The sequence below is a fragment of the Simochromis diagramma genome, unplaced genomic scaffold, assembly GCF_900408965.1.
Source record: "Simochromis diagramma unplaced genomic scaffold, fSimDia1.1 OVJJ01000205.1, whole genome shotgun sequence".
In the NCBI taxonomy this organism is placed as follows: Eukaryota; Metazoa; Chordata; class Actinopteri; order Cichliformes; family Cichlidae; genus Simochromis; species Simochromis diagramma.
Genome location: NW_024386782.1, coordinates 2,984,699 through 3,110,005, shown reverse-complemented (window position 1 = coordinate 3,110,005; position 125,307 = coordinate 2,984,699). Strand labels below are relative to the sequence as shown.

Below are 125,307 nucleotides of genomic sequence, written 5' to 3'. Positions count from 1 at the left end.
TGAAAAAGGTGATAAACTTTAACCTTTCTACAGTAATTTATTAAAACATATTTTTGTTTTATTGTAGCCAGCTGTGTGGTCAGTTTTAAAATACAGGCAGTGATCGGTTCAAATATTTCACAGTGAGCGCTCTGTTATTTATATCTCCTTATTTTAGCATAACTAATACCACACTCTATCCAAAGTTCATTTTTAATTTTTCTCTAGGGCTCTTTTTCTACAGCAATTAAATGATTTAGATGTATTGAGGAATTGTGCTGTTGTGCCCTTTGCTTATTAGTCGGTTATAAAAATATATTTTACCTTTGGGATCTGTAATGAAAAAATGATGACGTGTAAAATGAGCTTAACTTAATCGTAACGTACTTATTTTGTTAAATCTAATTTACAATTGGGAAAATTAGTTGAAAAATGAAAGTAAAAAGTTAATTAAGTTACCTTGCATGTCTTTTTTGTGTCATGTATGGCTGGGGCAGGCAGGAAGTGGACCCAAATGCAGACACTCGTGCATGAAAAATAAACTTTATATTATTTTCAGCTTTATTTTTTGCTGGAGGAACATCCTTCATAGCATAAACTCATAATATATATTCATCACTTCACAAGTATATTTCTTGTGTAATTTGGAGCACCTCAGCCTTTTTTCTCCCTGTCTCTGTTCTTAAGATTGGGTTCTTGACAGCCACCTTTCCACTGAAATCAGGTTTCAGAAAACAGTCGATGGATCTGCTGAAGGGCTGGATGGATCTCTCAGGTATTTAGTATGTAGGTATTTCCACAATGGTAAACTGACTGGTACTTAAATAGCCTCTTTCTACTTTCTACTTTTTGAGCACTCAAAGTGTGTTCTCGTAGAAGTCTCATTCACCCGGTCCCACAATCATCAGTTTTATATGTGTCTAAGCACGTTCTAATATTCAGTATATTCTAATACTCCAATGAATGCATCGGGAGGTACTGGAACAGTAACTTACCCAAGGTTACTTGGACTGGAGAAGTCAGAGACTGATTGACTTGGTAGTTGGCCTGCTACAGCTGCAATTTAGGACTAAAAGGATCAATGCAACTTCAATTTTAAGTTTCAATCATTTGAATCTCTCATTTGGAAAAATATTTTTCCCATACCCAGAAAACAACTCAGATTTTCTTAATATACATGTAGCCTGTAACTGCAGCTCAGTTTATATATCACAGTCTGAGTGTAGACTGTACTTAATAACAGGTGGCAATCTTTCACACATTCTCCAGGTGCGTTATTTTTATTTTTCCAGTCAGACGTGTTTGTAATGCAACCTAGGGGTTCAACACAAAAAAACACTTTCTTACCAGCATGCGAAAAAACGAGGATAAACCATTTCTTCCAAGCTCCAGGAACCCTGGAACAGACTGTGAAAGGTATCTTTTATTTATGGACAGTGTTGGTGTGATACATAAATAATTTCTTCGACAGGGTGTTGGGGTGCTCGTGGTGCCAATCCCAGACGGGGCTGATTTGCAATTTAGGTGTGGCACTGAAGGCCAGAAGTGCTGGATCTGGCTCTGAAGAAAACAGTAGAAGACAAGCGCTGTGATCATGTTTGACACTGAAAAAGATTGCAATCTGTAGCAAAGATTGTATCGAAGTGAGGGGGACTTCAGATTGATTTAAGAAAAATTTTCTGTAAGGTTTCTTTTAATCTCTACAACATGACACTGCTCTGCTTAAATCTATCTATGCTTTTCAAGCAAATAAGAAATATTTTGTAATTATTTCCTCTCAGTGAGAAAACTATTATAGCACAAGTGTCCAACAACACAAGGACTGATATCAAAACATTTTGAACAATAATATTAATCCCATCTTCCACAAAATAGTTAAAGAGTAAAAGGACTTCCATATTTAAGAACAGAGTAAATGGGTATTTCAAGGTTTCTTCAGCAGGGGCAGCTTAACTTCCTCTTTGTTTTGTCTATTGATTCCAGCGTACTCTGGCTCTCTGTGCCAAGCCAGCAAACCACCCACCAGCTGTCCTTGCAATGTCAGGAATGTGAATAGCAGTTTGATAAAGCCACATATGGCATGCTGCTCCAACCTCTCCATAAGTGCCATTCCTGATGTGGTGTCACATAAATGAAGTCGATAAACATTGATCAGGATGGAGGGGGTGGAAAGTCCTATAGATGCTGGTGAGTCAGTGTACACATAAGCGCACAGGTGATGCAGGTTTGCAAGTATGCTTCTTTCAGGCTGTCACATAAGGTGTTAAACCTCTTTATGCTGGCTCAAAAAGTAAATATCTAAAAGTGCTAAATTACGCTGCTCAATTCTGGCACCAAAACAACATTACTGCCATTTATCTGTTTAATAAATGCTCTTATTTTTTATTCAAAACACCTGACTTGTGCTCTGCTAATATGTGAATACAGTAGCTGTGTTAAAACAGCAGATATCTCCTTGCAGAGGTTTTCTGCACCTACATGGTTTTTTTATTATTATTATTATTTTTATTACATGGTCTTATTCCTCATGGTGGCATTTAGACGAACCCAATTTTGAAGTAAAATCATTTTAAACAGGACTGTTGTAATGAAAAGATTTACTTGAAAGGATCAAGACTGTCCGCTCACTGGTTCCTCTAAAGAGTCCAAAATGAAAATTTTATGCTACTGAACTACAGAAGGAATTATTTTAAGACAGTTATGAGAGATGTGGTGTCCCTTATTTACTAGGCTCACTAATCGATGGTTAAACCTGACACTACTTGATACTTAATATTACTGTACTTAAGTTCAAATCAAAAGTTTATCCTAAAGATTATTAAAGTTTAAGCAATAAGTTTATTAAGATAATGTACAAAAAATGCCTTTAATTTGATGTGTCTAAAGAAGAGTAGCGTTTAACTTTTTTTCTTTTCAAATGGGAGCTAGCATTTGCAAAACAAACAAATAAAACTATGAACAACGCAATTGTAAGTAAGTCAATAAGCGTAACTCAATAAATGAAACGATAAGTTAGTAAGTGAATAAATGAAACAACTTTCACCGCAATGGATAAAGTTGCTTTAGTGCCGCATGAACAAGACAGTCTTTATGGAAAGTGCAACTCTCCATATGGTGTCATCCTCTCATCCTTTCTTTTGTTACAGCGACAGCTGAACCAGCAGTTGAAGCTTGCTAAGCGACAGGGCCAAGGACGAGTTCATGTTGCAAACAGAATGGAGTTTATCAATATTCAAATATTTAGACAAATTTGATAGGTTTATGGATAACAAAGTGCAGATCATTAATACGATCTGTAATGCCGATTGACAGAAAAGTGGAGATTTCTGGTGGAACAGCACCAGTTCTATTGCTGGGTATTTTAGAGCTGAATATGGATATTGGTTTGCTCAGTGCTCCAGTCATGTTGCTGAGCCTCTTCTTTCCTCGATATTGAATACCCCTTGTCTTACGTTATGTAACCTTCTGTTGGTGCCACCAGTGCTGACAGTGGCAGAACACAAGGACTGCACATGTCTAAAAATGTCCTCCTAATACCCCCTCCTGAGTCTTAGATGTGAAAGTAAAAAGGACAAGGCGTTGCTGTGACATAAAACAGTAGGGAGCAGAGCTAGTGAAGGAAAAAAAAAACCTTTCTTTCTCTCTGTGGTCTAAATTCTGGTGACCGAAAAATCATCATACTTTACAAAATCATCCCAGTTATTCAACTTCCACTGTTGCCACCAATAAGTTAGTAGAAATTCTTGAATAAAAATATCTACCTTCCACCTTTATTTTTGTTCTCTCCAAAGACAGATAAGGTAGTGAGAAAAACATGTTGATATTACCATTAAAATATGTCAGTGCTAAGCAGACTGTTTCCTTGTGAATCTCATTGCAAGAGTGTTGGAGCAGCTTTTGAGTTGGAGCAATGCTCCCTATCCAGTCATTCATCAGTATTTAAGGGCAAGAGACTTGGATTTAACCTTAAAACATTTTAGTGGCAATAGCTAAATACAGCCCAAAGCTAAGAGAAAGGGTCATAAAGCACTAGTTTTATTGCACTAACATGTCATAAAGGTAATTTTCTTTTCTACACACACACTGCTCTAAAAACTTCTTTTCCTTGAACTATAACCACAGCCTCAAGTGGACCACTTCACATTCTCCAAAGCCAGTTCGGAGACAGGAACCTTGAAGCAAAGTATTAAATCACTGAAGGCGATATAATGCTGGACAGATGAAGTTGCTGCTGTATTTAGGATAACAGTGTAGTTATTTGCCAATTTACTCACACATCCTAAAGAGCTGAGCACAATCCCCTTACTGCAGAGACACATATGAAGCCTTCTGTTCTCACATGGTGAATATAACAATGGAGCCAACTTTACCATTAAATGTATTAGTCATTCCGGATGAAAAATGGATAGTCATTTCTAGCTAATTATAATAGCACCTTTTACCAAATAGATTTTATTAGCTAGTGCTGTTTCTGGCTCACTTCTTTCTGCTTTAGATCAGGTCATTTAAAAAAAAAAAAGGATGAAAGTTTCCATTAATCTGATGCCTGCAATATAATGTGAAATAATTGAAGCTAAAGCTGTATGTCCCAGGGAAAAGTCTGCATCACCAGCTAATGATTTTAGACATTCAAATTAAAAAGCTGTTGTTTTTTAAGATAAAACAAGTATAATAAATCACAGGCCTAATTATAGCTGAGCAGCTTAGCTTACGCACTTGCTTGCTACATAGGATACCTGAATAAACAAGATAGAAAACGTGGCTTTTACGTTTTTTGTCTGTCCACCTGTATGTTTCTTTTTTTATTATTATTACAGCCCTTTTAGTGAAAACTGTAATAAACTCAGAGCTGGATATTTGGTAGTGTGTGAACCTTCATGAATCCATCACAGAACTGCAAGTAGTCTATAAACTACAAGTCGGACAAAATTTGTGGCAGAAATCTGGCACCTACAGACATTAGACAAATACACCACAGTATATGCACTACTCTGAGTAGAGACTTTCAAAATATGAAATTTTCCTTGGCTTTAAAAGCAGCTCAATTATTGCTGTTGCTGGTAAATAGTTAGCTTGCAATCCTTAGCGTAATTTTCAGTTAGAACCTCTCAGTCAGATGACTGTATTTCAAAGTTAGACGTAGCTTTTGGATATCATTACGACTGTGGTCTAATTTGTTAGTTTAAAGTCTGGTTGAACACAACATGATGCTCACATCATGCATTATTGCTCCCATGGAATCCTATATAGGCTATAGCTGTGTGTGCTTTTAAGGTGGAGTGGTAAGGCGTGCAGCATCCCTTGTTTCCTTGACTTGTGTTGTCAAGATAAGAATGATCAGCTCAGTGCTTTATGACTCATTTCCATTAACCAGTGGGTGATGTCACATTGGCTATCGTCATTATTAATATACAGAGGATGGGACAGCTATAGTAAAAAAGTAATTTCCCTTCTGTAATTTCCATCTGCAGTAGTTTGGCAGCATGGCACTGTTGGAGCCCAGTCCTTCCATATGCATATGGGAGGACTGGGCCCTGGGCCTCGTAATTGAAAGAGCAATGCCTAACGTAAAATTCAACCCTTTTAATCAGCTTCAGATATTATGTCTGCTTCATTCATCAACAGGCCTCAGCTGGTCATGAAAATGATTGTCAGTCAGTTGTTAGCCAGCTGTTAGTTATCAATTAATTTTGAAATGGGGAAAGTATGAAAATGGCTGCAATTCCCAAACACTTAATATGTTTTTTGTAAAACCCCTTGCATTAAAGCTATATGTCATGCACAATATAGATCTAACTGTACCTGGAAATAATACGTGGGGAGAGCAAAGGCGCTCAGCTGTTTGCATTAATAACACTGCCAGCAAAAACACTTGCTTATATTGTCTGCTGAGCACATTGTCCACATGTGTTTTTGTACCTCATGTCTTTAAGGTTGAGTGTTAATTCTCAGCATTTCAGGTTTTGGTTGAGGATTTGGTTCAAATTTCTGAGCAAAGGTAAACAAATAATATAATATTGAGATCAAAACAAGGAGTCGTAAGAGTGTGGTGGTGGTGGCCTGTGGGGTGATGATGGACTGAGGCCTATGCAGACAGTTGGTCATCACAGTCTCTAGGATCCTGAAGATTGTTCTTTCTTTGCTGATCCATTGGGGTGACACCTTATGGGTCAGCTGATACCCTTCTGTGCTGCTGCTGATGTAGCTTGGCACTGAGATCAGCTGATCTCAGTGGGCTTGGCACTGAGTCGCAGGCCCACGTAGGGTTTTGAGACAGATTTTCACACAGATCCACGAATGTAAGCTGCATTCAAGTCCTAGTTGAAAACTGGGACATCTGGTCTTCCACTGTATTCTTTTTGTAAGTAAACAGAATAGCTCATCACACCTCAACTAGATAACATAGATTTAGCCTTTTTAATACAGTCGGGTGTAGACCAAACCTGTTGCTGCTGACTCATTTTCTGAATAACTGATAAGTCTGTTAGTGTTTTCTGCATCAGAAATTCTAAGCGAAAGATTTTGTTTTTTCTCTTCCAAAACTTTAAACCTTGCTAAATAAAATACACCCATACCTTTCTAGTGATTACATATCGCGAATTAGCCTTTTTCAAATACCCTGTGTTGGTTCTCAAAGGACGCTTTATAAGCAAGAGTCTGTCAAAAAAGGCATTTGCAACTCTTATCATAGATAGTAATTTAATGAGAGGCACTTATAATAGACTCTAGCACAATTAGATGTTTCATGACAACCTTTGGGAGTACAATTAATCTCTCAAATGAAATTGGTCTCAGTGCTCAATATGTCACCCAGTGGGATGCATCTTAATTTCTATTCATTGACCCTGCATGAATTAAAGCTCATTTCCTCAACGTGTAGCTTTGTGGTGGCTGCCACAGCAGGATGCAGGCTTTCAGTCGCACTAGCTCAGAAAAACGTCCCCTCTTCCCATTTGATTCAAGGATTAGATCTGATTACAGACTTGAGCTGAACAACCTCTGTGACAGCGGAGCAATCTCCTTTTCTTTGAATCTTCTTGTTAAATTTACATAAAATTGATGGGATTTTGTCTTGAGTTTCTTTTCATTCTCCCATGTTTCATGAGCACAACAAGAGCGTGTCACAGCACAGTAAAATAACCAGCCATGGACAAAGAACCAGGGAGTTGCGCGTTAACTGATATTATTATCAGCAACTGCTGTTGAGTTTAAAATCCTTTATAATGACATTCATCTATTGTCATTGGTTTGCACCTATCTAGAAACAATAAACCCGTAACTCTACATATGTTGTTTCAAATGTTACTGACTAATAATGTTACCATTGTCCAACAACAACACAAAGACATGTTTCGCTTTTTCGCTTTGGTGGAAGTGTATTGTGTAAGTGGGAATGTAAACATAGTTTTGACAGCAGTTCTCAAACCATGAAGAGAACCATGTGCCACACAAGCAAAGAAATAATACAACCAAAACTCCTTACGCACTCATAGTCCACATCTACTATATGACAGGTCGCCAGCAATAGAAAACAAGTAATACATCTTTTTTTTTTTTTGCGTAGTCATGAAAATATCTGTTTTATACAAAATTAAATACAGTTACAGTATGTTACACCTTTTCTCCCCCATACAGGTGAGTTCAAGCATGACTACAAAGCCTCTTAAAAAAACAAAAAAACAAAAAAAACATACTAGATTGGTACTTTTAGGGAATTGAAAACGCATGTGCAGCTTTTGGCAAAACAACAGACGCCCTTCCGCAAAGTAAAATCACCAGGGTCACCAAAGCACATGAAGGAGAAGGTGAGGGAAAAAGGCCAGAGGAAAGGAAAAGAGGAAAGAAGACAAGATGGTAGCAAGTAAGGAAGGAGGCAGTGAGGCAACATGATTTTAGTCCCGTCCACACTATTATATATGTATATATATATATATACTTTTTTTTTTAACTTCAGATGATACTTAGAAATCATGTGTCTAGTTTTATACAGTTTGCTCTCAGGATGTGGGTATCTTTATCTGAGTGGAGTATCCAGTCTGCCTTTATTGAAGTATAAGCCAATGACAAGATCACAAAGCAAAGGCTCCAACCGTTTCCTCTGGGAAGTTATAAGACAGCAGTGATTTCACCAGACCTTTCATAAATCCTTCTATCATTCAGTATAACACATCAGTGCACAGCCATTTGCGCTAATAACACTGCCATCCACCACTGTGGCCTTGGATATACAAAAAAGAGTTGCTTATATTGTCTGCTGAGCACATTGTCCACACATTCTTTGTTCTTCATGTCCTTAAGGTTGAGTGTTCGTTCTCAGCATTTCGTGTTTTGGTTGAGGATTTGGTTCAGGTCCCTCAGCAAAGGGAAACGAATAATAGCGGGAACACTACAAGGGTAAGAGTGTGGTGGCGGCCAGTGGGGCGATGATGGAGCGAGGCCTGTCCAGACAATTGGTCATCGCAGTCTCCTGGACCCTGGCAGCGAGCTCTCTCGCACAGGATGCCCGTGAAGCCGGGAGAGCAATGGCAGCGTTGATGGTGGTGGCACGTGCCGCCGTTCTGACAGCGCAGCATCGCGTTGTCACACACCCGAGCTGCACAGACAAAGCAGAAAGGGCAGGGGAGACAGGAAAGCGTGATTAATAGATCACTCAGTGATAGGGCGGCAGAGAACATCAACAGGCAGGTTCACAGGGCACAAGCTGCCTCTTCCTGTCCTGTCTGTGCTGCTCTGTGTCCTTAGAGCACAGCTGACACATTAGAGAGGGTAAAGCCAAGGACTTCAGAAAGTGTGCAAAAAAAGGAAGAGGACACCGACAGCAAGGGTACATATTAAAAGAATATAATGCTGCCAACAGCCTCTGAAAATACTTAACAAAGGAACACAGACATTGTATGGATTCATGGATATTTTTAGTAGCGCCAAAGGGACTTTATAGCAAATAATTCTGGCAAAACAAAAGAGCAAGCAAACCATGGCTCTGATGAGGTGAATTTAATTATTTGAGAATCAAAGGATGCCAGAGTATTGTGAAACAGCCCCTCTGTGCTGAGGTGAAGAGAACAGAAAGAGGAGAAGACACGGGATGGATACCTGGCTCCATCATATCACCACAACCTTTCATATGCAAATGAGCATTTCCAGGTATTTCACCAGTAGCTGTTATTTTCTTCTCTGTAGTTAACCTTACAGCAAGCAATACAACATTGTCAGAAGAAGGATGTAATATCAGTGGCTGGAGTTTTACCGGCTAACAAACATTTCTTTGTTTTGATGTAGACTGATTAGGACTACATAAGTTAATATCCACATTTCCAGACAAAAACTCACAACTCAATTATCCCAGGAAGCCTCTCTGCTTGCAGAGGTGAAATCCTGGAAGAGGTAATATTTGCCAAGAGATTTCAGTGTAATTGGATATCTCTCCTTGCATAAATAGTAATCACATTTTTGGTTTTCAGTAATGTGGCTCATGCATCAGAATAAACTCAACAAATAATCATTGCTCATGCCAAAACCGATTAAGAAGGCATTGGTATTGCATTTAACTTAATAATATTCCCACCCACTGCACATAGACACCACTGCTGTTATGCACTTTAAATGGAAATTCCAGCTGTGGACACAGGGTTTTATCTTTAATATAGGATTTTCAATAACTTTGCGATGAAGTGTTGGAAATGATGCTTCTGGTAGATCTGCTTTTCCTGACATGTCTACATCTTCTTTGAACAGTCTCCAGACTTGTTTTGTGTTAGCCTTGTTATGTTTAATGGCCTTTCTGTGCTTTTATTTAAAGCGTCAATAACAGTGGCACTAAAGGAGCAAATATGGTAGTCAAACCCTTTATTTTAATAGTAAGTTTGTTACTGTATGCAAAAGTTTTTTTCTTTGTGTAGCTGTTTAAAAGAATGAGTCTGGAAAGGAGAGTTCTAAAAAAGACCCAAATGCAGAAGGGCGGGTAAGGCAAACAAAGGTGAAATTTAATGAAATTTACTAGAGATGAATAACAAAAAGATGCTGGAGGGTTAAGACGTGTAATATCAACAAGCCAATAAAATAAAAAGCAAAGAAACAACCCACCCCACCAAATAAAACAGTAAGAGAAAGAAATAAGCAAGTGAAAATGGGCAGGAAACACAAAATAACTCACACATGCACTAACAGCTGACTAAAAAACATAACAAGTAAAACTAACAGGGTTGGGAAAAGCAATCAAACTGACTGAAATAGAGACAAGGGCAGGGCAAAACAAAGCATGACACATAAGCTAAGTAACACATGAGACAGGAATATAATTTACATGTAGATATATGTAAATGCAATAAACAAACTAAACTAATTAATAATAAAATGGGCCTGTGGCAAATCCAGTCTCTGTACACGGCTTGAATGTTGTGGGACTTTCAGATTACAACCATTTCATAACTAAATAGGTTGTCAATCAAATGTCAATGCATTAATCGTGTCTTTCTGTTGTGTGAAACTGACTGACTGGACCACCACGTGGGAACAATGTTGTAGTTGTTGCTCTCAAAGAAGGGACAAATATGACTGGGGAGATATTTTAACCAGGTGTGGTGGGAATGGACTCATGAATTATGGGTCCAGAGTGGGCGCAAACATTAATGGCCCTCTGGCAATTCCCAAATCAGTGATTTCTAGTCAGTTAAAAAAATAAATAAAAATTCTAACAGCTAATGCAAACACCTGCTCAGTGTGTTTTGGAAAACACTTCAAGTCTCAGTAGTTTAGTCAACACATTAACATTGTTGCCTGTGGCCGAAGGATAATCTGTGTATCCTCCAGCAGACCCTCAGGACCATTACCTCTCTAAAAGCATCTGTAAAACCAATTAGTTTGCTTATGCAGAGGCTTAAGACTGTTCTGTCTTTGTTGTGCTGTCGTGACAAAAGATGCTTTACGCTATAAATTAATTATTATTTTTTTGTTATCTAAAGTGAAATGAAAACTTTCTCAGTTGGCTGTATTATAGTAACAAAGGACAGCAAACCAAGCATGGTAGAATACAACATCCACAAAGTAAACTACCTGGATGCAATACATTTCACATAACAGTGTACAGAGTGGACAACAGAAGAAGAACAGATTGGCTTACATCCACCCCAGCCCTCAACCCAGAGTGCTCCCTAGGTTTAAAATTGGGGTGTGGAACGTTTGTTAAATTACTTACTTTTTTTTTTAAAGAATAAATCCTATTTATTTTCTCAGCTCTTCTGCTATCGCTGAAGTGACTAATACTGGGTCAGCTTTTATCATGAAGTCTTCGTATATACCCAATATTTTTAAAACTATTGGGCAAACATTAGAGTAAATCTATTACTCAGTTCTCCCCTGTGGTGATAATAGTTGTCAAGTTATATCAAGAAATATTCTATAAAGACAACAAATGCACCCAGTCTCTCCAGGCCTGCAATCTGAAGCAGCAAGATCATATAATCTAAAATAATTCCTGACATGAATTTATTATTCAAGACCTGCTATTAGATGTGGTTTACTAACACTAGGTATCACACCATCTTCCATGAGAGAAAAGCGTCTTTTGAATTGGAAGACGTGAATGAGAAATTCGTTATTATGGGTAGTTTAAATTTCCTGAGCTAGATTGTTATGTAGTTTACTTTTTTAAGTGACACATTAAATAAGTGCACTGGCGGTGAAAGTTAAACTGTCCTCCTGCTTCAAACCCATCCAGTGGCACAAATGCATCTTTTAGTCAATAGGCAATGGAGCGGATGCTGGCAGCACAGTAATAATGTGGGAAATTTGGCAGAGCTGGTCCTCCTATCTTCAATTTACAAAGATGAGCCTTTCCCATGTAAGAATAATGGAATCTGAAAGGACACCGTGGGACACTGTGGGGAGCGTCCCTGTAGAGATTCCTCACTGTATGCCACACCAGCTCTTAGCTTAAAATTTGTAGTCTTCAGTCTGGCTTGAAGGAATTAATGAAAACATTAAAGGGCTATTTTTCAGCCTTTGTAAAGCTCCCTCCAGAGGACATTAAAAATCCCCCCCCCCCCTTTTTTTTAATGCAGTGGGTCTACAAATTTACCCTGTGTGACATCACTCACTCTTGGGCTTGTGCAAGTGAAGACACAGCAATTCCAGTCCTACCCAAGGACCGGCGTACTCTACGGGAGACATATGTGCACCTCACACCTCTGTCAGATGTGTGACATTTTAGCAGTATAACTGTTATGACAGAGCCACTCTGGGGTTTTGGTGCTGCACGAAGCAACATGGAGAACATTTACCAAAGCAACAGCACAGAAGTGACAGGAAGGACAAACACCTGAATTATGTTTCCCATTGTTGTTTGTGGAATTGCAATTGTGACACAATTTAAAGCAATTAAATGTAAATCTGTCTTGCATTGTACTACAACTGGATTAGACTATTGTGGATACATTGAGTCTATTGTGGTTGTGACACTTTGGACTTAATCATCCTTCTTTTCTGTTTTTTAAAAGGAGATTGTAGTCTGTTTGTCCAAAAGCACACTCAGACAGTTCTTTTATCCTCTCATCTCTGTGAACTCTTGATGTCCTCACAAACTCCGCAGCTGAAGTGTCTGAGATACAGAAAATCACAGCACGATAAGTTAAAAGGCACAAATCGATAAGCTGGATCACACTGTAGCTAGTGTCACTCTTTTAATGAAAGATCTAGATATGTCATGTAGTGGAGGTTTATTCTATTGAACATCCAATCTTGTTACATACATCTGTCCGTATCAACCAATCGGATATTACATGAATGAGGTTTGCTCATGATGACTGAAAGTGAGTCATAAAGTTTAAGATCCAATTTTTTAAAAAGACGACCCTGCAGAAGAAAATGCCCCTGTATTTAATTAAAGTTTAAAATATATTCATTCACAGTTATGCATTTAATATTTTTTAAAATGTCTCTATAACTATGGATTCGTACAGGTAATTGACTTTACCTGGAGACAGTTGTCAGATACAGGATCTTATTATCTGCCTGGAGACAGAATACTGCTGTTTCAATTACACTCAGTCAATATCTTTTGCCATGATGTCAGTGAAAGCTGAAACTTTCATTCAGCCATATCCCCAGTTATCGTATTAGCACGAAGGCTTCATCATTAGTCAGTGATTCAGCGCTCTGAAGTTCAATATAAACTGTCAGTTGTATAGTAGCACTTGAAGGTGGTGAGGATCTGAAGACAGAAAGTGCATGATTTTCCTTTTACTCGAATGTTGCAGTTGTTACTGCTTGTCAACTCAAAACTGCAAGATCTGAAAGTTGCATTTAAGAAAATTTTAGTATATGTGCTTAGTTACTTCTGGGCCGACAGCATGATGAGGACAAGGCTATCACTTTTATGTTGATATGCTATACTTCAATGCAGCTAACATGCTACCAGTTTAGCTTAGCACACGGGAAACACGGGAGAAACCTCTGCTAATGTAGTTTGTTAGTTGATTTTTTTTGTGTGTTTTGCTTTTTATTGGGTCTTGGCAAACAACAGAAGTGCATATTAGGTCAACTATATACCCATTATTATAGTCCAGACTGGTTTGTTGTAAATGCTATTTACACTTAAGAGCAATTAAATCAGCAGGTGTTCAGGTTAAGGTTTTAGTTTTATATATCACAAATCAACAGAAAATTAACAGATCATTTTCTAAATAATTACTCAAAACATTGTCTGCTTCAAACTACTGGTGGAGTAACATAATTCATTTAAAGATGTCACGTTTGATTTAGAAAATTCTTGATGGAGTTGTTGTTTAATGGCCAATTTCATTTAATTATTTTTTGACGGCAGAAAGATTAGATTATTGTTTAATCGCATACACAGTTTTACAAATCCAGAAAAAGAAAAAAAAGAGGGAAACCCCCCCCCCCCCCCCATCTTAATTGTGGAAATCCTCAAAGTCTTCTTTTCATTTTTTTCTCTCCTGGTTGTGAGAGCAGTGGTGCAGATGTGACTTAACACACACTACACAGAAAATCTGGGCCTGAGGATTATCTGGAGATAGCTGGAGATCAATCTACATAAACCCCCCCTGGAGCCTATTCTCTCCTTCCTTCTCCTTCTCCTCTTTTTTCTCCCTGTTTTTTCTTCTTCTTCATTTTTTTTCCTTTCAGAACGTGGCAGAAAGGGTGCACCCCTAGAGAACGTACTGGGTAATTAAAAAAAGGGCATGATCAAAGGGGTTAGAAGGCTGTGGACTCGGTGATCATGAGGCATGTGGTCCATTCCCTGCAGTGTTCTCACAACAAAAGGTCTGCCTTGTAAGGACCAGCGTGTGTTTGTTTGCATGCAGGATGAAAGCATTGGGGCTTTGGGAAGACAACCTACTGCACACAAGAATTTGCATATTCTACATTACACTTTTGTTTTTTTCCAAACGGTCAATCAATAACCAGTCGATAATTTTTTTTATCTATGGGTAATGTCATGCTGAAGTTACAAAGCCAATAAGCCTACCTTGATTACGATTTGCAACACCAAGAGATGAAGCATTTGCCCGATCTGTGTAAAAATGGGAAAGGTTATGTATTACACTGGCTGTCAAATAAGTCATGCTGTTATTTAGTTAAAGCACAGGGACAGCATGCATAGTTGCTGGTTTTTACAATAATGACCTTTATCAGGCCAAAGATATGTCCAATTTTCCAGAAGATTCCTGCCATACATTTGGAGTAGTAAATGGCTTAATGTAGAATAGTGTGCATGCAGCTTAAATGAATTTTCCACAGTACAAAGATAGCAATGTGTATGCATGGTAGCTGCTTTTGTTATCCAGTATGTGGAGACACCTTCAGGCATCAACATGCAGAGGGAAGCATGGCTGGAACCACACCTTCATTAAAAAAAAAAAGGTTTTCCTTTCTTTAGGGCAAATATCTGTCTGTGCGCTTAGAACAAATATTCTAGTTTGGAAAGGAAAAATCATTCTGATACACTGGCCAGACACTCGGGACTTCCACCATATTTTATAAACTCGCCAGTACCAAGATGTATCAATTGTTACCATTATTTTGCAAGTTTTCACATAATAGCTACCAAATATACATAATATTTCTAACCACCAATCCAATTTATGCATAGCTTAAAGTAATGAATATGGCAAATCTTAAGATCTGAATTTGTTTTAAACCTCAAAGATTATTCAGACTGGCTTATGGTATAATTAAAACCCAGAAATTTGATAGCTTAATTCAAAGAAGTGTAACTGATTTAGTGCCATATGGGAATTAATGCACATTGTTTTTCATTTAATATGGCAAAAACACAATGATTTCAAACTATGAAAACCGGCAGCATGAAATATGAAAAACTGCTGGAATGTGGAAAAGGTTTGAAATAAATTAGAGGAATGTTAAAAGGTTAAATTTTTATTAGTAGGATAAACTCTAAAGTTTTCAAACACTCTTACTTTTATGTCAGTGATCATTATTAGAACTACACTGGAGAAACTCAACCTCACGCCATGCATCGTTTCACCCCCTCAATAGACGTAGGGTATTAGGATTCAATTCTACATGAGTGCCCTGGTAGGATGGATTTTTTTTCCCACTGTGGAAAACATGCTGATCAATGGTAATGGCAACGTACAGCACAATTTCTCACACAACATCATCAGTCAAACAAGAGTTAGCCATGACTGAGGGAGGAAAATATTAGTCAGCATGCCAATAAAAAAGCCTGATCAACTTACGCACTGGTCCGTGATTACTGGGAATACCTGCGGAAAGAGCAAGGAAATAATGTATCATTAACGCATCGACTCATTTCTTTTTACTCGTGAGAGAAAATATTGTTGATGGTGCTGTTTACTTTGAAAAACCAAAAAACAAAACACCAGCACTTATCACATTGATCTCCAGTGCATTCGCTGATTAGCAGCAGCTACTGTATTGCTCTAAAGAGAACCTGACCACTCCGCCTTCTTCTGATGATAATAACAGGCCTGCCGGCAACAAAATGTCAACGGAATCAAAACTCTATTGAAAAAATCTTGTCATCAGCAGTTTCATTCATTTTTTCAATAAACAGAGTTTTTCTCTCTCATCTGCTTTTGGCTTATGTTCACCGTTTTTCAATATCATCTTTGAATGAATGAATCAACACATCAAACGTCATCTACAAATGCTAGTTGCTGTAATCGTCTTTCATTGTCAGGTTTGTGGAACTTCCTAATATGTAGAAAAGAGAGATAAAAGCTCATTAAACACACTGGGGAAGAAGAACAACAAAAAATTACCTTCAACTGTCTTAAAACAAAACACACATTTGCAAACAATGACAACCTGACAATCCATGTGTGTTTCGATCTGGCTGTGGATTCACCATCTTTGTGTGATATTTATCACCAAGCAAATGTGACTCCAGGATTAGTGCAATTTTGGATGCCTTTCACAAGCTTTATCACTTTGCGTCACGTGATTATGTTTCACTGGGGGTTTTAATATTGTTTGCAGCCTATTCATCACTAAATTACCTGTTACAACAACTGTTGAAAAAAACGGAAAATCAGAGATTCTGAGCTCCAATTTGCAAAAAGCACATTTAGGCTGCAATTTCTCACTCATAGCTTTGTGTGAGAAATGGAGGGCAAACAATATTGCCCTTTGAAGCCAAAGCACATTCTACAGTCTGATCAAACTCTCAGACCCAACCTGCCTTAACCTCTGAACCTGCTTTGGAACACAAGATGAGTTGACGCTCTTTGCAAAGTGAACTGTCAACATAATTCTTGAAGTGATTCCTCTTCTGCTCTGAAGGCAACTTACAGACAACACCACTTTTCCCCCACCACCACCACCTACACACACACACACACACAGAGCTATTTACTTCAGAAAATCATGGATTTGAATCACTCTCAGTCTTTCTGCTGCTGACAGCTATGGCCCCTAGCAACTCAGTGCACCATTTTGGGCTAAAATTTATTAGATGAAGGGTCACGTATGTCCATATATCTGCATGTACAGTGGTTTTGAATATGTAATAGACCCTGCCCTGTTCCTAGCGGTGAGATAAATGACTTCCGAGATTAAAGAGGAAGACTTGATGACAGATGAAAGCTATTAAATCGTAATTACATTTCGCATGTTCCACATATTTGTGGTAATATAAGGGCTGTATGTTTAATATCCTCATAGGAAAAATGAGCTTCACATAATAGGTAAAGGCATATTATTGGACCCAAGCTTAGAAATAAGAATCATTCAAGACAAAAGTGTGTTCGTTCAACACCTGGGGGACCAATATTGTTACGTCACTACCATGTGCAACATTATTGCATTTTATGCCACTTCCAAACAACTGCTAATATTGCTTTTGATATGGGTAGACCTTGGTTTCATCAGTTCAGTGCAGATGCGGCCAAGTGTTGGATTTTTAATAACACCCTGTCAATCTGACAGTGAGCACCACATTGCCAGGAGATTCATAACACAGAGGAGGTGTAGGGGTAAATCCAGCAATATCTCCTTAGAGTTCACAAATGTTCCCACAAACAGACTCCCACACACAATCGAGTGTGGTGCGTGAGCGTGTATGTCATGCGTGTGCGTGCACACAGCTTAGCGTGCATACATGCAAACAGGAGACTGATAAAAAAATTCTAATGAACGAATAATCATCCAATCCATCAATGAGAAATTTCCCTTAGAAGAGCAAGAAAACTAGTGTTACTGCACAAATTTACCAACACGGCGGATCGATAGCAATACCATATCTCTGTACAAATCTAATCATAACACGATGTCTGAGAATTCAAGTGAGACAATCAAACTGAACATCTGAAGAACTTGCTGTCAATCCCAGCAGACGGCTGCTATGAGAGTGTTTCTGACTGGAGGCTGAATCAGAGCGAATGGGGGACCAGAGGGCTAGATCTTCCACCATCTGGCCTTGCCTGGCCGTCTACCACCATATCCCTGCGTGGCTGTATTAGATTTATTGAAGCAATGAGCCCCCTGCCTCAGGCATGGGATTTGATAAATGTGACTCAACTCCAGTCCAAGATTATAATGGGGATAATGCAAAAGAGCACCTTCTGCCTCAGAGATACCAAATTCACACTTGTCATGGAGTTGAGGTAGCAATAATAAATTCAATGTTAAAGTGTTACTACTGTAGGAGGACCATTGACACTTATTTAATAGTGAATACTAAATGAATGAAATACAGAAAATAGGTTACCAGTGATGCAAAGACCCTAAGACTAACAGGTTACAGTGAATTTGAGTCAGTGATCCCATTGCGTTCGCATCCCAGGGCACAAAATACTTCTATTCCGTCAGATGCAGAGATATGGACAAGGTGTCCTTTGGTGTCAGTGCCTTGACTTGCTGGCTGGCTGCAGCAATATTAGACACAGAGAGATTAAAGTTTTCTGTTAAAGCTCACTATAGTACGCCTTACGTTTGTCAGACAGGAGAAAGCTGTCTGTGACCTGCTCAGGAGCTTTCCCCTTCCCAACATTAACCCTTCACACTGAAAAATGGAGACTTACTCAGTATGTTTAAACGTGACACCGATGAATCCTTTACATACACATACATCCATATGTCACATGTTTGGACTGAGTGGCCCATCTGGTTATTGTCTGATAAAACATGAATGTGAACAGGGTTTTTTCCCCCCTGTATTTTTCTATATTTTTTCTATACTGGCTTTGCTAACTACTTGGAAATACTTTAAAATTATTTATAAGTAGCAATTTAATACAATATCAAAATAAGAAAATTATAGGATCTGAAAAAAATCATTAGCGAGAACAAATACTAGTGCATCTAGTATTATCAAGAAATCAAATACCATGAAAATTTCATTCAAAAGGGTAAACTTTTTAGGTGAAAGTAAATTTCACCTAAAATTAAAGAGTCTGGATGAAGAGTGGAGGGACACAAAATCCAAGTTGTTTGAAGTCCAGTGTGAAGTTTCCACACTCTGAAGTGATTTGCTGTGCCATGCCACTGGAAATGTGTTTTAATTCCAAAGCAGCAATCTAATAGAATATTTTAGTGGCTTCATGATTTCATCTGCTGACAAGCTTGATGCTGATTTCCTTTCCCAGCAGTACCAAACTTCTACCCACACCACCAAAGCTACTACCAAATGGTTTGCTGACCTTCAGATTACTGTGCTTGACTAACCAGCCAACTTGCCAGACTTGAACCAGGTATTGTCAAGACAGATGAGAAACAAATGACCCAGAAATACAGATGAGCCAAAGACCGCTTCTAAAGCAACCTGGCCTTCGTTAACACCCCAGCAGTGCCAAAAGCTGATCTGCTCCAAGCCACACCACACTTTACCAAGTAATTCTTGGTAATCTACCGAATGTTTAAATAGACATACTTTTTGAAAGCTGTACATCATTTATTCTAATAAATTGAGAGAATTGAGTTTTGATTGTTTTTTTGTGAAAACACAAAAAAGCTTGAATTATTTGACTTTACATGAAATGAATATTGAATAAATGAAAGCTCACCCTTTTTATTTATGAAAAAAAATCTTTTCATATTTTAATGTTTTTGTGTTTATAACTAATATGTTGTAATTTCTCTTGACAAATGATTTGAGTAAACTATGTTGAAAGGCTGTGCACTCTTGGAATACCCAGCTATTCACCAGTCAGCTTGTCACAATGTAAACATGGGTCTTTTAACGAGTTTCACCTCAAATGTCAAAAATACAAGTTATACTACTGATCATTGTCAAATATGATGTGACATGCAAGTCCTCAGTATGCAGTTTGTTAAATCTACAATGCATTAGAAAACATAGTCAAAAAACTAGGCTACAAACAGCATCTGGCAAAAATGCAGTGCAGTGGCAAAGAGCTGAAATCATAAAGAGGCAGAATAATCTCTCAAAGAGAATGAAAAAAGATGTTTCATTGTGGCTCCCTTTATTGGTAACAAGCAGCAAGAGTGGAAACAATGTGCTGCCAGCCACTTGCAAATTAGCTGCATGGCCAGTGCTTGTCCACATAGCATTACAAGCGCTTCTGTACTTACATATATTTGCAGTTCCTTTGGGTATAGGGAGGTAGGACCCCACACTCCAGGCTCTTCCATGGTAGTGCTTCTTACAGCGGCTGCAGTCTGGCCCTGTGGTGTTGTGTTCACACTCACAGCCCAGCTTCCCCTTGTCAAACACACAGCTGTTGGCATGCAGGTTACACTTGCACCTGAGACACAAGAATAACAACAAAAGACAGAGACATGAATAGGCATCATTCTGCATCCATTGAATCAATACTTTCTGGAGGGAATATGCATACCCAGCCCTCGGTATGTTTTTTTTTGCAGCTTTCAAAGTTTTTGACAGTGGTAAATTAAAATCCTGGTGGGTTATCTGACTTGGATCGTTCCTCCACAAAGCTTCATTATGCTCTCCTTTAAAAAAAAACAAGGCCTCATTTGTTACTGCCCCTGCGGAGAGAACAGCAATGCGAATAAGGTCACTTTTGCCACTCTTGCTCTAAATGAAAGGCACTCTGTAAGATTCGCTAATTGAGCACAAAGCAGGGATCTGATAGAGAGATGATACAATAAAGAGAAGCTGGGCAGCCAGAGAATACTCCTTTTTTCTTTCTCTTCAAAGTTATTTGGCAAGGGAGCTTTCAGGCAGGAAACCCTACCAGTTGGCAAAGCTGGTTTATTAGACCGAACTGTGGCAGAGCTGACAGATTCTCCTGACAGGAGAAGAGAAAAGGGCGGATGGCTTTCAGGCACTCCAAATCCACCTCCCTTCTGACCACATGGAAGAAGCATGCGCCTATGCTTGCTGAAAAAGAACAAGCTGTTTGCAATTTGAGTCTCATCTGAGTGTTTCTAAACAACCTGAATGAGCAGACAGTAAACTACGTGCACTTAGAATATAACCTTTTTTCATTTGTGTTAACTCCAAGGAAAGAGCTCTACCCGAGGCAGAACAAGCTGTTTTTGTCGCCAAATGAGATAATACAGTTTCATATAGTAAGTGTTCCAAATATAATTCCCTTTATTTGATTTCAGTCCCATGAGGGTAAAAGGTTACAGCTAGTGACCTCAGATCTTGTAAGGAGGAGGGCACTGATACAGAAACAGCTGCGATGCAGGCCATTGAGTGAATCTGACACGGGAGACCTCCCCAGAGGTTGGGTCAGCTCATGGTTTCACATCATGCCTATGTTTGTTTTTACAATGTGCTTCCGAGGGAAGATTTCTCTCATTTGAGAGTCAGGATCTGGGTATCTGTTTCCTATAATCACCGCTGAACATGAGACAAAGAAATAGCAGCAGCAATCTGAAATACATCTGTTCTAATTGACTTTCTGGCCTTACTGTGACATCTCACTTTAATGATAGATAACTGCGGGAAACAAAGGAAACTAGACCCCGTCTGGTATTGCTGTTAAACAGCATTAGAGAGTCAGTGAATAAGCTTTAAAGGAGCAGTTCTCAAACTATTTCTGCCATGGCCTACTTCAACAAAAGAAGCTCAAAAGTGTACTTTACATAAAATAATAGTAGAATTTAGATAAAAACAGGACATTAAATAACCATCAGCACAATAATATCAGAACTATTTTAAGACTAGGATTTAGACTTTCCTTTTTTACTTACAGTATGTACAATGACAATTGGATAAACTGACCCTGAATCCAACCCTAGTTATGCTACATTACTTGGGCTACTGGGGCTTTCCATGATGCGTGAGTGTTTCTCCTTCTCTCATACTTTTTCACTCATGATGCGTTTATACACAACTTTAGTAGTTTTTATTCATCTCTGGTTCTCACATGTCTTTGTCCTGTCTCCCTCCCCTCTCCCCCAAACCATCGTGACTTGTGTGACATCGTGACATTGATGTCGTCACATCCTTGTGACTGCTTCTGCTGGAGGATTCTTCCTGTTAAAGGGGAGTTTTGCCTTTCCACTGCCTCCAAAGTGCTTGCTCAAAGGGGATCATCTTTTTATTATTGCAGGGGCTTTACCTTACAATATATAAAGTGCCTCGAGGTGACTGACTGTTGTGATTTGGCTGTGTATAGATAAAACCGAATTGAATAGAAAAAGTCTCTATCTATCTATCTATCTATCTATCTATCTATCTATCTATCTATCTATCTATCTATCTATCTATCTGTGTCTAAATGCACGCACACAAATCATCTTTCCTCATTAGCAACCATTATAAATTGCGATGAATATTGGACGACAATCACAGCAATGAAATACTAGTGCCTCTTACCACGCATTCCCTATAGTCCTTAACTTTTTAATCAATTAAAGTCCCCGCTTCATAAAATTAATGACTGGGTGTAGCTCTTCTGCCATGCAGACAGCATCAGCTCCCTGAAGTCAAGAGCGATGAGATTTGACCTTCCACTTAATTAAAAACCAGCAAAATCTGGATCATCAGGCCCAACCGGTGCAGCTAGCAGGCTGATAGAGTAGAGGATGTGGACTCGGGGGAGCTTGGGGATGTGACGCTTTTGCCACTGGCATTGTCATATTGAAATCAGAGAATTTTATTTTTTTATAAATGGTTTTGGCCACAAGAGGAAAGCGGTCCCCTGTAATTCCAACCTATTGAGCTCAAAACACTATAAAAACACATTTTATAATTGCTGGTTCAGTACTGATATAGGCGTGTTTTGTCTGCAGTGAGGGGATTATTAAACAATTACAACATGAGCATCTCAATAAATACAAATGACAAAAACAGGTAGCTAGCACTAAAATATTAAAATCTTCCTGTCAGTCAATTATGCAACAATATTTCAAATGCCAAAACAGCTGACTGCTGCTGTGCAAAGAAAGAAAACATTTTAAAATGTGGTAATTTAAAAGGAGCAACACTGCAGATTTAACAGGGTGGAATAGATGTTTCATCCTACTACTGCTGTCAACAAAACAAAACAAAATAAAGCAAAAGGAGTCTTTAATCTTGACATTAAAAAAGAAGACATTATAATACTGCTAATTTTTGCTACATGTGGAAAATAAAGAGACATACGGATCTTGATTCCAACTAAATTTGCTGCCTGCTCATGCAATTAGCAAATTATTAAGCAAGATGGATTTTTGGTTTATTTTCTGTTGATACTCTCGAGTAGACAGCAGAAGTGCCTTTTCTTCTCCTCTGGCTGCTGCCTAACCTTGGCTTCTCCTAGCTGCTTGGCACTGTGTTGACAGGCTCACTATGTCTAACACAGCTTTTCTTCCCTGTGACAGCTTCTAGCATCACTGATTCAAGACAAGAGAGAAGTACAGAACTTAAGTTAAATAGAGAGCCTGAACTGGCAGGTTAGAGAAACTTTCTTTTTGTTTTTATTATAGTTTTTCTTTCTTTTTTCATTTCCCTTTATTACATTTTTGTTGCTAACCGTCAAATTGGATTTTCCAAACGGAAAAAACAACAACATTAATTTATCTACTAGAGTGTAGTTTTACTTCAGACAAATGCCTGTAATTACTGCTGTTTTCCACAGTTATATAAACATATACCCTGTTTTATTGTGAAGCAGCACTGACTAATAAACCACTGTAATAAACTATTTTGATAAAAATTATATTTTTATTACAATTTAATTTAAGAAAACATTTCAAACATTTTAATAACAAGAAATCTTAGTTGAGAAAAGAGGCATCACACTAGGTACCTACTAATTTGTGCTTATTAACATGAATAATAAAAATGTAATTCCACCCCCAAAATTGACTTCTTGGACAGTCTGTTAGTAACGTTACCTTAAAGAATCATATTAGATAATTCCCTTTAAAATGCAATACAATCATGGTCAAGTGATTGAATTCCTTGAGTTAGTTCCTTAAATTATTGTCACTTTAGATCTAAGACTAGATATCCACTTAAAGAGGTCAAGGTGACCACAGTTGGCTTGTGGAGCCAGCCTCAAGTGGGCACTCGAGGAACATAATGTTTTGCTTCTGCACTGGTCTGAATCTGAAAAAATATATACTTCTTTTTTTCTTTTGACAAGCTATATAAGCTAAAGGACCGGTATGAATGATATAATTGATGGGTGACAAATTCCATTTAGCTGTCATGGTTTCAAGGTCTCATTGGTTACTGCGGGCTCTCTAAGTGCATCTTGATCTAGCTCTTTTTATATTCACTTTATAAAAAACATCTTTCAGGTTTGTGTGAAAGGCAAAGTTGATGTGTTATTGAAGAAATAAAAGTAAGAAGTGACAAAGTGCAATGGAAACAGACTTAAAAAAATCATTTTGTGAGATTACATTTTCTGCATTAGTTTAACGGCACTTTCAAGATACAGTTAAGATGAAAGAGAAACCTGTCTGCAATTTATGTTTTCTGAAGCACCTTATTAGGACAGAATCAATATTATTAGTAACATATATACTTTTCCTACTAATTTTCCATGTTGAAAAGGTCTGCTGGTGCACTGAGTCTGGCCTTTACCTTTTATAATTCCCAGGATAGCGCTGCTAACTTTAGCCTGAACATAGGTCCAGTCAATCAAGTGTGCTGGTGTGCAGGAACATGTGTGCAGACCACTGACATTAAAGAAGATGTTGGTTATATATAAACTTGTTCCAGTAATATTTTACTGTTAGAAGATTAATAAATCACCAAATCCACGTCTACCAAAAAGCTACATAAAGCTTAAATGCTACAAACTCTCTATTTCTAACTTATTTCACATCTTACTTTTTTATCTTAGGTCCATCCATCCATCGATCCGTCTTAGTTATTTATCTAATGAGTCTATCACGGCTGTCACAGGGCAAGAGACAGGATATACCCTCCACAGATCCCATTCCATCACAGTGCTAACACAGAGGGACAGACCATTTACAGTCCCATTCACACCTATAGCCAATTTTGAATCACTAATTAACTTAATAGCAGGACTGTAGGAGGAAGCTGGAAGCCCTTTTTTTTCTTTTACCACTTCAATTAATTTGTTGCTGCTATAAATATTATTTCATGTTAATGTGTTAATGTGCGATGTGCCTTGTTGTAGCTGGTTCAACTTGGATTCTTGAAATGATATAATTTACTGTGGTTGCATGCAAACTAACACTTCTACATAGTTAGGATATAAACTGCTAGAGCGTTGTCCACTGCTATGAAAACAGGCAAAATAAGAACACCTCCATATAACTTACACTTAAAAAATACAACAGATTAATACTATTAAATTATTATTATTATTATTCATTATTATTCCTATTTTGTCAAAGAGCATCACTGCAAGAAAATTGTCTAAAAAAGCTGAAAATGTTTATGTTGGTACTACTGTCAGATTTTTTTTTTCTAAAATGGACACACAGTATCTTAGAATGGATAGCCTTTCTCCCTTTTTCATTCGAGATTTAACCCATGGCCGACACTTTGACTGATAAGACTGAGCAAACCAGTCTCCCTCAGCTCCATATCTCACCTGTTTCCTCACACAAGTCACCCATGGTCAGAGTCCGTAATGTGCCTCCATGCTGTATAAATACATACTGAGGTTTCCTGACACTTTTTCTCTACAAGACACTGTACAGAGCCTCACATATCCTGACCAGTGATAGCTTTGACAGATATGGAGAGATCAAGGCTGTTGAGGGAAACTTTGGCCTTGGTGAGAGTTTTAGAATGTCAATGTGTTGCTGGGAAAGACAGAAAAAAGGCCACCACCTAACAGAGAGATGGTGGCTGTTTGAATGAACACTGTAGTGCAAGTACGTTACAGGGCTCCAAAATAAGAAAATCAAAAGTCCTTGTTTTATTTTAAAAAGAATTATTTCCCCTGAAACAATATCTAACCTCTTTAGCCCCAAAAGGGTTTCTGAGCTTCGTGCTCGAAAATGAAATGCCCAAAATTATTTGATTATTTCTCTGCAATTACAAACTCTGTGTTTACAACCTTGGTATCAAAATAAAGCTAACACTTGTGAAATTTCATCAGAGGTGTAAAGATTGCAGCAGATATTACTGTGTAAAAGTTACTGAGACTGGAACACAGAAAAAGTAAGTAGATTTTAACCTCGCCTAATTTCTTTTATTTATTTTTCAGCATATAACCATTTAAAAAATATTCTTCAGTTCACATTTCATTCCAGAAATTCAGTAACCAACATATAAACATCATCTGTGCAAAGATTTATTTTGATTTGTTTCTACAGTGAAATAGTGAAAAATTTACAACACTATCAATACATGAATAAATGTCAATTTTTGGTACACATTGGACACTAGGCCAGTTGAATTTTTTAGGTATTAAAGAGCAGAAATTAATTAATTTTATTAACAAGCCTAAAAATGCTTTTTTTTACAAATATATTTTTGAGGAATTAACCACACATTTACATGGCAATGGGCCTTTTCTGCCGTGCGCAAGGAGCATTTTAATTGGCCACTGGCCCTTTAAAATTTGAGGGGCTGTAACTTTGGTTTCTTTTGGTCAATTTGCATGATTGACACCTCTTATTATTCGTTTGAGCCAATAGGATCGCAATAACGATGTCATGGTCACGTTACTTCAACCAATCAGAAGTTGCAAGGCCAAACCCCGTGGGCCCAAATTTACTGCATGTGGTGTCTGTCCAGTCACGTGTCTGTAGGTGGGTCTAAAATGGAGGTTGTTGACGGAAACGGCTCTGATGCAGCTAGTTAGGCATGGTAACTGCTGATAATCACGTGGCTACCGGCTACCGACAAAAATAACAGAAATCAGGACGGTAAGCCAATTTCTGTCTTAGCATTTGCGCCGCTGTGTGTTTTTGTGGTCTTCTTTTGCGACTCATTCAGTGAATTTTGGTCAGAGCGTGGTGAAACTTGGTGTTTGGGGTCAGTAATAGCTCTGGAAGATAACCAGCCTGTCTTTAGCCAGTTACATGAAGTTTGGAGAATTTCTTGTTTGGTGTTGTTTGTTTTGCGGATTTGTGTAACTGCTCGTTTAATCGTGGCTTGTTTTCGTTGTGTTTGGTAGTTGTAGAAATGGTTTATAAGCGATTTTAGCTGAGATTCAGAGGTTTCTGTGGATACCACACATGTTGGGACTTATATTTCTCAACCCGTGTTATAACCAATTAAATGTGATCTCCTCCTTTTTGCCCCGGTACCAGGGGCGTGGGGCTTAAGTGGCTAAGACAATATTTACATTTCTGGAATAACCTTAAAACCAGTTATTGGGGAAATATATATCAGTGAGTGTCAAGGTTTAATGATATTACAAGTGGCCATGAAGTCATAATGGGTATGAATACTATGGTAATCTTTTTGAAGTTTTGTTTTTCCTGGGTGTAATAATTGCATTCAAACAGCAATTGGGTGCACAAGTTTGAATTGATTTATTATTTGATTTATTATGTATGGATTTATTATTGAAAAAATGTGTGTGTGTGTGTGTGTGTATATACTTGGTTAATAAATTGCAACTTGACCAAGTGCGTGTGGTAGCCATTAACAGGTGTGTGGCATAATTCCGATATTTGACCATCATTCTTGGCAAAGTGGAGTTCATTTAAATTGGTTGGTTTCCTGGAACAGACCAGGTTTTCCAAAACACAGGTTTGAGTTTGGGGCCTTTCCAGAAACTTAAAGTTAGCCTGCTTAATCCATTCCAAAACCAGGTTTAATTTGTGTTTGGGATCAACGTCATGTTAAAATACAAAATTTTGGCCCTAGTTACCAGCTAGCTGTTGATTTGAGGAGAAATTGAAGAATTTGGAGGTAGTCCTCTTCATTGTTCTGCAATGTATAAATATCACAGACAGCAAAACAGTCCCAGACATGACGCTGCCACCACCATGCTTGACAGTTGGTACAGTGTTCTTAAGCTTGAAGGCCTCACCTTTACCTTTCATAAATTGGCATAACATCAAAATGCAATGAAAAGAAAACACAAGTCTTTCTACGGCATGAACAGAACAAATCCAGCTAACACAGTGAGCTTGCCAGGGTTTCTTTACATTGAATTCCTTCACATTTCAGATGGCATTGAAGTTTTTCACAAAAAGGCCGGTGAGTCGCAGAGTCACCTCATTACAGCAGGCTGTGTCACCGTGAAATTGAAGAGTCCGATTAGGCTTGTTTTTGTCGCTCTACGCTGTGGCCAATTTTGTCATTCTTCGTGGTGTTATGCAATACATATCAAGCAAATTGTTTGTGTTCCCCATTGAAATATAGAGTAGCACCGCCAAGGCTCCACAAAACGCTGGAGAAATATTAGGAGTGGATCACAAGTTAATTCCCCCTGCTCCAATTTTCTGCTGAAGCGAAATGAAATTTGAATTTGCATGGCTTGGGCCACTGCCCCTGAAAGCCTGTGATTTGTTTACATGACAGGGCCTATTATTGAGGTTGTGCTTTGATGTAGGAATACAGTATGGTAATGTCTATCCCCCTAATCCCACCTCACTCCTCATGGTGGAGAGCTGTATCATTCGTGATGTGATCTAAGCAGCTGAGACAAGGAGGAAGTAGTGAAGGAACCAGAAAGGGAAAGCTATATTAATATGAAAATCAGAGTTTGGCTGCATGCTCTACAGTATATCTGACAGCATAGGCCCTTGCATGGGCACGCAGTCACCTAGTGCAGTATGATGAGTGAAAGCATTAATACAACATTTTCAGGAAAATAGTTTTAGCACTTTAATAGGAAGAGGAGAGAAAACAATTTGCCACTGCATTCGTTAAGAGTGGAAACACCCACATAAACCTTTATATGCCCATATAGCATTAGCACTCAAGAAGCCAAAGCAACCTTGTCTGTTTCACTTCTGGTATAGCCTTATCGTACAATATCATACAATAAATGTAGCAAGAGAAAATTTGTGATGATTTTACTGGAAAAATGACTGATGCCTCTCCGGAGACTGCTTATGTTGATTTACTTTCTCTATCTACCATATATTATTTACAAAGAAAACCTAGGCCTTAATGAGCACTAATTAAACACTGGAGACTAGGAGATGACTGGCAGAAAACATCGCAGCATGTGACAGACATCTGGTGGAAGATAAGTGAGCAGGCGTTGGCAGAGCTGGGAAGAACCTTACATTGGAAGCAGAGTAATGCTGGGGTCGTGTGAACCTGCACTTGAACCTGACTTTCAAACTCTGTCAATCAAGCTGGCTACAGCTGTCATGGTTCACAGGGCATGGGCTTAGAGGATTGGGAGTGTGTGTATGTGTGTGTACTGTATGTAAAAGACTGGATAAGAGCCAGTAAGTCGGTGTGCTTGTTTTGTGTGCAAGCATGTTTGCAGTTTGTGCTGGCTTCTGCGGCTATGTGAAGAGCAAGCTCGCATTTACAGTGTCAGCAATAGAGATTCTGTAACAAAAAAACTAACAAGAAAAAACTGCAAAACACAAAGCTGTGTTTAAGTCACAGTGAGACACAGTGCTTTGAACAATATATCTCCTTCCAGCTGTCCACTTTTTTCCAAAAATCCTTTTATTAATCACCCTTTATTAATAACCTAAAAAGTAACAACTCTATCAGTATTTCTTTCAGATACACTGTGCTGTAACTGTACACAACAACTAATAAGGACTTTTTATGTTTTCTATAGCTTGATAATGATAAATGGTCACTCAAGCTCGTTAACCCGCTATACTTAGATTTTTACGTACTGTGTATACCTGTAGGTTGGGTATCATTTAAATGCAATTAGTGCACAATTAAATCTTGGGCCATGGCAGCAAGGTCTGACACACTCTGAGGGCAACCTCCTACAAGGGAGGGAAAGAGAAATTATGCAAAGAAGGTGATTTTGGTTTCTGGAAAATTTCCATGTAAAAATTCTTCAGGACGAAAAAGTATAAAATTGAACAAGCCATGGTAAGAACCCAGCGACTAAGCTGATTCACAGAGCATGGGTTTTCTATGCAGTAGTTTTAAAATCAGTCACTTCTCAGTCCTGTTAAGGGTGACATCCTAGAACACAACTAGAAGCTCTACAAGATTATCAGCACAAAATACCACACTGCAGAGCAAAACTGCTAAGCATTTCCCAAATCAGATACACTGTGATGTTATGGACTTGCAAAACATTCTCCAATCAAGGTCAAACTACTGCCATTTGTCAGCAGCACAGGCTTCAATTGTAGAATATGGGAGATGGATTAAACTAAGACTTAAGGAGAAAATCTATAGTGCTACAAACACTGATATAAACTGAGAAACTTGAAAGAAAGATCTGCAGAGACAGTAAAAAGGCTATCTTTTGCATAGAATGATATTCAAATGTCAGTTCTAGTTTAAATGAGGGAGGGAAATGTGTAGGCACATTATACAGGAGATAACGTGGCATAATGTCATTACTCTGCTTTTCCCCAATTCCTGTGTGCAGCTCTTTGAGACACAAACTGATAGATATCCTCTGGGTTTAGATCTTCTTTATGCGGTTCAATGGGGTGTGGTACCCATCATGTGATGGCACTGGGGAAGAGCTACAAATTTAGTCTTCTTTTAAGTGCAAGATACAGTTGAAATGTGGGATACAGTACTTTTATGCACTCAGGATTCCCACAAGGGGGGGGGGGGGGGGATGTAAAGTTTTTCTGTGGCTTGAGGGGAACATTTGGGAGTGTAAAATAACAGTAAAATGTTTCATACCTTATCTAAACCTATTATTCTTTTTATTCAAATTGCCTTTGAATAACTCCCATGTTTACCTCAGAGGAACTGTTCAGGATAAAATAATTTTTGGTCTTTGAAAATTTGGTTTGGTTTAAAATTTGTCAGCATAAAAAGTCAGTGGGGGATAAAGGATCTCTTTTTAATTTCTGAAAGCCTGCAGTTATGTCAACACAACTCTTATGTGTTACAAAGCTTGTGTTTTACACTGATCTGCACTAGATCTGTTGATAGAAAAACTAGACATGATCATGTCTAGTTTTTCTAAGTTTAAAACTGGCTTATTACACAAAAGTTACGCAAGTACAGCCCATAATCCTAGCCAAGGCATGCCATCTGCAATCTTGTATTCACCCACAACAACTGTAATCTATTCATGCTTTTGCAGTAGCTGCCAGTTGGTTGCATATCTAACTAAACCAACCGATGCAGCCACAGCATTACTCTACTACAGATGGCAAAGTAAAATATTCATTTTTATCAACATGTCATAATGGTCAGTTGTTACAAATTAAACCTATTCATAATGGAAATACATCCCAGTGAGACCTACCAGTCAAACCACAGCATTGAAAATAAAATGAAAATACAGGTGCATTCTGAAAGCAAACACATTCAACCATTAACAAAACATATGACCAAGCAACTGCGATGTCTTGGAAAATGATTGTGGCATTTCAGCATTATCTCTTGGTTGATCTATATTCAGCCAGTCTATGGTCATTCTAAAGATTCACGACTGACATCAGTCAAAGAAAAAGCACAACGTCTTCTTTTAATGCCTTTTTCTTTGTTGTGTCATGAAATGTCTCTGTCAGTAAGAAGGCTGTAAAATGGACCTCAGACCTTTTACTTTGATTAAATGAACATTTCAGACAAATACTCACACAAGAGAAGAAAATCTGCATCTATGCTAACACTAAACACAGCTACACTAACTACACTAAACACAAGTATAATGATTGTACAATTCCCAACCAACAGTCAACTTAGAAAGTGCTATAGTCTTTCATGGCTAAGATATCAAGTTTTAATACTAGATATGTGAGAGTGCTGCTTTTCCTCACCCCTTCCACCTAGTCTCATGTCTGCCACACCCACATCACCTTGCTCCCAGTTTTCCCATTAGCCTGCCTATTTCCATTCATCACTCTGGCATAGTGTACAATATATTCAAGATTCTCTGTCTCTCCAAATGTACTCTTCCCAGGTTGTCTTTGGATGGTCAATCAAGCATTCCAGCCTTGTTTTGTCCTGTTTACTTTATTGCCTTCTGAGATTTCTTGCCTTACTTACAGTCTTTATTCTGTTCACACCCTCCTGTTTTGTTTGCTTGATCCTTTTTTTCCCAATTAACCCATAATCAACTTTTCCTGACTTGCTTTGGTGTGCATTTGGGATGTCCTCACTGCCTTCCCAACATTGGACTGTGACAGGAACTTTAAAAAGACTAACAAAAATTGACACAAACAAATAAATGAATAGCAGGCGGAAGACAAATCAATATTTTATTTACAAAATTGCACTTGCAAGATAACAGGGGGTGTTTAAATCCTTTCATACACAGGACAGTGTTCATCTAAACGCATCTAAAGGCGCTTTATCTACTAAGGTGATTTTGTTCATACAACAGAGCAAAAACCACAGATTTTCTCTATGTTCTGTCTCACCTAAAAAGAACCTCGTGTTTGGCAATCTGTGATCCTGAAGTGATCTTACACAGTATCCATCATGATGCAACCGTAGCCATGTTGTTGACAGTTGCTAATTTTAATGTTACTTTGAGACCGTTCTGTGTAAAATGGGAAATGAAAGAGAACGAAACAGTGACGCTCAAAGAAAGAAATAAAAGGAGAAAAGGTGAAAAAATCTAGAGCGTGACATGGAGAATACGAGAAATAGCACATTAGCACTTATAGATTAGATGCCTCTCATTCCCAGGCCCCACTGCAGCCCTGCAGATGTGCAGCGGTGACCGCGCAACCTGCCGGTAGCGGTCATGTCTTAATTAACAAGCAGACATCTGATCAATAAGTGAGGAAAGATGGAGAGGGAGACGAGAAAGGTGGGCCCGCTTGCATGGTTCAAGGTTTTTGTTTTCTGTTGATGTGGAATAACATTAGAAATCAATAGCACAGCTAGCAGTGCCGCACTCTCTGACTCTCTATTCAGAAAAGGTGAAAAGGAGAACTCCATTTCAATTCTTTTCCCTTTTACCCATCTCCTTTCTGTCACAATAAATCATTACAGGGGATGATTTGTGACAGTATTGGTACATTTTGAATCAAAGCACTGTTGAGGCATTTTATAAACAACTCATAGATTATTAAAGGAGAAATCTACTCCTTTTCTTGGCTGCCCTAAGAGGTAAACTCAAGGTTCCTCACTTTTGTAATGTGAATCTGCTAAGATATGTCATCTGCATGCCTTTTATAAATGAACCAAATAGGAAAAGCTGCCGTTTTCTTTTTTAAAGCACATTGTCAGTTTATTTGTGATAGCTACTACAGCTGTATGGATGAATGCACATTCAGTGAAAAATCACAAGATTTTAGTGATAGAAATGTGATGTATAGCAGTTTAGGCAAAACATGATATTTGAATGTCTATAAACTTCTTGTTAGTAATCATGATTGACTACAAATGATCTCTTTGACAGCATAAAAAGGATTTGCTTAACAGCAATAATTGAACTGACCGATACTGAAAACAGTGGGAAAGTAACTTATTGATATCTTAGAAGGATAATTATTAATTTACATGGTTTGTTAAATGTGGGGTGGGGGGCATTCTAGTTGCGTGCTGAGTTGTTGAGACACTTGTCTAGTGCACTGGGAGGACAAGTTGGGAAGACATTTCTAAACCGATGCTGATTCCACAACCATCAGCTCTAACAACTAATGCAAGTTAATTGGATGTGTAACAAACTGTGACTGTTAGATTAGAAGAAACTGATTAGGATGTTTAGGAACAACCCAGGAACCACCAAGGTTCAAGACTTCCATGAACTGAAAACTGCTGGATCACTGTACACAGTAAAATGAGTTTTACATTGCCATGGACGGAGAGGCTGCTGATCAAAAAAAGGAGCCCATCTCCTAAATCGACAGCATCGAGCTTGCCTGAAATTTGAAGCTGTCCACATAGAGAAACCAAACGCTTTTCATTGCTCTGAAATCCTTCCTCTTGGGCATGAAGCTGTCAGATTTAAAGACATTCAGTAGGAAGCGGACTGAGCTGCCTTTAGTACGACAAGTTATGACGTGGCAACTTCTCAACATCTTCAACTTCCCCTCAAACCAACAGGCAAATGGCTGAAACTTGGACACAGTTGGGTGTTCCAACAGGACAATGATTCCAAACACATATCAAAACTGGTTTTGGAATGGATACAACAAGCTTACGTTCGCTCTGCTGAGAAGGTGATTGGCTGCAGACTCCCATCTCTGCAGGACCTGTACACCTTTAGGACACTGGGGCGTGCAGCTCGGATCACAGCTCACCCTGATCGGATCACCTGCATTGATGTATATATCAATCTGCTTAGGACTTTTTATTTTTATTTAAATGTTTCTCTTATCATATGTCTCGCACAAAGTACCGCAGCAATTTCCTAATGTTGTAAATCTGCTCAACATTTGGCAATAAAACCTCTTTCTGATTCTGATTCTGATTCTGAACTTCTTTGGATGAATTCAACTGGATTCTCTCCGGATGGAGACGGTGAGCCTGTGTCCAGACTGAACTGAACTGTTGCTGAAGAACTCATTCTTCTCTCTCAAGAGAGGCATCAAAGTGGTAACACTCAAACCACAAAACCACAACAAAAAGGAACTAGACTAACAACTACAATGACAAAGACTAATGACCAAAAAAGACAAACTGAAATACTGAGATCAATACGACTGTTTTGGGGTTTGTTTGTTTGTTTTGTTTTTGTTATGCTGGCTTATTATTACTATTACTGCTGTTATTGTGGAATTTGTGTCTCATTTTATTTTCATTTCTGTAAAAAAACAAAATCTTTTGTCACTCATTTCCTGTCTCCAGCCATTTCATTTCGCATCCACCTCAGTTCCTATTGTAATCATGTCGAACCTAGCCACTGGTCTGTACTTTTGGCTGTTCTAAACCATTTAAAGTGAGTCAGGGGTTACATACGCACTCTATATTTTATCAAAAAAAAAAAAATCGTAAAAAGCCCCAAATTATCATGACATGCAATAAACAAAAAAAGGAAAATTATCATTACTATGTTATGTTTGTGAGTTTTGAAAATGACATTTTTTGGATAAATCTACACCAACAATTTGTGTTTACAATAAAAAGGATATTGAATGACAGTGTGTCACTGCAAAATATGTACATCCAAATCCTAACTTATAGATCACTGTGAAAAAATAATTTAATATTTATGTTCAGAGCAATAACATCACATTTACAAACACTTCAGGATGTAACTTGAGACTAAATATTCTGGTGTGTGTGTGCGTGTGCGTGGTAGAGAGAGACTGTGTGTATACGTCAGTTAAAGTTTATCAGTGTTTGTGGAGTATTCTGGGAATTCTTGGACAGGATGGCCATTCTGTGATAAGGCTTTCACATTTGGTTGTAGCCAGAAGGCTGCTGAGGCTGGTGGGAACTCTAATCAGTCTCTCCCCACCTGCCTCCATCACCCTCTTTCATGTGAGTTACTGATCCACCTCTGGACAAAAATCGTATGTTTATTTTCTTTTCTTTCTCAGTGCAAACTTTTGGTCAAAAATTGAATTTGATGCCCAGGGGCAAGGTGGAAAATTGGGAAAAATAGCTTATTTTCCTCACATTCAACCTTTTGCTACTCTTTCTAATGAATGGCAGAATAAGATATCTGTGGGAGATGCTATTCTGTGCTGTGGAGGAATCTCTGCAATTTAAAACTCATCAATTCATGTTTACACAAAAAAGAATGAATATTGAAAGACTATGTTTACTGCAAAATATGTACATTCATTGGCCACTTTGTTAGGTACGCCTGCTCGTCATCTAGGATGTAGACACATCAAGATGACCTGCTGAAGTTCACACCTGGTATCAGAATAGAAAAAAAAACGTGATAGGAGTGACTTTCAATGTGGCATGGGTATTGTTCCAAATGGGCTGGTGCAAATATTTCAGAAAGTGATGGTCTACTTGGTTTTTCCCACACAACCATATCCAGGGTTAACAGAGAATGGTCCATTATCCAGTGAGAGACAGTTCTCTGGATGAAAATACTTTTTTGATGCCTGAGGTCAGAGGAAAATAACCAAACTGTTCAAGTTCACAAGAAACAGTAACTCAAATATACACACATTACAACCAAAGTATGAGGAAGAGCATCTCTGAACTCATAACACAGTCTTGAAGCAGTTTGGTTACAGCAGTAGAAGACCACAGCGAAGGCCACTCCTGCCAAATAAGAACAGTAATCTGAGACTACAATTTGCACAAAGAATGGAAAAATGTTGCCTGAAGAGCTTCATATTTATTTTCAGTTGGTACGGTCAGAAGTTGGAGTAAAAAACATAAAAGCATGGATCGATCTTGCCTTGTGTCCACAATTCAGGACCAAAGTCTCTGAGGAATACTTCCAGCAGCTTGTTTAATGAAAGTCATGAAAAGTTAAAGATGTTTTGATGCTAAAAAGGTGTCTCACTGGTACTAGTATCATGTACTCCATAAAGATCACGGTGAATGTATTGTATATCTGTCTTATGCCTGCCTCATATTTTTATTTTTCCTTAGTTTTGCATTTGTATTGGCTCAGTGTCACTACAGGTAGCATGAGGTGACACCTGACCTTACAGAGGTTGCACAGGTATTCCAAATTCATGATGGCACATGATCATGATGCTGTTGGCAGAAGTTTTGCTGCGTCTCCCAGCACAGTCTCAAGAGCATGGAGGAGATTCCAGGAGACAGGCAACTATTCTTGGAGAGCTCCGAGTGCAAGAGCATCATAATATGGCCTCCAGCAGGCCACTGGTGTGAATGTATCTGACCAAACAATCAGAAACAGACTTCATGAGGGTGCCTTGAGGCGGTTGGTGGGCTAGTGGGCCTTGTGCTCACCAACTCAACCGGCATGTTCATGAAGGGATGCACAGACCTCTACAGACTCGGCAACAGCGCCCGAACTGCAATTAGGTACTGAGATGAAATCCTTCGACCTACTGTCAGACTCAGTGTTGGTGCAGTGGGTCCTGGGTTCCTTCTGGCTCATAACCATGACCGGGAGTGGTAATTGTAGTCAGAGTATGCAGGCAGTTCCTGGAGAATGAAGGATTTGATACCACTGACACAGGCAGGTTGCACCTCAGACTGTCCAGAAGTTCAATTGATGCCCTGATCCAGATCTGGGAGGAGATCCTGACAGGATGCGTTCATCGTCTCATTAGGAGCATTTCCCAACATTGTCAGGCTTACATATAAGCATGTGGAGGCCTTACAAACTACTGAGTAACATTTTTAAAATGAAATTAAAATGAAATTTCCGAAAAAGAACAAGCCTGCAGAACCATTTTTTTACTGTGAGGTTTTGGTGTTTGTTAATTCAATCATCTGTAGTTTGATAGTTTTCAATTCCATCAAACGATGTAGCATCCTTTCTTTTCTAACACATTACACAGTCCATATTAGTATAGATATCCAGCATGATTTTCTTCCAAGTGAGATCAGATGTGTATTCAAAATGTTCCTTTAATCTTTTGAGCAGTGTAATAATAAGAATATTAGAGACCTGTGAAACTGTTACTTCTGAAACAAAAAGTGTTGCTCGCTCAAATAGGAAACCTCATTGACACAACATAAATCTACTCGTTATTAAAGAAGGCAAGGCTAAATTTGGAACAACAGCCTGGTAATTGTAAATGTATTCACGTTTCACTGATGTGTCCCTGATGATTACCATTTAATCAGCTGCAAATGCTCTTAATTACAAGATTAGTCTCCTACCAATTAGCCAATGTGCTAATGGTTCTAATCTGCCATTGAAGTTGACTGAATTCTAATTAGGGACTAACTGTTTTAATTCACCTAGGGCCCATCTGATGGGTCATTACCAACCTAGTTACCCTCCTATAAACTCACTGCAGAAAGCAGCACAGGTCCCATTTGGAGAGCAGCTGTGGAGGCTTTATGATCATCATGTGGGTGATTTCCATGCATCATGAAATGACAGTGTTTCCATTTCCTTTCCTCACAGAGGCATTCTGATGACTCACTGGAAAAAAAAAACGCTATTATTCTCTGTAATATCACACGGTATGTAAATTAAACGTGCACCATAAGTTCCCTTGATTTTACTAAACAAAGCATGGTTGTTTAAATATAGGAAAAAGAGGGATTGACTCTTGTTGAAGAGTATTGAAATTAAAATATGTCAAATATGGTTATAGGCTTGAAAAAGAGCTCAGCACCAAATGCCTTTTTTTAGGTGCCAGTGGACAGAATGGCAAAATTAATTAAACAGATCTTTTGGACAATTACCCAAAAATAATGGATGTTCATAATCAGAAAACAATTCTACTGATAAAAATATCAGTAGCTCTCATTGCCATCAGAGAACAGCTGATAAAAGGCTATTAGCTGATAGCCTTTTATGGATCTCACCACATTTATGGTTACATTGTGTTCTACAATTGCTCCACATCTGCAAGGTGCTTTGTAACCCAACTCTTCCCCAGCTCCTCCCTCTCATGACATCATCTAAGTTACAGCAAATATTGTTGAGTTTATGCTCTTCTCATCTTGGGATATTTTGTAGGTATACAACCTAACAGATAGCAAGTTGTGCACTAAATATAGCCATAACACCAAACACCAATTCATGCATTTATTTTTCTGACAGTAATGGTCTTGACTGGCTATTGACTGCACGGCCAGAAGATTTTCAAAGCAAACACTTAACTGAAGTAAGTAAGGTAACTCTTGATCTACAGCTTGACTCAATGATTGTTTCTTAATCCTCCAGCCATTCGTCTGTCAAGTTATTTTTCTGATAAATAATTAAGAAATTTAGTATCAGCTCAGTCTGCTCCTTCTCCCAAAATTCTGGTCAAATTAAATAAAAAGGCTGCATTGAACTTAGCCTTTGCAAACTAAACACTTGTGAAAGTTTAAAAGGTTACTATAAGAGTGGTACTCAGCGTCCTATCTTTCTGAATTACACTGTAAAAAAAATTCCTAATATAAAAGTATTTTACTGTGTATTTTACAGTTTTGTACTGTTCTTCTAGAATATCGTTAAATTTACATCAATAGACTTTGATTTCACATTTCAAATGTAAATGTAATAGGGAAGGCTTTAGGACCCAGGGGACCCAAGTAGCAGCAGGTGCTCGTCGTTTCATTTGTACTGATGAGCGGCTGTGAACAATTGTTGTGTGAATAGGTGAAGAGCCTGAGAAGTTTTAATTGTCTTCTACACAAACGGTTGTTTTAAACCTCTACAGCAGAGTTTCGAGGTACAGGCTGTTTTTCTTTCAGTGCTTTTTTTTTTTTTTAAATTCGTTGAAATGTATTTGATGTTTTTTGTATTTTATGTTTCTAGTAGTGATTTTAGAAGACAAGCCAGGTGTGCAGCAAACACAATTGTCTGCTGGAGGTATGTTAACTTAATACATTTGACATTTAAAAAAAAAAAAAAAAAAAAAAAAAAAAGTATATTTATGCACTACAATCTAATTTATATTGTATTGCCTTCTGCAGGACAGGCTGCACATGTGAATTTGTCACTGTTTTTTCCTCCTTCTCTTTTTTGTTGCGTTTTTCTCCCAAGTTGGTTTTAGAGTAGGGTCACCTTTTAAAACTGATTTTTTTATGCTGGGTTTGTTTTTATTTCTACTGGGCTGGTGCAATATTAGTCGGGCAATGTGCAATCCCGGAGCTGGGCTCTTACCTTAGGGGAATTAGGTCTTTTAGAGGTGCTCCCTGTGGATTTGCAGTGAATAAGTTTTATTAAGAGTGATTTTAGTGGCACCAATTATTGCCTGAACTAAAACACTTAGTGCATGCGATAAGTGTTCTGTTGGGCTCGTATTTATTTGGGGTGGATTTGTTTCTTTTAAAGCAGCAAGCATCTGGGACCACCGGGGTAGAGCAAGCCCTCAGGTGATAGTTGCATTGCTGGCACCCATATGGAAAAGAAATAGTATAAACTGTGATTACAGAAAGAAATAGTAAAAAATGTGATTACTCATGAAAGTGGCCACTTTCATGAGTAATCACATATAAGGCTTACATGATTTACTCATGAAAGTGGCCACTTTCTCATTACTTTCATATATTGTTTTAGTAAGTATCCAAAACATACAAGTTTCATTATATAATTTTTCAAGGGATCTTATATCTGTTTTCACTCTTATATGCTTTTCATACAAGTTTCACACAAGACAAATACAAACTTTATAAGATTTATATATATCTTTTCCATATGGGCAGGTTGCACCAATAAAACTATATTGTGGTCGTTAGTGACCTTTCCCATTTTGATGTTTTAGGCCTTTTGCAAACCCTTTGTGTTTTCTTTTAAAATAATAAATTTTAACGTATCTGACTGATATCGACCCTCTTGTCCCGTTTATTCTGGGCTCGTTCCTGTAAGAGCTTTGGTCCTGAAAGTTTGCATGAGTAGTATAGAGGCCCTTAGCAGTTACTCGGTGGCTTTTACTCGCTACATAAATTAACGTAAAATCACTGTAATGTAATAAAACACAATTTTCTTGTTTTTTTTTTTTTTGTTGTTTTTTTTAATGTATTTGTCTGTACATATGCATCTTTAGATTGTTAAAATACATTCACAAATGTATCATGATTTCACAAATATTTGTCTGTTATTTGAAAATGTAATGCTATGGAAAAATACATAAAATGATTCTTATAAACTTTTTTACATCAAATAATAATAATAATAATTATTATTGCTATTTAGGGCAATCGTGGCTCAAGAGTTGGCAGTTCGCCTTGTAATCAGAAGGTTGCCGGTTCGAGCCCCGGCTCGGACACTCTCGGTCGTTGTGTCCTTGGGCAAGACACTTCACCTACCGCCTACTGGTGATGGCCAGAGGGGAATTATAAAGTGGAATTGTAAAGCGCTTTGAGGGTCTCAAAATGCGCGATATGAATGGAATCCATTAATTTGTTCCTAATTTAATGTTTAAAAGCACTTGGAAAAAGGCAAAATCCCATGTAAAATTAGGGCAACAAATTGTATTTTCATTACTGGAAATAACCGTATTTTTGAGTTATTTTCTGTTATTTTACGGTATTATTTTGGCGCCCCAGCTGCCGGAATATTACTGTTTTTTTTTTTTTGTTTTTTTTTTTATTTTTTTTTATTTTAAAGATGTTTTTTCTAACAGTGTACCTTTGTACCAATATCTTTCATTAGGAAGCCTGCTTATCAACATGAATCCAGGCTTTCAATCATTCATCTCACTTCATATCTGGACAGTGGGGGACAAAATGTAAAGTACTGTCTCCAGGCAATTTTTTTTTTTCAAGTGGTTTCTGCACACAGGATGATTGCAGACACTCAATGATGCCAGTGGTTTCACAGTCAGGTGATTGTAACTGACTGATTGTAACAAACAGTGAACATTAACAACAATACAAGCCAGTAGTATTGTTAGACCTACAAGTCAAAATCATTTGTCATTCATTCAGTAGCACTGAACATAAACAAAAATATGCAACTACAACAACCTATTAAGGTGTGTGTGTGTGTGTGTGTGTGTGTGTGCGTGCATGTATATGATAAGCTCATAGTTTTTGTTCAAACAGAATGATTTAGGGGGAAAACAACTTTTACTTACTTGTAACTGTTTACTTATCCATTTTAAAAAGCCCTAAATTAGCTATCTTTTCTGTGGCTTTCAAAAATATTGAGACCTATCAAACACTCTGTAGTACTTTCTGAAAACCTGACCGTTTTGTAGATGGAAATTTACGTAGTTTAAAAAAAATCAATAGCTCATAATGATGACGTGAAAAGATTATTTTAAATTTTTGCAGATGTAATTGACAATAATGGACACTGCCAGTCAGGACTGATTTTAACTGACACAAGGTCCAAGAAACTCTCTGCAGACCTTTCTGTTAAAACTGTGACACGGTGTGGATCAGCAGTGTAAAATCATTTCTAAAGTTTCAGTTTCCATAAATCTGTCATCTCAGTGACTCTGAAATAAGGGAGGTTTGGAATGACCAGACCTTTTTATGGAGTTGGTTGTCAACCAACTCTGCCGTTGTTCATCAGTCAAACCTTTATACTAGAAATGCTAAATATAATGAACCAAGAAACAAATAAAAGCTCACATCTGAGTTGACAAACAGAATTTAAAGTAAAATATAAAGGAAAAGATTCTATGTCCTGATGAGACAGAGACTGTTCTGAACCCTGCTGTTGAATACTATGTCTGTTGAACAGCCTAAGGGCAAATACCTTTACAGTGAAACATGGTGGTGAACCTCAATAGCAAGGACAGGGAGAATGCTCAGATGTGACAAGGGAATGAAATCAGCCACAAATCAAAGAGTCCAAAGACTACTACTACTTCTTCATCGTGGCTAAGTTGTTTAGACTGGGAGTAAAATATTGACCCCCAAAATGCTCATCTTTGCAAGTCCATCTTAATAAAGCAGGTAAAAATCTGCTCAACGTGGAAAAAAACAGCTGAAGTGCAAAAATGATAAGAATCTGAATACTTTCTGAGGAAACTATTACTACTGAACATTACCATATGTAAAAGAGCTTACCTGCCCTGCACTTTGATGTCAGAGATTGCGTAGAAGTATCTAGATAGGTTGTTCTCATCTACCATGGTGGCTCCAGTGGCTGGCTTCAGCAGCCTAATCCTTAGATCAGTGATTGTGAAGAAGTCTCTCAGGTTCTTGGTGGTATCCAACTGGCCATATAGTGAGGCCATGTTGTGTAGTCGAGGCCCAGCAAACAATGCAAAGCGGTCCTTTATCTCAAAACGTACTGTCTTGTCATTCTTCCACACGTACCCTCTAGAGTAGTCCTCGGTACAAATGATGTCCAGCAAGGTCTGCTGGGTGAGGTCATTCGCTGTCTTGGGCTCCATGGTGAAAGCGTCCAGGCAGTCAGTGGCGTAAAACTGGTAAGGGGTCCAGGTCCGGCCGTAGTCGAGTGATTTTTCCAGGACCATCTGTTCTGGTCGGCCTGACTCGAATGTGAGTACGATGTCATCAGTCAGCTCAATTGTCTTGTTCCATGACAGCGTGATGTTGACCTGCAGAGGCTTTGGGTATTTCTTCCATGACGTTGATTGCCAAAAAGTTGTCGGGTTGCGACCCTCAATGTCAAACATCAACTCTGGAGGATGAGCCAGCTCCTCAGTGGCAGCATCACATTCATTGTTGCACATATAAGGATTCTCCTATAAAAAAACAAAAAAAGATATATAAGTATCGATTAACATGTTTGTTTTTGCCCCATTCTGTATGTGATGCAATCCAGTATTCAAAAGTATATCCTTAAAAATGTATTACTTTAAAAATGCCCATTGAGCGATGACGTGAGCTCTTTAACATGTACAAGAAAACTTCAGTATCTGTAATAATTTTAGTGAAAAGCACAAGACAACTGTAGCATAAAAACACGAAATGAAATGCAACATCAAATTTACCAAAAGAAAGTTAAAACTGCACGACTTATTCATGAGAGTGAATTAAGATTTCACAATTCGCTGACAAGCGTTCAGAGTGTGCAAGGTATGTTGAAACTGCACTTCTTTATACACTGTACAGGTGTTAAAAGGGAAGCAATCTATCAGGGAGCAACTCCCTCAGCTAAACAGGCAGGCAGGCAATACTACAGCACATGGATTTGATCAGAACTGATCAAAGCAGCAGTAAAACATTAGAAATGCAGCCAATACTGAAACATTTTAACGTGCCAGTTTACCTTTGCACAGAAATTGTTTTCTACTATGTACTTGACAGTTTAAAATCTGCCCTTTGTGGTTTTAGAAAAGAAAGCTTGGCAAGTGACTTGTCAAAACGGTAGGTAAATATTTAGTTTTTCATAAAGTATTCAGTAGAAATGCCACAACTTACAAAACAGTTATAAGGCAACATTGAGCAATATTCTCATCCAAAAATATCCCACAGGTTGAGGTACTTTAACTTGAAAAGTTATTTACTTTTACATTGCCTTGTTGGCTCACAATCCCACTGCTGTACTCAGTAACATTCTATCACATTCAGGGCCAATGTGTATTTTATAATCTGCTCCAGGAGACAGTGACCCTCTCACTGAGATGACACTGTGGATGCCATATTCTAGCTGCACGAATTCCCTGCCTAAACTGCCACCCAAATTGCTTTCGTAATTGATATTCCTGTGTTGTATTTCAGGTGAGATGGGAATGGAATCCTGATGAGTGTTTCTTATGAAACACGCAAAGGGACATGCATTTTTCATAGGCCTGTGTCTGCTCTGTACCATAGTGAGTCTGGATGTTTGAGTGAGCATGTTTGTGAGAGGAAAAGAGGAGCTCTTGATGTCTGTGTGTTTGTTTGTGAGTGAGAGCTCTGAATGTGTTTGTTTGTGTGTGTGTGTGTGTGTGTGTGTGTGTGTGTGTGTGTGTGTGTGTGTGTGGATGGCAAAGAGAGGAACAGAGAGAGCTGAAACAGGCCCAGAGAGCAGAAGACACACTCCAATTGACATTCCTCTCACCTCTGCTGCAGGAACAATGAGGTTAAGTGCTGAAGAGATTTAGATCAACTGTAAAGCGGTTCGATAATCAGCAATCATCCAACACTCTACACGCAAAATTATCTAAAGGTGAGAAAAGTGCTATCTGCAACATTAGTCACTTATCTCTCCAATATTGTAGTGCATTCAACCCAGACTGCCACTTTCTCTGAAGATCACAGCCAGGAATACTGATAAGCAGACGCTATTATATTTCATTTGAAAAGACGAGTAGCTGCTTTTTGTTTTTGAGTAAGTATGTCAAATATCTCCTCCCCAAAGAGGGAAAAAAAAGTGATGCTTTATCTTCTTCACAGGAAAATGTATGGATGACTTCCCTGCTTTAGATATAGCTCTCCAGAGACCGCATTATTTCCTGTGAGACTATGATATGTTATCAGTTCCTTACTCCTCAGCTAAAAGTGATAACTATTTGATGACAAGACTGAAAGATTGTGGGTCACTAGGCCTGCTCAGCTGACTCAAAGGAGCATTGCATGATCCAATTAGGAGGGTAATAAGGGTTATGCTGCCACCACAGATTGTAAGAATAAGAGAGAGTGGGAGGGAAAGTGAATGTAACCTTTTTTAAAGCAAGACTTCAGCTGCTAAAAGTATTCTCCTCTCACGCCCATGCACACCCACACACATACAAAGCTAACACAAAAGCTTGAAAGGCCGGGCTGTAGAAACACAGAGAAAGAGAGATTTGAAGGAGAGAGTTGCGCAGTAATAGGCAGGTTGGTGGCTGCCTGAGTTCTGCCACAGGGACAATAAATTGTACTTGAGTCAACTGTTTACCAGTGATGTGTGCTAAGGCTCCTTATATTCCCTACTTGTGCTTGAACAGCCTTGGAGGTCTGCTCAGAGCTCAAACCTTAATGTTACCTAGAGAGAGAGGGAGGGAGAGAAATATATTGTAAGAGAGTGATTTCCCTGTTGTCATTCAAGACCATGAATTTTCACCTATATTTGATTTATTTGTTGTCATGGTTTGGTTCGGGGAGCAGTGGGGTGGCTGTTTTTGCATCTTCCGAAATGGCAGCCTTATTCACAGTCGATATGAAGAACTCCGACCACGGCGTCCGTAACTAATGAGAAAAACAATTTCCCAGCAGAACAGTGAGAAACAGAGTAAACAGAGGCTTTAAAAAGAGAGAAATTTGCTTCATCACACTAGTAGAAGTGTTGGGAGACCAGTGGAAAGCAGTCATAAATTTGATCCATAATCATTTTCTTAGTGCTTGCCTCAACTTTCAGGCCTTCGGGGAAGTGATCACTCTAACCAAACAGCCCATTCATATTTGGGAGCTGGCTGGGGACAAATCTTTCATAAAAGCCCTGTCCATCATTAATAACAAACAATAATCTAAAGTCTCTTTTCCAGTTGAACGTGAAGTGACATGTACAGTATTTAGTTTCTACCAGTAAACCCCACCATACTTCACTGCTTTCATATAGCACAGTTTAGGTGAAATGAAAGACTTAGACAAAGGTCAGGACCTTCCATCGGATTTCCTGTGGTGGTTATTTAACAACAAAAACAGTGCCTTATGAAGATCAATACCTTCTGTGGTCATTCAAGACCAAGGCTACAGCGCTATGCCGGGGGGGAAGCTATTAAAAAACAATAAACCCTCTCAACTTGATCCTTTACCTGTGATCATAGGGGCAAGTAGTCAGCAGAGGATTTGGGGAAAAAAAAACCCTGAGTTTTGGACTAAAATGAGATATTGATCAAATGAAAAATGTGGCCAAACAAATTAACTGGTGCCACAAAAATATAATTGAAGTAATAATGGCACCACTTCTAACCAAAATGTTTCATGGTGATGATATGATTCAACTACAAAATCGATTCCACTGCATGTTTGAAATACTAAAAACACATCTTTGCTAAAGCAGCATGTTTTTTTGTAAAATATCACCTTATTTTAGTAGACAAGAAGATTTATTTCACATTTAACCGACAGAAAGCATTTAGACAAAACTAATTGTCAAATTAGAAGAATTATAGTAGCCAACATGTTTGCACGGTCCTTATGGTCACGTGAAAAGCAAAGTTTTCCAAGGACTCTATGCAGACTTGTGAAAAACATTCTTACTTTCAGGAATTAAGTTGCCAGGTCTCTCTTGAAAATGAGATTTGTATCTGAATGAGATTTTTTACCTGGATAAATAAGTATTTAAAAAATAGCAGTCAGGTTCTCCTAAACAGTGCAGCTAATAAATTAATTATCAATAAGTGGGAGCACTTCTATAAAAGAGGTCTCTGCACACAGGATGATTGCAGACACACAGTGATGCCAGTGGTTTCACAGTCAGATGATTGTAACTGACTGATTGTTACAAAAAGACAGTGAACATTAACAGTGCAAGCAATAGTACTGTTAGACCTGCAGGTCAAAATAATTTGCCATTTATTCAGTAGCACTGAACATAAACAAAAATATGCGACTACAGCAACCTAATAAGGAAAAAGTGCTTCCAGTTTAGCATCAAAAAGCTGAGTTCATATTTTTCCTTCAAACAGAATAATTTAGGGGGAAACCAACTTTTATTTGCTTGTAACTGTTTAGTTATCCATTTTAAAAAGCCCTAAATTAGCTAGCTTAATTTTCTGTGGCTTTTGAAAATACTCAGACCTATCAAACACTCTGCAATACTTTCTGAAAACCTGACAGTTTTGTAGATGGAAAAAACAGTAAAAAAAATAATGCAGACTGCGAGTCAGGACTGATTTTAACTGCATGAAGTCCAAGAAACTCTCTGCAGACAGAGGTCTTGATAGTTTGCTCGTCTAGAGCATTCAGCTGATGGTTGAAGAAAGAAAAAGAAAAGAATCAAAATGTTGCAATGACAAAGTCAAAGTCCAGACCTCAACTTGATTGAAATGTGGTGGTAGAGAATAAAAAAAGCTGTCCTTAAACAAAGTCCACAAATCACAATGAACTAAAGACATGTTGTAAAATAACTCCACAATGATGTAAGAGACCGAAAAACTCATACAGAAAATAATTACTTCAACTTATCACTGCTAAGAGTGTTTCCATAAACCATTGTCTCATGGGGTAGTGTACTTTGTGTTTTTTTACAGAACTGCATAGAGTCATGTGAAAATTTTCTTCTTCATGCAGATGTACAAATCCATATTATCACTATAATTTCTCATTAAATCTTTATCTTGCATAGTACATATAGGTTCATGTTATAGATTGATGACCTTCCTATGTATCTCACACCCACTGACATTACAGAATATACAACACTGCAAGAGCGTCTAATGGGTCATCATTCATTGGCATTGCTGACATCTCTGTTACCCTCATGGCTGCTGTGTAACGGAGCACAGTTTCTATTGATGCTAGATGATCCGTCCGGGGGCACTGCCTTAGTGAAAGAGTGAAAGGAGGCCTGAACAGCAAATGATGTCCTAATCTCTGGAGCCTATACTGTACAGCCATTTATGAGGGAGATCCACATTTTACACACACACATACACACACACACACATAATGTGTGAGGCAGATGCTTAAATGAGTGACATATGGCCTGTGAGATAGACAAAGTGCAACCTCCTGTTGAGGTGCCGTTTGACAGAGGATGTGGCTCGGAAGATAAATTCTGTGGCCAGTGACAGCCACTGCTGAAGAACGGATAGAGGCAATCCAACCAATCAGTTTAGCTGACAGATTTCTGGACCTGAAGCACAGATTACATATTGAACTCAGCATAGTTTTGCACTCCAGTCATCTTCTTTAAGGCGTGCTTATTATTTCAGACTTGTGATTTGAACATTAACATGTTTTGGCTGGTTTACTTTGTCTGTCTATTGCTTGGAGACATATCACTTTGCATAGTAAATGTGTATTAAATGAATTAGGCTTCACTTTTTTCATGGTGAGGTCTCATTTAAATTTACACACTACCCTGTGATAAATGTGTTCAATTTTAGGTGCAAAAAGAGGCTCAGAAGATATGAAAAGAGATGCAATTTGTGCACTTAAGTTTACCTTGACTAAGAAAAACAAAAGGAAGACATAATGATGACATTTATAAAGTCATATTTTTCAAGTTATTACTAAGAGTCAGACTAAATCAAACAACTTCTTTGGGTTTTCATATGGAGTGTTAACCCACATTAGCACCTACGTATACAAAATAATACATATCTACATTGATACTCTGTATGCATGCTTATACAAATGGAGTAGAGAACAAATTTATACAAAAAAGGAGATAAACCACATTTTCAGTTCTAGCTAAAACTGACAACTTGATAACAATGATTCAGTAAACATTTATGTTAAAAAACAAAAATGCAATTTCATCAGATTCAATGCAACAAAAATAAGCATATACATGCAGCAAGCATTTTTTTCTTGGCGTGTGGGCGGCAGTAAATGTGACAACCAGAAACACTATTTGCATGATAAAATCTGAGGGGGTAAGGGAAAAAACAAGAGTTTATCTAGATTATCTAAACCGCATTATTTGGAGGTTTATAGAAAATAGCAGTGGACTTAAAATGGAAAAGTTTAAATTAGCAAGATTTTGAATAATTTTAATAGAGGTTGATAATTATTTTGATAATATATATGATAATATTATGATAATTTCCCACTCACCCACACTTTTTCTTCCCCGGTAAATCTGACTAACCTGTGGGCTTCCTGAAATACACAACAACACGACTTCTTGGTACTTTGGAGATTGTTGTAGTATAATTCTGTGGTTTCCATTCTTATTCATGAAATCTGCAACTACAATTTTTAAGATGCTTCAGTATTTGTTTATATGTACAAATTGAAGTAAAAGTGCAATATGAACCCTATGGTAATATTAATCTGTGACCTGCGTGTGCCTTGCTAGTTTGTGCTGAGACTTCAGTAACTTATTTGACTCAGCACCTCTGTGGCAGCAAAATCTCTCCCATTGGACCTGAGGTGTTGCTGGATTAATCAGCCCATCATCCTGCTCGGCCTTGCACCTCCTGATTTGCCGCATGACACCTGCAGACCTGTCGCTGGCCCAAACCCCCTTTATCACACAATCGGATGCCCATCCTCATTCATGGGGTGCACCAGAGGAGGAGAAACCCTGACAAATGACAGTTTGAAGATGTAACTCGGCTGCGATTCAGTGTTCAGGTAGTTGATCCAAGAAAACCAAAATGGCGATAATTTGAGCTGAAGCGCCACTTGACAAAATCAGAAGATGCCCATCAGACGTGACAATAAATTCTCAACTCTCAGGAAAACTCTCTTTTGAACTGAACTCATACTGTTCCTGGCTTTAAGTGAGGATGATACATTTGTAATGATGCACAGGCGACAGGCCAAAACGATGATATCCAGGAATGCACATGTGTATAGTGAGCACAGAGGCTGGGTGTTGATCTTTTCAGGGCTTGGTATAAATTGGACAGAAAAGACAGCTGAGATGAGCCATGGTGAGATATTGGTAGAGTCAGAGCTTTGGCAGAAACTCAATAGAGCTTTAATGACCTGCAGTCAGGGCCAGCAGTGGTTCACAACAGAGCCAGACTTTTCTTTCTTCTGACCTTCAGAGGAATGAAGGACATCTGACCTGTGTGTGTGTGTGTGTGTGGGTGTGGGCGGGCTATCATATCATTTCTGAGGTCGGTGGGATATGGGTGTTACTGACCTGACGACACATAAGTTAAATTATATATAAAACATGTACATTTAATACACAAGACAATAGGATAGTTTAAACTAAATATTTTTAACAGTAAAATTATACTTATTATAAATTGCAGGAGCTTTACAGAGGAGATAAAAAAAAGTTAATATAACCATTACTTAACCTCAGAGATGTGAAGTAATGAAGTACAAATACTTTGTTACTGTACTTACATAGAATTTTCAGGTATCTGTACTTTACTTGAGTATTTATTTTTCTAGCAACTTTTTACTTTCTACTCCTTACATTGCATCTGGCTAGCGCTACAGAAGATACGGAAATGTGAAGGGAGGAGGATTTTTGTCAGGTAATTTAAGGAAGCTGTAGGAAGACAGACAGGACAGGAGAGGAAGAAAAAAGGTTAGATTTAAAGGTAAGGCCTGCTCAGTAACACTCGATAAACTGCAAATTTAAAGCTTATATCTGATGTCATAATTTTAATCACATATTGGTTTTGTATAGGATGTGTTTTGATAAATTATGTATTTTCATATTGTGAAACCTCCTGCAAAACAAACTAAGTATACTATGTCTGTGTTATTCAAATGTTGCATGAACATACTGGATAGTTTTGTGCAGGATAAGCAGGTTAGCTTGCAGTAGAATTCACAGTGGCTGTGGTGCTCGTGGTCAGATTTAGGTTTACATCCAGTGTAGCAGAGATCATTTTGCATTAAGCTGATTAATTCAAATTAATTGACTGAATTCCAACTTTATACTGTGAGTATAAACAGTATAGTGTCAGTGAAAGGGATGGACATCAGGCATGATAACTGCTCAAACTGTGTACATCTTGCTTGATTCTGATGTGTAAATCCACAATCAGCAGCACATCAGCTGATTATATCCTGCAGACTAAGAAAATCTACTGAAGCTCACAACAGAAATTACTGTGATTTTTTTTTCCCCCTGTGCTGAGCACTATATAAGAACCAGTCCATTTACCATTTACCAGTTACAAAAAGGTAGAAACTCAAGATGCTACATAAAGATGGCAGAAAAATATTAAATGTAACGAAGGAAAAAAAAATAACGCAGGGGAAAAAAACCCTCAAGGACACAAGGTTGGAAAAACAGACTGATATACAAAACCGAACATGGAAAACAAAAAATCTGAGAAAGAGGCTATATAAAGGTCTTATATATAGATCTTAGGCTATATATGCATTCTCAGGGGAGACTGACAATGTCACACAAGTGAAAACAATTAGGGCAGACATTAAAAAAGACAGGAAAACAAAGATAAGAACAAAAGACACCAAAGACACAAGATATAAAATATTTTCAAAATAAAACAGGAAATTAAGATTAGCCAGTCCTTAAACTCATGACAAAAAAATTTAGCCCCATGACAAATGTAATAGCAAGAGTTTTTATACCCGTCAAAGATAATAAATAAGACATATACTCAATGGTTATTTGAGAAAACTGTGCAAATACACCAGTATGTTCCTCTGAGTGTCACGCATGACACCGCATACTGCAGATAAAATCTTATGCATGAGATAGTTATGCAAACAACATATCGGAGGGTGTTGTAATTTGTTATTGGTGCAGACGTTTGATCAAAACGAAAACACAAACTTCTCCCGGCGCTCGTGTTTCAATTTGCCACATGCCAAACACTCCGCCCTTTGGAACACAGCTCTTGCCAAAGGAGTCCCTTTGAGGGTTGCAGCACAGCCAGTCTGGCCTTTTAAAGTACACTGCTTGGCAAATCAAGCGCACCACGATCCAGTGCCCCAGTCTTGATTGGGATTCACAGGGTGTCAACAGACTAGGAGAAACGCACTCCACATTAATTAACACCTGGCCTCATTATCTATCCCATGTGGCAGAGTTCCAGTGGGGTATATTTAACACTGCCTTATTATCATGGGGGATGGTGGAGGTGAGCACTTGATTCTGTGTATGAAATTTGTGCATTTATGTATGGAGAAGTGAATTAAAGTGTTTTGTACTTGTGTATTTGTGTGGCTGATTTTGCTTGTATATGTGGATATGTGGATGTGTATGTTTATACACCCATGTGTATCTGCGTATTGCTGTGTGTGCTTGGTAGGTATCTGCTTTGTGTGGGATATATCCTGTCTTGTGTCAGAATTCAATAAAAAGCTTTAGCAATGCTATAAAGAGTGGATGTTTCAGTGATTAATAGAAGATGTTTAATTCTCTTTGGTAGATTTCTATCTCTTTGCCTACTTATATGGTACAATTTATATTTCTCTTGTCAAGACCTGTCAGACAGAACACTTAATGCAATCAGATATTTCTGTGTAAAAAAAACACCACTCAAATTTAAAAGGTTTTGATTCTGTATAAAGTAAGCAAGCGTGCAAAAGTAAATTGGACAGGCTGGACAGACTAACATAATTTTAAATAGCGGACATCATGGACATCACCAAATATTGGGTTTCTTCCCTTGAGATGCTTCTCCGGGCTTTTACTGCAACCATCTTCAGTTTCCGCTTGTTTATGAGTGCCTATCTTCAGTTTTGTGTTCAGCACTAAAAACAGACTCTGCTGGGTTAAGATCAAACTATCCAATTTCTTTGCCTTGAAAAACTTATTTTTCTTTGGCAGTTTATTCTGGGTCATTATCCACTTGCACTGTGAAGTAATCAGTGATCAGTTCTACACCATCTGGCTGAATCTGAACAGACTGTATAGCCCTGTACTCTTCAAAAATCATTCTCCTATTTATATTAGCACTCACATAATAAATAAATAGTAGTAGTTTCACTGGCAGCCATACAGATCCATGATCTAACACTGTCTCCATTATGTTTGATGCTATTCTTCAGACTATGAGCTGTTTCTTTCCTTATCCATACTTTTGCCATCATTCTTGTACAAGTACAAAGGAGTATTAGGGGCACATTAAAAAAAATACTATCAATCATTTTGAGATAAAAGTTGAGATATTGTTTACAATTGTTGTTTCAAGACAAACTGCCATAGATGCTATACCCTCTGAGTTAGTGAAATCATACTTCAGAATCAGCTCTAGTAACAAGGAAGGAAATATTTTTTCTTTTGTCACATAAACATATTGTGGTGATGAGTATAAGGATGCTGAAAAGCTGGTGCAGAAATCTGCGGCTGCGGCGGCTCAGTCAGAAAAACCACACAAACTTGGAAGAGTGGATTTGTACAAAATTAAATTTCTGTTCATGGCTAGATGCAAGGATGGTTACACCCTCGCACAATAAAGAGGAAGTATGTTTTACCACGAGACGGCTGATCAGTTCGTTCCACTATCTCTACTACACAAGGCTTTTTTGTAAAGGGTATAGCAAATATGGCAGTTTGTCTTTCTCAAAATATTATTTCAACTTTTTCCTCAAAATACAATTTTGACTATTTTCAAAATGATCAACAATACTGTTTTTTTCTTAATATGGCCTTATTCTATGTCATAAAGCTTGCATTCATATGTTCAAAGAATCATTTTCCACAACTGGGCACTGCCTTTAAGAGCTTTTTATAGAGTTTAAGCAGTGGTTTACACCTTTTCTAAACTGTCTGTATTTCTATTGCTGGAGGTGTCTGTCCATTGTAGATGTCATCAATGATACATCTGCCTCCTCAGGACTATTTTTGACTTGGCTAGACACTGAGATGTGGTTTCTCTTAATCAAGGGAAAAACTCTGTGATCATCCACTCGAGATGTCTTCTGTGATCTTTCAGGCTTGTTGGTGTTGTTGAGCAGGCCTGTAGATTCACTTTCTTTAAGGATGGACCAGATTGCTACTCTAACCACTATTAGCAAGTTTTTGTCATCTTTCTGATAGATTTATTTTTTTCTTCATTTTAATAATGGACCTCTTTCAAATGCACCAGCAGCTCTTTGGACCTCATATTGAGATTTCCAATAGGCAGCTACCAAATGTAAGTTCATGAGAAAGAATCAGCTCCAGATTTTTTTATCTGCTTAATTTGTCATGAAAGAAAGAAAGAAGAAAACAGCCCTCACTTGCCATAAACCTGCTCGAAAGTCCAGTTATTTTTAAGTGTCTAAAAATGGAGAACTATTTACAAAATTGCCTGTATTTCTTACATAATTAGTGCAGTATTTTTAAATCAGTTGAATTAAAGCTAAAAGTCACTAGATTAGTCCAACCTCGTTTTGACTATCCATCCATCCATCCATCCATTCGCTTCCGCTTATCCTTTTCAGGGTCACAGGGGGCGCTGGAGCCTATCCCAGCTGTCATAGAGCGAGAGGCAGGGTACACCCTGGACAGGTCGCCAGTCTGTCGCAGGGCTAACACACAAGGACAGACAACCATTCACACTCACATTCACTCGCACATTCACACCTAGTGGCAATTTGGATTATCCAATTAACCTATCCCCACAAGCTGCATGTCTTTGGACGGTGGGAGGAAGCCGGAGTTCCCAGAGGGAACCCACACAAACATGGGGAGAACATACAAACTCCACACAGAAAGACCCCGGCCTGATGGTGGAATTCAACTCAGGACCTTCTTGCTGTGCGGCAACAGTGCTAACCACCGTGCCACCGTGCTGCCTCTCGTTTTGACTATTCAATTTAAAATGCACCGTGGTGTTGTACAGAGGCAGAATTACAAAAAAAAATCATTGTCCAAATACTTTGACAGTATTTTTGGAAGAGTTGTTTTCTGTACCTACAGTAAGGACCCAGCAAGACGTGAAAAACCACAGAATTACATTTTGAGCCTTTGTCTTATGTGACTGCATATATTGACATTATACTTTTTAGCACATATACTCTTTGTTTGCCAGTTTAGTCACAGATATCTTGCACATCTTGTGTTTATGTCTTATACACAAATATTAAGTATGGAACTTGCTTATAATAGAAGCCCAGCTCAAGTTTCCATAGCAATGCAAAACAGTAGGTTGTGTTTACATTTGGAGATTGGAAGTGATTTATTTACACCTTCTAGCAAACTTTTATTTGCATGAATTATTTTTTTTTTCATTTTGGCTAAATGCCATTTTGTTTTTACATGATACAAAGTCTTACTTGCATGCCTGTGTCAGTGAAATCAATATTTACCTGTCCAGACATATCAGGGTTCAGAATGGTGGTCCACAAACTAAAGGTCACGATGACCTTGATATTAGATCTAAATCTAATCAGTTAATCCAAAAGTGCAAGTAAATGACTCCAAACAGTCCTAAAGAGATCATATAAACCATTGTTTCAGGCATAATTCTGAACTAATACCAGCTAAAGAGTATAATCTGTAACACCTTCTTATCTACCTCTTGCCATTAAATGCATGTTCAAATGTTTTCAGCCCTGGAAGTTCATGTTCACCAAAGTCAAACTTATTAATACCAAGTAATTTGACCTCATAAACAAATTATTCCACTGGAATTAACATATTTTTCACTCTGTAGTCCAGGTAAACTTGCTTCTGCTGAGTAAAGAGGCTTGTGTCCTGTTTAACATTTGCCACATAAAACCCACAAAATGGCAACTGTTTGCATCAGTGCACTCACTTTCAGTCCTATTTGGCCCTACAGTTTGCAAGTATTTTGAAACTAAATTAGAATTAAAGTGTAATCCAATTCTTGCCTCAGAATGCTGACAGGCTAAGTATACATTGATAAGCTGCCGTGAAATCAATATTTTATTGATTTGACTCATTTGTTTCATATAAGCAGCTTGGAATCAGATAGAAATCGCTCACTGGTTCTAGGTGCACTCTAATTGAGAAGAAAATCAAAAGACACCTACTCAGTCCTTAGCTGTTCACAATGGGATGCAGGGGCCATCTCTAAGAAATTGGTAGAAACTGGGATGAAATTGAAAGAGTGAAAGCAAGAATGAGGCGAGTGTGAGAGTGAAATTGCTGCATTGTTCATCAGTGTGTTAGCTCATAGTGTGTCAACTCAACCTCCATCTTTTCAGTCTGCATAGTTATTAGAGGCTTTTATTAATTTGAAATGCCAAAGTAAGGAATAAAACATTACTGAAATGTCACCATTTCACTGAGCATGATAAAATCGCACCAGCCACTTTTGGAAACGAACACTCTTCCCCTCTGTACTTTACATCTCTACCTCTCCTCTCACTTCCTCCCTCTCTTTACAGCACAGTCTTTTTCACTCTTTCTCAGCGATCAATATGGCCTGACAACATGATGGCTGGGTTTCCTAAGGGGAGGTGGGTTGCAACAGTTGCCTGTCATCTCCTAACCATTTCTGTCTTTCAAGTCTGACCCCTTTTACTCAGTGCATGATTCTTTAAAAAGAATACAAAAACATAAAACAATGCTCAGTAAGGGCTGACCTTTTCAAATTTCATTTTTCTCATTTGGACTTGTTTGAGATTTTAAAGGCAACATATGGCAAGTCTGATGCAATATAAATATTATCACCTTAACAGAACAGTGCAGAATTGTTTTGGTCATGTTTGTGGATAATTTGAAGCTACAATTGATATGCTGTTTGCCTGCGTAGCTTAAAGACTTGAAGATGGAAAGTTAACTTGCTTCATTAAATATAAAAAATAACAAATAGGATAACTTCTTAAGGAAGATGTATATTTTCATCTTCTGATACTGTAACAGTAAAGCAGTAAAATGTAGAATCTATAACTCAACTTTTTGAACATTTAGTTCCAAATGAAGGTGGTGCCAATATCCAGATGCGACCTCATGTAATTCTTGGACATTCTTGCCAGCCACAAAAAAAAAATCACATTATACAAACCTTATACAAAGTTAAACTTTTAATCTCTTCCTACAGGGACCATTTCTCGTATCCGGGCACTGATTTAATTAAAAAAAAAATTATACATCTTTATATACAAGCTATATATCTCTCTATATATCTATAGATTGATATTCTGGGCATCTCTGCTCAAGCTTGAGACCCGAACCCAGATAAGTGATAGAAAATGGAAGCATTCATGAATAAATTTCTAATATTAAAGTTTGTTTGATAATCGAAAAGATTTTTGACAAATATGCAAAAACCAAAACAAAGCAAAGCAATCGGTAAGGGGGAAACACTTTTTCACAGTGCTGTAGATAGACTGTGCTTGTTTCAGTGCATGTGCTCAATCTCTCTGATTAATTTCCTTGTATGAATTAACACTGCCTCTCATCTATTAATCAGCTCAATAATCATTGATCATTCTGATCAACCTAAATCCTCCATATCCAGCACAGTAGAGATTTGACAAGAATGCCTTTCTGGAAATTCAACAAAATGTTTTTTTTCTGGAAATTGGCAAAAGAGCACTAACATTATTTTCCAAAAACATTTGAATAAAAAAAATTCAAACACTTTAATACTTTACATTACTTTGCATTTTATTGTATTAAAACATATGCTGTGTTTTTAACACTATTAACTGGTAACCTGTTAAACATCTCACCAACAAAGACTTCTGTTTTTACTGCTTTGAAAGCATTCCTCCCCTGTGAGAGAACTTCTTGATTGCTTGAAACTCTTTATTCTAGGCAAAATTATAGGCAATGTCTTGAGGGATTGGAAGTCCTTCACACACACATGAACTTCACATCTTAGAAAAAAAAAATCTTTCACAGATGGATGAACCAAGTGGAGTTTTTTCAGGGGGCACCAATAGAAAGCCATGCTGCCAAGTAGGTTTTGAGTAATTCAATTACTATATCTTAATAAGAATTTAGTTCAGCTTGTCAAGCATGAAGGATGCTGAATAGATATACAAGCACTGAAGGCTCAGAAAGCACAAAGAATGCAGCTTAATACTGAAAGAATATCTTTTTATTTTTTAAATTGCAGCAGACAGTGTCCAGTCACCTTTATGTCTTTACTGAAAAGCTACAGGAGGCAAGGTGTGCAAAGCAAAACATGCTCACATGGAAGTCACTGCAACAATATCTTCACTGGGAAAGCACTTCATTAACAGCTCTGAATGATAACTTCTCTTGAAGAGTTAAGCTGTCTCACTGGTAGTGACAGGCACCATGCCCAGTGAAATGACAAATTATTTCTTAAGTGCTCATTTACTCATGTTTGTATTATGTTATTATGTCTTTGCCAGTAGAGTGCCACGAATATGCTAGCACAGTTACAAACCACACACAGCCCACTTTGATCTTAGGAAGCCCGGACACATGACACTCCCCTTTCTGTGTAAAGTCCCATATTTTACTTTTTCCACCTGTTAAGGAAAAAGCTGCTGTGAGAAAGAAAGAAATCGGTCAGCATGACTCTTTGGACTTAAATTGTAAGAAATAAATGTATAAAATTACAGAAGTAGTTCTGGTAGCTCATTGCCCAGATTGTCCATTTTTTGTGGTTGTTGTTGTTGTTGTTTTTTTTAACTTAAGTCATAAAAAAAACAGAGATTTCTATAGTAGAAAGCGAAAAACAGAAACAGAAGAGGTTTTATTAGAGATATAGTTCAGCATTTTGCATAAATTGTGAAAGCTGAAATGTCTTTGGTGCTGTAGGCTTTCTTGTCAGATTTTGGGGGGGAAAAAACCAGCGGTTGACAACGCTGTACACAACGGCAGACCGGTGCGTAATAAGCAAGCAAATAAGACAGAAAATAAAAATTTTTGGTGGGAAACTAGTCTTGAAGCACACTGAGGTAGAGCTGTGAAGGAAGTGTGATTTGATTGTGGTGGAAACAAGACAGCTAAAGTAAGTGGGGATTCATTACAATGTTTTTCAAATATGAAGTGTAGTTTACTGGTCTTCTTTTGCTGCTGGTTCAGTGAATTTCGGTTGGAGAGTGACCAAATCTGGAGTTTGAGAATCTGTCAAATGTTGGCTTTTTCACGCCCGATGGGCATGTCCTATATGTGGGATCCGGGCTTTGTGTTTACATCTTTTGGCAGAATCTGTTTACCTGCTCTTTAATTGTTTGCCGTTTTAGCTTTTTGGTGGTCATTGAAATGGTTTTATAAACTTTTAGCTGAGATTCTGACCTTTCTGTCGATACCACACATTATCACATTACTATATTTAAATAACAGATCTGGCGGTACATCACGTTAAACTAGCTGTTCTCCTTCTTGTCCCTGGTACCAGGGCTCACTGAGTTTCAAATAACCGAAATGCATTGTGGTTTCATACATGCCGCTTTACGGCCAATGTGCACTTTTAGGCAGCGTACACGAAACTTATTTTAAGACAATCGTGCACAAGCTCTCGTGGGCCACATAAAATGACTTGGTGGCCAACATTTGGCCCACGGGCCTTGAGTTTGACACGTGCTAGCATTTGCATGTGTAGCGAACTAACTGTATGTGGCTAAACTATGGGAAAAAAGATGTGTCATAGATGATGTAAGTGGATTTCCTTTGAATCATTTTGAGATACATATTCCTACTACAGTCTTGTGAAAAAGAAACTTTGCACAGGACTGTGCATTTGTGTGAAAAACTAAGTACACCTCATGTCTCAGTAGCTTTCTGCTTTTAGCAGCAACAACTCAAAGAAATCATTTTCTATATAACTTTATAAGACTCACATTGTTGTGTATGAATTTTGGCCCGTTCTTCTTGACAATGTGGCTTCAGTTGACTGGGCTATTGCAACACTTGATTCTTTTCTTTTTTGTTGATGTGCTTGCCGTCATTGTCCTACTACATGACACAATTTCTTTCTGGCTTTAGGTGTCAAACAGATGGCCTCACATTTGAGTCTAGAATACTTTGGTATACAGATGAGTTCATCTCTACTTGTGCATCTGTCATTGTACCATGAAGTTCAAATTGCATGGAAAACATCAACTTCTGTATCCAAATTACTTTGTGCTGAAAATCATCACAATGGATGCAAGGCGGGTCTCAGACTACAAGCACGCAGCTTCCAAACCCAAAGGCAGCACATGATGTCAGGTATGTGACCAGAAGCATGCTTGTTTACAGGGTTTTATTCTGAGAATTTTCCCACATTTTTGTCACGCCAACACAACCCTCCCTTAACCGTCCCACCCCACTTGCCAGATTTGTCTCTGTCTTTTGACTTTGTCCTTTTTCTCAAAGTAAATTAAAGCAATACAAATGCACTAGAAAGCATACATACCTTCTCCATGAACCAACTCTGAAGAGGGGATCGGGCAGATTTAAATTATGGATAATGTTTTGTTATCGTTGACAGAATCGTGGAACTTTGTGTCACTACTCATAATGAAATGTTTTGACGTTGACACAGAGAATGATGAGGTACTGAGATGTATTCAGCTCACGATAATCTCTCTTACATGAAGTTTGTGGAAGGGAGTGTTTTTCATTGAATTATTCTATTTGCTAAATGTTTCCAGTATAGGCTTAATAACTTTCTCTGTGGAAAATGAAAACCCCAGCTATCCAAATTAAACATGCTCCAATGAAAAGATTGGGGTCACAAATAATATTTACCTTACTTTGGCAAGAAAGCAATTTGATGAATAGCAATTAAAGAGCCTCTGAGTCAGCAAAGTGAATACACTTTGATAATGGATCAAGAGTTATCCAGATAAATTACAAAAAGAAACACCACAAAAAAGGGTAACACCTGTTTTCACCTGTCTATGCTGACATATGTAGCAAAAATGTAAGGCTTGGGATTTGCAGACATATATAAAAAGAAAAATCTGTGAAACAGCTGGCCAATGTTATAACAATAGAAGTTTAAATACATTTTGGTAATTCAGCTGAAAAATCCTGCATTTCCTTACTTGCATGTGCTTGACCCCAGCTGTGTTAAGTGGAAATGTATGTCACATTTTTACTTGATTTCAAAAGCAGTTGGCAAACATAATGTCAAGAAACATCACGGTCTGACAATCTGCCGTGCCAACCAGCTTGGTTCCATCACATGCTGGTGAAAGTAGTGGAGTGTAAAACTCACAAATCCACAATAAGAACTGAACCATCTGTTTCACTGAATCAGAATGGTAAGCTTTCCCGTTTCGTAATAGATAATAGATAATCTTAATAGGCATGCACTTTTATATGGATAGCAAATATCATGGGGGTGTAATTTGAGATTACAGCAACACAATTAGTAACATTTTTGCTCAGGAAGCAGTATTTTCATATACACATTAAAATGTCAAAACTGGCTTTTGTGTACTCGACAACAGAATAAAGCAATTACGATATTCAGCAATAATACTGTATGTGCTCTAAATCAGAGTGAAAACATGCTTTGAATATTAAGCCAGGAATACTCTGCCTATTTAAGCCACAATGCCCATCATTTTCTTTTATATCTCCATGCATAATTCATCCGTCTTTGTATTTACAACCCTCTAAGATTTAACCTGTCACAGATCCCGGGGCAATAATGCCGACATATCTCTATCTGTCAACTGCTCACCTCATATGGAGCATCCAACCTCCACATGTTCAAACAAGACATGGATATTATGCATCATCAGCTGACAGAAAACAAGGGAGAAGGAAATTAAAAAGCCAGGAGACAAAAGAAGTGGCAGGCGAGTGAAAGAATAAATGATGACTCTCCTCCTCTCTTGGAGTCAGGGGACATGTTGCATGTCATCTCGGTGTCTTGGTACGCAGTGGTGCGGTGATGATGTGCTGGGCAGGGCCAGTTCAGAACAGAGTCAAGGGCATCGGGGTGACGGCAAGTTAAATGCTCCAACTGTTCCCTGTCTCCAAACAAATACATGGATGAGTGAATTCCCCACCGAGGAGGAGGGGTACAGAGATCAGAGAGGTCCAGTGACAGTTTCTGGCTTGACCTCTGAACTGCTTGGTTAGTTCCAGAACTGGAGATAGACACATAACTCCTGATACCACTACTTAACCTGGTTTTGCACAGACACGTTCATCACTTATTGCTGACCCTCATTTTATCTCAGAAAATTGGACTAGTGAGAGATTACAGCTGATCACAGACTATACAAAATAATAAAATGAATAATGCTGCTTCTTTATTCACTGAAATAACTGGGAGTAGTGTAAAAAAGTGATTTTGGTCAAAACCATAAGAATACAATTACAATGTATTCTCATATTTTATATAATCTAATCTTTTCTGCCTTGCAGTTGGTACTAGATTGATGGTATAGTGTGAGCGTGATTATGTGGTGGGGTGTGGTTTGTGGCACAGCTGAAGGGGAGGGGTGGAGCAGTTGGTTCAGGGTGTGGTGGCATAGGAGGCTGACCCACACCGCTGTTCTTCATCACCTGGCCTTCCCTGTTTTAGTAGGTTGTAGGGACCTGACGGGAGTGGTGTGTGAAGTGTTGAGTGACGAAGGTAGCTGGAAAGCTGCTCTAAAAAAAGCACGAAAGATGCTGAAAATAAGGATCACTGGACTTGCACTGATGTGTGCTTCAGGTCTTTTTGTTACAGATTAATCCAAACATCAGTGCAGACTTGACATTGAAGACCTAATGCTTTTTACTTTACCAAGTTTTAGCCCTAAATACAAGCTCTGCACAACCAAATATTTCACCAACTAAAAACACACATGATATATGCTTTGTTAACAGCTGAGCATTTTGTATTTTGAAACTTGAACTTGACAAGCAAGATGTTTCACTGCAATCTAATAAATGCACACCATGATCTATTGAAAATAACTGGAAGCTGGCAAATAAGGGGGAATATTTACCAAAGTCACAGAGTGAGATGTAGTTTGACTTTCTCATAGAATAGGTCTTCATTGATTCATGCAACCACAGAACTGGCCCCTACATGCCATGAGAAAAAAGCCATTTTGGAGATTCATCTGTCATTGCCCTCACATCCAATGTATGTATCAAAGGTTACGTCCCCTTTTCTCCCCCATAATCTAGTTGTCTTTTTAAAGTCTATTACGCCAATTCTGTGTGCATGTAAGACACAGACTGAAATTTCACAATGACTGCTGTCATTGCCAGCAAAGATAAGTCTACTGCATTGACTGTCAATAATGTGGCAGTCTCCAAGCAGCTTACTCGGAGCTCTCGTCTCGTCTCTCCTTACTAAGCCTCCAAAGGGGGCTGTGTGGCAAACTGGCAGCCACAACTTCTTTCATCCATTCTGAGAGAGCTGAATAAAGTTCAGAGGAATTACAAGAATATACCCAGTTAGACCCAGAGTAGCTGGCATAAGCACGATTACTGAATCACTCTCAGAAATGTTTACACAATTGCCAACTTGATGTGGTTGAACCAGCATGGCTCAAGATAGCGTAGAGCATGTGGGCAGATGACATCTAACTCAGAGCTCACATTCATTCGTTTAGATTAACTGCCAGATCCATAGATGTTGTGGAAGCACAGAGTATCTCTCATCTTCTGCCACGTTTCAAATCACCAAACCACTGGGTTCTCTAATCAGAAAGGTACAATCCAGACACTACTACACTATGGCAGCTTCAGAGGGAAATGCTTGACAGGGTGGTCTATTCAGCAAAAGAGAATTTATTTATCCAGTATATCCAGATCCATCTTCCTGATGCTAATTTATGCTTTGTGGAGTAAACATATCCATGCTCATGCACTTGAACTACAAAAAATTAAGTCTATCTATGAAATGCTTGAACATTAAACCTCATTTCTCGCTGCATTTGATCCAGTGGTTTGCTACTTTAGTGAATTACTATCAGATCCCCACAAGCCAGCCTAATATGGCTTTTAGAGACAGAAAAAAGCTGTGTAATTAAAAACACTTATTTAGTTTCTCTGTTTTAACAGCTAATTTTCATTAATGCCCAAGTGGTACAATAGTATAATTATCATTTGGCCAGCAACTTTTTAAATACATTTAATTGGATCATTTGTATTAATACAGAATATTACAATTTTATTGTTTCCTTCCTTTCACACAACCTGTACAGTAAAAAATACCAGTGTTGAGTGCTACTGAGTGACAGCGCCATAGCACACCGTAGGAGAACAGGCTTAATACCAACACATTCTGAAGAACCCCTGAAGGTCTGCAGCTAAAAATATAAACAAGGCTAACTCCTTGATGCAGAACACATCTCCTACGCCCTGTATATCCTGGAGTCTCATCATTGAATATTGAGTCTCTAATTCAAAAGGTTGTATCTTTGTCATTTTAGCAAAACCACAACACAATTGAATGATTAATGAACCTTTCATATGCATAAAACCTTCTTTGAGCAGCAATCGAAATAGGAAATGGGAATCATAAACACATGGAGAAAGGGATGGGGGCCAAGACATTGAGGATTCTTTGACCATCCGCTATGAGGAAAACCAACTCCTGGGAAAAACTGATTAGATCCGGCTCACAACGACAGGCAACTTAGTGATTGGCTGAAAGAGCTGATTTGCATGCTCCTCTCATCTTCAACAAAGTCTCAGGAAGCACTGGTGGATAAGGTCACTGGTGTCAGTCTGCATGTGTGCCAGCTGAGAATGTAAACAGATCAAACACACAACAGGCATTTAAGTGTTTCCAGAAGGAGTCTGTGTTCTTGATGATCTAGATAATCATGACCCCAAATTCATGTCAGAGGTGAAAGGCATTCTAGTCAGAAGCAAGAATAGTTGAGAGTTACCATACAGCTGGAATTTACACTAATGGGACTGTTCTGTCCTACCAATGAGGCAGAAAAGTCTCACAACAGATCAGTATGGTTTGTCCTCAGCTAATCTTTTTAATTTATTTCATTTGGTGGCTGAACACAGTCTACTTGTGTCTTTACGCACATGCAATCATCCAGCGAAGGAAAATCCACGAAGGTTGATTATTTTCAACATGACATTATGTTTTCTTAGGCACTTCCTAAGCGAAACAGCAAGTGTTGCTGATGTCATTTGTTTAGCAGTGTAATCTGTTGTAAATAAAGTGTTCCGCATAGAAAAAATTATGTAAAGCATCTCAAGGGGGAACTGAAATTTTGTAGCACAGTCAGAACCAAATATTATAAAAGTCCTGTGAAACATGTAAATTCCACCAGAATCTTTATGATATCATATGCGAACTATGAATGCTTGTTCAAAAAATTTGATACCATCCATCTTGTGAATGGAGTCGTACATACAGATTTGCTTGTAAATACTGACATATTTCAGTCTGAATTTAAGTGCTGGACTCACTTGACAGACTGATTTCAGACTGAAGTATTTATTATTAGTTCTTATTAATCTCTGGCTCTTTTCCATAGCATGTCTTTGTCCTGCCTTCTTCCCCTTCACCCCTAACCGGAGGTTTCTTCCTGTTAAAAGGGAGTTTTTCCTTGCCACTGTCACCAAGGTGCTTGCTCATAGGGGATCATATGTTTGTCTGGGTTTTCTCTGTCGTCTTTGTATTATTGTAGGCTCTTTGCCTTACAATATAAAGTGCCTCGAGGCAACTGCTGTGGCGATTTGTCCGTATATAAATACAACTGAATGAAATTGAACTGAAACTATTTTACTTAAAATTGTTTTTTCTTTGTCTGTGGAGAAAACTGATCCACAATATATTTTGTTAGTTCTGTATTTTGACAACATCAAAATAGATAGAGATTTCATGTGCTATTAATATTTTAATAAAAATCAACAAATAAATAAATAATAAAAAGAAAAATAGATTACGACAAAAGAAATATATAACACAAGTGTGTCTAAATTATACATACGCTTAGTATGAATAAAAAATGACATCGCGAAGAAATATAAGACATCTTTTCTATGAACAAATTCTGTATTGACAAGAAAAATCAAACAAACATACAAAATATTCCAACCACGTTGACTCTGTTTGTCTCTGTTCTGTTCTTTATGCGCCCCGTGTTATGTAAATGTTGAACATTCAGGATAATCTACTGGTCTGATAAAGGTTTCAGTTTGTGTTTTGATAGAAAAAAAAAAAAAAAAAGCTTACCAGAACGTCACACCCGACTGGAGACTAGCTCCTTTTTCATCCTACAGTGGCATTAAATGTCTCAATGCCATCTGGAGCTGTGAGAAGAAAAGCCCTCCTTTTAAAGATGCCCATTTTAATTGGTAAATATTTACTCGCACAAGCTCTTGGCAGGCATGAACATAACGTCTAATGAAGCACTTTAAAGCCTATGGGCTCTTACAGCTCACTTTGAATGTGATTCTAAACAAATGCAACCTGGGGTTGAACTGTTGATGAAGGTTGATAAGGGGGCTGAACGCTGCAGTCACTGTTCTTTGTTTAATAACAGTGCCAGCACCAGTGCAGTTACCCTGTCAGTGCCTGTGTGTTTGTGTGTGTGTCTGCAGTCATCTGTACAGATGCAGTCAGTCTTCAGTCAGCTATAAAGATAGATGTTTGTGTATGTATTTGCATGTAATTTGTCTGTTTAGACTTAGTAATAAATCCATTTTCACTATATTTTTGCCCCAGTATAATTTGATATTAAAACATATTTATTAGAGCGATCCTAAAACTTTCCTTTGTATGACCGCTAAAGGGCAACAGTTGGAAGGACATCAAAAACTTAAATAAAAAATACATTTGCAAGAGAATTTCAACAGAATATGGAAAAAATGGCTCCAAATTTGTGTACATCTAATGTACACATACAGATTTGTGTATGCCTGTGCATCAGTTGTGCAAGGACATATTTACAGATTGTTCGTGCATGTAACGGTTTCCAGTTGTTGTTTTGTGCATCTTTCTGTTTTTACGTTTACCAGTCTCTCCAAATTCACCTCCAAGATTTGCACAACAGCATGTGTGTGTATGTTGCTGCTGTTTTCCTAATGCACAGGTCTACATGTACATTAATCTCCGCTGCAGCGGCAGCTCATTGCCTTGTATGCGCCGCTCTCTATCCCTGACCCAGTATGCTGTGCGATCCTGCCTACAGCCTCATTTGTCTCCATCAGGGGACAACCGAGGTTACGACTCACCAAAGCGCAGTATGTTTCTGGCGGATCTCCACACGTGATATTTGGAGGGTCGAGGGTCACTCGCAGGTACTCTGTCATGTCAGTGGCTTCGGGCTGACAGGCCATGTAGTCCCATGCCAGGCCTTCCTCTGTGTAGATCTGGGACTTGCACACGTCATAGTGTCCCCAGACCGCAGGGTAATGTTGCATAGCGTGGCCCACACTGGTGCACAAAGCTTGCAGAGCGAACAACACAGGCAAGAACATCGCTGATCTCATTCAGTATGGTTTCTGTAGGATTCTTCTTTTCTTTTCTTTCTCTTTTTTGTCTTTTGCTTAGTCACAGAAATGACGATAGCACTCTAACTTAACAGCAGCTTTGAACGGGGCAATAGAGCATTTAGGAACTGTGGCAGCATCTTGCTAGTTTTGTGTGAGGAGCTTCAGGCAACTATTAGCCCCCATTCAGTTATTTTGTCTTTGATTGCCACCGCTTCTGCCAGGCTGATGAGGTGTGTCAACAAGGGGGTGTCTTCACTAGTGTTGTCAGTTGATGAAAAGGTGAACTAATGGTCAGATGTGATGTGCAGAGGAGTGACACTCCTCATAAATCAGCAGATGTCTGAGCTTGATCCCCAAGTATACTTTTTGGCACCAGCAGCATCCTAAAGGACAGAAGAAAAGGATAGCTTAATGAATTAAAAAGATTGGATACATTTACAAAACATTTGAAATGCGACATTAAAATATTAAATGAGTTTTAACATGGCTTGCAGGGAGCTAGGTGGAGAAGTCTTACATCTTACTACCCACTCCAACACATGCACAAACCCAGACACAAAGACACACGTATGTGCAATAAGTGCACAATTGTAATGTATGGCTTTGCTGCTTTTATGGGTCCCTCAATAATAACCTTTTCAAAATCACTGTGTACAATTCAAATTGAGCTTCTTCTGTAGAGTCTAATCTCCATGTGATTTTCATACATTGTGCAAAAAGACTTATTTCCATGTGTCAAGTCACTACATTTAAGTTATTGCCTTTTCTGATTCTTGCTCCTTTATAGCCGAATGTGGAGTTGCATTTGTCTCAGCGCCTTAAGAGGCATTTGGGAAATATTAAAGTAAAATTGGAAGACAGAAATAGTCTATTTGAGGGATTGTACATTTCTCAAAGCAATCGCAAGCCATCAGTCAGATGGCCCGACTCATCAGGTAATGGTGCCTGGCAGCAGTCAGCGGAGACCTGCACCATCTCAGTGACTCAGGTAAAAAGTGTGTGCAGTAGCAGGGACTAAATGAAGCAAGCATATACACTAGCACCTCCAACTGAGTATCACTTTAAATAGGAGTTAAGCTACTGTTGACTGTCAATTTGCCAGAGCTTTTGCCTTAGTGAAGAGTATTTGTTGCTGTGAATAGCTGTACAGAAAAAATACATTTCAATCTAACCTTTGCCCACACAGGTCACAATGTTAAGAAACGCACATGGTTATCCTCTTAAGTGCAGGTTAAACGCATTGTGCAAGGGGAGTTCAGCAGTACTTGTTGAGGCAGAACCATTACTCATTGAATTTCTCTGCTCTGATTCCTCCAGCTGATACAGTACATGAAGTTGAACCCGTAACTTTACGGTCAGCAGCTTTCCTCTCTACCCTTCAGGCTACAGCCACCCCCCCTGTGACTGACAGTTACAGGTGAAATTTATTTATTTATTTAGGTAACCTGGGGTTTGAAGCGTGTGGAGGGAGTTTTATGTTCAGAAGAGTGAGATAATTTGGTGTGTCAACACAAAGTATTACCATATTTGAGAGGTTATTAAATCAAATTAATTAATTAAGCAATTTAACAATATTTATCAAGAGAAACTCATTTTAATGAGCGATGTCTCTGTTCACGAACACTTACTACGTGATGCCTGCTAGCATATGGAGGTATTAGAATTCAATATTTTAATTTGGTCATCTTGTCTTGGACTGAAAATGGTGCCAATTTGAAGGAGTTAAGACCACATTTCAGACTTCCTTAGAAATACTGCATTCCTTTTTCTAACCTAATGCCCCTTTTACAAAATGACTATGGGCTTGAATACATTCCAAATGTAATGAAAGTTATTCATCTGAGCCAGAGAAATTACTGAGCTGCTTTTCAGACCCTTCAAAGTGGGCCATGACAAAAGGTATGGATGAATGGTTGTTTAAAAAAGAAAGAGTAGAGGAAATAAAGGCGAAAAGGTAGAATTCTTTTTCTTTAAATGCACTCGTATCAGTCGGCAAAGTGTCTTTAAAACATGCCTGGAAGTGTAATTGTTGATTAAGTCATTTCTTTCGCAGGATGTGTGTATAAGATTTCATAAATATAAATGTCAGTGTCTGATCGGAGGTGCGTCATGGGATGGAGCACTTACGATTGACATGCAAACCAACACACACACCGTGATACTGCAAAGTCCCACACCCCCTTTCATAATGCTGAGGTTGGCTTTCATAAGACAGTCAAATTAGGTAGCAGCAGCAGGGTGGTGTAGGTCACTTATCGCTAGGAACATTCAAAGCTAATAAGGGACAACAAATAGGCCTGACCATGGGATACTGGATTTAATTCACAGACATCTAGAGCAATGAAATTATATCCAGATGAAAGGCAGGTATCGGGTAGCTCAGTAAATCGGCATAGACAGGTATGCTCATTGGTGCTAAGGTAGGAAAAAGGAATTGCAATTTTTTTTTTATCTTTACTCCTCTAAAAGAGAAAATTAGTGCGCCGAGTAAGCGTTCCCACACAATTTATGAAGTAAATTCAACTGCTTTTCAATGAAACATGACCAAGAAAGGTGACATATGTGATAGCCACAGCAATTTGTACTGCATTAATAATATGCCTCCGTGCTGTAGTGTTTGCATATTGGGCTATACAGCAACACCATCAGCCACAAAATTAAAACCACTGACATGAAAACCTGTTTAACACTTGGGACATTTCTCAAGAAAACACGTTGTGTGTGTTGACCTCCAGTCTCCACAGATCCCAAATTGATTAAGCATCCATAGGAGGTACCAAAACAAGGCAGCTCCATAGAGGACCATAATACCAGCTGACAATGTACTCTAGCCTGACACCATAGGACACCATAGAAATGTCAGTGCCCCGATGGACCAGAGCTGCTTTGGCTGCACATGGGAACACATTGCAATAATTGGCAGCACTGTATATTTTGCATCAAAATGATTACACTGAAAAAATTAAATGCAGAAGAACACTTGTTTCCTCTGTCATCGCATGTCTACCTCATATTCTGTGCTACTCAAAGTGCAAGGAGAAACCTGTGAATGTCATAATTTCACTGGGAAAAATATGAGTCAGATTCTATATTAGAAGTTATTAATATTTGAGTAGCCCTCCATATGCCGGGAGAAAGCTCAGAACTTTGGATGACCACCCCCCCCCACTCCTTCTCTCTCACACACTCTCTCTCTCCCTTCCCCTCTCTCTTCATCTCTTTTCCTTCACTTGTTTTTGAAGCCTCTGAAACACCCCCTTGTGTCCACTTGCATTCCATCCCCTGGGCAGCTCAAGCATAGCAGAGTGTTTTAAAAGTCAGCAGGCAGTCGTGCCCCGTGGCTTATATTGGTTACAAACTCCCAGCCAGACTCTTAAAAACCATAACGGATGTATTCCATTCATTTTATAGTAATCCCGCTTAAGTGTGGCTTTTCTCTCTGTCTCTGAGTGTGGCTTTTTGATCCCCTCTTAGCTCTCATTTTATAACCAAGGTGAAAGAGAGCTGTCCATGGTGCTGAAAGGCAGGACCTCAGATCTACTCCAATACTCTGCACCAACTGACATCAATGATTGCAAAATAACACTGGTATTGATTTTAAAATAAAAAAAAAAAGACCCTAACATGACAGTCTGATTTGCGCTTTGTGGTTTTTCCACTGACAATTGCTATTTTACCGTCTTGCCTTTTCTTTTTTTTTTTTTTTGTACTGGGCATCAGTCAGGCTTTTGGATGTGCACACATACAATACCTCCTATTGTGTTCATTGATTTTGTTGAATTCCAACCAATAACTTATGATCCATAGCCAGTTTGAGCAGACTAATGCTTTGTTTCTGGCTGATGAGTGCAACAATAAACGGGTTAATGCTTCCAAATTTCTTACAGCCAAGAACAAACCCCCCAATATGAGTCACAGTGGGATCGACTGGCAAGCAGAAGCATGTCTGTACTGTAACACATTTATCTTCTGACTGTCATTCCTTTCCGTCTTGATCCTTCATTCAATTGTTATTTCTCTTCAACTATCTCTTTCTGTCTCTCTCTGTTTACAACTGTGTCTCTTAGCTTCTCCCAATACGAACACTTGACATAAAACATACAATTATTGCCCCGGGGCTGCACCTTTAACCTCTCCAACCACGTTAGGTCACTTGTTATTTAAGGACTCACTCTCGGATGTGGTTGATGTAGTCACAGTGTGATGGCCCCAGACACAGCCAGACAGCCTTCACTACAATCACATATGAAATCATGCTGTCATGTATTATTCAGAGTTCTTCTCCAGGACGACTAACATGCAAAAACGCACAGCATCAAAACAAATTTTTGAAATTATTGTTCAGCACATGTAATGTTCAAAGACAGAGCCTCGAGCAAAAGTCTTTTTAAATAAAAAAAGTATTTTTCTGGTCTTTAAATGATTTCAAAATGGAACATGCAAATATCTGATAGAACTTGAAAAAATGACATATTTTAAAGAAGCTGTGTTCTCTTTTATGTTCTGAATCCAGTTTTGCGCAGAGACATGGCACACCTAGATTTGACTTTGCTGACTTGCTGCGCAACAGGTTAAACTGACATTGTTTCCACTATTAAACGAGAATTTTGGGGGCGGACTTGAAGAAAGGGTTCAGGTTTAGGTGCAGACTACACATTTCAGTTTCTTGTTAAACGAAGAAAACCTTCTGAATACATTTAAACTCTTTGAAGAAGGACGCCAATTAAACACTATGGACATGCACAACAGTTTTTATATATCTCATATAAAACTCGTGGTTATGTTACCCACTTCTCACCTAACAAACGTTACCGTTCCCACAAACAGCCTACTGCAATTACCCTATTACGGCGGCCCATTTAGTAACGACGATCCCGGTCACACAAGCAACAGTATACAAATAACGAAAACGTACAAACTCATCTGAATGCTCAAAACATAACACTTACATTTAAATACGCTCCTGGGACAATCTGCTCATTCAACAAGTTATTTTGAGGCCACTGGTAGTTGCAGAAAGACGTTTATTGGTCTCTGACTGGCTCTTTTGTTTCTAATTTCCTTCTATTTTTTGCACCACATAGATCAATAAAAATGATGTGTGCGCAGAAAGCGGGAACTGACCTGGAGACTACGATGTTCTCTCTTGCTCCCAACTTTCTTTAAACTTTTGCATCCGAATAATGAACACGGGGACCCGATCACCAGAGCTTTTCTTCCCCCTTTTACAAACGCCACTGTGCCTTCACGGGTGTCCAAACAAGCGGCTCCTTGATTTACGCAGCGCTGGTTGGCGCAGCGTTCATCCGAATGGCGCACGAGAATACTTCAGAAGCCTTTAAGGTAATTCTCAGTTGTCCCAAATTCGATGAAGTCCATCAACGGCTATTAAAATACATCCCGATGAAGAACAACTCTCGGGGTCGTTTGGATAGGTTAGACTGATTTCTCAGCCCAGCCGAGTTGTGCTCGGAGGAGGAAAGAGATAAGCAATCTTCCTCAAATGGAGCTACTATGTCCAGTTACATATGAGCGCTCCGCCGGGTCCTAAAGATAACACTGACTGGCTGGTAAATCTCAACTTCAGTCGTTGTTTTACCAGAATATTACAGCCAGTTCCCCTTTACGCGCAAATTAAATGTAATCAGAGCAGGCACAGTAAAACATGCGCTTTTCAAAAATGCTAGAATATTTGAGCATTTGATTATTTTTAATCTACATAAAATTATTCCAAAGTAGACAAACTTGCTGTAGTCTTGAAGTTGAATAATATTCATAAAGTTGCTCCATGATCTCTTGCAACGGACTACATCGGTTTCTACATAAGCTTCCAACTCATTTGAAGCCAGCTGTAACTGTAAATGCGCTAATGATATTTCGAAACCACAGCTGCACTGCGCACACATACAAACACACGCACACACACAATAATGATGTCCACCTAGATTTACTGTATAACAGTTCTGAATCTAACCCTATTGCCGCACAGATCTCACCATCAGCAAAACTCACTGCGGTTTCATTATCACATCGCACGAACCATGAAAAGGAAGGGCTGCACGTGAAGAGTAAAACCCCCCAAAACTTGACAGCTGCGACTCTTCGGGGCGAAAATTTAAAGTACAGCACAATTAGAATGCAGCCTGCGGAGTTTTGAGAACACGAGCTCGGAAGAAATAAGTGAAGGACCCCCCTCCTCTAAAAATATAATATAGGTTATTCATCTATGCACCAATAATCGCCCGATTGTCTGACACATTGATTGCTACTACAACAACACCGCCTCGAGTTTTAATGCGATCAGAAAATAAATAAAGGGGAAAAAAGATCTTACCTGTACATGTTACAATGTGGGGAAATAACTGCGCTTGTAAAACAGATAAGTGAAAAAAAAAACTCATCCGGTCGGAGTTCGTGCTGTAATTATTCGTTGAATTTTGCGGGCAGAGCCAAAAGAATAACTACAGTTAGGTGCGTCTGGCGGGCTCCCTTGGCGCGGAGTCACAGATGTCACCCGCTCCACTACAGGGTGCCAAGCAGCACGGCAAACAACCACGGTGACAGGTCGCTTTGAATACGCATTTTAATTGTGTTGTAATGCCAACTGGTGGCGATTGCACGATAAGAACAACCGCGCCCAGCTGAAGGTCACCACAGTAATTGAGCAGTCCGCATCTCACGTCGACGCTGGAACCGTTTAAAAACTTCTAAAGCAATCCGAATCAATAAGTCTCGCGCTTATTCTTAGTTCATATTTCTACCAGCTGCAAAATTACTATGCAAATTCAGAGGCACGAAGTGAAAAACGGTCTTTTTTCTGTTGTAAGTTTAACAAGAAATGCAAATATCCATATTTCTCTGATAATCTTTTCTCCGATTAAACATTTTCACCGTTTTTGCGACTCGCATGAATCTTGAGTACTCTGGGCGGCTCTTGCGCCCTTTAGGCAAACTGACCGGCTGTATAAGTGGATTTTCAATAAGAGCAAAAATATTTTTCAAATATGTGACGTATCAAAGCTCTGCGTTGAAGTTGTTTGCTATAATAGGTAATAATTATTGCGTTTTTGAAAGCCGAGGGCTTTCCAGTTTTGGCTGTTGGCGTTTTCTGTCCTTTCCTTCTCATATCTATGGATGCAGATGACCTTCCTTTCTTCCCTTCTTATATTCATCATCCATTCATCCATCTAATTTACAATTTTTTTCTTGTATTTTCAAGGCATCTACTTGACCTTCATTCCTTCTTTGTTCCCTTTCCTCCCGCCTCTTTTTTTTTTTTCTTCCAGAAATCTGAATAGAAGTCTTATTCCTACCCTTCATTTCCCTGGTTGTCCCTGGTTTTGTAGAATGTAAGCTAAGCAGTTATGTGTTTTAAATGCCCCCAAATAGCACCAAAGCCCATATTGATTTCTTGCAAATTAATATGCAATGAAAGACCTGTAATCCCATTAAAAAGTGACAATGCCATTTCTGTTCTGATAAAGGCAGATTTTGGTTAGGACTGGAGCTGCATGACAACAAGTCTCTCAACCCCAGTGAGTAAAGTGTCTCACGCTGTATCAGAGGGTTCAGCCTTTGCTTCCAGCTACTGCTGCTCTTGACATTTCCATTAAATCATTCCTCCTGGAAATACTACTATACCACCCTGACAGTCACATGACTGCCCCGCTTCATTTTGATTTGAGACATACATAGGTAGGTAGGTAGGTAGATAGATAGACTGACCATGTGAATTTGATATAGTTGTAATTTCTGATTGCACAATGTCGGTGAAGTACTGGGATCTTTAATCTAGGCAGACTGCTATTCAAGTTGATCTATATAAAAAAATGCAGACTGCTACTCTTCCAAACCCCAGTCTCAGCCCCTCCTGGTCAAAGGCTCCAGGGTCAGCTCAGTGAATAGACAAAGCCTCCTTGAAATCACATCAGAGAGTTAGAATTCCACCATAGCAGCTCCACAGTTTTTCAGCAGAGTGCTACAGTGTTTGACGAGGATACAGAGGTGGAGTCTGCCCTCTCACCCTCTGCACACCCTTTCCCTTGGTGCCACCAAGAACCTAGGCTGACAGAGATGGAGCGCTTGCTGTTTGATTCAGTTCCCGGGGGTCTATTGATAGTTTCAAAGTGGAGTCCACCTGCCACTGCTTTAATCATCTGTGACCCCACTGCATGTTGGAAGACCACAGTGGGACAGCAGGATCAGCAGCCTCATACTTAGAGTGTGTGTGAGCAGTCAAGAGGAAGAGGAAAAGAAGGAGAGGCTGACATGCAGAGATGATAAGGAAACATTTGGACCTGCAGAGATGAGATAGATAGGATGTTTTTGGTGAGCTGCACCTTTTCCAAATTCCAAACATTTTCTTTGTTCTGCCTAGCTTAAGATTTCCTTCTTTTTTCCTCATGACACATTTCTATCCTATTTAAATGTATTATTGGTGTATTTAATCTTATTTCTCTCTAGAGGTGGGGCAAAGTGAATCAGCATGCAGGCACAACTTATGGCTGCCAAATTAATTCAATTTATTCAGAAACCTTTCTTAAGGCCAAGGTTGTAATTATGGCATGCAATTAGAGGGGGTATAAATATTAGATAACTTCCCAAGTCCCTGTGAAAGTTAACCCAAAAGCTGTTTTTTTCAGGTATTGGTGATTTACATAAAGATCTCAGAGGCCTGCCGGCTATAATTAAAGTAAAATTCACATGCTCTGACAAACATCACTCAGCTATTGCAGAATTTAGGTGAAAAGGTTCTTATAACTGTTTACACGTGCTGATTGCATCACTAGAAGCTTACTCACAATTGAAGTGAAACGTCACCTCTGAAGTGATGAGCTGAGCAACCCTGTGTTGGCATGTGACAGTATAGCTTTTCACCCGGCAAGACACAGTTGTGAATTTGAGTGGGTTGTTACCACACTTAAAAGTGTCTGTGTAGAAGGAATATGTGACACTTTTCTGGAGAGTATGCCAAAGCCACTGCGGTGCAGCTTAGAACAGGAAGTGATCAGGGTAAGGAAGGAGCTGGGAGAAGCAGGAAACACTCTTTGGAATTAGTTCAAGCACTTGCAGTGTGTCCTTGTGTGCATGTGTTTGTTTGTTTGAGTACATGTGTGTTCAGGCAAGAGTATTGCTCATTTGAGACACTTAAGTTTGTAAACATCCTTATTTACGTCTTTGGTGAGATGTTACAGATGAAAGTTAGTGGATTACATCACTATCTTAAAATCTTTATTTCTTTTATTTACCAGTGCACAAAAAAAAAGTGTCAACACAACAGAACTGCCAACAACAAATAAATCTATATGCTGTCTGCACCTTTCATTAGAGCAGACCCACCACTGAGCAGGAATTGGGTAGAGTATCGGTACACTAATTAGTGCTGTTGCCTCACAGCATTAAGGTCCTGGGTTTGAATCTGGTGGCCTCGTGGAGCCTCGCACCTTGTAAAGGGCTCGCAGCCTAGCCAGTCGAGTTATTGTTGTTGTTGTTGAGGACAAAATTAATGAAGGCGCTTCTCCTTTAATGCCAGCAATTTCAAAATCTCATTAGATTTGTGATTTGAAAGTTTTTTGTATTAAAGTTTAATTTATCGGAATTTCTCAGCAAGACTTGCATGATGAATCATGCTAATTATTGCCTGAACAATTCATGGATATGCTTGAGTGAGCGCCGTCTCTTGTTCCACACTATGGATTGTTCTCTATGCCTGAAAAACAGAAACCTAAAGACGATGTCAGACTAAACAAGTGAAAAGAAGCAGAGATACTCACTGATTGTCAGGCTAACAGTAGTAGTGGAAATCTTTCTCAGAGCTTAAACCACATTATGAATAAACCCAGTAGTTTCCTATAGTCTTGTGTAAAACGCAGGAAGCACCTTACATTACATATAGGAATGGCTCATCATTGTAAACATCACTATAAATAAATATTTTTAGACTAGGTATTGTGTTGAGTGGGTACTGGGTAGTACACCTAAACTGTTTGCCAGCTATGATCTGGCCCCAAAACCAGGGCTCATAAGCAGCTGGAACCCAGCATCGCTTGGTTTGGGAGCTGCTGGCAAAAAGCCAAACTCTCTGGGAGCTGTTCTACATTTTACAACATGATGGATGGCATAAGTCAATTTTAACCGTAACAACAAATCAGTTCATCAAGCGCGCTCGTTAATAGTTGAGAGGAGGTAAAGGCTTTCTTTTAGGACGACGGCTAAAATTTAAAACCTCTAATGAGGTGATAACTGTGAACGATTCCCATCTGAACGATAGGCCAATTGACACGTTCTGATTATTTCCTGCCCTTTTACTTCAGTAGACAGATGAGATGATGCTATTGAGTATTCAATTGTGGCTTTATGCACGGCAGATAGCTCATACTCGCCATGGGCTTATTCAAATTTTCATGAAAAGATGACCTTGAAAAAAATTGTATTCATAATGATAGAATCAAAGTGCTTGAGGTTTCACAAAACAAGCCTGAAAGTGAGTGGACAAGCTTGAAAATAAAAACACTTCAAGGTTTGGAGGTGAAAAAGAACATTCGACTTGGTAATAGACTGAAGGAGCCTTTCATGTTTTTGTTTTTTTTTAAACAAAAGCATTGATTCTGATAGCTCTAAGATCGGATTCACATGTCTACAAACCCATGTGAGCCTCTTGACATTTATTAGGTATGGCATGCCAAAAAGTCCCGTATTCCCTGAGGTTCTTTTGCTGTGTCTTGACAAGGTTTTGACTTTTTATGTGGCGCAGAGGAAAGCTGAGGTTTTCTTCCAATAGTTCTGGTGGATCATAATGCTAACAGTCTATTCCACAGCACAGTGACTCACAATTTCAGATTCTAAAACAGACTTTAAATAGATTTTTGGTAACCCTGTTTGCTGGGTCGTAATTGCTGTTTGGCTTTATCTTTGCCAGCATGACATTTGGTGAGGTTTAATGCCAGATTCCAGAGAAACTGCTGTGTCACTTATACATTGTAAAGTTTATTAAATCCCCTGAATTTTTCAGGAAGAATAAAAAAGAAAATCATTAGATTCAGGGTGGGATGCTGTTTCTTGGCTCGGTATGGATGTCTAGAAGCTTTTCAGTAGTTGGGTGACCACTAACATACTTCCCAGAAGGCTGACTTAGTTGGACTATATCCCAGAATCAATTATCTATAAACTGGATTGTATTACAAAGAACAGGAGTTCTGAAAATAGCTTGTCGAGGTACTCTAGAGACAAAACCGAGTTTAACCAGCTGATGCTAGGCACATGTTAAAACACTTTAGGACAGACCACTGTTTTAACAGTCATTAATTAAAGTTCTGATCAGTCATTCATTAATCCTTGTTCACAGACAAATGCTTCCCTCTGTTTTACAAGCATTGTCATGGGCATGTTTTCTTGCAAATGCTATTAATTGATAGGAGTTTTCTTGTGTTCTGCCTTATTTATCACCTGACTATCAATTAAGCCTGCACAGTCTGTTACTCCCATATATCATGCTATTTGCGTCTGTCATGTTTTCAGCGGTTCATTATTTTCAACATGGACCATTGGCAGCCAACAAGGTAGTCAGTGACCTCTACCTAATCTATTTTTGATTGAGGGTAACATATTTTCACATAAAAACTGCTTCTGGTGTCTATGTGTGGTTTCAGAATATTGATTCCCAGATTATGGGAATGTTTAAAAAAAAAAGAAAAGAAAAAAAAAAGGAGTCCACTGTCTTGATTTCTGTGTGCAAATGCGATATGCAAATGCTGAACTAAGTAGTCACCAATCCATGCGTAATCTACTTTTTATTGACTCTAGCTGCTCGTAAACTGAACTCAGTTGCATAAGCTTCTTTACTATTAGGAGAGCAGAGATCACATCTTCAAAAACTCCAGCCAGCAGAAGGAATAACAAACCTGCTCCCACTAGCTCCTCCAAACTACACACATTTCACTTTCGAATTAGAATAGTGCAGAAATTGGCTTACTGCTGTTTCAGAGACTATTAACTTGCTTGTCTCTTGCCACCAAACACGGCAAGATATTATTATTTCTAAATAGTTGTTATAAAAAAGAATCATTATCGACTGCACCTTATGTAATAGTCACAAATTACCCAGCGTGGCGTCTGTAATCTCAGGGATGGACTCTGGAAAAAGTTAGTTTCCAGACCAAATCCAGGTTAGTCTGAGGTTAGACCAGGTTTATAAGATCATCTGTTAATGCATTCATCCCCATTCACACATATAGTGGAGAATGACAACAACTGGTTTGTCTTGCTCCCAGTATTAACAGATACTGACATGCCTCCAGCTCAGTATTTCATCAGAAACTCAGGTGATTAAAAGTAGAGGGGGAGCAGATTTCCAATTGTTGGAATGTCTCAGCCACAAGTTTTCCGGAGCATTGCGTGAGCATACTTTTATGTTGGAGATAACTGTCATCACATATTTTTTTTCTGCCAATCTCATCTTCCCCCAAAACACGATATTTTGGGAAATAGAGCTACTGTATTTTGCAGGCTTATGAATTTGCCCATAGTGTTCTCTGTTCTCTCTCTATACTACCCCTTATATGTTGCTACTTTTATTTATTCCACCCACACAAGATAGATACATATGCAGACGAGTACGCTGACACCAGCACACACATATCATTCCAACAAGAATACACATATTTGTAAACAGCGCCCTCAAACAGAGGCATCCTCGTCAAACATTTCCTGTTGTTTTCTCGTTCGGCTTTGCTGTACTCCTTGAAGTAACCTTTCCCATTCTGAGAATCTGCAATGCAGGCTGCCTTCATTTAGGTGTTTGTTGGGTGGGCAGGATGAAGACTGCATTATTTATGATGAGGCAAACCAGCAGCAAGTGATAGGCACCAAACAGACACGAGAACAGCCCCTCATAGCCGAGTGAAGCAATCAAACAGTCCCGCTGCATTTAGTGACACCTCATGACACCTCTTTTCATTTTAAACATAGAACATTGCATCCTTCCCTGCTGAGAGCCTCGGAGAGGACACAAACAAGAGTCTTCAGAATTGGAAGTCCCAAAGGAGGTCGCTTGGGATATCTACTTCAAATGTTGGTGTAAAAAGTGTTGCAGCTGATTTGTCAGAAGAGAAAGAAATGTGTGGGAATCATGATAAACATTTCCCCAGATGAACAAGGACACTTCTATCTCCACCCCTCATCCGGAGGAAGCATCATTTTCCACAAAAACAACAAAACACCACATCACTGCTGAAATAGGCAGCCATCTCCAGGATATAGACCGATCTAATAAATTCACATTACGATGCAAATAGCAGCTATTCTTTATCATCCACTACTGAATCTTCTTTGTTTGCTGGGATTTACATTAATCCAAGAATCCAGAGAGAGGCTGACAGACAGAGACTTACTTGCGATGTTCATGTTATGGAAAATGAATAAGGCATGAAGGCGAAGTGTTTGGGTGCAGACCAGGCTTTGTGTCCAAGACAGGGATGGCTTGAGAGTGGGTAGGGGGTGTTGTGGGATGGAGGGCAGTGTGGAGGCCACAGGGTCTGCAGGCCAGGTCTGCAGAGAAATCCTCAGTTTTTCTTCAGCATGCGAGTCAGGTGCTTGAATCCAGCAAAACCTCTTAAATATTAAATGCCAACCACCTGCAATATTTTTCCTCTTTCTGTTCAATAATAGAGGCCAGCAGTTGAAGCTGTAATATTTCTATGTGTAAGAGAGTGGTGATTGCATAACAGTGAAAGATATAAAGCACATTTACAATAATGCTAAAAACATAAACATCCAACAGTGTGTATTATTACACATGTATTTACATCCTTTACAGCATGTATAGACTGCTATAGAAGAATAAATAACATATTTTGCTCTCTAATGAATCCCTCGTATCCACAGCCTTTAAAAGCAAGCTGACAGGTCATTCATTTTATCTAAAATATGTGGGTAAGAAGAACCGCGAAACAGCAGTAGTCTAATTTGTGTACATTTTACTTAATTAGATGACATGCACATTGCATGTAACAAATCGATGGTTTGTTGATCTTTTCATCCCTTGAATTGACTTCAATCCCCCAAATGGAATTTGGGTATTTTTCTGGAGGCCCAGTGCTGACCTCATTTCCTGATCAAAAGAGTTCTCTGTTCCTGTCTGGGACAGATGTGGGATTAAATGGCTATCTTTGATGACTCACTTAGAAAAATTACAACCCTGTCTCCAAAGATTACCCTCCCTAGTCCACCCCCTCCCCCTGTTTGGCAGTTAAAAGACTTAATTTTGAGATGTCAGAGCATTTGATGGACTCGTCGCATAAACTTGATCATTTTATATTTCAATTAGATCATTTCTTAGTCTAGCTTTCCTGTCTATGTTTGAGATTTGTTCCCTGTTTTCATTTATCTGACATGTTTTCTTGTATTTCTAAGCGATTAGTAATTATTCACATTTTTGCAGTGCCTCCTGTATCTCTTTGTCATTGTCTTTCATCTATTGTTTTCTCTCAGTGTTAGCTTCCCTGTCCTCCCTTTGCTTTATTTTGAGCTTCTTAAGCATATCTGGTGCCTTTGCTATGTTTTTTCATCCTTTGTGACCGTCTGTCTCATACACAACAGTTCAGCCCTGAATGTATGAGTTGTGTCTACTCACGCTGGAATTCTGTTTTGTTTTAAGTAGCTCATTGAGCTAAATATTTCTTAATTTTTTGTTTTAGACACTGAAGACTTGCTTTCTCATTATTAATTATGCTTCACGGTCATGCATTTGGGTCTTTTCCCCTGTGTTATATTAATAGAATGAAACGACCATAACTTTTAACCAGATTTTTGACAGTCTATGTTGCCCCTCTCTTAGCTATTTATGTTCATTGTACCCACAGCTGGGCAGCTGTGGGTAGAATGGGCACATGTTCCCTAGTGCTTTGGAGGTCCTGCAGCCACTGCAGTTCCCTGGCCTCTAATGCTTCCAGGCCCATGGCTGGCCTTGGTCTCTTTCAGCTTCTGCTCAAGAGTCAGTTCAGAATCCTGCCCTGCCCAGCTTACAGAGGGGATTCACCTCAGTTGGTGACCTCTTGAGGTCTCTCTCCTGTCTCCTAGCTCCAGTGCAACTGTTCTTGTCTGCCATGCTCTCGGGCTATTTATTCAACCTTTCCTGCTCATCTGTTTTCCTATGCCACTCCACCTGGACACCCAGGTCTCTCTGCTCCAGGCCATGTTTGGTTTTGGCAAAATCCGTCATATGTCAGTACACCAAAGTAAGAGTATGTAGAGTAGAGTATTTCTGAGCAGGTGCTGTTTTAAAATAGTTCAGGAATTTTAATTTGTCATGCCTATAATTAAACAAAATTCTAGTTTTGTTGAGGATTCTGACATTTAATGTAATATAAACATTCACTTTTACTACAAGTGGCAATGCATTTGGCAACTCAGCAAAATAAAAAAAAGAAAGAAGGAAGCCAATGTTGAATTACCACCTGACTGGAGCCTTCTTACAAAAAGAAAGCTAAAATTTACAGAATGAATAGTGTCTCGGTGCTGACTTTCAGCCCAGCTATGTCCAGCCGTTGATAGAAGAAGTTGCTGACATAAAGAAATCCTATCTGCCAATGGCACTTGCCTTGCGGGGGCCTGTCCTTCCATGGTGGTTCCTCTTCTTGCTTTATCTTCTTTCTCAGGTTTCTGCTGCCTGAAGTATTCACTAAGCACTTGGTTGATCGTGGCCATCTTCCTAATATAGTTATGGATCTTTGTTTATATCTTTTAACATATATATGTAGCACTGTTGCCTGAGTTCAAATCCACCATCTGGCCGGGGCCTTTCTGTGTGGAGTTTGCATATTCTCCACATTCTCACTGGGTACTCTGGCCTCCTCCCACAGTCTAAAGACATGCAGTTAGTGGGGTTAGGTTAACTGGTGCTTCTAAATTGCCCGTAGGTGTGAATGTGAGAGTGAATAGTTGTTTGTCTCTCTATGTTAGTCCTTCATCAGATTGTCAACATGTCCAGGGTGTATACCTCGCTGGACACCCTATCGTAGCTAGGATATCCCCAGCCCCCCAGACTGACCTGCACACCGCCTGGATTGACAACAAGAAAGTCGTCTAAGGAGCTTGGAAAGAAAGTCTCACACATGGATCCTGGACTACATCAGCGTAGGAGAGATGAACTCCGAAACCTGATGCGTTCTGGTTAACTGAATCACGATGTTAACACAAACACCCTTGTGTTTCAAATTGAAATCCCTCATTTAATGCACAGTGGATGTTTGCTCTTGCAGTCCGTGGGCATAATATTAAATCATTACTGAGCAGTCATCAAGAGAAATGTGTAGTGGACTGCCTTGGTTACAGGGTTGGTTTGTGCTTCTCTATAACTGACAAGGAGCAGAATCCACTCCAGTTACTGGGAATGTATTTAAATATGTACAGTCACATTTAAGAATATTCACACTTATATATTGTCTTTGCACAGCTTAATAAAATTTGGGCGTAGCATAGAGGTTTCCACCTATTTATAGTCTTTAGGCTAAGTTGAGCTAAATTAAGTTAAGCTTGAACCAGTTTCATTCTATAAAGAAAGACAAAGACAAAGAGAAGCTTCTTTTCAAATAACTGGCAAGACTACTATTAAGATTTACAGTTTTAAAATGCTGAACTATCCCTTTAACCTTACACCAGGTCACTTATTGCAGAACTAAAAATGCTGCTAATCTCAGTATATTTTGCTTAATAATCATAAAGAATTGTAAAATGTAGTAATGAGCTGTTAGTGGCTGGGAGGAGATGGTATGAATATTAGGAAGGTGCGCAGGGCTCCATCTATGTCTGAACCCAAAAGCACAGTGCTTGAATACCTAGCATACCACAGTAGTCATCACTCTTGACAAGTGAGTTTATTTCCCAATATTTGAAAGCGTTCTTTAATTTTGACTCTATCACCCCTAGGGTGATGAGTCTTTGATTCACTTCAAACAAAAGCATGCATTACCTATGCAGTTCAAGAGCAGCCTTACAAACTGTGTTCTGTGCATTAAGTAATTATTTTTTTCTTAATGGGTTATTTAACCAGTTCCTTACATATTCTTCTTTATGCTTTTTGAGCATTAATGAGGAGAGTGGAAATTATGGACCTGAAAAAATTTGCAATTGAAACAGACAATGGAATTTAAATTAATATCAAAGATGAAAAGAACCATATCCATGCTGATGGTGAACCTGTAGACAATGCATAGAGTACAGTCTCCACTCTCAGTTAAAGCAAATGGAAATTAGTTTCTTCTGAGGTTTTATTTAATTTTAATAGTGTGGTTGGTCTGGAATAAGTGCTTAGTGACCAGTGGGAATATCTTATTGGACAAAGAGAAAGTATTAACAATAACAGCAAATGCAGCCTGAAATATAAAAAAAAAAAAAAAATCAAGTGTGTCCGATGTTCATGCTGTTAAATGTGTCATTTATTTTTTGCATACTGCAGTTTAAACATGGAATGCCTGTACTCAATTGACATTGGGTTTTAGTGATTGTCCAGAGGCATTAAACTGAAGTTTTGGCTGGTGGGTTTCCAAACAATTCCTCAACTCAACAACCTTACATTTTTGTTTTTTAAAACTGTCTCTGTAGCCTTTGGTTTTTACTCTTAATTAGGCAAATATTCATGCTGTCTAGAGAAGTCCTAATGACTCTGGTTGTTCTTTGACTTTTTATTTGGGGCTAACATAAAGTTTTGACCAAAATGCCTAAACAGCTATTGGATAGACTGTCATTAAAATGTTTCTGTTCAGTGTGTAGACTTCTAATTTGTGTTTAGAGCTACAGCAATTAGTAGATGTGGATATGGTATCACAATAAATATTGCTAAACACCAACTTGTTAGTATTGTTAAAGTTGTACAGCTTGACTTGCTATAGAAGAACGGTAGACTCTTAGTCTTGCTTCTTTAAATATTCTGAATGTCACTCAAAAGCAACCTTTGGGAGCTTTCATGAGTTTTTTCAGCATAGTGTGTGACAGGAACATGGATAAATGAGGTACTAGTAATACACAAATAAGAAAATAATTCCACTTGGGAGGGACAAGTAAAATTATCTATATATTTTACACTGTACAGACAATTTTTCAAAGTCGCAAAGCCCTATATAGCTGTATAAGAAAAAACTAAGAATAATCACAATACAATAAAACAGAAAATTTAAAAAACCTTTAATACCAATGCTGTTAAAACAGGATACAAACATAATAAAACATAACAAAAACAGATAGTAAGAAAGATAACTTCCACTGACTATCTTTTAATAACAATTCCACATGGAAAAACATAAATTAAACATAAACTGCATAATTTTGATTGTTGCTGATAATTGTTGTTAATGTTCCCCTTCGCGAATCGCTACCTTATTGTGGTGCAGGGAATTGTGTGTCCCAGGGATTCCAGGGGATATGTTGTACTGGGGCTCTTTGCCTGGACAGTTCACACTGCCCAGGATAAGGTTACCGGGGCCCTAGACCCTGGAGCCAAGCCTGGAGAGGGTGCCCGAGGGCGAGCGTCTGGTGGCTGGGCCTTACTCTATGGGGCCTGGCCGGGCACAGCCCGAAAAAGGGACATGGGCCCATCGTCCTGCAGGCCCACCACCCGCAGGAGGTGCCGTAGGGATCCGGTGCAATGTGTGCCGAGCGGCCAGGAGCGGAGGCCTCGGTCGGCTGATCCCCGCCTACCGGGACTGATAAATAACATATATGCAATATTTAGTAAACAGTACTGTGCAAAAGTATAGTCACCCCTTATTTCATCATATTTTGCCCCCAAGGAGCATGGCTTTCTGGTTTTGAGGAATACTTCTCCAGGCTTTCTGAAGTTATTTCAGAGATTTTCTTTTGATATTTTCTGCTTGACCATTTTTTAGAGGAAAGGTTATTTTGTTTGTTGTGGCACTGAGCCAGTGTTGTGTCTGTACATAACAGACAACTCAGACAGTTAATCAATTTCAAATCATTTCTTTTGGCAAAACAAATAATTGTACCAATTTCTTTTGTCAAATCTGTGAAAAATGCCAAAGATAACACACCTTGACAGACATAAAACTACGTTGTTTGCATCAAATATGTAATTTCCAAAAAGTTAGCTGCTGAAAACTTACTCAACATGATGTACACTGTGTTATTAAAAATGAAGACGCTGGACAAGTTGAGGTCAAAAGAAAAAGCTGCTGGCTTAAAACTATATACAGCAGATGAACAGTATTTGAAAATCAAGTAATTATGAAATAGGAAAAAAATCAAGCAAAGTTGACACAGGACCTGACAGATACATCTGACCCTTCAGTTCTTTGTTTGGTCTGTATTATTGTAGGGTCTTTACCTTACAATATAAAATGCCTCGAGGCAGCTGTTGTTTTGATTTGAAGCTATATAAATAAAATTGATTTGGACTGAACTGAATTGAACTGAATATTTTCCCGAGGCCTCATCAAAAATAGTCTGGTGGCTGTCAAGAAGCTATTGTTAATGAAGGAAAATGCGCAGAAAAGGTTGAGGTATGCCAGATTACACAAGAACTGGACTGAAAATCTTGTGCAACTTTCGTCTTATGGAATGATGAATTGAAACATCAAACTTTGTGTTCAGATTGTACAAAGGAGGTCAGGACACATGTACAATAGCTATAGACATCTCTAAAAACATGGCAGAAGATCTGTCTTCATTTGGGGCTGCATTTCAGGCAGTGGCCTGAAAATGAACGCAGAAAAATTTGGTCAGATTTTGACTCACTCATATCTAAAAAAATGTGTCTGGTTGATCATTTTTCATCAGGACAATAATCCCAAACACACTAGGACTGAAGCACTAAAAACATATCAGTGTAGAAAAATACACAATGGAGCACAATCATAGACTGGGCTCCCCAGAGACTGGACCTCAACTATACTGAGGCAGCGTTGGATCATCTTGACAGAGAACTGAACAATAGGCAGCCAACGATGAAAGAAGAGCTTCAGAATGTCCTTCAAGAAGTGTGGGGAAGTGTTTTGGGAGGACTACTGATAAATTACTGAAAAGCTACCCCATGAGAGTTCAGGCTATGCTGAAGAAAAAAAGGTGGTCATGCCAAATATTAACTTTCAGGTCTATTTGAATTGTACAAACACTGCTTTTGCCTTATGCAATGCATTTAAATCAGCAGTAATAATACATTGCTGCTCCTTTTTCCCACTTTCATAGCAAATATAGAGAAATGGGGATTGACTAATTTGCACAGACTTTTACACAGTAATATATATAAACATTTATAAATAATACTTTTATATACTATACTATTATTTAAAAATAATATTGACATTATCAAAATCAATTGAAACCACAACAAATGCAGATCATAAATACTTGCATACTCTTAAGTATGTACCTGGGAACATTCTTACAAATAGAGAACAATGGGCACACATTCTTACATGTTGTCAACACCATGGATACACACTCACTGTGACTTTCCCCAAGGTACCTTAAATCTCAACAAACAACATCTCCTTTAATGGAGCAGTCCATCAATTCTTCCTCATAGTGTCTCCCTCAGATGTGTACTTAAAAGTTAATCCCATTTCAAGGGGCAACTGTGAATGTGGCACACGTCTGATGGGCTATAAAGCCTTTTCTTTGGCTTGGATGATAGTGTTAACAAGGTCCAACACCTATTAGGGTGCATTTCAAATGTTGCCATTATGTCATTGTGTTGCCTGACAGCTGTGAATGGCAGAGACAGAGGGGTTATAATGGGGAATTTCATCTGCTCTCTGACGAGGGGTGAGCTGAGACATGAGAACCTCTGTCAAGGCAATCCCAAGCTCGCCTGACAGATACCTGATACCTGGGCTTTAAAAGAAATGAGAATGAGAGTAAGTCTAGGGCATCATAATCCCTTTGGAAAGGTTTTCCATCTGTCACAAACGGCAGTGACCGGGCTTGGGTAATTTCCCCCCAGGATTTACAGAGAACATTAAAAAAAGGAGCCATGTAATATTCGCCCTACCTCAGAGAGGCTGGCAGGTAGAGAGCAGCAGAAATGCCATGTATGCAAGGATATTAAGATCCACTCTTTTCATTTCACATGAAAAGCCAGGCTCTAAGTTTGAAAGCCTCGTTAGGCTTGCGTCTGTTGTTACCTGTCGTTTGCATGGATCCGAATTTCTAGTACTCACACCTCACCACATAGTTATTATTCGACAATATTATATTCCATTCAGAGACTCTAGACTCTGTATGATTGTGCTTTGAGTGATTATTTATTTAATTAAAAAAATTAATGCAGCTGACACTGACTCTTAATTCAAATGTTCATAAGTCATGGGGCACAGAAGATGTTGTGATGCAATGTCAGTAGACACAACTACTGCAAAAAGAGTTTTGGTCTAATATCAATAATCTTTTATTTGTATAAGACACATGTGGCCAAGAAGGCAGCAAACAATGTAACAAGTCTGGACATAAGTAAAGAAACAAATACAACTGGACACAGTACAAGCAAGTGAACACAACACTGGGATCATGTGCAATAACATAAGCCTAACTCTAAATCCAACCATATCTCCTTGAATTCACCCACAATTATTTTTAAAGAAAAATCATGAGAGCATTTTGTAAATTATTTACCAGGAAAGCTGAAAAATGTACTGAATACATCCTCAAATTTTCATTGCTATAAAATGTTCACTCAAATTGTATTTTACAGTGGGGCAAAAAAGTATTTAGTCAGCCACCGATTGTGCAAGTTCCCCCACCTAAAATGATGACAGAGGTCAGTAATTTGCACCAGAGGTACACTTCAACTGTGAGAGACAGAATGTGAAAAAAAATTCCATGAATCCACATGGTAGGATTTGTAAAGAATTTATTCGTAAATCAGGGTGGAAAATAAGTATTTGGTCAATAACAAAAATACAACTCAATACTTTGTAACATAACCTTTGTTGGCAATAACGGAGGTCAAACGTTTACTATAGGTCTTTACCAGGTTTGCACACACAGTAGCTGGTATTTTGGCCCATTCCTCCATGCAGATCTTCTCGAGAGCAGTGATGTTTTGGGGCTGTCGCCGAGCAACACGGACTTTCAACTCCCGCCACAGATTTTCTATGGGGTTGAGGTCTGGAGACTGGCTAGGCCACTCCAGGACTTTCAAATGCTTCTTACGGAGCCACTCCTTTGTTGCCCGGGCGGTGTGTTTTGGATCATTGTCATGTTGGAAGACCCAGCCTCGTTTCATCTTCAAAGTTCTCACTGATGGAAGGAGGTTTTGGCTCAAAATCTCACGATACATGGCCCCATTCATTCTGTCCTTAACACGGATCAGTCGTCCTGTCCCCTTGGCAGAAAAACAGCCCCATAGCATGATGTTTCCACCCCCATGCTTCACAGTAGGTATGGTGTTCTTGGGATGCAACTCAGTATTCTTCTTCCTTCAAACACGACGAGTTGAGTTTATACCAAAAAGTTCTACTTTGGTTTCATCTGACCACATGACATTCTCCCAATCCTCTGCTGTATCATCCATGTGCTCTCTGGCAAACTTCAGACGGGCCTGGACATGCACTGGCTTCAGCAGCGGAACACGTCTGGCACTGCGGGATTTGATTCCCTGCCGTTGTAGTGTGTTACTGATGGTGACCTTTGTTACTTTGGTCCCAGCTCTCTGCAGGTCATTCACCAGGTCCCCCCGTGTGGTTCTGGGATCTTTGCTCACCGTTCTCATGATCATTTTGACCCCACGGGATGAGATCTTGCGTGGAGCCCCAGATCGAGGGAGATTATCAGTGGTCTTGTATGTCTTCCATTTTCTGATGATTGCTCCCACAGTTGATTTGTTCACACCAAGCTGCTTGCCTATTGTAGATTCACTCTTCCCAGTCTGGTGCAGGTCTACAATACTTTTCCTGGTGTCCTTCGAAAGCTCTTTGTTCTTGGCCATGGCGGAGTTTGGAGTCTGACTGTTTGAGGCTGTGGACAGGTGTCTTTTATACAGATGATGAGTTCAAACAGGTGCCATTCATACAGGTAACGAGTGGGGGACAGGAAGGCTTCTTACAGAAGACGTTACAGGTCTGTGAGAGCCAGAGATTTTCCTTGTTTGAGGTAACCAAATACTTATTTTCCACCCTGATTTACGAATAAATTCTTTACAAATCCTACCATGTGGATTCATGGATTTTTTTTTCACATTCTGTCTCTCACAGTTGAAGTGTACCTCTGGTGCAAATTACTGACCTCTGTCATCATTTTAAGTGGGGGAACTTGCACAATCGGTGGCTGACTAAATACTTTTTTGCCCCACTGTATCTGTTTTAAACCCAAACAGCCTCGTACAATATTGTATTTACTTAAAGTGACTGTAGCAGGATCAAAACAACATTAAAAAAACGAAAACCTTTATCAGAAGTAAAATTCACAATATGAACCATCATTTCATTTAAAACATGTGCTTGTTTCATAATGTAAGTTTGATACCTAGCTCAGTCATGACTGACTCCATCCATCACTAATTAACTCATCGCCATCGCTGTTTAAATTTTTGCATAACCGTTCAGTGGAAGAATTTGACAGCACCAGTGATCAGCTGCAAGGGAAAGCTAGAAAACATTGACTGAAGGGTCAGGGGTCACTAGAGCTCATTGCACCTGACAAGCCTCTGCCATCTGTAATTGGATTCTGCATCATAATAGGTGGTGTTTCACAGAAGGAAAGAAGCACAGCTCTGACAAAAGGCTTGCCTGCGAATCATATTAAAAGTCCACACCTTGCTTGTGTGAAGAGTGCCGTAGACAGTTTATAAACAGTTCCAATTTTACATATACCTAAACAAAAGACACCATTGGTCTGGAAGTTTTTTTGCAACATGTTTTTTACTAACTTTTTAATTAGCAGTGTCAGCAGTGTGTTTCTGTGCAGCAACAGTGGCAGTGTGGTAAGTACAACCTTTTACCATCAACAAGGTTCTGGGTTTGAATCCATTAAGCGGCCAGGGCCTGTCTGCATGGAGCTTGTTCTTCTTTTGCCCGTGTGGGTATTCTGACATACTCCCACACTCTAAAGACTGGGATGAGACATGTATGTTAGATTGACTGATGATTCTGAATTGGCCATCAGTGTGAATGACCGTCTGTCTCTCTGTTCTGGCCCTTTAAAAGACTAAATGACAACTTCTCCATGGTGTACCCTGCTTTTTGCCTTATAACACATGAGAAAGGCTCTAGCTTCCCTCAGACTCTGAAGTGGATGAACGGTTAAGAAGGGGGCAGACTTTTTTTCTTTTTGTAAAGCGCAGACAGAAATTGCATGAGGCACATCAATCTTACTACGATACACAAAATCATGCTCTGTTCACTTGTTTGTTTCTTGGTCCTTGAACTACTCCTTGACCACATGGAGTTTACTAGCCAGATTGTACACACAGGTATATCTTATGCACCTGAAGGTTCTTAGCTGTATTAGATACCGAGATGTTGTCTAGCAACCAATGGACTAAAATGGCTCATTTTACCATTTATGAACATATAATACCCCATGAAATCATCCTATCATTTTAATTTCACAACAATAACATGTCATTTATGTCCACTCAAGGTGAATTATTCATGAAATCTCCTGCAATGGGGAAGTATGGCATAAAGAAATAATCTCCCACCACTTGATTTCTATTTTATTACATGTAGCATGGAAATGGCTCAGTTAGTTAAACACAGTCTTATTATTATGTTATTTCATATTTTTTATGTACATATTGCACATTTGAGTCCTTGCCTAAAAGGCAATGTTAGATCTCTTCCTATATAACATTTGTAAATCAGTCCCCTTATGATGTAAAGTGCCCTGAAAAGATTGTTCTTGTGCTATTTAAATACATTTCTTATGAAAATGAATTTTGTAATTATTACCTACAAATGAAACTGCGGGTTGCTTCCTGTATCTGTGCTAAGAACCAGGAGGAGGCAGATGAGACTGTGCTTTGTGGTTTGAGGTGTTGTTGTACTTAATACACCTGCCTATTTTGCTTTCCACCACCTACTGTTTGGCAGCTGGGATAGCTGGTGGGTGGCATTTGCTGACTGAGAGAGGGTGTTGTAGAAGAGACCTGTGGGCCAAGAAGAGACCTGTGGGTGTGAGAGACAGATGCCTAGGCCTACAGTGCTGAGCACCGAGTCAAACCTTGTACGCTATACTGCATGTTTGCACCAACTTTTCCAACAGGCAAAGCTACGTGGGAAGTAACACATTTCCCTGACGGTTGGCGTGTGTCAGGTTCAGCACTCTTTGCTATAGGGAGAGACCTGTGGGTATGAATGATGAGAGCTTTTTTATATGGTGTGGGGTGCTGACATCAGCCCTGTGTCACCTGAGCTATCCACCATGATGCATGACACACCGAGATGTCATGATTATTTCCAGCAACCTTGCTGAAAAGTGACAGTACAGTATGTGAGAATGTGATTTAAGCAAAACACTGCTGAATACCATTTGAGATTAGGTCACTGACATGTAAAGACAGTACAGAGCATTGTGTCATGGCATCTCATAACTATGACTTGTAGAAAATCAAGTGTATAAAGATGAAAGGAATGTGATGTTGGGAAATTTAAAAAAAAAAGCCAGAATCTTCACTGTTACCATTAAATAAAATAGATGTAAACATCAGAAACTGTCAGTTTCAGAAAGTTACAGCTAATGTTTATAAACACAAACACACACTGTGTAATATCAGACATGTGTCAAGATGCTTCTGACTCTTTGTTCAGTTGACATGCATTTCATACACAGATATGCATTTCTGTTAACTCCCATTGTAACATAAGCATACTGTAACCATATGCTACTATAGAATTGCTGAATGGACACAAACATGACACGAAAATTATGCCAAGCCAAGATGTGATTGTTGCATTTGCTTATCTAAATGCCAACACAGTTAGAGAGAGAGAGAGAGGGAGGGAGAGAAATAGTATTCACAATATCCTGAGCAGAACTTTACAGGAGAACTGCATAATGCATAATAAAATGGTTGTGTTCAAGCCACTGCTTCCAAAGAGCCAAACAGCAGCCCAGCCTGGAAATATATGTGCCAGTCATGTTGTCCCACTGAAGCAAGATCATGAGAGAACTGTGTGATCTGTTCATTAGGCTACTGTATCCACATCATTAGCATGTTCTTTGTTCAAATGCTTTAGTAGGAAGATCCGAAAATGGACCTCATTCACAAAACTGATTTGTCAATATTTTCCTAAATGTGTTCATACTCGCCAAACAAATTTAGAAGACCCTCTGACCATATATGCAAACTAAGTTTAAGGGCTAGCTATCTCAGATAATTTACACACACCCTTAACTGAATACAATTGCTAACACCGGAGAAACAGCATTGAGAACTTGGAGCCTCAGATTTTGTAATTAATTAAAAACTAATTGCATAATGGATCAGTGAAGATGTCGTATGTTGTTATCTGGTTATACACCGAGCTAAAGTGTCACCACATTAAATATTTGAAACCATGGAAAAATGTAATTTTTCCGGCTTCCTTGGTGGCCACTATTGTTTCAATTTTTTTGTTGGAATTTCTCCAAGTAACTTATTTTATCCAGGCTAACACTGGATTCAAAGTACAATGATGTGGTATACAGTCATTATATCTTACCCTGTAAAGCTAATCTAAACCTAATCTGGTTAGTCTAAAGATTATGGGCGACCGTGGCTCAGGGGGTTGGGAAGCGCATCTGTAACCGGAAGGTTGCCGGTTTGTTCCCCGGGCTCTCTGTCCTGGTCGTTGTGTCCAAGACACTTTACCCTACTGCCTACTGGTGTTGGCCAGAGGGGCCGATGGCGCGATATGGCAGCCTCGCTTCTGTCAGTCTGCCCCAGGGCAATACTCAATCATAAACCATCAGATTCTCCTGTGTCTTAATGATAGAGATATGATAATGACGAGTCTGTTAACATTTTTCCAGGCCTTCTTTCCTTTCTTCGAATAAGGCGGACTTTATTAATGTAGTAGCGCTGTTCCACTCTTACCTACCAAAGTGCTTAAAGCATACACCTTTATTACTATATTACTCTACAGTGTTTTTCCTCTTGTGCACACTTACACTATTGATCTGTCGGGAGCAGCTGTGTTGTTTTCAGTTTGTATTGTGTTTAACTTCTTCAAATTTTTTCTCCATAGTATAGATTCATCTTCCACTTGTTGGCATTAGACTTTGTAGTAACTGGAATTGGTCAGATGCTGCCAAGGTCATGTCTTTCATGTGCACTTTCATGCAGGGGAAACCCTGGGTTAACATAAAGAGTTGATAACTAAGGGTAAGGGAATCCAGATAACAGAGACGTATGCTAGGTATTTTGAACTCCCTTTGTAATGCAGGGACCAACTTTCTTGCCTTTAGCGGTGTAGGCTTGCCTTTCACATTGTAACCAGTTTCTCCATTTCACCTGGAGGTTTGAGAAATGGGGCACTATGCCGATTGTGTGCAGATTTCACAAGCCTTTTAGTTCAGAATGGTAAGAACAAAATATTCTGGTGCACAGGGTTTTATGAATGTTTTATGATGGTAAACGTGCATATGCATTTGTTGTTTGTGCAGGGTAGGACCATTTTCACAAAAATATTAGTGAATGACCACCATTCTAGTCAGCCCTCTGGATTAATTCATAAATGAAGCAGCAAGTTGCGAAACTTTGTAGATACATAGTAAACATAGTAAAACTATAATCTGAAGAGGGAAAGTTTTTGAAACCCTTATTTGCGGCAAAGTTTCAAACTTTCTAAGAACTTTTTTAAGAAGTTAAAGGTACACTATTTATTTATTTAGAATTTACCAAGACTACAAGGACACTGACCAAACCAAAATTCATGAAACCTGGCCAGAGTTGTAGCATGGGCAACATCAGAACTGACTGAAGTAAGTTGTAAAATTTTATACGATGTTCAAAATGTACTCTCTGGCTCCCCTTCTAGTTACTCTTGTTAGTATAAAATATAAAAAAGTAAACTATAAGTTTTAAAATGTATAAAAATCTCAGGCATAGAAAAGGAAAAAGGGCAAATACACATTGTAAGGCACGCTGATCAGGGGGCACAATAAGAAATAGCAATCAGCAGACTTGGGAAGCATTCTTGTGTAACTGCTTATATATGGGTCATTCTTGCTGTTTCCACATTATTACATGAGTGAAAATAATAATGTGTAATAATTATTGTGCAGTATATCTCAAAATTCAAAGACAAATTTACAAATGTAGCCATCCATCCTTTGGGGCTGTATGTTTTTTGACTGTATTACTTTTCGTCCACTTCCTAGTTTACTTGTACAATCAGGCGGATACTCCTAGGTTTAACGTGTGTTTTTTCTTTGTGATATATTGAAGATCTGTCAAAAGTATTTCTGTGTTTTTACCCAGCACTGCTAAATGTTCAAATTTCTCAAATCCAAAAAGGTTACAGAGTTGGTCAGAAAAAGATTAAATATTTATTTTGCAGTCAAGTTACAGACCATTGTTTAAATGTTCTAATACAAAATCCAAAGTCCCTGATGCTCCTTCAGTTGATCTAACAGTTTCTCCTTGTTCACTCGTTCTTCCTTCAACTAAACAGGTAAATATGGCTCAGCATAGTAATGTGAGCAACAGTGCATGGCCCTGGAATTATGCCTGTCTGATGCTCACCCTTGAGACACAGTTGAACAGTTCAGTGCTGAACCAGAGTAGAGCAGCAAGAATGAATATGCACTTTGACTGGGTGAGTAGAAACCGTAACCCCCTTAGCCAGGCTGTCTGACAACCTCCTGCTGTTTAGTACTTGACTTGTGGCAGCTTACATTTCTTTTCTTTATGGATGATATGTTTTAGTGGCTCAAAAGCTAAGCTGCCCCTAAATGATAAGAGGAAAACTTTATTATATACTTGTTAAGCTTGGTCACTTAATTTACCAAATTATTATTTGGAGACTGACAAGGAATCTATTTGGAGGACAAACAAAAGTATGTATAGAGGTTATATAAATATAGAGGTTAGATAAAGATATAATTTATCTAACCTCTTTATTCTTCTTTGTTTGTTTCTTATGCCACAATCAAAGTGACAGTGATTTCCACTAAAGTGGTGTCAGAATGCAATTACTGACCTAGTAACAGAAGAACGCAGTATACAGAATTGGCGCCCTTCAGAAATACTTGTGGAACTGTCGTATGTAAAAGTAATTAAGTACTTGTTTATCCCCAGCTGAAATTTTTGAGAAGGGTACCAACAAGTGCCTTTTATACTCCCTCGTGCAACAGCTCCCTGAATTCAATAGGTGCAGAAATCCTCGGCTGCTGAGGGTCGAAGATATGCACATTACTTTGAAACTGATCAACAAAAGGATGTGATGGTAAAGTGCAGAGATCTTGCATGTGTTCTGCTTATAAAATCAGGGATTTGTGCTAATACCTGGGCAGTTTCAGGGTTTCTATTATTAACTGTCAGTTAAGTTACACTGGATCCCTGGTGATGTTGCAGAGAGCAAAACAAGCCGTATGACCAGTGTAACAAATTAAAATGAAAAGTAATTAGAAATGTGTAATACACTGTCTTTTTGAAAATAATGGCCCCAAGACTTGGGTAGGGCTGCATGCTATAACTGTGGGAGCCAGCATGGCCAGTGGACTAACAACAGCAGGCCAATAATTTGCAGGTTATACCTGCTGTTATCAACCTCTTTCACTGCAGATGACCAGCATCCTCTCTTTGATTTTGTTTCTACCATTTTACTGAGCATTTCAGAATTGTTGAATGAAAATCCAGTCCATAATTCAAGTGAACTTAAACTGTAAACATAAATTTCCTATTCTAGTCAAATGTATTTTGACACAAAAAGAGGCTATACATGAAGAACAGCACAATAAATTACAATGATCCCAAACTTTTCAGGAATATTATATACACGTGCACCTATGTTTTTACTGCATACATAGATCACAAAGTTGTGCTTTGACCTATAGCAACATCTTCATTACTTTCTTTGACATAAAGGCCTTAGAGGCCTTACAGTAAAGAGGAAGTTAAGTTACTGTAAAGCACTTCCCTGTATGGTCTGTCACAATGAAAAAGAAGCTCAGTGGAGCGAGAAGAAAGAGGAGCACATGGGATGTGAAAGGCAGGACTGGGGCTAAGTGTTGTGTAGAAACAGGCAGTGACCTCGTGGGAAAGGTACACACCATCTTAGTTCATGAATTGGCTCCAGATGGGAACTGGCAAGTGGGAAAAGCGGAACAGAATTGTATTGACAAGCTATGCCTGGACAGGCCCTGAGCAAAGCCATTAGCCATGTTGCCGAGTCACCAGGGAAAGCTCCGTCGGTTTGAGATTTCACTTCACCTCAGTGTTGATGGGGACACTCTCCACCCGTCCGGTACAGCAGCCAAACACTTCGACAGAGCCTTTATCAAAATACTGATGAGAAAAGCATCACACAACTCACTTCATTTTTTCAGGCTCATTTTCTAATGAAATTACAAAAATCTTTTCTGACTTTTACTATGTTCTCACAGAGAAAGATGAGGGTAAATGACATAACTGGGTATTTATCAGAAGATTTCACCACTGTGGTTCTCTCAAGATAGTGCTTGTTTCTAAATACTAAATAGTGATTATTATGTACAATTATCTAGAAAAGAATATTAGGATATTATGGAACACTCAAAATGATTTGCCTCATTGGACGCACAAAGAAATTAAAAGAAATAATGATCCCTTCATTTTCCTGCACTCGTTCAATTCAGAATCACAAGGAATATAACCTATCCCAGCTGTCATAGGACACGAGGCAGGGAATACCCTGGACAGGTCACTGATCAGTCGCTGGTATAAAACATAAAGACAGACAACCATTCACACCTACACCCAAAAATTAACCTTTGGACTGTGGGAGGAAGCTGGAATACCTGCAATACCAAACAGAAAGGATTCAGAAGCAGGACCTTCTGGCTGTGAGGAGGCAGAACTAACTACCATATGACGAGAAATAATAACTGTATGGTATAATGTAGCACATTCAACAAACTTGCCAATGTGCTGATTCAATGAATGAATAAATAAATAAACAAATCTGCTTTCTGTCTAATTGTCATAAGACCTGCAAAGAGATGGTTTTCATCATTAGCTGAGGGCCAGTGAGTAAGCAGTAGTTTTTATTCAGATCATTCAGATAATCTTTTTAGTCTTAAATTAGTAGGTAACACGGTAAAAAATGCAATGAGAAAAAGAAAGAAAGAAAAGAAAAGAAAGAAAGAAAATAGGCATTTTTGAGAGTTTAACAGGATGTTACAGCCCATCTCTATGTTATAAAGTGAGCATCCAAGTGCAGGCCCCACTTTTTGACAGCAGTGACAGACGTGATGTGGAGCTCACCCGGCAGTGCTGAGAGAGGCGTCTATTCTGATCAGTTCCACTTGGAGCAGGATATCTGGAGTGAACACTGTCAAAACCCTCTGCAGTCCTCTTCCCAGCTGAAGACAACCATGCCACAGCGCATCCGTATAGACAGGCCTCAATACCTCTGTCGCTGCAAGAGAAAATTTTGTGACTGTGTGAATGCATAAAAAAGTTAGAAGATGGTATTTTTCTTTAATGTGGGGCAAATATATTGGGGTAGACAAGCTTTAAGAATTTTTGATAAACCCCACCATATCAGCAAGCTAGATAGAATATTTTTTTCAGGAGTACTTTAAAAGGATTTGTAGCTTTTTAAATGGTACAGATTTTGTCACATTGATGTAGTGGTATGTTTTTTTTAAGGATTATGGATGATGTGATTATCTATGTTATTAATAACAAAAATTAAAACCAGAATCAAATTTTACAGTGCACTTGTTTTTGCCTTCCAATCCATCTTTGAACCTCTCTCTCACCTTATACAGTATGTATGTGAATGCATTCTTCCTCCTCTAACTTGTCTATCACCACCTACAGTATGTGTTGGCGTGCGCCTCTGTGTATGCATGTGTTCACTGTCTGACTCCATAAGCCAGTGGAGTCGAGGGAGTTGTCAGAAGGTGGTTGCCCTGGTTTCCTTAGCAAGAAAGATGAGCATCTCCTGCACAACCCCAGAACAAAGATGCAACCTGCCTGAATGCAGCAAATAAAAAATAACCATTAGGAAAAGCTCTGAAAAAAGGGAAACTCTCGTACAAGGCAAAACTAAGTAGATTGAGTCTGACCATACTGAGAACGATGAGCAGCTCTGTCATTATTTTAGTGTTATGCACCTTCACAGTAAATCTGGATTATGAATCCTCATCTGATGGGAAGCAGTAAATTGTGTCAGAGGATTAAAACTCTTCCGCACACTTGTCTCGGCTTCTTGGGAACAGTTTGTTTGCTGTACTTGTGTCTGAACTCCTCCACAAGCTGATGGATTTTGAAGATCCAGAACACAGCCTCCTTGGGCTGTGTTAAATGAATTAGGTAGGCCTGAGTAGCTACATTTTTAGCTTCGTGCACTAGATGCACATTATCCTGAGCTGTTGAAAGCCTAAATACCTGCTGGGCCTCTCTATAAACGTTCAGCTGCCATCAAGAGCCCACAGAGAGGTCGGAAAGAACGAGAGACTGCACAGGATAGAGAGAGTGTTCAGCAGAGAGTGGCTGATGACAGCAAAATCAATTAATTGAATGAGTGGACAACTCTTGCATGGATCGAGTTTCACTGCTTTGATAAAAACAAAGTGCACATTACGTTATAAAACGAGTAAAAAACGAGTTAAGCACCTGGAGGCTGAGCAAAGATACTGACTGTACTCATTGCTTCTCATCTCTTACAGCTACAGAGGCTCCCTGCGTTATGCTGCTGCTCACACAGACGCCGAGGCACCAGAAGACGCCTTTGCTTTCCCTCCCAGGAGAATAACATCCTCCATCAATATTTAAGTTTGTTTATGTTTAGCTGTTTCACTTTATTGACCATGCTCAGGGAACTTAATATTTTCCTTTCTTGTCTTTGTTTTCATATTGCAACAGCTCCAAGCTGCTAGGTTTGCATGTACTGTTTTGTCTAGGTTTCTTGTGTTAATTCAGTTTGTTCTAGAAAACACGATCAAAAACATGAAAAACTGTCCTGCTAAACCTTGAACTAAAGGCCTTATCATTTCTTTCTCTTTATGAATACCATCAGTGCTGTTTTAACTTGACTCTCTTCCATAAAAGCGTCAACATTACCTACATACAAACTGTTATCAGCAGTTTCATTCACCTCTTCTGTCCAGTGTTTTCCCCAGACAATATCTAGTTCAGTGCTCACTTATTTTAAGTCTAATGATCTATGACAGCCCAGGAACTCTTACAAAAGCCTCACTGGTTTGCTACCAGCTTTATTCATGATTAAGATTAGACAAGATAACCAGATCACAGGTGCACCGCATCAGTCTCTGCTACTGTCAATGGGATTACCTGTCCTCTGTAGCCCAAGCTGTACAGAGGGAGGGATAGAGGAAAGAAGCTGGGGAAATAGGTCAAGCACACAGATAAGGGCAGGTGTTCTTTTGAAGATGTGTCTACAGTCTCAGAGGGACCAAGTACCGCAAAACATTACAACTTCAATAAAAAAGAGGGAGCTCCTGTTAAACTCAGTGCAGGGGTACAAGAGGTTCTGTTCAATAAGTTTGATTAAATTCAGAAGTGCGTGTCTTAGCAGCGTAATTATTGGATTTAGAGGATATCCATTTCATTGCGGTAATGTTCAACACACTCTCTCTTTTTCTCAAACACGCAGATAGTAAGATTAAATGTGAAATAATACTTTTTTGTGTGGTTCACTGATTTCCTTGCCTACAAGTACCATTAAAAATATACAGGTCCTTAAAGCTTTATCAAGGGGAAATAAAGCTTTTGCTAATAGACATCCTGCTTGTTACTCAAAATGATACTACACTGAAGCATAGGGAGTTTCAGTCAACAGTCACACGGAGATTTGAATAGCAAAAAGCTTTACATACACAATATTTAATACTAAAAAAGTAATTTTTTGATCAGATAACTCATTTGAAGTAATAGTTAATACAATACACACATTTCATTATTGCACGTAAATGTTAGGGATTACATTTTTCTTCCTAAAATGGTTATAGTGTAATAAAAAGAGGGTCAAAGATCCTGTCAACAAATTATTCTAAATGTTGAAGCTTTATCCCCCCCGATGTTATCATTCTTCCATGTAAGCGAGCGTTTGATTGAACCATTCCCAATGAAATGTGGGATTTTATCTTAATATACAGAATTCCACTTTAACAAGATAAGTTCTCAGGTGCACCCAGAGGGATGATGTCATTGTGATGAAAGGCAAAGTGGTCATGTCTTTCATGTCGACAATCCCTCCATTAAATACCAGATGAAAGAGCAGCTAAAGAGAAAGGAGAGCTGGTCATGCTGGATGGAAAAGACAAAGCTGATGCTTAGAACAGTGTTTCAAGGACAGGTGGCATTGTGACTCTGCACTGACAATGAATCTGCCGACCCCTCTGTCATCTTGGGAAGTAGCTTTGACCTCGGTGACGGATTTTGCATTTGGCATCCTTTTGACTTTCCTCCAATGCCGACATGAAAAAGAATCCAGATACTTTGAAGTTAGGTGTCAAAACACAAGTCCTCACTTGCTATTGAATAAGTTATGACAGCACCTCTTGTGGACAAAATTTGATTCTTCAAGGTTTGTTTGGAAGAAGTTTAAAAACACATACTTGTAATGCTGCAAAAAGTAATGTGGCAACATATTTCATGGTAATAAGGTTGTGGTTTATATGCTATAGCTGTAGTTAAAAGAAGATAAAATGTTTAACATCTAACAGTAAAACTTGTGAAATTATGAAATATAGTATAGTATACCAACCAAAGAAACAATTGATCTGCAAAAAATAAGTACATTTTCTATTTTTTGTAGGACTTTTTTCTCCTTAAACTTAACTGTGTTGCTATTGTGTATATGTATATGTATACTAATATCTTTTATATTGGACGTTTTTTATGAGTGGGGTTTGTCTGAAAACCCTTTTTCTGTCTAAAAAAACATGTTTTATAAAGCAAATTTAACCTTAATTGTTTAAATTAATTATTGTGAGCAGGAGAAACAGATTGTTACATATTGTAATTATTTTACTCACACGCCTACCATTTTGCCTTCAGGAGAAATCAACTTCAACAAGATGCTGGTGACATGATGATACTCGCTTCCACCACCAGTGGGATACAGTGAAAGATTCGTCTGTAATTTGGTTTTCTATACAGGTACTCATTCATAAACATAGCAAGGGAGGGTGTGTTTTCCATCTGTTATATAAAAAAATAAAAAATTTACAAGACTCTGCATGTAGCTCATTATATGGATTTCAAACAAGCCATCATATCGGTTGTATAGCAGTTTAGCTTGCCAAGATTTAATTGTCTGTTACCCCAATGTCAGTTGATGCTGCTATTTGCTACAACCCCCTGTCTCCTCATCTCACCATAGCCATCCCACCCCCTCATTAAGTGAATCATTTCTTAGGATGCTCTAATGGCTCCTAAATTGTTTATGGGGCAATTTAATTTGTGTGTTAGGAATCCTAATAAACACTCTTGGCACACAGACAAGTAATTATACGATTGGCTAAATAGATAATTGGATGGGCTTGAAGATAAATTAATGCTTCTGAGGAATGCTTTGAAATGCAGTAATTTTTGAAGAAATCCAAAGCAGCAAATTTACAGTATGCCATACTATGATAACTACTGATTTACGAGTCCATAAAACCAGGTGAAATTGCTTTTTTTCTTAGTAAATAAAGTGTGTTTTCAGATTTTGTAAAATATTGTTTGTCGCCATTATGTTTTCTCAGAAAAGAGCAAATATCGAACCACTTTGGGTTTGTGTTTACAATATAATCTAAGCTACCATTGTGTAGCTTCATCCAATAAGATGAACTCTCCCTGGAAATCTCACATATTGCTTTGTTTCACTGAGGAATACTAACCTCTGACAAAGATAAGAGTCTTTTGCTATTGAGGTCAAGCACAATATCAGTGGCAATATAGCATCAACAAGGCTATAATGTGGAATATATTGAATTACTCCCTTATTCTTAATTTAGAACATTGATTCACAATATTTATTATTAAATTATATTGACCATATGCCCACAAGTGAGATGCATGAATGATTGCATTTGTAAAAGTGCAGCAACATATATGTACAGTGGCATGATGTAATGGTCTTACATCGTGGTTTGAAGCTTGAACAACAGCTCTGACCATTTTTGCATATCAATGGTGACATGAGACTTCCGTGGGCTTTCCTGGAAGTTTTCATCAGCAGAGCATCAAACAGCCTGAGTTTGTGTCAAACTGAAATCTCTACGCGCCAGAGCTTGAATGATTTATGCATTTGTCATTTCTCATTTGTTGAAACAAGGTGTCAACTTTTTTGTTCCATTGCACCAGTCAAGCCCGCAAAGTCGAAGCGATAAGCATGGAGCAAATGTCCTTGAAGAAAATAGCAAAGTCAACTTGGCAATTTGTTGATGCTCAAGTATTTCCTTATGAAACTGCACTGTAGTAGTCAGTGACCGTGTAACTTTTTTGGTAATCTGTCCTTCGATGCTATGGTTTCACAATGGATATTTGTGCATCGTGAAAAAAATAGTACTCTGTCTCAATAGAAAATTGCTTCGTTTTTAAACACACCTAGTCATGGTAGACTGATTCAATGCTTTGATACACTTTTACTTTGACAAATCACTACAATATGGGCCCAAATATGGGAAAAACCTGGTTATAAGATCATTCCCAAGGAATTGGAAGCGCTGTCTCGTTCAGCACTGATGATGATGTCCATGGGTTGTAGACTTCAGGTAGTCACTGACTACAAAAGGTTTACAAGTATTAAAAACAACCTTTATATTATATTACATTTTATTTTTTTTAATATATATATATATATATATATGTGTGTGTGTGTATATATGTGTGTGTGTGTGTATATATATGTGTGTGTGTGTATAATCTATGTCACTGTCTAAATACTTATGGACCTATCTGTACATAAACCTACATATGTATATGCCATGTCTAGAGACTGTGACTCATATATTCACACTGTTTGCCATCAGGTAGTGGTCAGGATAATTTGTTCTGAGCATTTTTCAGACCGACTTTTTGATCTTATCATCTGTGCGAGGTGTAATTCTCATAATCTTCTGTTGATTATGATGATCTGCATAATTCTTTCTTTGGCTTCAATGTTTCAGTGGAATTGATAAATGAAAACCGCTCTATATGAAAACTGCACATCAAAGGTAAAAAGGTGGCTATGGAATTTGATATTTATCTTAATTAATTAATATATAATTGTTATATATAATTTGATATATATAAAATATAAAATGTATATATATATATATATATATATATATATATATATATAATATAGAAAAATATAGTATATAGTAGAGTAATATAAATATATACAACCTTAAAGGCAACCAAAATTATATATAATGCAAAGCTCAAACTGAGGATCCAACAGCATGCTTTTCTTTAGCCCTTGTGCCATCATGTCCGTCCATCATACAATGAATCAGATCCCTTGTGGACTAACAGATGGAGCCTAAACATGTTAGCCATTCAAGCATTCATGAAATTTGTTATGGGAAGGATATTCAAAATGCAAACTCAGGACAAAGATTAAATTAGGCACAAAATGTCAATGTCAGGCTGGTGTGAAATGACAAAAACATGCTGAACACCAGCAGTGAGGGATGACTTCCCGTAGAGACAATTCAAACCATGTAAAATCAAACACTGCACCAGATTTTATCTTTGCTCACCCCTCTGAGTGCTCACCATCAGTCTGCTTTCTGCTGCTTCTGGTGACTAGAACTTACATAAATGAAAGTGCTGCTTTAAACTGGAGTGTTGCTGTATTATAGAATGTGGCAGCAGTGGTAAAAAGATAATATATCTTCAGTGTAATAAATGCCATGGATACCTGGCTTAAAGGCTCAGGTTACCCCCAGAAGCTGCAACATTTCAGGTTTTTCTTTCAAAATTTTCAAATTTATAACAACCTTTTTTTTTAACACTACAATGACTATTTTTTATAAATGCATAAAGTGTAAGAAAATCTAATGGTTTTGTTATGTATAATAAATTCATGTTCAACTCTGCAGTGTGCACGTGACTCTCAATAATGCCTGTTGCATGACATTTGGAGGATACTGGGTTTCTTTCCCCACATGGCTCATGGGTTGCCTGTTGTGTCTATGTGCACAATTATTGTGCATGGATTTGGAATAATTTCACTGATTCTCATCATCTGATGGGAGTGCACCTACTAACAGTAGATTTACTTCATCAGCCTCTCTCTCTCTCATGTCATCAACAACCTCCCAGTGTAATTTTTTCCACGTGGCGTCAAAAATAATTCAGAAATAAATTATTTTTGAAATCTGAAACAAGGCCAACTGTCTCACTAAATAGTAAGCTTTAAGAGGCAGCAAGAGCTTAATAAAGGCTCTCTCTGTCTCTATCTTCTCCCACCCCCTGAAGTCATCCTTGTTCCAGACAGGTTTTTATGACAGATGTATCGCCTGCAAAACTGGTCCGATCTGATCATGTAATAAGCCTCAGTAAAAAGGCTCAGTAAATGATGTATTTTGGCTTTGGTCCGATCAGTTTTATTGCATTTTTTTTTATCATATGAACCCACAGTTTCATTGCAACCCTGTTTCCTTGATGCCTTGTTTCTTGGCACTTAAGATAGAGAGTCCATAATAATATAATCCTGTGCATTGCTGACGCTATGTCACGAAATAATGTCACCCTGCATGCCATTAACTTGTGTTATCTCTGTCATAGTGTATTGTTCCTGTTTTGTTATTCTCCTATATTACTGAGGTGGAACCTTTTTGTTGCACCCTCTTTTGCCTTCAGAAATTTCTTAATTCTTAATTCAGCAAGGTGCTGGAAACATTTCTTATTCTTTTCTGGGCACAGTGACATTGATAGCATCCCTCAGTTGCTAAAGAGCTGTAGGTTGCACCTCCTTGATGTGAATATCCCTTTCTACGACATCTCAAAGGTGAATCGAGATCAAAAGCCATTTCAGTATACTCAGCTTGTCATATTGAAGAAACCAGTTTGAGATTATCTGAGCTTTGTGACATGATGCTAAAGCAGCCATCAGAAGATGAGTACAGTTTGGACATAAACGGGTGGACATGATCAGCAACAGTGCTGGTAGGTAGGCTGTGGAATTTAAATGATGCCCATTTGGGAATCAAAGAGTCCCAAGAAAATGCTTTTGGCACCATTACACCACCAGTGTGAATTATTGATACAGTTAGTAATCTGTTCAAGCCAAATTCTGAGTGGATGTTGTGTATCTAGGCATATTCAGATGATTGTATCTTGTAAAAAAGTATTTGAAAAATGTTTAACTTTATATTACATGTTTACACAAACTGATATTTTTCTGCTTTTGCAAACATTCTTACATACACTGCATACATAACTTTTGGGTAAGTTTGGCCTCATCCTGTCAGTCCAGGAGCTTTTGCTGTGTGTGTCAAAGGAAGGTTTCTGCTGTAGACTTGAGGGATTCGCTAACTAACGCTGAACAGGTGGAGCGAGATGGTGACAGATAGAATGGGAGACAGACAGACGGACAAAACTGAAAAGAATGACAGATACAGAAAAAGAGAGACTGAGAGGCTTGGGAAGAGTGATGCGTACGTGTCTGATATAGAGGGGGTTTAAAGTGCCCCAGGCTAAACCATGTGTAAAGACGGCAGAGCCTGAGAACTCCCTGCTGCTGGGGAAACAAGACAAAACAACAAGCCCAAATGTATAAACTTTAACACCCTGTCCTTCCTTGTAAGTGTATGAGAAATACCCAAACCCACTCTGACATTTCACTAACTCAGTGTGGGACAGAGCACTTTGAAATGATGGTTCACATGCAGCTACTGTTGGATTGAGCTGCACTAGGTTAAACTAAAATATCCTTCTGAATTTTTATCGCAGTGATGTCCAAACACTCAAGGTCAGTGGAGTCAGAGATTAGATTCACAATATTTATTTTTTTCCTCACTAGCAACCTACAGCTATATGCAGAGGGTTCCCTTTTATAGCTGAATTCGCAATTTGCCAGCAAAAATAAACGTCATTTGTACATGACCAACAGAGATTAGGCTTTTGGCATTTAAAAAACAAAACAAACAAGCGAAACTAATACTTTCTTTAAATGCTCCTCTGAATAGTGATTGTCCAGAGTTTAGAAACTGAACCTGTCACTGCTTGCTTTGTATTCCTCAACACATGAAAGCAGTGTGCAGGACACTGCAATAAAAGAAATACTAGGAATTTAATGTGTGATATGCTTTTTTCAAGTGCAGCAGTGAAAATGTCAGACAACATAGAAAGCTTCTTTAGAAAGTGTTTTTTCATGTCCGTCTGATGTCCATCTGATGTCCATCTCACACAACAGACTTCCAATCTACTAAATCTGTCAATCCACGCACTGATTGCTCACCTACACCTGTGAACAACCCGCCCACATAGCACCCACATTTTGTGCGTAAATGTTTCAAGCCTATCCCTTTTTTAACACTATTTATATGTTGTCTAATTTTTAAAAGCTACTATTTGTAATCACTTTCTCTTGACATAACCTGAAATCTCTTTCTTGCATATTTTTTGTCTGATTTATGAACTGTTGCTGTCTAGTGGATTTCTCCTATTTTTCAGCTTCTCTTAGCTCCTCTGTATTGCAGGCAGAACGCTTATTTCAAGGACAAAGCTGGCAAATGGAGCTCGGGGTCATGTGGACTGAATGTGTCAAATACTTCAGCAGAGGTTACCCACAGCTCACATCTTACTTTCAAGAAACAGTTTGTATGAATAGTAAACACATCAGCCAAGTCAGACTCCACAGTAGTAAAAAAGAAAAGAAAAAGAATGATTAAAGTCAATTTTGAACAATAAACTCACCTTCCACCAGTACAGGAGTAGCAAAAATAATTAACTAAAGAGAAAAGTGTTGACCAATGTGCAGTTACTGGAGGTAAGCACACTTTTCTTTTAAGTTACGTAGCTTGTTTAGTTGTGCGCAAATATAAAACTAAATGTAGGTTTTCACCCTCAGCATAAGGGAATCATACACCATATAGCATCAAGGCAATGACAAGACCTCTTCCAAATCTAAGACAGAGCAGCGAGACAAGATACTTTGAAAGTCACAATACTAAGGGCATAGGAAATGACTTTAGCACAATAGTAGTCTGCTCAATGTTCAATTATTGCTGATGAAAGGGACATTTTGTGGAGCGGACATCAGAGAGTGGGATTAGTGAAAGTGATTTCCTTGTCCTGGGTTGTTTGACAAAGTCTGCCTGTAATCCTCTTGAAAACTTTGCCTGTCTTGGCTTTTCCTGACCGCTGGCTTTCCTCTCAGCTGAAGATGGCACACAGAAGAAAAAAGGACAAAAAAAAGATGTCTACTTATCAAACAGGACCTGCAAAAATATTTAGCAGTAGAGTAACCTAAAATCTGAGTGTCATGAAAATAAAGAAAATATATATTTTATTCCTCTTTGTCTGTATGCTATGCAAATAAAGAGGAATTTCATGGTGCAAATGTTAATAAAGCAGTTTAAATACTAAACATGTCACAACTACAAAAAGGACATAAAAGATATTTTACAAATGAAAATGAAAGATTGACCTAAATTTCAAAGCTTTTAAAGAATTATTTCCTGGTTCACTGTTACCCACAACAGTCAGTGTGAAGATTAATCCTATTAAAGGATAAAAGCCTTGATTAATTTAGTGTAAAGGGAGCAAATAGTGCTTAAAAATGGAATAAAAGCATTATTTCCATTGTCTTGTAGCTGCTCATAACAAGCCCAAAGCCTTTGCTTAGACAGAAGGTGGCTGATTTTATGCACAATTTGCAACTCTTAAAAGTATGAGCAACAAGTTTTACCATCTACGATATGTGTGCATGTGCACTTGGTTATTTTCATTAAGGAGGCAGTGAAACAATGGCAGCTCTTCTATTGTACAGATGATCAGTATAATAATAAATTTGAATTTGGAATATGCTAAATATACTCAGTCTTTTCCAGGATCATTTATACATTAAAAAATAGCAAGACTTTTCTGTAATTATTCCCATATTCAAATCCAATAAAGATTAAATTTATAATTCAAAAACAAGATTACCTGAAATTAGTTCAGTTCAGATTCAACTCTAGTTTCAATATGGCTGAAAAATTGTATTCAGTTTGTCTTTCTTTGTGACAATTTTTCATACAGTTCCAAGATCCAACCAAGTGGATCCAAAGACATGAGGATTTAATAAAACATACCAAGATTTGGCAGACAGTCACCATTTAAATAAGGCAGGATTATAAAGATGGAGCACGCTGGTAGCGGTGAGATTCTTGCTGCCTGAGGCTGTCATAGAAGAAAGATTTACCCCACAGAGGTCTTTCTGACAGGGAATGAAGAAAATAATACCTCCTTCACATTTCACATGTGCATGTATATTGCAAACCAAGAAATGGGGCATTCACTGGTTGCATGCAACATCTCCTCTCAGTGGAGAAAAAAGAATTTATCTATATGAGAGTACAGCAGCAGATAAGGGCATGGTTATACTAGATATGTGTTGACTGAAGATAGCAATTGTTTACATGTTTACCATATTGTATTTCTCCTAGATAGAATTTTCAGCTTTGCATATTTCTGTAAACATGAACATGACAAAAAGGAACAGACATCGTTCTAAATATTGTAATGAATTAATGTGAATAATGAATCAATTTGTTTTCTTTGCACTCACCTTTTTTCACTCACTATGTGCTTAAACACCACTCTACATTTAATCATTAGTTATTTTTAATCTTTGGCTCTATTCTTATACTACCTCCCATCACCCACAACCTGTCCCACAATATGGCCATCCCCCCCAGCCTGTTTCTGTTGGAGGTTTCTTTCTGTTAAAAGGGAGTTTTTCCTCTCTGCTGTTGCCAAATATTTGCTCGTACGGGGTTGTTTAATTATCGATTGGATTACTGTACGGTCTTTACTTTATAATATAAGGTACCTTGAGGCGACTGCTTTTGTGAATGATGCTATATAAAAAAACTGAATTGAATTAAATTTTAAAAAGAGAGAATTTAAAATAGAAACAGACTTTGAATTGCATTATCAGCAAGAACTGATCATTTCTTTTTTAAGTGGGGATCAATCAATTTTCGGTTCCACCAGCCAGCAACCTTACCTGGAGAGGCCAGTAAAAAAATAAATCTGACGGTTCCATTTTTAGGCCAGATCTAAATTGTTAAATTCGATTCTTGTTTGTGAAAAGCCTTTGTTTAAATTTGTAAAATAAATAAATAAATAAATAAAAGGAGGAGTGGAGTTTTATTTTTTTTTACACAGGAAGTTGAATTTCACATTGTGAAGGCTTAGTGTCATAGTCGTAGAAAGTTGAGTGTGATAATAGGTCATCAGATAATAGAGCTACATCCGTTATGTTATATATTCGTTTTTGGGTAATAAAGCTACTCTATTAGATTGACTAGATTAATTAAACTGAGCTAATGATTGTGATTTGGGTTCCAATAAACCCCTTTACAAAGTTATCCACACAAGCTTTTTTGGTAGGAAGCTCTCTGGTTTAAAGGAGACAAGGTTCTCTGAGAGAATGCCCTGAAGTCAAAATTCTTCAATGTGCATTAGGGGTACACCTGATCCTCTTGTGGTGTGAAATCAGTATTACAGAAACAACCTCTTATTTTAAGCACCTGCATCTTTTTTCTTATCTTTCTCTCATTCTTTTTTTTAAACTTTTTTTTCTATTCATTTCATTCATTCTCACAGCTTCCACAATCATGAGACCGAAATTTGGTAAAAGCTGCTGTTTTGAATACTCTGTGCTAACTACCACAGCAGTGTTGCTTTAAATTAAGATTGTGGCTATGCAAAAGTAGTTATACTAAAAATGTGTTCAGGTTTAATCATTTAGAACACTTTAAATAACAATTTTAAGTGTGTGCTTAAAGTGCTTGTGGCCTTCATCAGGGGTCATCGACCCTGATGAAGGCCACAAGCCGAAACGCGTTGGTCAATTATTAAAGTTGTTCATCTTCCCTTAAGTGTTGCTGGAGTGCCTGCATTGTGAATTCTTTCATCCTCTCCATGCACCTTGGAAGTAGGGGAAGTTGTACCAGAAATTTTTGCTGTGAACACTTTAAATAAAAATGGTTAAGGCTTTTAAATATAAACAAATGCTACAAAGGCTATTACAGGAAAATTTGATGTTTGTAGCCCTGAGTATGTCAGGAACACAGTAAGCTGCACAATCAGCCAACATTTGCTTCTCTCAAAAACATCTTTCCTTGTCAATATTTAGCAGTGATAAAAGGGCCCAAACAAGAAAAGGTAAGAATGAGCCACACATTTCAATGCCAAAGACCAGCATTAGATATCATGTAATTTGAGTCAAGTAGTAGACACAAGCACAAATGACAAAAAGGTTAAAGACAATGGCAGCACTCAGTGTTAGGAAGTTCAGTAGCTTGCTGTGTCACAAGAATTCTAGCAGAAATATATATTTGAAGTAAAAGCAGAAAGACGGGTCTACGACTTGCCCTCAGGGACTAAAGTTTGTAGGATCAAAGATCCACAATTCTTTACTCTATGACTTTTGTGTCAGCTTTCACTGTAGCTGGGGATTTTTAGATTGAGTTTCTGGGCTTTACCAGCGACACTGTGAGACACATAAGTTTACAGCTTTGATTTAAATTTGTGAATCATTTGCAGATATCTTAAACTTTTCTAGGAATAATATATGCATTGCTGTTAAGAATGCAGTTTGAGCAAATCAAGATTAAACCATTTGATCAGAAAACCAAAAAGGCAAAACCAGTCAAATCAGAAGAATTATTTTAAGGATCTGTCTGTAAAGGAAAGCTCTGCACTGTATCTGTCCTTCAGAGGAAATGTATTTTGAGAATATTCATTAAAATGTCCAGATGATGTTTAGATCGCACCTGCAATGGTTAGGATGTGTTGTACAGTATGTGTCAAATTATTTGAGATGAAGGTGGATAACAGCTTTAATCTCCATAGTGGATTAAAATGCCAGGAACAGAGCCTGGGCAAATCCATAGCTCTCTATTCGCCGAGGTGTGCTGGCCCTTGTGAATATGTATAATCTGTTTAGTATTCTTAGACAGATCCAGTGCATTTTCTTCAGATGCTCACCCCTTTCTCTCCATTTATTGAATCGTAATAGGATATTTAAATTTAAAGAATCATGTTGAAGAAATAATTCCATGTTGTCCCCATTAATCCACACACAAAAGGGGGGAACCCCGTGCTGAGGTCTACACTATAATGTTATCTGGGGAAAAAAGTAAATAAATAAATATTTGTTTTCTGTATTGCTATATCTGCGTTTGATCATTATTGAACAACAGTGATTAACCTTATGAAATATGACATTTAGAGATCGGATAAAGTAGGCTTAATAACCAATTTCCTATCTATGCAAAAATATTCTTGCAGAAACAATAAAAAACAATCTGGCTGTTTTTATCTGTCTAGGGCATTTTCCTAGAAGCTAGACGATTTATCCAGTCATTCAAGGTCGTCTACTTGGGCATGTCCACACGAACTCAATTTCGGTTGCTATTTTATGCTCACTTGCGGGAGTCGCCTTGACCACTTGCACATTACTGTTTCACCAATGGACTTGCACATGTGTCTTCCAAGCTGAACTGAATTTCAGGTGATGAGACCTTGGTCTCTTGCAATGGCTGTCCTGTTTACAGTATTTTTCAGTTGCAGGCTCCACACTTAAGGCATAGCATCAGGTAAGGAGTGAAGCCATTCATTCATTCTTTCATTCTTTTAACATTCATCAGGATGTGCATTATGTCTTCCCTATAGTTCAGGGGTGGGGAACCTGTCCTGCAGGTTTTAGATATCACCTAAATCCTGCAGATGATGTTTAATCAAATGATTAGTTCTTTACCAGGCCTCTGGAGAACTTCAAGACATGTTGAAGAGGTAATTTAGCTATTTAAATCAGCTGTCTTGGATCAAGGGCACATCTATAACCTGCAGGACACCAGTTCTTGAGGCCTGGAGTTGCCAACCCCTCCTATAGTGAGACTGCAACTTGTCAACTTGGCTGTATTGTCCCGAGGTCTAAAGAAGAACATTCAGAGGAAATAAGCTGAACTGCTATGCATGCTGTCTTTTGCATGTCAGAGAGCAGTGATAATATGACATTTTCTTGTCCACATAAATATACTCTTCATTCACCACCTAGAACACTTGTCAGATCTGATCCCCTGCAACTTTTTCCACTTCCCAAAAATGAAAATCAAGTTAAAGAATTTCCATTTTGACACACTAGAGGAAAGCCAGTACTCATGGGAGAAGCATAGATGTAAAGGACTTTACAAAAGGATTCTAGAACAAGAGGCCATTCTGAAAATGGTCCAGAGGCACACGAGCTGATAACACTGAACATGATATTAGGCAAATGATCTTTTCTGAGAACTTTTTCCTCACACCTTCCAAGAACATTTATTTCTGTTGGTCTGTTATCTTAACTCATCATCCTTAATTCTGTTTTTCTTCCAGACATCTGTTCATATGTCTGTGAATTGTTCACTGTTTGGAATTCTTCTTCCTCTCTCTATTACCAGCTGTATGGCTGCCTAACAGTCTAAGTACTGTTTTTCCTGCACCTGTTTTGTCTCCTCATCATTCCTCAAAGTTTAATACTATGCATGACTTTTAAAAATGGAGCCAGAATGATGAACATAGAGCTGCCAGGTATTGACAGGTAACAATCTAGTAGAAACTATGCTTCAGCTACCTGCTAATGATGGCTAAAATCACATCAATATGCTATACTGTGGTTGATATAAAAACTTCAAGGATATATGAGATTCTTACTTCAAGAATATATTTAAAGAAAACATGAATAAGTGGCGGTGCTAAGTGGAGTGCGGACAAAAGTTGAAAGAGAACCTGGATGTGGGAAGAGTTTCTTAAGGCCATGGAGCAAGATTTTCTGTTGGTCTCTAAGTAGTTTGGAGAAACTGTCTGGTGCCTCAGGAGAGTAAAGCAGCTTCCAGCTCATGTTATATCTAGCTGGATTGGACTCCTGCTGAGTTCAACTAAGGATATAGTTTGACCATGGAAGGAATTCTTTGAGGATCTGCTAATTCCAGTGACACACCTTCTACAGCAGAAACAGAGTGTGGCGATAAAGGGGATGACCCATTCATTACTTTGTGTGAGGTCACTGAGGTATTTAAACATGCCTCTACAACATCAAGTGGAGGTCGGGGCCAATGGGTTGGAAAGTCTGTCCATTAGTTAAACCTCAAAGGAACAAATTTTGACTAATCCTGGTCGTGGAAAAAATTCCTCTTTTCCCTCTAGAGGATATTTGAGGGTTCATGCAAGTTTGCCCAACAGTCTACATGTGTTTTGTATACATGGAAGGCTGCAGGGTGGCCTCTCAGGATGTCCCTTTGGGGGTGCTTTGGGACAATGGGGTATCTGGCACATTGTTGCGGGTTATCCAGTCCCCGACAGTGACAGTCTAGTGGTCAGCAATACATTAGACTCCCTTTTTAGCATAAAACAAGGAGGTCTTTTAAACCAGAAAATTATTTACTGTTTCACCTAGTTTAAAATTAACAGTGTATTTGCCACGTTACTCAGTAGCCTTATCAGTTGAGTCACTGTCAAGATGAAGAGGTCACCAATCTCAGCATGTTGTGCTCCAAATATGTCATGACCAAAACATCAGGGAGACATCACATCCCTCTCCTACACAGGAATCCACAAAACTACAAGGAAGCTTTGTAAATTTATCAGCAAAGTAAGAAACAGAAACAGAATTTTTCACTGGGAGAATACATGATGATAAATGTATAAAAGATAAACTGTCTTTTGTCAAACAATCTAAAATGCTTGTGTGAAAAAAGAGAGCCTGTCTGTCAGCACTCCAACGTTGCCCCTGTGTTTACTCTAACATTTGTGAAGAATATATTGAGGAGTAATCTTTGCAGCACAGCAATGCTTTATGCCTGCATCCTATATTGTATGATGCAAAGTAAATGCACATATCTATGTGACAATTATCATTTCCTGTGCTTTTTCTTTAAAATGATGGAAACATTGCAAAGTAATATTAGAAACATAATATTTTAATTAGGTTTTGTTTGCAAATTCTAGTGAGCATCACTTGGTCCATATTGCTTGCAGTAAGTCAGACTTTTTTCCGGTTGGTATTGGACTCCAAGGGCTGCCTGAGTTTTGGTGGACAAAATTTCTTGGTGCAGTTAGGTGAGAGTCTGCACTTTGCTGGATTTGTTTCCTTTGCTTTTTGCAAAAGATGTGGTTCTGCTGGATTCATCAAGTGGTGGCCTCCAGTTTGCACTGACATAGTTTTCTGTTAGTGTGAGAATGAAATGTGGGTATGGAAATTTGCACCTCTTGGTACAAAGCCATGATTCCCACCTTGAAAAGGAGTGAACCGTTCACTCAAAGACAAGGATGAGTTGCTGCCCTAAGTAGAGGAGTTGTTCATGAGTGAGGGTTGACTTAGGCATAACACTGACAGATAGACTGATGTGGGAGCAGCAATGACGTGAATGTTGCACCGATCTATTGTGGTGATGAGAATGCTGTGTGTAAAAGTGACGCTGTGAATGTTCCTACACTCACCAATGGTCATGAGCTTTGGGTAGTGACTGAAAGAATGAGACTGGCTGGGGGCCGAATATCTCTTGGCATGTTTGGAGATGTCTGGGTGTGCCTCTAGATGAGGTGACTGGGAAGAGGGAGGTAGGGCCCAAGTGAAACTTTTCTCAACTTCCAGGCAAGCGATTGAAGCACTTAATACATAATTAATTAATATATAACCTGGTAGTAAATACATTAGTGAGTTACCAAGGCAACCAGAGCTAGAAATGTCTGCAGGCAACCAGCTGTCATCTTCAAAGCAATGTACAAATTTACTTTTCTTTTTCTTTTTCTAAGGAGTAGATTGGAGAGTGGGTCAGTGGCCTCAGGCTTTCCGTAAAAGTCACGGCATGCCACTGGTTTCATGTATTAAGATGAAACCAGTGGCAATTATTAAAACAATCATTTTAAAACATCAAACTCAATATATCCTTCTTTTAATGTATGTTCTGTTGTCATTAGTCCAACTTTGTTTTAGTGACTTTATTGCTAAAACAAATCTTATAATGACAAACTGGTTTGTGATAGACTTCACAGAGAGGTTCAACATTTGGAGCCATATGCATGCATCTTCTGCTCATAATATTTAGCCAGGTTTGAAGGCAAATATGGCAAAATCTTTCTACAGCACTCCAGCTTCCAAACAACAGAAGGTAACTAGAAATGAGAACTGGTGCACTATTTGCAAGACTCTCAAAATCTTAATGGTGATTGACAGCCATAAACACCTACATACATAAAATGGAGTTCAAAGGGGTTCATTTGCATTCACAACAAGATGGTTTTTGACAATTTCCCAGCTGCTCACTGTAGGAAACTTTCTAGAGATAATGATCCTCACTGACAGATTTGGTGCAATCAAACTTGTTTCTACAGTTTCTTTTCATTGTGCACACTCCACCCTAACAAAGGTATTTCCAAAACAGGAAGTAAGAAGGTGTGCAACTAGGAGGAAACTGTTTGTGTCCAAGAGAAAGTTTAAAAAGAGGATAATCCTGGGTGTTCAGTGTGTAAAACTGCTGTATAGCTTCTAGAAAATGATGCATTCTGAAATATTTGGTGCAACTGATAACGCTATAGTATACGTTATTACTACAGCCTAATAAAGGTACCAGATCTGTAGGGTTCAACTTTACAGGATTATTTTTCTTTTAATTTGTCACCCATCTGTAGCTGTCAACAGGAGCTGGTATGTTTGAAGCTGTCCGTGGAGAGAGAGAAACCAGGCAGGAAAAACAGAGACAGGCTGACAGATGGAATGAGAGATGCCAGTGATTCATACCATGTCAAAGAGCCTTGTGATGGTGGTGGAGGGGAAGGGGGGTGAGAACTTCAACCTCACCCCAGGAACAGTAGCATTGTTGTTCTCTTGATCATTATTCCGACCACATGTGGTCTGCATGTTGATGCCTTGCAGAGTTAATGTTTGAACTCGTGCACCTAACATCTCAATTTGTAACAACAATTGGTAATTGCATGAATTGCTCTGACTATATCTGATATTATCACAATCTGAAGCAAATACGTTTGGAAAAAGGAACTATACTCATGCTGAGATTATTTTGGCATTGTATTTAGAAATGCATTTAATGAGATTTAATAAATGGTCCAAGTACCATATATAGTAATGCATAAAATACACAAACACACACACATATATGTGCTATATATATATATATATATATACACAAGCTACGGTTGTAGCCACAGCTGCCCTGGGGCAGACTGACAGAGGCGAGGCTGCCATATCGCGCCATCGCCCCCCAGTAGGTGGTAGGTGAAGTGTCTTGCCCAAGGGTACAACGACCGAGACTGTCCGAGCCGGGGCTCGAACCGGCAACCTTCCGATTACAAGACGAATTGCCAACTCTTGAGCCACAATCACCCCGTACAATTACGTACTATTATTTATATAGTAAGTAATTGCAAGCACCATCAAACCAGGTTAGCTGCTAAATCACTATGTGATATATTGTAAAGTTGATTTCATTAACATTGAAAATATGAATTATAATCTTCATACCTCGATTTAATTTTATTTCATTGAAAAAGACACAGATGTGAGGAAACTGTAGTGTTTAGCAAACATTACTCAAATGCCACTGCACGGGCCATTTGTTTTGGACTTTTTCATCCACTGATTAGTATGCATTTGTTGCACCAGTTACTATCTGCAGCAGTCAGACAGCTTACATGGGTCTGACTAAAACTGCAGTGCTCTTGTGCACCATATTGAAAGATCATGTCAACATTGGTGCACTAATGTGTTTTTCATAGTTTTATTGCTGACTTTTCAAAGCATAGAAGAATACATTTCATCCAGCCTTGCCTTTTTAGTTATTGGTTAGGATTAGTTCATTCCTATTTTTAGTGCAATTTGTAGACAACAAGAAAAATATAGATTATTGCCTGTCTTGCCCTTTAAAAGTTGTGAAACCATAAACAACAGAAATTCAATAAATGTTGTCATTACTAGCACTGAGTAATCTCACAGTTCAGTTTTGTGGCTTAAGCAGAAAAGATCTGGCAACAATGTACTCCGGTAACTGATAACACTTCAAATTCCTTTCAAACTGTAATATTGCTGTGTAATTGCAGAATAAGTAGCTTCACACTCCAATCTAAATGAGTCTTCAGATCACAATCCTTTTCCAAACACAGCCAGGCCAATCGACAGCACAATTGATTTCCTGATTAATGTCCTGGCCCACCTACTAGCACTGCAGCCTAGAGACATAATTTTCTTGTGAGCATGATCAATAGCAGCATCAACATAAATAAATGCAGGAAGAAAAGAAATTTTCCTTAGTTGGGGCATTGAATCCAAAAAGTAATAGCATCTTTGACTGTTTTGCAGCAATCTAGAGCAATCTAAATTACAAATTGATACTTTATTGATGTTTAGCTACAAAGTACTTATTGGTAAAATACAAGAAACATGCAATTATAAGAAGAAAATATAAAGTATTAATTTATTTAACCAAGTAAAAGACTATCAAGATTTGCCTTATAGTATTTTTTCTTAGAAAGCACTGTACTAATTTATAAAAATTCAACTTCACAGCCAGCTGAAAAGCAAAAAGAAGAACTGTAAGGTTGACTTGAGTGTAATAGTTGCCAGTGATGTTAGAACACTGAGGTAGAGGAATTTTCTCAGGACTGGACTGCTGACCTCTCACTAACTTGCTTTTAAATGATGAGCAGAGATAAAATATGTAGTAGGCAGTCATCTAATTTTAGCTTCTAGCTCGTTCATCATCACTTTCTAAGTTTTGTGCTTAAAAAAGGTCTTCTGGACACATCATCATATCCTGACAATATTACATAGCAACAGCTACAGTGTCAGACAGGATATGTGGTTATAGACTTTAAAGGTACATTTAGAAGGGCTGTTCTAGGGGCGGCAATGATATTAAGTGCACACACTCTCTCCAACATAGTGACAGGTCTAAAAATCTGTGTCCATCAGATATTAATGTCATGTTGTGAAACCAAAATAGTTTGACCAGAATTGCTCTAATCTAACTGGTCAGAATACAGTGCATCTGGAAAGTATTCACAGTCCTTCACTTATTCTACATTTGAAATGTTACAGACTTATTTCAAAATGTATTAAATTCATATTTCAACTCAAAATTCTACACAGAGTTACATACTAACTGACTAAGTGTTTGCTTGAAATTCTTGCAGAATTATTAAAAAATAAAAACAAAACTGTAACATTCATATGTAAGTCTTTGGTACTCAAAATTGAGTTCAGTTGGTTCCTGTTTACATTGATCATCTGTCACATTTGATTGGAGTCCACCTGTGGTAAATTCAGTCAACTGGACATGATTTAATAATAATGGATTGCACTTATATAGCGCTTCTTCAGACCCTCAAAGCTTTACAATTCCACTATTCATTTACTCTCACATTCACACACTGGTGGAGAAGGGAGGCCGCTGTATCGTGCCACAGTAGGTGGAAGGTCTTGCCCAAGGACACAATGACCAAGACAGACAGAGCTAGGGATCGAACCGGCAACCTTCTGGTTACAAGATGAGCTTCCCAACCCCCTGAACCACGGTCACCCCATTTGGCTGTGGAAAGACACATACCTATCTACAGAAGGTGCCATAGTTGGCAGTGCATGTCACAACAAAAACCAAACCAGGAAGTCCAAAGAAATGACTGCTGACCTCTGAGACAAGATTTACACAGATCCGGGGAGGGTACAGAAAGCTTTTTGTAGTTTCAGTGAGCACAGTCTCCATCATCTGTCAACGGAAGAAGTTTGGAACCACCAGGACTCTTTCTAGAGCTTGCCCAGAGGCCCAACTTGAAAGTAATTGAATGGATCTGAAAAGATCTGAAAATAGCAGTACAGCAACACTCCCCATTCAACCTGATGGAGTATAAAAGGTTCTGCAATGAAAAAGGGGAGAAACTGCCCAAAAAACAGGTTTGCCAAACTTGTAGCATCATACTCAAAAAGACTTGAGCTTGTAATTGCTGAAAAAGGTGCTTCAAGAAAGTATTGATTATTTATTATTTTTTAATACATTTGCAAGAATTAAAAGCAAAGACTTCTTTCATTTTTTCTTTGAAAGATTTTGTCATATGTTTAGGTTACAGGTAGGTAGCAGTGGCTTTTTATTTAACCTGAAAATATAATAGTGGGATCAATCACTTCATTTAATTAGCTCTTGACAAGAAAAATAATTAAATATATTCCATAAATGTCAAAGTACTCCAATTTTTCCAGCATTAAAATGTACACTAATATTAATCGCCACAATTCCTGGTGCTGCAAAGTGACCCTAAAAAAAACCTGTGAATTATTTGGTACACTGAGGACCAGCATTGGTTCCAGCCACTGATGACTTTGAAAGAATAATTAAAGTGTGGGCTAAGTGTTGCTTGGGGATATTTTACATTCAGTAGAAGGGATGGGACAGGGAAGCGGCCAGAGATATTGATTACTGCTGGGATTACAGCACCATGAGCATCGCTCTCAGTCCAACAATGTAATCATCAGCCTTCTACTTGTAATGCACAAGTCGCCTCTGCCTCACCAGGGGAAGGGAAGGAGAGAGGCAAAGGGAGCCATGCAAGTGGACAGAGAACAGATGGATAATGTTTCATCTGACATTGTCCTTCAACTCATGATGGATTTAAGGCTGAAAGTTTCAGTTTGGGTATTATTTTCAAGGCTTAAAGGAGCCGTCTCCTAGAATTTGCTTTGATTTCAGCACCTAATGTGTATTTACTGTTAAAAATATCTCTACAAAATAATTGTTTTTTATAACACCTGTTCTGCTAAATAAATTAGATCCATTTGGCAGAACAAGGCTGCACTCTTTCCACAGCTTATGTCGAGTTTAAGATTGTTTTCCCCTCTTCAGTGACTGTCACCATGGCTGCTAGCTCTAGATTGGATTCACAGATTGCACTGATGTAAGTTGGCAGATACTTTCCTCCTCTTGAAAGTTTAATCTTTAAATGCATGACAGTGCTGATGCAGCAGTTTCTTTTTGTTACTTTCAAATACTTTTCACTGTTGTCTAACTCAACACTATCTCATATCACATGATTATTTTATAGATAGATAGATAGATAGATAGATAGATAGATAGATAGATAGATAGATAGGGTTACAGGGGATTTCAGCTGAAAACAAGTATAATGCATTTTTTGAATATTTTATTTATTTACTTTTATTTCTGAGCAAGTACTTCTTAAGATTTTAAAACCTAAGCTTTTCTTTATGTACAGCCATAATTACAATAATACATAGATATTTAACATTACTGTGGATACCACACAATCAGCTATGTAATTGCTCTTTGTTTGACTACCTTTACATTGTGAAGTGGAAGTGCTCTTGAGACAGTCAAGGGCATTTCCTAGAGTTCTTTGAGACACCGTAGGCCCTAGGGCGTTCCTTGAAACAACTCCCCATCAGAGGCAGGACATCTAAAAAAAGCGGGCTAGGTGACATCATGGTGTTCCTGTCTTTTCAATGCAAAGTGTCACACTTGCTAACTGTCGGGCAAACTGCAACTTTTTGACATGTATTCTTAAATAAATGTTTAAGAATCTAAAGGTAGAGCTGCAGTGGAAGGCTGAACATGCTTTTTATTATAAATTCTTACCTGTGATTATATGATTTTTTTTCTTATTTTTCTTTGCACTGATGCGCTTTCTGTATCCCACATGACAGCAGAATCTTTTCATTGTAGCTATGTTAATTATTGTAAATGACAACAGCGTCTTTTTTAATAGGAAAAATAGATGTGTGTTGCATACTGGAAATAGAAAATGCAAATCTATAACTTTTAGTAATTTGTTCCTGTTGTTTGAATGAAAGCATCAAGCAATAAGGACATTTAATATAGTATTTAATAATACTTTAATAACACTTAATGCACGTTAAATGGTAAGTTCCACCATATCTGAAGGTAGCAACACTAACATAGTTTTTTATTTTTTTTAAATTTAATATACTGATAAGATCTACACAAGGAAGAACCAGTTGGTTAATGATCAACATAAAAAGACAGCAGTCCATACGTCCAGTACTCAACTGAGTCATACCTGATGTTGGTGATAGAGATTTGGACTTGACTCAACACCCCGATGGGGAAAAGAAGAGTTTGCCTCAAGGCAGTAGGGTATTAGGTAGATAAGCGTCCTCTATGTTGCTCACAGCTGAGTAAATGGGATGATCATAGCAAAGGATATTTAATACCAATAAGCTGTCTTTGCTTGAAGACAGATTGAAAAGGTGTTTTGAAGTGCCTGTAAAATGTAATGAATATGCAGAAACTGCTTCTCAAAAGTATGTCTCACTAACTCAAACAAAACATTTTTTGTAAACAAAAACAGAGCAAACAAATGCTTCTCAGTACGCAGCACTTAGTCTAGCTGAGGAAAAGTTGGAATATAAGCACCAGTAACTGTATTGGGTCAGTCCATTCAGATGCCAGTCAGTGAGATTACAAAACTTGTTCAAATACCGCCTGGTCAAAAGGATAAACTGAAATCAAACGAAACTGAATTGCGACCTCACTTTCCACCCTTTGTGTGTTTGTGCTGGCAGCAGAAAACAAGGACAACTGGCACAGTATTGACAATCATCAAACACAGATGTTCAAACCCATGCAAAGGTATTGCTGCTTATTTGGTTGAGATCCAATGTGCTGAATTAGATAAGGAACAAAAAAACATGGAAACAATGTTTACCAGTCATATGGTCAGAACAACAGAGTGGAGATTTCAGCATGCTTTCAAGGAGTTTTTGGTTTTTCACTTGAAAAGCAGCCCAATGTTGACGATGTATGGAAGTATAATTTGGAATCAGTTATTATGACATATTATGAAATATAAAATGAAATTTTGTTGGTAGTGGTGAAACTGAGCATTTACTTCATCCTTGATATGCATTATGGAACATAGAGGCAGCAGCAGTTTGAATTCCTTTGTTTAGGGAAAAGAGCATCTGCAGTGCTTCTCTGAGGTGGCACTTGTCATTGAAAGAGAAGAGAGAGATAACCAGCGGGCCTGCAGATAAGTGAATCTAAAGACCTCAATAAAGCTCAAGCCAGGAGTGGAGGGCGACACAGACAGGTATTAGTCCATCCATCATTTTCTTCACTTGATCAGAGTACAAAAATATAACACTCTCATCTAATCTGCCTAGCTCTCTATCTTTGTCATTGGTGACTACAGATAGGCAACAGAGGCTAATCTCCAGATTATTGATGACTATAGGTTGTCAGTGATTTGGGTTTATAGCGAAGGTCTTACTCTCTCGTGTAAAAAGAGAAACCTTTTTTTATTATTGCTATATTTTGTATTAAATATTACTTTATCACCTATTTATTTTACCTGTATTTTTAAGTCAATACTGCTTATTTGAGTTTCATTGCCAGATCTACTTACCGTAAGTTTTGCTTTCTTATTGAGTGTCATGCAGGGGTAGTGTAACTGAAGACTTCATAAACTGGGACCCCAGGGTTGCAAGCTGCTGGAGGGGTGCAAGGTGCCCGGCATCCATTAGTGGCCAATCCAATTAAAGTTCAAAAAGTGTTCAAAGGCTCTTACCTTAACAAATAAATAAGAGTTTAAACATGTAATGGAGTTGAAAGAATTTTTGGGTGCATTTAACAATGTTTAAATATATTTTACCTATAATGAGTACTTACAGTCAATATGATTTTCAATCAATGTGGTTTCAGTCACACATTTGTGCAAACTAGTAAAATGTAGGACAAAACAAACAAACAAAAAGCATGTAGGCAAGAGATGAGCTACAAAAAATACAGATTACTTCATAGTTGATAAATTAAAAAAAAAAAACATAAAATAACAGCTAAACTCTTATAATGTGGCTAAAACCCACAACAAAATCATTCAAAGACAAAATTCCAGTGAATAAATTATTGTAAATTGATGGTGTTAAAACTAGAAACCAGCACGACTTATATTTACATCATGTGAAAGCATAATGTCACTAATGAGTACCCAGCTTTTGTAAGTCAAAGTGTGGCTGAAAATATTGTAATTATAAATGGAGTGCAAATAAATTAGTGAAAATGTCTGGCAAACATTATTACGATGGTGTTTAATAGCAGGTGAGGCAGACTTTTTCTTTGATCAAAGTTGCAGGGATGAAGGATGTGACAGGCAGGGAGCGCAGATGCTGTGTCAATATTGAAAAGTAAATCTGATTTAGTATATTGTGTTATTCTGATAAAACCCTTTCAAAGTATACTGAAACATTTTGCCTTGAGTAGGATGTTGTAAATGACAACAAAAACCTTCAGATTTAAATCTCATAGCTACTGACATATTTTCTTTAACTCTTAGATAATAGATGGGGGCAGGTCTCATTAAAATTACACCCAAAGGAAATAAAGCAATTTCATGTTTTGTTTTGTTTTTATTGATAAAAACACAGATGTTTGATACACTGGAAATGGATTTACATAAAGCACTTTTCTAGTCTTACTGACCATTTATTGCTTTAGACTGCATGTCACATTTACCTAAGTCTTCATACAACACTTTGAGATTCTAAACAAGACCTCTATAGATGTGTTTGCAATACTTGATATGCATTTCTGCGTACTTTCCAGTATGTTTCTACATCACTTCTAAGAGTACAAAACAAACCCTCATTTGTATTTGGTCCATATTTTGTTGCTCTTCATTTAACAACAATTATTTCAACATTTAAAACTGTGTATGAAATAGACTGTATAAACTGCTTAAATCCTCCAAATACTTTTCCATCCAAAGTGTGAACGTAAATGTTGATTTGCTGTAGACAGATCAATGGCAAGCTGACCTTTGTCATTTAGTGTCTTACTTTAAGGCAATTGCAAAAGATCCTGGTTGCTGCTGCCCTATTTGATTTTTTATTGTTGGCTTTGATGA

At 38.4% G+C, this 125,307-nt stretch overlaps 1 protein-coding gene across 2 annotated transcripts; it reads right to left on the bottom strand.

Annotated features, from left to right (window-relative positions):
* Nucleotides 1-7,964: 7,964 nt before the first annotated feature.
* Nucleotides 7,965-73,857, bottom strand: LOC120724319 (netrin-G1-like). 2 transcript variants are annotated; one of them, XM_040016450.1, is made up of 7 exons: nt 73,423-73,857; nt 66,828-67,471; nt 42,383-43,026; nt 20,014-20,186; nt 15,699-15,725; nt 14,465-14,509; nt 7,965-8,572 (listed from the first exon to the last, which is right to left on the bottom strand). In XM_040016450.1, the coding sequence occupies exons 2-7, from the start codon at nt 67,083-67,085 to the stop codon at nt 8,334-8,336; spliced, it is 1,386 nt and encodes a 461-aa protein (XP_039872384.1). In that variant the 5' UTR covers nt 67,086-67,471; nt 73,423-73,857; the 3' UTR covers nt 7,965-8,333. The 2 variants fall into 2 exon arrangements, with proteins under 2 accessions (XP_039872384.1, XP_039872395.1); XM_040016461.1 differs by lacking the exon at nt 73,423-73,857 and adding an exon at nt 72,213-73,371.
* Between the last annotated feature and the right edge of the window lie 51,450 nt (nt 73,858-125,307).

What these genes read in the sequence shown, in the direction of transcription:
- LOC120724319 (XM_040016450.1), bottom strand. Translation starts at nt 67,085, where the DNA reads ATGAGATCAGCGATGTTCTTGCCTGTGTTGTTCGCTCTGCAAGCTTTG. An exon ending in CAAAGGAACTGCAAATATAT is followed by an intron (nt 15,726 to 20,013) that starts GTAAGTACAGAA and finishes CTCTTTCCGCAG; the next exon opens with GTATTCCCAGTAATCACGGA. An exon ending in TGTTGCAAATCGTAATCAAG is followed by an intron (nt 8,573 to 14,464) that starts GTAGGCTTATTG and finishes TTGTCTGTGCAG; the next exon opens with CTCGGGTGTGTGACAACGCG.